General features: G+C 43.4%; 3 protein-coding genes across 6 annotated transcripts; 1 reads left to right on the forward strand and 2 right to left on the reverse strand.

Moving 5' to 3' along the window:
• Positions 1-2883: 2883 nt before the first annotated feature.
• On the reverse strand, positions 2884-7016 carry LOC148512024 (uncharacterized). Of its 2 annotated transcripts, none has more exons than XM_088482363.1 (2): positions 6817-7016; positions 2884-5006 (listed from the first exon to the last, which is right to left on the reverse strand). In XM_088482363.1, exons 1-2 carry the CDS (start codon positions 6872-6874, stop codon positions 3757-3759), a joined length of 1308 nt encoding a protein of 435 aa, XP_088338489.1. In that variant the 5' UTR covers positions 6875-7016; the 3' UTR covers positions 2884-3756. The 2 variants fall into 2 exon arrangements, with proteins under 2 accessions (XP_088338489.1, XP_088338488.1); XM_088482362.1 differs by having other exon boundaries at positions 2884-5003; positions 6811-7016.
• A 5108-nt stretch (positions 7017-12124) lies between these two features.
• On the reverse strand, positions 12125-28503 carry LOC148512025 (uncharacterized). Of its 2 annotated transcripts, none has more exons than XM_088482354.1 (6): positions 28418-28503; positions 21282-21473; positions 20356-20434; positions 20139-20236; positions 19597-19990; positions 12125-14298 (listed from the first exon to the last, which is right to left on the reverse strand). In XM_088482354.1, the coding sequence occupies exons 1-6, from the start codon at positions 28484-28486 to the stop codon at positions 13307-13309; spliced, it is 1824 nt and encodes a 607-aa protein (XP_088338480.1). In that variant the 5' UTR covers positions 28487-28503; the 3' UTR covers positions 12125-13306. The 2 variants fall into 2 exon arrangements, with proteins under 2 accessions (XP_088338480.1, XP_088338479.1); XM_088482353.1 differs by having other exon boundaries at positions 12125-14301.
• Positions 28504-28657: 154 nt separating this feature from the next.
• On the forward strand, positions 28658-118459 carry LOC148512026 (uncharacterized). 2 transcript variants are annotated; one of them, XM_088482357.1, is made up of 6 exons: positions 28658-28746; positions 29783-29909; positions 93110-93248; positions 108985-109176; positions 109905-110160; positions 117263-118459. In XM_088482357.1, the coding sequence occupies exons 3-6, from the start codon at positions 93171-93173 to the stop codon at positions 118315-118317; spliced, it is 1581 nt and encodes a 526-aa protein (XP_088338483.1). In that variant the 5' UTR covers positions 28658-28746; positions 29783-29909; positions 93110-93170; the 3' UTR covers positions 118318-118459. The 2 variants fall into 2 exon arrangements, with proteins under 2 accessions (XP_088338483.1, XP_088338484.1); XM_088482358.1 differs by having other exon boundaries at positions 117266-118459.
• Positions 118460-144179: the final 25720 nt, after the last annotated feature.

Here is a 144179-nt window from a genome sequence, read left to right on the forward strand (position 1 = left end):
AAGACCTGAGGTTTAAGATAGGCCTGACCGAGCCATCTGGTTTTGGTACTACAAACAGGTTCGAGTAAAACCCCAAACCTCTCTGATGTTCCGGGACCGGAACTAGTACAGATGATACTACTAGAGACTGGATAGCCTCCTGTAAAACCTTGGCCTTGCTTGAAGGCGTTGGCAGACTTGTGGTGAAGAACCGAGGTGGAGGGGGGACTTCGAAGTCTATTCGGTACCCCAGGGAAATTAGTCTGCGGATCCACGGTTCTGTAGAGGTCTGGTTCCAAAATGTGTTGAAAATCTTTCAGGTGGGCTCCTACTGCAGGAGGTCCCAGGTGGGACGGAAGACCGTCATGTCACCTGTTTTTCCGCTGGTTTAGGCTCTGGTCTACGTGCAACAGGGTGTGGACGACCTCTACCTCTGCCACCTCTATGTTGCGTGGGAGCACCTCTGGCTCTACCACAAAAGGAATGTGGCGCACGAAAGGAATGAAAGGAAGGTCCATTATAAGATCTCCTGGGAGCTGGAGCAACCGACGGAAGGAAGGAAGACTTACCCCCCGTGGCCTGGGATATCCATTTGTCCAGTTCCGGCCCAAACAGCATATCACCTGTGAAAGGTAAACCCTCCACCGCACACTTGGATTCTGCGTCTGCTTGCCAAGCGCGCAACCAGAGGGCTCTGCGGGCTGAAATAGCAGAAGCAGATATGCGAGAACTAATCTGACTAATATCTTTCGAAGCTTCTCCCAGGAAAGCTGCACTCACGGATGTGTTCTGCTAGTAGACGTAACTCTGCTCTTGATGTACCAGAGTCCAAACCGGTAATCAACTGGTCAGCCCAGCCTACCACTGCCTTGTTAACCCAAGCGGTAACAAGGGTGGGTCTAAGTTGAGCCCCCGCTGCAGTATAAATTGATTTTAGCAGTCTCCAACTTACGATCCGAAGGATCTTTTAGTACTGTAGCTCCCGGTACTGGGAGTGCTGTTTTCTTAGAGAGACGGGAGACTGACGCATCGACTGGAGGGGGTGTTTCCCACTTTTCCATCATGGCTGATGGAAAGGGATAACTAGACGGAAACCGGCGCGGAATTTGGAACCGTTTATCCAGTTGCTTCCAGGCCACTGAGAGCTGCTGTTGCAGCTGCTGTGAGAACGGAAAAACCGTAGAGCTCTTTGGTCGTTCATGAAATAATTCACACTCCTGGGATGCAGGTAGTACATCCTCAGGTAGGTTCAGAACTTTTCTGACCGCCAAAATTAGAGATTCCACCCCTGGAGAGGTGGACTCTAATTCTTGAGAAGCGTCCTGTAACGCTTCCTCCAATTCCCCTTCTTCTGTTTCCTCCGTAGCGAGGAATTCTTCGTCCGACTCTTCTGATTGGAGAACAGTCGCCAGAGTACGCTTTTGTGTCGGTCTTTGGTAGGAGGTGGAGGGTGCAGGCACCACTGTAACCATCACCTGTACTAGGGTGTCTAGAGACTTGGCTAGCCCTTCCACCCAGGGAGGTTGAGACCTACGTGCCTCAGCTAACTCAGGCGTTAAATCCGTCATAACTCCTACAATGTCAGCGGCCCATGGGGGAGCAGGTGCGGCCGTAATAGCCATAGGTGGATCTATTGCTATACAAGCCTCACATAAAGTGGACCCAGCAGCATGCGGCTTGGATAGTTTGTTGTTACACTTAGAACAGACAAACATCTTTTGAGCCACTTTTGTTCTGTTTGACATGGATACACACAGTCACCCAGACACAGAGGGACAGCAATGAAAAGAGAAATAGAACAGAAGGCTGGTATGGGACACAGAGGAAGAGGCACTCCCCACTCTTTCCCACAATTAGATTCCCTGCCAAACACCCCAGTTACTCACAACCTCTTTGCCAGGGATGTAGCCAGGAGAATCAGCCTTCTGTAATCACTGCATACAGCCTGTAGTGGAGATGCAGTTCTTTTTTGTGAAGTTAAACATGGCAGCCACGCTGTGCACACAGCCGCTGCCACGTTATCTAGACAGGGAGCCGCTCTATTGAGACAGGGAGCCCGCGCTGTTAGGCTCCGCCCCCTTTCTCTATGCCCTAAGGGCTAGAAAATGGCTGCCCCCGCCTGCAGGATCCTCTCCCCTCTGTGCAAGCCCCGCTGAGTAGGAGCCGCTAGCCGCGCTCATCAGCGTGGAGAGGGGAGATAGATGCAAGTAGTGAGCAGCGCTATCGCGTTATCAAGCCAGCGCTGTGCAGGACAGGAGACGGGGGATGTGCAGGTGATTAATACTCACTGCGCTCCCCTCCGGACGGCTCCTCTGAACAGCACTCACAGGATCCTTTGCTGTGGTGTGTGTGCGGCAGTAAGGAGCTGTCAGATGCTTTTAGTGAAGCACTGCACACTCCTTCCTGCAACCCAGAAGGTTAACAGGGTGCCAGTAACCCGGACCCCACCTTTAGAGAGGTGGCGAAGGGTACTCAGAAAAAAGTGTAAAAGATGTTAGAAAATAATAAAACGTTAAATAAAAGAAATAAAATAGTTGACTTGCTGGAGCACAGCAGGTTGTGACCAGCTCCAAGGGCACATTTTCTAAACTGAGGGCTGGTGGGGCATAGAGGGGGAGGAGCTTCACACTTCTAAATTATTTAAAGTGCCGGCTCCAGCTATCCACGCCTCTATACCCCAGCGTAAGCACCTCCAGTGTCCCCTAGTGGATGAAAGACAAAAATAAATTTATGAGTAAAACAGCTTACCGCCCGTGCAACCTCTCCCTCCCCTTCTCCCTCAATCACCGATGCAGAGTGGGTGCCAAATGCGTGCATCTCGCTGGGGCCTCCATAAGTGATAACGCGATAGTTCTTCTGGATTACTTACAAACCTTACTTATTATAAAGAGTACTGAAATAATTCCACACAAATACAGATTCTAAAATAAATGACAATGCTTTTACTTAAAGACAGCTTAATCATACATATATTTTGACAATGCAGAGTTACAACAAAAAACATAGGTTATACCAACAGCAGCAGGGAACTTTTAAAATAAATTTGTGAAACCCAGTACAGAGCTCCCCCCTCTTTCTCTGGTGATATTTATACTGTAATTTGGTTTATACATCCAATTAATCTAATTAATATTTGTACGTACTAGGCCCTCATTGGTCCTCTGTGCTTCAGCCATAATATTGACACTATTCTGTGTTATTTTTTTGTTCCCATGTAGAAATCTGACAGTCGCCCATTTAGCCTTCATTTCTGCTTATTGCTGACAAATATCTCAGTTACCTCATTTCTTTATATAATACCTGAGACTTGCTACTGTCAGCTGTTGTGAACATAATGAAACATACATTTTAAACCTATAATTCTTATTGCTAAGTTAATGTATATAGCAATTTAACCTATACATATCTCCACAGTTAATCACACCTTCAGACATAAAACACTAATCTCTACACACTTTATAATACATTATATAACATACTTTTAGCTAAGATATAAAACAAAATGGCTGCTACATCAGACACACACTTGCTTACTTTAGAGAGGAAAGGGAAGGCCTTATCCTTTCTAGGCCTGGGGCCATTCGACAAGTGCAGCCTTCCGCAACTCACACTACAAATATATATATATATATATATTCTCAATCATTTCTATATGCTCTAAATTGCAGTGCAGGAAAATAAAGTAACATAAGCATGCATATATTTATGAGATGCTAAATGAATATGTACGTCCACATATTCCTGTTTTATCACCTCGCTGTCATTCATTCTGCAGTCTCAATTTATCTCATGTTTCTCATCTGTGTGACTTCTCTGATGTCTAACAAGATTTGATTTCTGTGTAAAACATTTTCCACACTCAGAGCATGGAAATGGTTTCTCACCTGTGTGATTTCTCTCATGGATAACAAGAGCCGATTTCTGTGAAAAACATTTCCCACACTCGGAACATGAAAATGGTTTCTCATCTGTGTGACGTCTCTGATGTGTAACAAGATTTGCTTTCTGTGTAAAACATTTTCCACACTCAGAACATGGAAATGGTTTTGCATCTGTGTGACTTCTCTGATGTCTAACAAGAGCTGATTTATGTGTAAAACATTTCCCACACTCAGAGCATGGAAATGGCTTTTCTCCTGTGTGACTTCTCTGATGTTTATCAAGATGTGATTTCCGTGTAAAGCATTTCCCACACTCACAGCATGGAAATGGTCTCTCACCTGTGTGACTGCTCTGATGTGTAACAAGTTCTGATTTCCGTGTAAAACATTTCCCACACTCAAAGCATGGAAATGGTTTCTCACCTGTGTGAATTCTCTGATGTATAAAAAGTTCCGTTTTCTGTGTAAAACATTTCCCACACTCAGGACATGGAAAAAGATTCTCACCTGTGTGACTTCTCTCATGTGTTTTAAGATATGATTTGGTTGTAAAACATTTCCCACACTCACCACATGTAAATGGTTTCTCACCTGTGTGACATCTCTGATGTGTAACAAGCTGTGATTTCTGTGTAAAACATTTTCCACACTCAGAACATGGAAATGGCTTCTCACCTGTGTGACGTTTCTGATGTATAACAAGATGTGATTTATGTGTAAAACATTTCCCACACTCAGAACATAGAAATGGTTTCTCACCTGTGTGACTTCTCTGATGCACTATAAGAGTTGATTTCTGTGTAAAACATTTCCCACACTCAGAACATGGAAATGGCCTGTCACCTGCCTTAGCTGGCTGATGGGTAATAAGCTTTGTGTTCTGTTTAAAACATTTGGCATCTACAGAAGAGGGAAATATTTTAACTATTGTACGAGATGTAACAGATGAACCAATATCTGAGTTATCAGGAGAACACTCCCCATGATCAGAGGTAGGTGATATATCTGCACTGTGAGGTACTGGATGTATAATTGGGGTAATTGGGTTTTCTCCTGGAGAATCTTGGGTAATGTCATCATCAATTTCACAATTCTGAGTTATAATGAGATGATCCTCTGAGACATTCCGGCTGCTACATCCATCTGCTGGGAATAATATACATATATACGGAAATATAAATGTTTGCCCACAACAAGATTCATTGGTGAATGTCCCCAAATAGCCATGAAATGGGCAGATGTTGGGGGTAATATATAAATCATTAACTGGCACCAAAATATACTATCGACAAATATATACTCGTGCCAGAAACTGAGACAGCTACTTCCATTCCCAGTGCATGACACCCCACCCCGCAAGAAATTGAATCTCTCAATTGATTTACTATATATAGGCAGATATCTGTGTAATCTGTTATCATATAACTTGCAGTGAAGATGGCAGCACATCACTATATAAACCACAATAAACAATACCTTGGTGTAGCCAGTGATGTCATAATCTCATCTAATCCTGGACCAAAGAGCACTTTACCTGTGAATAGCAAGGATTCTGGTGCTTTTTTAGACCCTGGATCCACTCTCCAGAGTTTCAACCATATGGTCCTTCGGACTGCCACTGAGTTAGCAGACGCTCTCGATGCCATTATACCTGCATCGATGCCTGCTTCACCCAAGTATACAGAAGCCTCCTGTATCTGACCCAGCAAAAACTTCTATTCTCTTGTTGGGTTCTACCATCGTTTCAGCCAAAGCTTTGGTCCAATCTTCCATTGCCTTAGCCACCCAGGCTATCGCCGTGGCTGGTCTGATAAATGCCCCTTATAAGGCAAAAATTGTTTTCAGATAATTGTCTAGCCTCCTATCCACACCGTCCTTTAGGGAAGATGCCGTATGGATAGGCAATGTAGCGCTCCTAACCACTCTAGTAATATGAGCGTCTATTGTGGGGGAAACCTCCCATTTGCTACATGCTCCCGGCTCAAATGGGTACCTAGCTGCAATCTTTTTAGTATACTAAAAAGACCTGCAAGGGGTCTCCCATGCCTCCGAAAAAAGATTTAATTGCCCTGAGTGCGGAAAATATTCTTTCGCCACAGCCTAACGTCTAAAGACTACTTCCTTAGAGGCTGGTAGGACCTCCTCCTCCTGTATATTGAGGACAGACCTCACTGCCCTCACTAAGGCAGGAACATCCACCAGGGATTGGTAATTATCATTCACTAAGCCTGACTCAGACACCTGAGACGACTCTTCTGATGAATCAACGGGGTCTGACTCTGGAGGAGACATATGACGACTCTTATGCCCCATTTTCCTAGGCCCCTGAGAGTACCAAACCCCTTGACTGGGGCCGCCCACCCCAGGCCAACCAACATTCATAGGGGGTGCCCCATAGGGAGAGCCCGCTGTGGGAATCCCAAAGTGGAGTCCATCCCTCTGAGACTTACTTTATTAGGAAACACAGTACCCCTGGAGTGACAGCCACACAAGAAGGTTCCATAGCTGATACGGGATTCGCAGTAGTAACAGACCCACCCGGGTACCTGTTTACTACAATTTTTACAGAACCCTTCCGGATTCACCTCCTGTTCTGATAAGCCTGTGACACAGGACTTACAAAACACCAGTACAGAAGAATTTAGTTCTTTATCAACTGACATGATTGAAAGAACAATGCAATACAAAGTAATGTGACTTCTTACTATCAGTGATGCACCCAACCTTCCAAAGGACAAGGGGAAACACAGGAACAGTAATAACTGACAGTATATGAGACACAGGCAGTGTACATACAGCAGCTGGCACACAGTCACATTCAATACATAAAGACGTGCAACTGCGTCCGCAATGTGTACTCAATCAACTAAACCAACCCCCAGCGGGGGAAGGTAGGATATAGAGTATGTTATATACCAAACCCAAGGGAGAGGTATACAGAGAGACTGACCCAAACCTCTGAGAACTCTGCTGCAAACGCTAAACTGTGCGCTTCTCCTGCACGAGGAGGTCATTTATACCAGACGCTGGAATCCTAGCCGGAAGTTAGCGTCTGGGGGGGAGGAGCGGCCGGTGGAGCGCCAATCTCCCCTAAGCTGCGTCTGTTGATTTAAATAAACAAAAAACATTGAATGAGAAGGTGTGTCCAAACTTTTATATATATATATTACCAGTCAAAAGTTTGGACACACCTTCTCCATTCAATGTTTTTTATTTATTTCAATTATTTTCAACATAGATTAATACTGAAGACATCAAAACTATGAAAGATCACATATGGAATTAAGTTGTTAACAAAAAAGTGTTAAACAAATCAAAATATGTTTTATAAGTAGCCCCCTTTTGCTTGGATGACAGCTTTGCACACTCTTGGCATTCTCTCAATCAGCTTCATGAGGTATCTCCTGGATGGTTTTCCAACAGTCTTGAAGGAGTTCCCAGAGGTGCTGAGCACTTGATGGCTGCATTTCCTTCACTCTGCGGTCCAACTCATCCCAAACCAGCTCAATTGGGTATAGGTCGGGTGATTGTGGAGGCCAGGTCATCAGACGCAGCACTCCATCACTTTCCTTCTTGGTCAAGTAGCCCTTACATAGCCGGGAGGTGTATTTGGGGTCATTGTCTTGTTGAAAAACAAATGATAGTCCCAGTAAGCGCAAACCAGATGGGATGGCATGGTGCTGCAGAATGCTGTGGTAGCCATGCTGGTTAAGTGTGCCTTGAATTTTGTATAAATCACCAATGGTGTCACCAGCAAAGCACCCCCACACCATCACACATCCTCCTCCATGCTTCACAGTGGGAACCACACATGCAGAACCATCTGCTCACCTGCTTTGCATCTCACAAAGACACAGTGGTTGGAACCAAAAATCTCAAATTTTGACTCATCAGACCAAAGTACAGATTTCCACTGGTCTAATGTCCATTCCTTGTGTTTCTTGGCCCAAACAATTCTCTTCTTCTTGTTCATCCTCAGTAGTGGCTTCTTTGCAGCAATACGACCATGAAGGCCTGATTCAAGCAGTCTCCTCTGAACAGTTGATGTTGAGATTTGTCTGCTACTTGTACTCTGTGAAGACTTTATGTGGTCTCTAATCTGAGGTGCTATTAAGTAGTTGTTTCTGAGGCTGTTAACTAATGAATTTATCCTCTGCAGCAGAGGTAACTCTTGGTCTTCCTTTCCTGGGGCGGTCCTCATGAGAGCCAGTTTCATCATAGTGTTTGATGGTTTTTGCACTGCACTTGAGGATACATTCAAAGTTCTTGAAATTTTCCGTATCGACTGACCTTCAAGTCTTAAAGTAATGATGGACTGTCGTTTCTCTTTACTGAGTTGAGTGGTTGGTGCCATAACATGGATTAAAACAGTAGTCAAATAGTGGTGTCCACTGTGTACTAACCCTACCTCAGCACAACACAACTGATGGTCTCAAACACATTAAGAAGGCAAGTAATTCCACAGATTGACTCTTGACAAGGCACACCTGTAACTTCAAAATCATTCCAGGAGACTACCTCATGAAGCTGATTGAGAGAATGCCAAGAGTGTGCAAAGCTGTCATCCAAGCAAAAGGGGGCTTCTTTGAGGAATCTAAAACATAAAACCAATTTTAATTTGTTTAACACTTTTTTGATTACACCATAATTCCATATGTGTTCTTTCATAGTTTTGATGTCTTCAGTATTAATCTACTATGTTAAAAATAATTGAAATAAATAAAAACCAATGAATGAGAAGGTGTGTCCAAAAAAATATATGTTGTTTCCAATAAGGAGACACTCACAGGCTGGATAGACGTGAAAAAAATTCTAATGCTTTATTGCATTAGTGCATCTACGTTTCGGGGTACATTCCCCGTCATCAGGACACAAATAACTAAAGAAAAAGACAAGTGATTTATACTCACAGACAAGGTGCAATTTCCTGCCGCGTGCTGTCCTGGTCTCCGGTGTGCGGCGTCTGACTTCCGGTTACCATGTCACAATAAAACCGGAAGTGACACTCGCCGGGTCCATGGACTAGCGTTGCAGCTAGGAGTGATAACATTACATATTAAAACGGTGTCTAATGTCCGCAAAAAACGGACATCACTATAAGATCATAAATAAGTACCAAAAACATTTTGCATCAGAAACATTACTGTTTACACATAAATAAACACCTCTGTACTTGTAGATACAGACAGTTCATATAGATGTATGCGTCAATAGCTTTGTCCACTAGATGGTGCAATCGCATCATAAATCACATAACATCAACTGTCTACATAAGTGCCGATTCATTACGATTTTTGAAAATATTGGTGTTTATTTATGTGTAAACAGTAATGTTTCTGATGCAAAATGTTTTTGGTACTTATTTATGATCTTATAGTGATGTCCGTTTTTTGCGGACATTAGACACCGTTTTAATATATAATGTTATCACTCCTTGCTGCAACGCTAGTCCATGGACCCGGCGAGCGTCACTTCCGGTTTTATGGTGACATGGTAACCGGAAGTCAGACACCGGAGACCAGGACAGCACGCGGCAGGAAATTGCACCTTGTCTGTGAGTATAAATCACTTGTCTTTTTCTTTAGTTATTTGTGTCCTGATGACGGGGAATGTACCCCGAAACGTAGATGCACTAATGCAATAAAGCATTAGAATTTTTTTCACGTCTATCCAGCCTGTGAGTACCTCCGTATTGGAAACAGATACATGCAGGGGACCTCCATCCTCAGGGTGAGCACCGCAGCAAGGTATTCATTGCTCACGTTGCAGGAGTGCCGGTAATATGGATTTTATAGATATATATATATACACACACATACAGTCAGGCCCATAAATATTGGGATATTGACAGAATTTTCATATTTTGGCCTCTATTCACCACCACAATGGCTTTGAAATGAAACACACAAGATGTGCTTTACCTGCAGACTTTCAGATTTAATTTGAGGGTAATTACATCCAAATCAGGTGAACGGTGTAGAAATTACAACGGTGTCTATATGTGCCTCCCACTTTTTAAGGGGCCAAAAGTAATGGGACAAACTAAACAATCCTAAATCTAACTGTCACTTTTTAATACTTTGTTGCAAATCCTTTGCAGGCAATTACAGCCTGAAGTCTGGAACGCATAGACATCACCAGACACTGGGTTTCATCCCTGGTGATGCTCTGCCAGGCCTCTACTGCAAATGTCTTCAGTTCCTGCTTGTTCTTGGGGCATTTTCCCTTCAGTTTTGTCTTCATCAAGTGAAATGCATGCTCAATAGGATTCAGGTCAGGGGATTGACTTGGCCATTGCATAACATTCCACTTTTTAGCCTTAAAAAACTCTTTGGTTGCTTTTGCAGTATGCTTCGGGTCATTGTCCATCTGCACTGTGAAGTGCCATCCAATGAGTTCTGAAGCATTTGACTGAATATGAGCATATAATATTGCCCGAAACACTTCAGAATTCATTCTGCTGCTTTTGTCAGCAGTCACATCATCAATAAATACAAGGGAACCAGTTCCACTGGAAGCCATACATGCCCACGCCATGACACTACCACCACCATGCTTCACTGATGAGGTGGTATGTTTTGGATCATGAGCAGTTCCTTTCCTTCTCCGTACTCTTCTCTTCCCATCACTCTGGTACAAGTTGATCTTTGTCTCATCTGTCCATAGGATGTTGTTCCAGAACTGTAATGGCTTTTTTAGATTTTGTTTGGCAAACTCTAATCTGGTCTTCCTGTTTTTGTGGCTCACCATCTTGTGGTGAACCCTCTATATTCGCTCTTGTGAAGTATTCTCTTGATTTTTGACTTTGACACATATACATTTACCTCCTGGAGAGTGTTCTTGATTTGGCCAACTGTTGTGAAGGGGTTTTTCTTCACCAGGGAAATAATTCTTCTGTCATCCACCACAGTTGTTTTCCGTGGTCTTCCGGGTCTTTTGGTGTTGCTGAGCTCTCTGGTGCGTTCTTTCTTTTTAAAAATGTTCCAAATAGTTGATTTGGCCACACCTAATGTTTTTGCTATCTCTCTGATGGGTTTGTTTTGATTTTTCAGCCTAATGATGGCTTGCTTCACTGATAGTGACAGCTCTTTGGATCTCATATTGAGAGTCGACATCAGCTGATTCCAAATGCAAATGTCACACCTAGAATCAACTCCAGACCTTTTGCCTGCTTAATTGATAATGAAATAACGAGGGAATAGCCCACACCTGTCCATGAAATAGCTTTTGAGTTGATAGTCCCATTACTTTTGGCCCCTTAAAAAGTGGGAGGCACATATTGAAACCGTTGTAACGCCTACACCGTTCACCCGATTTGGATGTAATTACCCTCAAATTAAAACTGAAAGTCTGCAGTTAAAGCACATCTTGTTTGATTTCAAATCCATTGTGGTGGTGAATAGAGGCCAAAATATGAAAATTCTGTCAATGTCCCAATATTTATGCACCTGACTGTATATTGTGTAGACATGACAAACAGTACAGAAATGTGTTTTATAAACGTTGTGTCCTGTGTTGTATTATTTAGAAAATATAAATTAATATGCCTTTATAATATAGGCTTAGATCGGTGCATCAATGTGTAGGATCTCCTACCACTTTAATTATTAGAAATGTTCCCTTATAAATATATATGTATATGCCTTTATAATATAGGCTTTAATACAAAAATGCGTAGGATCTCCTACCACTATTATTATTAAGAATACTCCTTTAGTAGTTAACCGTCAAATAAAATACAAGTGGAAAAATATTATTGGGATAGAATATTATGTGAACAATCCCAGGAATTGACACATAAAACTGTATGGGGAATGATATAACACAGTATGGGGGTGAGCAGAGACATGCTATGGGGAATGATATAACAGTATGGGGGTGAGCAGAGACATGCTATGGGGAATGATATAACACAGTATGGGGGTGAGCAGAGACATGCTATGGGGAATGATATAACACAGTATGGGAGTGAGCAGAGACATGCTATGGGGAATGATATAACACAGTATGGGGGTGAGCAGAGACATGCTATGGGGAATGATATAACACAGTATGGGGGTGAGCAGAGACATGCTATGGGGAATGATATAACACAGTATGAGGGTGAGCAGAGACATGCTATGGGGAATGATATAACACAGTATGGGGGTGAGCAGAGACATGCTATGGGGAATGATATAACACAGTATGAGGGTGAGCAGAGACATGCTATGGGGAATGATATAACACAGTATGAGGGTGAGCAGAGACATGCTATGGGGAATGATATAACACACAGTATGGGGGTGAGCAGAGACATGCTATGGGGAATGATATAACAGTATGGGGGTGAGCAGAGACATGCTATGGGGAATGATATAACAGTATGGGGGTGAGCAGAGACATGCTATGGGGAATGATATAACACAGTATGGGGGTGAGCAGAGACATGCTATGGGGAATGATATAACAGTATGGGGGTGAGCAGAGACATGCTATGGGGAATAATATAACACAGTATGGGGGTGAGCAGAGACATGCTATGGGGAATAATATAACACACAGTATGGGAGTGAGCAGAGACATGCTATGGGGAATGATATAACACAGTATGGGGTGAGCAGAGACACGCTATGGGGAATGATATAACACAGTATGGGGGTGAGCAGAGACACGCTATGGGGAATGATATAACAGTATAAGGGTGAGCAGAGACACGCTATGGGGAATGATATAACACAGTATAAGGGTGAGCAGAGACATGCTATGGGGAATGATATAACACAGTATAAGGGTGAGCAGAGACATGCTATGGGGAATGATATAACACACAGTATGGGGGTGAGCAGGGACACGCTATGGGGAATGATATAACACAGTATGAGGGTGAGCAGAGACACGCTATGGGGAATGATATAACACAGTATGGGGTGAGCAGAGACACGCTATGGGGAATAATATAACACAGTATGGGGTGAGCAGAGACATGCTATGGGGAATGATATAAAAGTATGGGGGTGAGCAGAGACATGCTATGGGGAATGATATAACAGTATGGGGGTGAGCAGAGACATGCTATGGGGAATGATATAACACAGTATGGGGTGAGCAGAGACATGCTATGGGGAATAATAAAACACAGTATGGGGGTGAGCAGAGACATGCTATGGGGAATAATAAAACACAGTATAGGGGTGAGCAGAGACATGCTATGGGGAATGATATAACACAGTATAGGGGTGAGCAGAGACATGCAGAGTTGGGTTGTACTACCAATTATGCCTGCCTGCACCCGGATGGGCAAATGGAGACTGTCACATAATCCGGGTATGGTTTTTAAAAACATGTCCAAAACTTAAATTATCATCTTTCTCCCCATCAGGTCCCCAACCCCTCCATACTGGCTATTCCCGATTGCTGCCTGGATGTTATCTTTAGTTCCTCGCTGTCGTTCACTCTGCACTGTCTTAATATATCTCATGTTTCTCACCTGTGTGACCTCTCTGATGTGTAACAAGATGTGATTTCTGTGTAAAACATTTTCTACACTCGGAACATGCAAATGGTTTCTCACCTGTGTGATATCTCTGATGTGTAACAAGATGTGATTTCTGTGTAAAACATTTTCCACACTCAGAACATGGAAATGGTTTTGCATCTGTGTGACGTCTCTGATGTTTAACCAGATGTGATTTCTGTCTAAAAAATGCCCCACACTCAGAACATGGAAATGGTTTCTCACCTGTGTGATGTCTCTGATGTTTATCAAGATGTGATTTCTGTGTAAAACATTTTCCACACTCAGAACATGGAAATGGTCTCTCACCTGTGTGACTTCTCTGATGTGTAACAAGTTCTGTTTTCTGTGTAAAACATTTCCCACACTCAGGACATGGAAAAAGATTCTCACCTGTGTGACTTCTCTCATGTGTTTTAAGATATGATTTGGTTGTAAAACATCTTCCACACTCACCACATGAAAATGGTTTCTCACCTGTGTGACGTTTCTGATGTGTAACAAGCTGGTATTTCTGTGTAAAACATTTCCCACACTCAGGGCATGGAAATGGTTTCTCACCTGTGTGAGTTCTCTGATGCACTATAAGATTTGATTTCTGTGTAAAACATTTCCTACACTCAGAGCATGGAAATGGCCTGTCACCTGTTTTAGCTGGCTGAAGGGTAATAAGCTTTGTGTTCTGTGTAAAACGTTTGGCATCTACAGAAGAGGGAAATATTTTATCTAATGTACGAGATGTAACAGAGGAACCAATATCTGAGTTATCAGAACACTTCCCATGATCAGAGGTAGCAGGTGATATATCTGCACTGTGAGGTACTGGATGTATAATTGGGGTAACTGGGTTTTCTCCTGGAGAATCTCGGGTGATATCATCAATTTCACAATTCTGAGTTATAACGAGATGATCCTCTGAGACATTTCGGCTGCTACATCCATCTGCTGGGAATAATATACATATATACGGAAATATAAATGTTTGCCCACAATAAGATTTCTTATTATTCAATACAGACTGTGGTGAATGTCCCCAAATAACCATAAAATGGGAAGATGCTGGGGGTAATATATAAATCATTAACTGGCACCAAAATATACTATCTATAAATATAAACTCATGTGCCAGAAACTGAGACAGCCACTTCCATTCCCTGTACATGACACCCCACCCTGCAATAAATTGTATCTTTCTCAGTTGATTTACTATATATAGGCAGATATCTGTGTAATCTGTTATCATATAACTTGCAGTGAAGATGGCAGCATATTACTATATAAGAGACAATAAACAAGACTTCATAGTAGGTGTATTAATGCAGTCACTTAGGCGGGAGAGGCTCTATCAGCAGGACAATGCACCACCGCACAGGTCCACAGTCACCAGATTATGGCTGGAGGACCTGTCCTCTGAGTTAGGCATCATGAGTTGGTCCCTCATTTGCCAGATTGAACCCAATAGAACACATGTGGGATGATGGGTTCTACCACTGGCGAATATAAGGAAATTGTGGATTATTCAGGAGGCCTGGTGTACACTATATACACAGCGCTTCATACAGCTTGTGGAGTCCATCCCTACAATGTGTTACTGCTGTAATCTAATCGGAAGAAGGACCTACCTATTACTGGATGGGTGTCTCTAGCATATGAGCGTATACATAGAGGGAGAGAGGTTTACTTGCTTCTATTAATAATTTGCAGAATACTTTGTGACAAAAAGATGGTGTCTCTAATGTAGAGCTGAAAATGTGCTTTATATCACTAATCCATTGTCAATTAATGAAATTGAAGCTGAAACAGGTGAAACAAACTGTGCTGCCTCCAGGCTTGCAGGGAAGAGGTGTAATATACATGAGACGTAGTGTAAGATAAGATGTAAGTACCAGTGCTGATAGAGACAGGTGTAACATGCTGCTGCCTCCAGGCTTGCAGGGAAGAGGTGTAATATACATGAGATGTAGTGTAAGATAAGGTGTAAGTACCAGTGCTGATAGAGACAGGTGTAACATGCTGCCTCCAGGCTTGCAGGGAAGAGGTGTAATATACATGAGATATAGTGTAAGATAAGGTGAAAGCACCAGTGCTGATAGAGACAGGTGTAACATGCTGCTGCCTCCAGGCTTGCAGGGAAGAGATGTAATATACATGAGATGTAGTGTAAGATAAGGTGTAAGTACCAGTGCTGATAGAGACAGGTGTAACATGCTGCTGCCTCCAGGCTTGCAGGGAAGAGGTGTAATATACATGAGATGTAGTGTAAGATAAGGTGTAAGTACCAGTGCTGATAGAGACAGGTGTAACATGCTGCCTCCAGGCTTGCAGGGAAGAGGTGTAATATACATGAGATGTAGTGTAAGATAAGGTGTAAGTACCAGTGCTGATAGAGACAGGTGTAACATGCTGCCCCCAGGCTTGCAGGGAAGAGGTGTAATATACATGAGATGTAGTGTAAGATAAGATGTAAGCACCAGTGCTGATAGAGACAGGTGTAACACGCTGCTACCTCCAGGCTTGCAGGGAAGAGGTGTAATATACATGTATCCTCTCTTTCCCCTCCCACCGCACCAATCTGTCTTCCCCAATCCCTACTGTTGTGTGTTCTCCCATTGTGCTGGTCTGTATTCCTCATCCACACCAATCTGTCTTCCCGCATCCATGCCACTCTGTCTCCCCCCATGTTCACCACTGTTTTCCACCCATCTGTATCACTTTGGCTCGCCCCCACCTGTACTGCTTAATCTTCCCCTCTGCCCCAGCCACACCGCTCTGTCCACCCCCCCATCCACCATACTCTTATCCCACCTGCGCAGCTCTATGTTCTGCTCAGACCTCAGTTGCATAGACTGCATGTGTGTATTCCAATGAGCACACAATTCTGTGAATGAGCAGCTCCACCATTTTGTGAGTGACAGCAATCTCATTCTGTGAGAGAGCTGAATCTGCAGTTAACCACAGGGTGTGATGGCATACCATATCTGTACTACGCAAGGAACACGTCCATTGAGGTGTCAGCCTTAATGATCGTATTTTCATTGCTTTTTGAAATTTGAGTGTCAGAAAGTCAATAGGTTTTGTGAAATTTCAGATCATGTCTAAGAAGCCTTCTATGCATAGGTGTTAAAATTTGAATTGTGTAAAATAAAAAAGGGACATACTCCCCCCCCCCCCCCAAACACAACCAGCCCCGGGGGCTTTTCCCCGCCAGTCCTGCATGTAAAAATATGGAGGACAAACGATGTAGGGGTCCCCTGTATTAGGCACAACCAGCACCAGGCAAATCATAACCAGTCCTGGTTGCCAAAATACAGGGGGAAAAACAACGTAAGGTCCCCTGTATTTAGGGCAACCAGCACTGGGCTGAGCTGGTCCTGGTTATGGAAATACAGGGGAAAAATTAGTAGGGTCCCCCTGTATCTTCCAGAACCAGTACCGGACTGTTCCTAGCGGGGGAGCAATTCCACAGCCAGGGGACCCCTTTCACCGGGCCCCCTAGCCAAAGCATCACCCCTGACTGCTAGTCAGCCCAGGCCGGAAATCCCTGGGGAGCTGGGGATCCCCCCAATACAGGTGTCCCCCTCTCCAGGGCACAACAGGCATCCCCCAGCTCTAAAAAGGAGCCTAGCAAAATCACAAATGATGAGAGCTGCCCGTATTACAAGTACACCAGAAGACGTAGACAAAGCTTTGGACTCTGTCATCACCAAATTTTTACAACGGGGATATAACAAACAGGCATTGTTACAACAAAAACAAGAGCTATTACAAATACCAAGGAAACATCTTCTTGCCTCAAAATGAAAAGGGAACATGGATCTTAGGATTCCCTTCGTTACGGAATACACATTGGCCAGTCCAGTAGTATCTAAAGCTGCAAAAGCTTTGTGGCCCATTATTCGGACTGACAAGGACCTGCCAATACTTCAGGATAAATCCCCCCTTATTAGTTACAAAGTAGGAATCTTAAGAACATATTAATGAAAACGGATATCGCTCCGATGCTCCAACACCAAACAGGAACTATTTAAAAAAACGGGATGTTATAGATGTGCATCTTGTGTGACATGCGGATACCTAGATCCAGGTTCACACTTTTATCATCCTCACACAGGCAAGAAATTTAACATCAGACATGTATTGACTTGCACTTCTAGATACGTGATATACCTTTTGACATGTCCGTGTGGTTTAAGCTACGTTGGACAAACCACCAGGATGTTTAAGGAGCGCATGGCTGTCCGTCTCTCCTCTATAAAACTAGATCTCCAAGGGAAAGAATCTGATCAACCCGTGGCGAGGCACTTTAAAGAAGCAGATCATCAACTTGCTAGCCTTAGGTATAAGATCATAGACCACGTACCTCCCCTGACGTTGGGAGGGGATCGAGCCAACAGACTTCTCCGTATGAAATCCATCTGGATCCACTTATTCGAAAGGTCAAAATTACATGGTCTGCTTTCTTGTGACCTACATGGACTTGAATTATTAGTGACATAATCTTTTTATAGTTTGTATATTCCTTTAGTGTTGTAGATTGAAGTTACCCATATCTGAGGTGCTATGTCCCACAAAACTGTTATAATATAATTTGTATCTATGGGTCCTTTTAGAGCAACACAAGTGTGATATATATGTTTGATTCAATTGTGTATCGCTTCATCTTTTATTATTGTCACTGTTATTAATTAGTGTATACAGTATTCATGTTTTAGTCACATCCATATTTTTATATTAGTTTTTTATTTCTCTTATCCCACAGCCGTGGCGTTGGCCAGTGTTGCTATGCAGCAGTGGCAGTATCGGGACCCGACAGCGTCCCTGGCAACCATTCCAGAGTGCCTTGCGCTAGGTCCCGGGTTGATGACGTCGGAGTCCCGCGCCGCCCGGCTTGAGGGAACACGAGAATCACTGCACTTTTATTCCTGGTGATAACCTATATAAGGTAAGCACCTTTCACTGTACGCTGTTACATTTTACACCCTGATGATAAAGCCATTCCGGCTTTGAAACGTCGGCTTATTAAATATGCACCTTACTTTCTAATGTCCGGATGAGTGCCGCCTCCTTCTGTTCTTGGAAGATGTGATATATATATATATATATATATATATATATATATATATATATATATACACACACACACACACACACGCTCACCACTTCCCCAGATAGTCCTGTCTTTGCTGCTGCCCTGGGTTTGGTGTCATGGGGGTGATCAGGTGGCTGTTTTGGTCCTGTGGGGGTAACTTCCTGTGGTTGCTAATGACACAGCATGGTGGGTAGGTGGCCAGAAGGAGGTACAACTGTTTGGCAAACAATAGTGTGTGAGGGGGAGGATGGACCAGCTGCCATACTTAAACTATATACCCTTACCCCCTCCCTACCATCAGCACTGGCTGCCCCTAGCCCCCTCCTTGCCCCCCAGCACTGTCGCAAATGCTGTCTGCACTTACTCCCATCTATCCCCTGCTCTACCCCAACTTCTTCCTGCCTTTACCCACAGCTCTACACCAACTGCTGCTTGCCCTTAACCCCCTCTACCCCAACTGTTACCTGCCCCCAGCACTGGCATAACTGCTTCCCGCCCTCATCCTCCATAATATGTGATGGGGCCCAGAAAAAGTGTAGTACTACCCCAACTTCTAAAAGTGAGGGGTCCCTGGGACCCACAATATTTTTTGTTCAGCGCGATCACTGCCACTTGGATAGATGTAACTGAAGGTCCCTGGAATGGACATAAGTTATCCCAACAGAAGCATGCACAAATGGATCGAAACCGGCCTCTTCCGCAGGACCAAGCAAATCAAGGCCTGGATGTCGACAATGTTTTCCAAAGGCAGAAAGACCTTCTTCAGGGTGGTGTGGAACAGCATACCCAGGAAGATCATCCTCCTCTGCGACAGGACAAGAATGGTCTTTTTGAAGTTATTAATCCAACAGTGAAGTATTAACACCAGATGTGTCAGACGAACATGGGACTGAATTATGTCCGAGGAAGGGGCCTTAATGACCACCCTTGTATTAATGTTTGGGAATCAGAATGTGAAAAGAGGACTTGTCAGAACTCTTGGCTGGTACTGCAAAAAATTATTCTGAGATGTCTTCTGACTCCCCCACTGGGCAGATACATTTCCCTCATTAGTTTGTACTGACAGAGGAGGGTGTAGGATAAGAGATTGTTGTAGTGCCTGAGCAAGGAGAATATGTGACTCTTTTCTTTAATAAGTGTTTATTACTCACCTGTGCTGATATCTGTAGGGATTTCCTCCTCCTTACACTGCTGATCACCCCTCACATACGTCTCTTCTTCTCCCTCTGTATCTTCTGCCTTTATATCAGTCACATACATCTCTTCTTCTCCCTTTATATCTTCTGCCTTCATATCAGTCACATACGTCTCTTCTCCCTCTATATCTTCTGCCTTCATATCAGTCACATACGTCTCTTCTTCTCCCTCTATATCTTCTGCCTTCATATCAGTCATATATGTCTCTTCTTCTCCCTCTGTATCTTCTATCTTTATATCAGTCACATATGTCTCTTCTTTTCCTTCCATAACTTCTGCCTTCATATCAGTGACATACGTCTCTTCTCCCTCTATATCTTCTGCCTTAATATCAGCCAGATCTTCACCCTAAATAACCCATAAAAAATTACCATCGGACTTCAATGAGATAACACAGACTAAAATTAGTAAATAAGACACATACAGCTGTTCTACACATCATACTGTATATTGACAGTCACTTTGGTTTATTGGTGAGACCCTAAATCCCATCTACCTGATGCTCCTGTGGGATCCTGTGATTCTCCTCTGTACAATCCTGTGAATAAAGAGGACGGGGACCTCTACCTGGGGTAATTCTGTTACTGGGTCCATCTGTAGGAGACACACAGTGACTGAGTACATTGTATATATGTAATTATCAGGTGACGTGTGTATATAGGAGGCCCCCATACCTGCTCTCCCCTGTACAATAATTGACAGTCTCCTCTTACCCAGTGATGTGAGGGGCCGGTGATTCTCCATCATCATGTCCTTGTACAGACCCCTGTGTTCCTCTATATACTCCCCTTCCTGCATGGAGACAGACAATGACATCCTGACACCTTATAGGAACCTGACACACACAATGATACAGTCATCACCCAGACACATCCCCTGGTGTTACTGTATAATGTCCCATTCCCAGCAGTCACCTCTCCAGTCATCACCCAGACACATCCCCTGGTGTTACTGTATAATGTCCCATTCCCAGCAGTCACCTCTCCGGTCATCACCCAGACACATCCCCCGGTGTTACTGTATAATTTCCCATTCCCAGCAGTCACCTTTCAGTCATCACCCAGACACATCCCCTGGTGTTACTGTATAATGTCCCATTCCTAGCAGTCGCCTCTCCAGTCATCACCCAGACACATCCCCTGGTGTTACTGTATAATGTCCCATTCCTAGCAGTCACCTCTCCAGTCATCACCCAGACACATCCCCTGGTGTTACTGTATAATGTCCCATTCCTAGCAGTCGCCTCTCCAGTCATCACCCAGACACATCCCCTGGTGTTACTGTATAATGTCCCATTCCCAGCAGTCACCTCTCCAGTCATCACCCAGACACATCCCCTGGTGTTACTGTATAATGTCCCATTCCCAGCAGTCACCTCTCCAGTCATCACCCAGACACATCCCCTGGTGTTACTGTATAATGTCCCATTCCTAGCAGTCGCCTCTCCAGTCATCACCCAGACACATCCCCTGGTGTTACTGTATAATGTCCCATTCCCAGCAGTCACCTCTCCAGTCATCACCCAGACACATCCCCTGGTGTTACTGTATAATGTCCCATTCCCAGCAGTCACCTCTCCAGTCATCACCCAGACACATCCCCTGGTGTTACTGTATAATGTCCCATTCCCAGCAGTCACCTCTCCAGCCAGCAGCTGAATGATCTTGTTGGGGAGTTCCAAGATCTTCTGGTCTTTGATTCTCTTATGTATGAGTGAATGAGGTCGAGGCACCGTGATGGGACTCTGGGTGCTGCTCAGTCCTCCTGACACACGGGGACGGATGCTGGTTGTCTCACAATCACTGGATGTCTTCTTCCCTACTGTATTATCCTATGTATTGGGGGAGACACCAAATATCACTGCATACACTTCCAGTTCCCTCATCTTGCCCCTGTGTTATTATTATTAAAGATATACGTGAGGTCACAGTGAAACTCCCAGATCCTCTCACCTCCCCAGTCATGTCCCTGTATTATTACTATAGATATAAGTGATGTCACTGTGACACTTCCAGATCCCCTCACCTCCCCAGTCATGTCCCTGTATTATTACTATAGATATAAGTGATGTCACTGTGACACTCCCAGATCCTCTCACCTCCCCAGGCAGCAGATAGATAATCTGTAAGGTTTACTACTATATTGACTGAGATTGATTTTGTCCAATGACATTAATGTACAACACTGACCAGGACAATGTCAATGGACCAAATCAATCTTAGTCAGTATAGTAGTAATCTAATTGGCACCACCTCACATAAAGACATCAGACTATACCTCTTGTGCTGCGATCTCCTACTAATCTCTCTCACCCCAGCGCATGGTCCCCCAGCCTTTCATTCAGCATTAAATGCCCAGCACAATACTGAGGAGCAGGAGTGGGATGACCTATATAGCCTTGGATATAACCTCTATTCTTTATCTTATGCTCTTTTCTGTGCCTTATTACAGCCATCCCACTATATGTGATCACCTATACTGAATGCTGACTTTACACTCAGTCTGGGAGTAAATACATGTCTGATACTTCATTGCCATAGACAATATCAGACTGTATAGATCACATCAATAAGCTGCAAGCTATTACACTATTATAGTGACTGGACCGAGTGTAAGTGTTATAGACATCTATATAATGGTGATCTGAGAATATATTAAGGACACTTTACAAAGCTGTCTAGGAGGGGAGATTATATTCCTATGAATGCAATATTATTACTTAATGCACAATATATGTGTATTATACATTGCACAGCCTAACAATGTGCAATGTTCATATATTAACCTGCTCAATGAAAACCTGCTCCCTGCAGAGCGTAACAAGCTCAGATGTATATTAGATGCCTCTATAATGTCTGACTAGCAATTTCCTCACTGCAGAGCTGAATAATAATTAATGCCTGTATAATAACCCGCTCGCTGGACAGCTTACCTAAATCTGATGCCTGTATAGTAACCGGCTCGCTGGACATCTTACCTACATCTGATGCCTGTATAGTAACCGGCTCGCTGGGCAGCTTACCTAAATCTGATGTCTGTATAGTAACCGGCTCGCTGGACAGCTTACCTACATCTGATGTCTGTATAATAACCCGCTCACTGGACATCTTACCTAAATCTGATGCCTGTATAATAACCGGCTCGCTGGACAGCTTACCTACATCTGATGCCTGTATAGTAACCGGCTCGCTGGGCAGCTTACCTAAATCTGATGTCTGTATAGTAACCGGCTCGCTGGGCAGCTTACCTAAATCTGATGCCTGTATAATAACCGGCTCGCTGGGCAGCTTACCTAAATCTGATGCCTGTATAGTAACCGGCTCGCTGGACAGCTTACCTACATCTGATGCCTGTATAATAACCGGCTCGCTGGGCAGCTTACCTAAATCTGATGTCTGTATAGTAACCGGCTCGCTGGACAGCTTACCTACATCTGATGCATGTATAATAACTGGCTCGCTGGACAGATTACCTAAATCTTATGCCTCTATAGTAACCAGCTCGCTGGGCAGCTTACCTAAATCTGATGCCTGTATAGTAACCGGCTCGCTGGACAGCTTACCTAAATCTGATGCCTGTATAGTAACCGGCTCGCTGGACAGCTTACCTAAATCTGATGCCTGCATAGTAACCGGTTCACAGGACAGCTTACCTAAATCTGATGCCTGTATAGTAACAGACTCGCTGGACAGGTTACCTAAATCTGATGCCTGTATAATAACCAGCTCACAGGACAGCTTACCTAAATCTGATACCTATATAGTATCCGGCTCGCTGGACAGCTTACCTAAATCTGATGCCTGTATAATAACCGGCTCGCTGGACAGCTTACCTTAATCTGATGCCTGTATAATAACCAGCTCACTGGACAGCTTACCTAAATCTGATGCCTGCATAGTAACCGGCTCGCTGGACAGCTTACCTAAATCTGATGCCTGTATAATAACCAGCTCACTGGACAGCTTACCTAAATCTGATGCCTGTATAGTAACCGGCTCGCTGGACAGATTACCTAAATCTGATGCCTGTATAGTAACCGGCTCACTGGGCAGCTTACCTAAATCTGATGCCTGTATAGTAACCGGCTCGCTGGACAGATTACCTAAATCTGATGCCTGTATAGTAACCGGCTCACTGGGCAGCTTACCTAAATCTTATGCCTCTATAGTAACCAGCTCGCTGGGCAGCTTACCTAAATCTGATGCCTGTATAGTAACCGGCTCGCTGGACAGCTTACCTAAATCTGATGCCTGTATAGTAACCGGCTCGCTGGACAGCTTACCTAAATCTGATGCCTGCATAGTAACCGGTTCACAGGACAGCTTACCTAAATCTGATGCCTGTATAGTAACAGACTCGCTGGACAGGTTACCTAAATCTGATGCCTGTATAATAACCAGCTCACAGGACAGCTTACCTAAATCTGATACCTGTATAGTATCCGGCTCGCTGGACAGCTTACCTAAATCTGATGCCTGTATAATAACCGGCTCGCTGGACAGCTTACCTTAATCTGATGCCTGTATAATAACCAGCTCACTGGACAGCTTACCTAAATCTGATGCCTGCATAGTAACCGGCTCGCTGGACAGCTTACCTAAATCTGATGCCTGTATAATAACCAGCTCACTGGACAGCTTACCTACATCTGATGCCTGTATAGTAACCGGCTCGCTGGACAGCTTACCTAAATCTGATGCCTGTATAGTAACTGGCTCACTGGACAGCTTACCTAAATCTGATGCCTGTATAGTAACCGGCTCACTGGGCAGCTTACCTAAATCTTATGCCTGTATAATAACCAGCTCACTGGGCAGCTTACCTAAATCTGATGCCTGTATAGTAACCGGCTCACTGGGCAGCTTACCTAAATCTTATGCCTCTATAGTAACCAGCTCGCTGGGCAGCTTACCTAAATCTGATGCCTGTATAGTAACCGGCTCGCTGGACAGCTTACCTAAATCTGATGCCTGTATAGTAACCGGCTCGCTGGACAGCTTACCTAAATCTGATGCCTGTATAATAACCAGCTCACTGGACAGCTTACCTACATCTGATGCCTGTATAGTAACCGGCTCGCTGGACAGCTTACCTAAATCTGATGCCTGTATAGTAACTGGCTCACTGGACAGCTTACCTACATCTGATGCCTGTATAATAACCAGCTCACTGGGCAGCTTACCTAAATCTGATGCCTGTATAGTAACCGGCTCACAGGACAGCTTACCTAAATCTGATGCCTGTATAGTAACCGGCTCGCTGGACAGCTTACCTAAATCTGATGCCTGTATAGTAACTGGCTCACTGGACAGCTTACCTACATCTGATGCCTGTATAATAACCAGCTCGCTGGACAGCTTACCTAAATCTGATGCCTGCATAGTAACCGGTTCACAGGACAGCTTACCTAAATCTGATACCTGTATAGTAACCGGCTCGCTGGACAGCTTACCTAAATCTGATGCCTGTATAATAACCAGCTCACAGGACAGCTTACCTAAATCTGATGCCTGTATAGTAACCGGCTCGCTGGACAGCTTACCTAAATCTGATGCCTGTATAGTAACCGGCTCGCTGGACAGGTTACCTAAATCTGATGCCTGTATAATAACCAGCTCACTGGACAGCTTACCTAAATCTGATGCCTGCATAGTAACCGGCTCGCTGGACAGCTTACCTAAATCTGATGCCTGTATAATAACCAGCTCACTGGACAGCTTACCTACATCTGATGCCTGTATAGTAACCGGCTCGCTGGACAGCTTACCTAAATCTGATGCCTGTATAGTAACTGGCTCACTGGACAGCTTACCTAAATCTGATGCCTGTATAGTAACCGGCTCACTGGGCAGCTTACCTAAATCTTATGCCTGTATAATAACCAGCTCACTGGGCAGCTTACCTAAATCTGATGCCTGTATAGTAACCGGCTCACTGGGCAGCTTACCTAAATCTTATGCCTCTATAGTAACCAGCTCGCTGGGCAGCTTACCTAAATCTGATGCCTGTATAGTAACCGGCTCGCTGGACAGCTTACCTAAATCTGATGCCTGTATAGTAACCGGCTCGCTGGACAGCTTACCTAAATCTGATGCCTGTATAATAACCAGCTCACTGGACAGCTTACCTACATCTGATGCCTGTATAGTAACCGGCTCGCTGGACAGCTTACCTAAATCTGATGCCTGTATAGTAACTGGCTCACTGGACAGCTTACCTACATCTGATGCCTGTATAATAACCAGCTCACTGGGCAGCTTACCTAAATCTGATGCCTGTATAGTAACCGGCTCACTGGGCAGCTTACCTAAATCTGATGCCTGTATAGTAACCGGCTCGCTGGACAGCTTACCTACATCTGATGCATGTATAATAACTGGCTCGCTGGACAGCTTACATAAATCTGATGCCTGTATAATAACCGGCTCGCTGGACAGCTTACCTAAATCTGATGCCTGTATAGTAACCGGCTCGCTGGACAGCTTACCTAAATCTGATGCCTGTATAATAACCGGCTCGCTGGACAGCTTAATTAAATTCGCCACTTTCCACTCGCACCTCCCTGAGGATGAGAGATGGAGAGAAAAATCTTTATTTTAAAGCTAAAATGCCGGGGCACTGCGCTGAACCCCTTTGACACCCCCTTCCCCCCCTCCTCCCAATTAGGCAATTGGAAGTTTCCAATTAGCTTAATTAGTCCTAAAATTACATTGAATTTTTTGGAGCAGAACAAAAAAATTTCCTCAAATTACTCCAAAATCAACTTTTTCATTAGTTTAGGCACCTGAAATTTAATCACACTACTTTTTTATTCGAAAACTTATTGTTTTTAGAATTTTTTTACATTTTTCAAGGTTCCCTAAACGTATTCCAAAATCAACCTTTTTGCTACTTTTTTTTTGCATTTTTTGTTTTTTTTATCATTTTCTTGCATTTTTTTTTTTACAAAAAACACAAATCAGCCATTTGACAAAACCTACAGTAACTTCCTAATGGTCACAAACAGCCGTCTATACGGTCCTGCTAATGAAATTATCCATTTTGGGGGGTACAGGATTGTCTCCACACATATTCATGCCTTTCTCTCATTTGGCAGTAAATTCGCACCCCTCCGCTGCGAGTAGTGCGAATAGGCATTTATAAGTGTGCGAGTTTAAAGAAACAAACTCACTACTCGCAATTCGCACCTAATAGGAATGACCCCATAGAGCTGTATACATTACATACAGAATCCTAAGAAGATGGCGGCATTATATACTGACACAGAATCCGGCTGATTGGCTAAAATCTATGGATTAGACATTTCTACATATATATAGTTTTTAATATTTTTACCTTTTCTCATTAGGAGATTGAGTTATATAATTGTTATTGAATAATTAACCTCAGCAGGTGATACATCCCATTACACACAGGCCTCAATCTTTAGCTCATTATATCAATTTTATAAAAAATAAAGGTTGTTTTAAGTCTGATATATACTAAATATACTTCTATACAATGTAACGTCTGAGTGGTCTCCCCTTATAGGACCCAATCAGAGTCTCCGTTATCTGTATAACCACAGTCAGACATGTAACACTGAGTGACCAGTAAGTCTCCCCTTTCCCTCCAGCCATAGAGCCCTGGTCAGTGTCAGACGTTCCTGTGACCCAGCCCCATAAGGCTCCTCAGAGGCCGGCACACCACAGGCTGCTCCATCTGTATGATAACAGGACACCACAGGCTGCTCCCTCTGTATAATAACAGGTCATCACAGGCTGCTCCCTCTGTATAATAATAACAACAGGACACCACAGGCTGCTCCCTCTGTATAATAATAATAACAGGACACCACAGTCTGCTCCCTCTGTATAATAACAACAACAACCCACCACAGGCTACTCCCTCTGTATAATCATAATAATTACAGGACACCACAGGCTACTCCCTCTGTATAATAATAATAATAATAATAATAATAATAATAATAATAACAGGACACCACAGGCTGCTCCCCCTGTATAATAATATTAACAGGCCACCACAGGCTACTCCTTCTGTATAATAATAATAATAATAATAATAACAGGACACCACAGGCTGCTCCCCCTGTATAATAATAATAATAATAACAACAACAACAACAACAACAACAGGACACCACAGGCTGCTCCCTCTGTATAATAATAATAATAATAATATGCCACCACAGGCTACTCCCTCTGTATAATAATAACAGGACACCACAGGCTGCTCCCTCTGTATAATAATAACAACAGGACACCACAGTCTGCTCCCTCTGTATAATAATAATAACAGGACACCACAGTCTGCTCCCTCTGTATAATAACAACAACAACCCACCACAGGCTACTCCCTCTGTATAATAATAATAATTACAGGACACCACAGGCTACTCCCTCTGTATAATAATAATAATAATAATAATAATAATAATAATAATAACAGGACACCACAGGCTGCTCCCCCTGTATAATAATATTAACAGGACACCACAGGCTACTCCCTCTGTATAATAATAACAGGACACCACAGGCTGCTCCCCCTGTATATTAATAACAGGACACCACAGGCTGCTCCCCCTGTATAATAACACGACACCACAGGCTGCTCCCCCTGTATATTAATAACAGGACACCACAGGCTGCTCCCCCTGCACAATAACAACACGACACCACAGGCTGCTCCCCCTGTATAGTTGGCACCACAGGCTGCTCCCCCTGTATAGTTGGCACCACAGGCTGCTCCCCCTGTATAGTAAGACGCCATTACCTGCTGCTGCAGCCGGACACTATGGAAGGATATATTGGACGACAACAGCCCGAGGACACCATCTCTCATCCCTCAGAGCGGTGATTGGCAGCAGCGAGTAGCCAATCAGGCGGCACAAAGTAGGAAGGACGTCCTGTAACTAGCAGCAACCAGCTCCTCCCACTCACAGCTTCATCACTAGAGTAACAGCATTTGTGTATAATAGTGTCCTCATGTACGGTGACCGGCGGCCATATTCTTATAGTCTCCCTGTCACAGAGCAGAGGGGGCGGGGTCACAGGGGCTTTAGCTGCCATTTTGTCATAGACATTCCTGACAGCCGGATCCAGGTAACGTGTCCTGTATATATTATATTATTATTATATAGGGGGAGGGGACTGTACAGTGATATATGAGGGGGAATAACTCAGCTCCCAGCACACACTGATATGTAGTATTATTATTATATAGGGGGAGAGGGGACTGTACAGTGATATATGAGGGGGAATAACACAGCTCCCAGCACACACTGATATGTGGTATTATTATTATATAGGGGGGAGGGGACTGTACAGTGATATATGAGGGGGAATGACACAGCTCCCAGCACACACTGATATGTGGTATTATTATTATATAGGAGAGAGGGGACTGTACAGTGATATATGAGGGGGAATAACACAGCTCCCAGCACACACTGATATGTGGTATTATTATATAGGGGGAGGGGACTGTGCAGTGATATATGAGGGGGAATAACACAGCTCCCAGCACACACTGATATGTGGTATTATTATATAGGGGGAGGGGACTGTGCAGTGATATATGAGGGGGAATAACACAGCTCCCTGCACACACTAATATGTGGTATTATTATTATATAGGGGGGAGGGGACTGTACAGTGATATATGAGGGGGAATAACACAGCTCCCAGCACACACTGATATGTGGTATTATTATTATGTAGGGGGGAGGGGACTGTACAGTGATACATGAGGGGGAATAACACAGCTCCCAGCACACACTGATATGTGGTATTATTATTATATAGGGAGAGGGGACTGTACAGTGATACATGAGGGGGAATAACACAGCTCCCAGCACACACTAATATCTGGTATTATTATTATATAGGGGGAGAGGGGGCTGTACAGTGATATATGAGGGGGGAATAACACAGCTCCCAGCACACACTGATATGTGGTATTATTATTATATAGGGGAGAGGGGACTGTACAGTGATACATGAGGGTGATAACACAGCTCCCAGCACACACTGATATGTGGTATTATTATTATATAGGGAGAGCGGACTGTACAGTGATATATGAGGGTGATAACACAGCTCCCAGCACACACTGATATGTGGTATTATTATTATATAGGGGTGTCCTTGACAGATGAAGGAATAACCACGTTTAAACAAACAGACCTCACATCTTTCCTGCACTAGACGAAAAAGATTAACTTGCATTGACTTCAAGAATACCAAGATCTATAATTCTATTCCTGGTGAGCATAACTTTCCATCCAATGTGGGGTACCCGATTAATGATAACTTTTGTTGAATGTAACATATTATATATAGGTGAGTGCATTACCTATATAGAGTTGAGTGTATAACAAATCTAATGCTGGTGAAGGGTATAAAAGCCCCTTTTGATGTCCGCGTCTCACTGTTCTAATGTGTGGTCGGTCCGGCTGGTGAGTATGAGAAGTGCCGGTAATTACCATTGATGAGGTTTCATTGTTGTTCTAGAAGAAATTTCCTGAAGTTCCCTGAAGGATCTTAAAATGAAAAGGAGATAAAAAAAGGAACATTCTGTGTATATATAATTACCAGCACTTGTGGACTAATCACATTTTATATTACAAGGTGATTATAACAAGTATGTAATCTCTGTTTTCACTCCCAAACTCCCATTCAGATGCCGCCACTGTAAACTGTTTGTGAGCAGACCCAGGTGTATATGTAGCCCGCTGCTGACCGTGCGCATTATGCAAAACATATCGCCCGGTGCTGCTACATCCGGACCTTCGTGAGCCTCAGAGTCACGCCGATGGCTGTAGCGTCTATAATATCACCCTGCATAGTAACTCGGTGCCTTTTGTAGTGATGTATGAGATTCATTCCCACGTGTTGTGTATAATTAGTAACCTCAGTAACATCTAATTACTTGTCACCCTGTTACAGAGCTAAAGCCGTGATGTGTGGATGACAGCGCCCTGTATCTCTCTGGTAATAGGGCTGCTGGCTGGGGATAATAGGGACTATACAGATATTATTATACTGCCATCTGCATATGATGTGTGTATATAGGGCCTGATTCAGACCCACTCGCGAGCGGCTGTCCGCTCGCAAGTGGGTCGATGGTCTGCACTGAGCATGCGCACGACGGAGGGAGCTCCGTCGTGCGCATGCGCCAGACACGACGAGCGAAGGACTTTCCTTCGCTCGTTGTGTCCGATCAAAGGGGGCGTGCTGTCAATGTTGATTGACAGCACGCCCCCTTTGGTGGGCGTGCCGGGGGCGTGCCTCCCTGACGGGGGCGTTCCCACGGGAACGCCTCCCGTCAGAAGCCGGCCCACTGACATCACTAGTGATGTCAGTGGGAGTGATTTTAGCTCTGATAGAGCCAAAATCACTCCGGAGCTTGCGGTTGAAAACCTCAACCGCAGGCTCCGGTTCGCAATTTCGATGGTCGCGATGGTCACGACCATCGCGGCCATCAAAATGCACGCTCGTATAGCCTGTGGGTGGTGACCCACAGCTATACAAGCGTCCAGGAGGACGCTCCATGAAAATGGAGCCCGGCCCTCATGCAGAGCGTGCGCTCTGCTCAGAGCGTACGGCTCTGAATGAGGGCCATAGATCACTATTACACATCAGTGTACTGTACAGATGACAGCGCCCTGTATCTCTCTGGTAATAGGGCTGCTGGCTGGGGATAATAGGGACTATACAGATATTATTATACTGCCATCTGCATATGATATGTGTATATAGATCACTATTACACATCAGTGTACTGTACAGATGACAGCGCCCTGTATCTCTCTGGTAATAGGGCTGCTGGCTGGGGATAATAGGGACTATACAGATATTATTATACTGCCATCTGCATATGATATGTGTATATAGATCACTATTACACATCAGTGTACTGTACAGATGACAGCGCCCTGTATCTCTCTGGTAATAGATCTACTGGCTGGGGATAATAGGGACTATACAGATATTATTATACTGCCATCTGCATATGATGTGTGTATATAGATCACTATTACACATCAGTGTACTGTACAGATGACAGCGCCCTGTATCTCTCTGGTAATAGATCTGCTGGCTGGGGATAATAGGGACTATACAGGTATTATTATACTGCCATCTGCATATGATGTGTGTATATAGATCACTATTACACGTCAGTGTACTGTACAGATGACAGCGCCCTGTATCGCTCTGGTAATAGATCTGCTGGCTGGGGATAATAAGGACTATACAGATATTATTATACTGCCATCTGCATATGATATGTGTATATAGATCACTATTACACATCAGTGTACTGTACAGATGACAGCGCCCTGTATCTCTCTGGTAATACATCTGCTGGCTGGGGATAATAGGGACTATACAGGTATTATTATACTGCCATCTGCATATGATGTGTGTATATAGATCACTATTACACGTCAGTGTACTGTACAGATGACAGCGCCCTGTATCTCTCTGGTAATAGATCTGCTGGCTGGGGATAATAAGGACTATACAGATATTATTATTCTGCCATCTGCATATGATATGTGTATATAGATCACTATTACACATCACTGTACTGTACAGATGACAGCGCCCTGTATCTCTCTGGTAATAGATATGCTGGCTGGGGATAATAGAGACTATACAGATATTATTATACTGCCATCTGCATATGATATGTGTATATAGATCACTATTACACGTCAGTGTACTGTACAGATGACAGCGCCCTGTATCTCTCTGGTAATAGATCTGCTGGCTGGGGATAATAGGGACTATACAGATATTATTATACTGCCATCTGCATATGATATGTGTATATAGATCACTATTACACATCAGTGTACTGTACAGATGACAGCGCCCTGTATCTCTCTGGTAATAGAGCTGCTGGCTGGGGATAATAGGGACTATACAGATATTATTATAGTGCCATCTGCATATGATATGTGTATATAGATCACTATTACACATCAGTGTATTGTACAGATGACAGCGCCCTGTATGTCTCTGGTAATAGATCTGCTGGCTGGGGATAATAGGGACTATACAGATATTATTATACTGCCATCTGCATATGATGTGTATATATAGATCACTATTACACATCAGTGTACTGTACAGATGACAGCGCCCTGTATCTCTCTGGTAATAGGGCTGCTGGCTGGGGATAATAGGGACTATACAGATATTATTATACTGCCATCTGCATATGATATGTGTATATAGATCACTATTACACATCAGTGTACTGTACAGATGACAGTGCCCTGTATCTCTCTGGTAATAGATCTGCTGGCTGGGGGTAATAGGGACTATACAGATATTATTATACTGCCATCTGCATATGATTTGTGTATATAGATCACTATTACACATCAGTGTACTGTACAGATGACAGCGCCCTGTATCTCTCTGGTAATAGATCTGCTGGCTGGGGATAATAAGGACTATACAGATATTATTATACTGCCATCTGCATATGATATGTGTATATAGATCACTATTACACATCACTGTACTGTACAGATGACAGCGCCCTGTATCTCTCTGGTAATAGATCTGCTGGCTGGGGATAATAAGGACTATACAGATATTATTATACTGCCATCTGCATATGATGTGTGTATATAGATCACTATTACACATCAGTGTACTGTACAGATGACAGCGTCCTGTATCTCTCTGGTAATAGATCTGCTGGCTGGGGATAATAGGGACTATACAGATATTATTATACTGCCATCTGCATATGATATGTGTATATAGATCACTATTACACATCAGTGTACTGTACAGATGACAGCGCCCTGTATCTCTCTGGTAATAGACCTGCTGGCTGGGGATAATAGAGACTATACAGATATTATTATACTGCCATCTGCATATGATATGTGTATATAGATCACTATTACACATCAGTGTACTGTACAGATGACAGCGCCCTGTATCTCTCTGGTAATAGATCTGCTGGCTGGGGATAATAGGGACTATACAGATATTATTATACTGCCATCTGCATATGATGTGTGTATATAGATCACTATTACACATCAGTGTACTGTACAGATGACAGCGCCCTGTATCTCTCTGGTAATAGATCTGCTGGCTGGGGATAATAGGGACTATACAGGTATTATTATACTGCCATCTGCATATGATGTGTGTATATAGATCACTATTACACGTCAGTGTACTGTACAGATGACAGCGCCCTGTATCGCTCTGGTAATAGATCTGCTGGCTGGGGATAATAAGGACTATACAGATATTATTATACTGCCATCTGCATATGATGTGTATATATAGATCACTATTACACGTCAGTGTACTGTACAGATGACAGCGCCCTGTATCGCTCTGGTAATACATCTGCTGGCTGGGGATAATAGGGACTATACAGGTATTATTATACTGCCATCTGCATATGATGTGTGTATATAGATCACTATTACACGTCAGTGTACTGTACAGATGACAGCGCCCTGTATCTCTCTGGTAATAGATCTGCTGGCTGGGGATAATAGAGACTATACAGATATTATTATACTGCCATCTGCATATGATATGTGTATATAGATCACTATTACACGTCAGTGTACTGTACAGATGACAGCGCCCTGTATCTCTCTGGTAATAGATCTGCTGGCTGGGGATAATAGGGACTATACAGATATTATTATACTGCCATCTGCATATGATATGTGTATATAGATCACTATTACACATCAGTGTACTGTACAGATGACAGCGCCCTGTATCTCTCTGGTAATAGATCTGCTGGCTGGGGATAATAAGGACTATACAGATATTATTATACTGCCATCTGCATATGATATGTGTATATAGATCACTATTACACATCAGTGTACTGTACAGATGACAGCGCCCTGTATCTCTCTGGTAATAGAGCTGCTGGCTGGGGATAATAGGGACTATACAGATATTATTATACTGCCATCTGCATATGATGTGTGTATATAGATCACTATTACACATCAGTGTACTGTACAGATGACAGCGCCCTGTATCTCTCTGGTAATAGATGTGCTGGCTGGGGATAATAGGGACTATACAGATATTATTATAGTGCCATCTGCATATGATATGTGTATATAGATCACTATTACACATCAGTGTATTGTACAGATGACAGCGCCCTGTATGTCTCTGGTAATAGATCTGCTGGCTGGGGATAATAGGGACTATACAGATATTATTATACTGCCATCTGCATATGATATGTGTATATAGATCACTATTACACATCAGTGTACTGTACAGATGACAGCGCCCTGTATCTCTCTGGTAATAGAGCTGCTGGCTGGGGATAATAGGGACTATACAGATATTATTATACTGCCATCTGCATATGATATGTATATAGATCACTATTACACATCAGTGTACTGTACAGATGACAGCGCCCTGTATCTCTCTGGTAATAGATCTGCTGGCTGGGGATAATAAGGACTATACAGATATTATTATACTGCCATCTGCATATGATATGTATATATAGATCACTATTACACATCAGTGTACTGTACAGATGACAGCGCCCTGTATGTCTCTGGTAATAGATATGCTGGCTGGGGATAATAGGGACTATACAGGTATTATTATACTGCCATCTGCATATGATGTGTGTATATAGATCACTATTACACATCAGTGTACTGTACAGATAACAGCGCCCTGTATCGCTCTGGTAATAGATCTGCTGGCTGGGGATAATAAGGACTATACAGATATTATTATACTGCCATCTGCATATGATATGTGTATATAGATCACTATTACACATCAGTGTACTGTACAGATGACAGCGCCCTGTATCTCTCTGGTAATAGATCTGCTGGCTGGGGATAATAGGGACTATACAGATATTATTATAGTGCCATCTGCATATGATGTGTATATAGATCACTATTACACATCAGTGTACTGTACAGATGACAGCGCCCTGTATCTCTCTGGTAATAGATCTGCTGGCTGGGGATAATAGGGACTATACAGATATTATTATACTGCCATCTGCATATGATATGTGTATATAGATCACTATTACACATCAGTGTACTGTACAGATGACAGCGCCCTGTATCTCTCTGGTAATAGATCTGCTGGCTGGGGATAATAGGGACTATACAGATATTATTATACTGCCATCTGCATATGATATGTGTATATAGATCACTATTACACATCAGTGTACTGTACAGATGACAGCGCCCTGTATCTCTCTGGTAATAGATCTGCTGGCTGGGGATAATAGGGACTATACAGATATTATTATACTGCCATCTGCATATGATATGTGTATATAGATCACTATTACACATCAGTGTACTGTACAGATGACAGCGCCCTGTATCTCTCTGGTAATAGATCTGCTGGCTGGGGATAATAGGGACTATACAGATATTATTATACTGCCATCTGCATATGATGTGTGTATATAGATCACTATTACATATCAGTGTACTGTACAGATGACAGCGCCCTGTATTGCTCTGGTGATAGATCTGCTGGCTGGGGATAATAGGGACTATACAGTTATTATTATACTGCCATCTGCATATGATATGTGTATATAGATCACTATTACACATCAGTGTACTGTACAGATGACAGCGCCCTGTATCTCTCTGGTAATAGATCTGCTGGCTGGGGATAATAAGGACTATACAGATATTATTATACTGCCATCTGCATATGATATGTGTATATAGATCACTATTACACATCAGTGTACTGTACAGATGACAGTGCCCTGTATCTCTCTGGTAATAGATATGCTGGCTGGGGATAATAGGGACTATACAGATATTATTATACTGCCATCTGCATATGATATGTGTATATAGATCACTATTACACATCAGTGTACTGTACAGATGACAGCGTCCTGTATCTCTCTGGTAATAGATCTGTTGGCTGGGGGTAATAGGGACTATACAGATATTATTATTCTGCCATCTGCATATGATATGTGTATATAAATCACTATTACACATCAGTGTACTGTACAGATGACAGCGCCCTGTATCTCTCTGGTAATAGATCTGCTGGCTGGGGATAATAGGGACTATACAGATATTATTATACTGCCATCTGCATATGATATGTGTATATAGATCACTATTACACATCAGTGTACTGTACAGATGACAGCGCCCTGTATCTCTCTGGTAATAGATCTGCTGGCTGGGGATAATAGGGACTATACAGATATTATTATACTGCCATCTGCATATGATATGTGTATATAGATCACTATTACACGTCAGTGTACTGTACAGATGACAGCGCCCTGTATCTCTCTGGTAATAGATCTGCTGGCTGGGGATAATAGGGACTATACAGATATTATTATTCTGCCATCTGCATATGATGTGTGTATATAGATCACTATTACACATCAGTATATTGTACAGATGACAGCGCCCTGTATCTCTCTGGTAATAGATCTGCTGGCTGGGGATAATAAGGACTATACAGATATTATTATACTGCCATGTGCATATGATGTGTGTATATAGATCACTATTACACATCAGTGTACTGTACAGATGACAGCGCCCTGTATCTCTCTGGTAATAGATCTGCTGGCTGGGGATAATAGGGACTATACAGATATTATTATACTGCCATCTGCATATGATGATATGTGTATATAGATCACTATTACATATCAGTGTACTGTACAGATGACAGCGCCCTGTATCTCTCTGGTAATAGATCTGCTGGCTGGGGATAATAGGGACTATACAGATATTATTATACTGCCATCTGCATATGATGATATGTGTATATAGATCACTATTACATATCAGTGTACTGTACAGATGACAGCGCCCTGTATCGCTCTGGTGATAGATCTGCTGGCTGGGGATAATAGGGACTATACAGATATTATTATACTGCCATCTGCATATGATGTGTATATATAGATCACTATTACACATCAGTGTACTGTACAGATGACAGCGCCCTGTATCTCTCTGGTAATAGATCTGCTGGCTGGGGATAATAAGGACTATACAGATATTATTATTCTGCCATCTGCATATGATATGTGTATATAGATCACTATTACACATCAGTGTACTGTACAGATGACAGCGCCCTGTATCGCTCTGGTAATAGATCTGCTGGCTGGGGATAATAGGGACTATACAGATATTATTATACTGCCATCTGCATATGATATGTGTATATAGATCACTATTACACATCAGTGTACTGTACAGATGACAGCGCCCTGTATCTCTCTGGTAATAGATCTGCTGGCTGGGGATAATAGAGACTATACAGATATTATTATACTGCCATCTGCATATGATATATGTATATAGATCACTATTACACATCAGTGTACTGTACAGATGACAGCGCCGTGTATCACTCTGGTAATAGATCTGCTGGCTGGGGATAATAGGGACTATACAGATATTTGTATACTGCCATCTGCATATGATGTGTGTATATAGATCACTATTACACATCAGTGTACTGTACAGATGACAGCGCCCTGTATCTCTCTGGTAATATATCTGCTGGCTGGGGATAATAGGGACTATACAGATATTATTATACTGCCATCTGCATATGATATGTGTATATAGATCACTATTACACATCAGTGTACTGTACAGATGACAGCGCCCTGTATCTCTCTGGTAATAGACCTGCTGGCTGGGGATAATAGGGACTATACAGATATTATTATACTGCCATCTGCATATGATATGTGTATATAGATCACTATTACACATCAGTGTACTGTACAGATGACAGCGTCCTGTATCTCTCTGGTAATAGATCTGCTGGCTGGGGATAATAAGGACTATACAGATATTATTATACTGCCATCTGCATATGATATGTGTATATAGATCACTATTACACATCAGTGTACTGTACAGATGACAGCGCCCTGTATCTCTCTGGTAATAGATCTGCTGGCTGGGGATAATAAGGACTATACAGATATTATTATTCTGCCATCTGCATATGATATGTGTATATAGATCACTATTACACATCAGTGTACTGTACAGATGACAGCGCCCTGTATCGCTCTGGTAATAGATCTGCTGGCTGGGGATAATAGGGACTATACAGATATTATTATACTGCCATCTGCATATGATATGTGTATATAGATCACTATTACACATCAGTGTACTGTACAGATGACAGCGCCCTGTATCTCTCTGGTAATAGATCTGCTGGCTGGGGATAATAAGGACTATACAGATATTATTATACTGCCATCTGCATATGATATGTGTATATAGATCACTATTACACATCAGTGTACTGTACAGATGACAGCGCCCTGTATCTCTCTGGTAATAGAGCTGCTGGCTGGGGATAATAGGGACTATACAGATATTATTATACTGCCATCTGCATATGATATGTGTATATAGATCACTATTACACATCAGTGTACTGTACAGATGACAGCGCCCTGTATCTCTCTGGTAATAGATGTGCTGGCTGGGGATAATAGGGACTATACAGATATTATTATAGTGCCATCTGCATATGATATGTGTATATAGATCACTATTACACATCAGTGTATTGTACAGATGACAGCGCCCTGTATGTCTCTGGTAATAGATCTGCTGGCTGGGGATAATAGGGACTATACAGATATTATTATACTGCCATCTGCATATGATATGTGTATATAGATCACTATTACACATCAGTGTACTGTACAGATGACAGCGCCCTGTATCTCTCTGGTAATAGATCTGCTGGCTGGGGATAATAGGGACTATACAGATATTATTATACTGCCATCTGCATATGATATGTGTATATAGATCACTATTACACATCAGTGTACTGTACAGATGACAGCGCCCTGTATCTCTCTGGTAATAGACCTGCTGGCTGGGTATAATAGGGACTATACAGATATTATTATACTGCCATCTGCATATGATGTGTGTATATAGATCACTATTACACATCAGTGTACTGTACAGATGACAGCGCCCTGTATCTCTCTGGTAATAGATCTGCTGGCTGGGGATAATAAGGACTATACAGATATTATTATACTGCCATCTGCATATGATATGTGTATATAGATCACTATTACACATCAGTGTACTGTACAGATGACAGCGCCCTGTATCTCTCTGGTAATAGATCTGCTGGCTGGGGATAATAAGGACTATACAGATATTATTATACTGCCATCTGCATATGATGTGTGTATATAGATCACTATTACACATCAGTGTACTGTACAGATGACAGCGCCCTGTATCGCTCTGGTAATAGATCTGCTGGCTGGGGATAATAGGGACTATACAGATATTATTATACTGCCATCTGCATATGATGTGTGTATATAGATCACTATTACACGTCAGTGTACTGTACAGATGACAGCGCCCTGTATCGCTCTGGTAATAGATCTGCTGGCTGGGGATAATAAGGACTATACAGATATTATTATACTGCCATCTGCATATGATGTGTATATATAGATCACTATTACACGTCAGTGTACTGTACAGATGACAGCGCCCTGTATCGCTCTGGTAATACATCTGCTGGCTGGGGATAATAGGGACTATACAGGTATTATTATACTGCCATCTGCATATGATGTGTGTATATAGATCACTATTACACGTCAGTGTACTGTACAGATGACAGCGCCCTGTATCGCTCTGGTAATAGATCTGCTGGCTGGGGATAATAAGGACTATACAGATATTATTATTCTGCCATCTGCATATGATATGTGTATATAGATCACTATTACACATCAGTGTACTGTACAGATGACAGCGCCCTGTATCTCTCTGGTAATAGATCTGCTGGCTGGGGATAATAGAGACTATACAGATATTATTATACTGCCATCTGCATATGATATGTGTATATAGATCACTATTACACGTCAGTGTACTGTACAGATGACAGCGCCCTGTATCTCTCTGGTAATAGATCTGCTGGCTGGGGATAATAAGGACTATACAGATATTATTATACTGCCATCTGCATATGATATGTGTATATAGATCACTATTACACATCAGTGTACTGTACAGATGACAGCGCCCTGTATCTCTCTGGTAATAGGGCTGCTGCCTGGGGATAATAGGGACTATACAGATATTATTATAGTGCCATCTGCATATGATGTGTATATATAGATCACTATTACACATCAGTGTACTGTACAGATGACAGCGCCCTGTATCTCTCTGGTAATAGAGCTGCTGGCTGGGGATAATAGGGACTATACAGATATTATTATACTGCCATCTGCATATGATATGTATATATAGATCACTATTACACATCAGTGTACTGTACAGATGACAGCGCCCTGTATCTCTCTGGTAATAGATCTGCTGGCTGGGGATAATAGGGACTATACAGATATTATTATACTGCCATCTGCATATGATATGTGTATATAGATCACTATTACACATCAGTGTACTGTACAGATGACAGCGCCCTGTATGTCTCTGGTAATAGATCTGCTGGCTGGGGATAATAGGGACTATACAGATATTATTATACTGCCATCTGCATATGATATGTGTATATAGATCACTATTACACATCAGTGTACTGTACAGATGACAGCGCCCTGTATGTCTCTGGTAATAGAGCTGCTGGCTGGGGATAATAGGGACTATACAGATATTATTATACTGCCATCTGCATATGATATGTGTATATAGATCACTATTACACATCAGTGTACTGTACAGATGACAGAGTCCTGTATCGCTCTGGTAATAGATCTGCTGGCTGGGGATAATAAGGACTATACAGATATTATTATACTGCCATCTGCATATGATGTGTATATATAGATCACTATTACACATCAGTGTACTGTACAGATGACAGCGCCCTGTATGTCTCTGGTAATAGATCTGCTGGCTGGGGATAATAGGGACTATACAGATATTATTATACTGCCATCTGCATATGATATGTATATAGATCACTATTACATATCAGTGTACTGTACAGATAACAGCGCCCTGTATCGCTCTGGTAATAGATCTGCTGGCTGGGGATAATAGGGACTATACAGATATTATTATAGTGCCATCTGCATATGATGTGTATATAGATCACTATTACACATCAGTGTACTGTACAGATGACAGCGCCCTGTATCTCTCTGGTAATAGATCTGCTGGCTGGGGATAATAGGGACTATACAGATATTATTATACTGTCATCTGCATATGATATGTGTATATAGATCACTATTACACGTCAGTGTACTGTACAGATGACAGCGCCCTGTATCGCTCTGGTAATAGATCTGCTGGCTGGGGATAATAAGGACTATACAGATATTATTATACTGCCATCTGCATATGATATGTGTATATAGATCACTATTACACATCAGTGTACTGTACAGATGACAGCGCCCTGTATCTCTCTGGTAATAGATCTGCTGGCTGGGGATAATAGGGACTATACAGATATTATTATACTGCCATCTGCATATGATATGTGTATATAGATCACTATTACACATCAGTGTACTGTACAGATGACAGCGCCCTGTATCTCTCTGGTAATAGAGCTGCTGGCTGGGGATAATAGGGACTATACAGATATTATTATACTGCCATTTGCATATGATGTGTGTATATAGATCACTATTACACATCAGTGTACTGTACAGATGACAGCGCCCTGTATCTCTCTGGTAATAGATCTGCTGGCTGGGGATAATAGGGACTATACAGATATTATTATACTGCCATCTGCATATGATATGTGTATATAGATCACTATTACACATCAGTGTACTGTACAGATGACAGCGCCCTGTATGTCTCTGGTAATAGAGCTGCTGGCTGGGGATAATAGGGACTATACAGATATTATTATACTGCCATCTGCATATGATGTGTATATATAGATCACTATTACACATCAGTGTACTGTACAGATGACAGCGCCCTGTATCTCTCTGGTAATAGAGCTGCTGGCTGGGGATAATATGGACTATACAGATATTATTATACTGCCATCTGCATATGATGATATGTGTATATAGATCACTATTACACATCAGTGTACTGTACAGATGACAGCGCCCTGTATCTCTCTGGTAATAGATCTGCTGGCTGGGGATAATAAGGACTATACAGATATTATTATACTGCCATGTGCATATGATGTGTGTATATAGATCACTATTACACATCAGTGTACTGTACAGATGACAGCGCCCTGTATCTCTCTGGTAATAGATCTGCTGGCTGGGGATAATAGGGACTATACAGATATTATTATACTGCCATCTGCATATGATGATATGTGTATATAGATCACTATTACATATCAGTGTACTGTACAGATGACAGCGCCCTGTATCTCTCTGGTAATAGATCTGCTGGCTGGGGATAATAGGGACTATACAGATATTATTATACTGCCATCTGCATATGATGATATGTGTATATAGATCACTATTACATATCAGTGTACTGTACAGATGACAGCGCCCTGTATCGCTCTGGTGATAGATCTGCTGGCTGGGGATAATAGGGACTATACAGATATTATTATTCTGCCATCTGCATATGATATGTGTATATAGATCACTATTACACGTCAGTGTACTGTACAGATGACAGCGCCCTGTATCGCTCTGGTAATAGATCTGCTGGCTGGGGATAATAGGGACTATACAGATATTATTATACTGCCATCTGCATATGATATGTGTATATAGATCACTATTACACATCAGTGTACTGTACAGATGACAGCGCCCTGTATCGCTCTGGTAATAGATCTGCTGGCTGGGGATAATAGGGACTATACAGATATTATTATACTGCCATCTGCATATGATATATGTATATAGATCACTATTAAACATCAGTGTACTGTACAGATGACAGCGCCCTGTATCACTCTGGTAATAGATCTGCTGGCTGGGGATAATAGGGACTATACAGATATTATTATACTGCCATCTGCATATGATGTGTGTATATAGATCACTATTACACATCAGTGTACTGTACAGATGACAGTGCCCTGTATCTCTCTGGTAATATATCTGCTGGCTGGGGATAATAGGGACTATACAGATATTATTATACTGCCATCTGCATATGATATGTGTATATAGATCACTATTACACATCAGTGTACTGTACAGATGACAGCGCCCTGTATCTCTCTGGTAATAGACCTGCTGGCTGGGTATAATAGGGACTATACAGATATTATTATACTGCCATCTGCATATGATGTGTGTATATAGATCACTATTACACATCAGTGTACTGTACAGATGACAGCGCCCTGTATCTCTCTGGTAATAGATCTGCTGGCTGGGGATAATAAGGACTATACAGATATTATTATACTGCCATCTGCATATGATGTGTGTATATAGATCACTATTACACATCAGTGTACTGTACAGATGACAGCGCCCTGTATCTCTCTAGTAATAGATCTGCTGGCTTGGGATAATAGGGACTATACAGATATTATTATTCTGCCATCTGCATATGATATGTGTATATAGATCACTATTACACATCAGTGTACTGTACAGATGACAGCGCCCTGTATCGCTCTTGTAATAGATCTGCTGGCTGGGGATAATAGGGACTATACAGATATTATTATTCTGCCATCTGCATATGATATGTGTATATAGATCACTATTACACATCAGTGTACTGTACGGATGACAGCGCCCTGTATCTCTCTGGTAATAGATCTGCTGGCTGGGGATAATAGGGACTATACAGATATTATTATACTGCCATCTGCATATGATATGTATATAGATCACTATTACACATCAGTGTACTGTACAGATGACAGCGCCCTGTATCTCTCTGGTAATAGATGTGCTGGCTGGGGATAATAAGGACTATACAGATATTATTATACTGCCATCTGCATATGATATGTGTATATATATCACTATTACACATCAGTGTACTGTACAGATGACAGCGCCCTGTATCTCTCTGGTAATAGATCTGCTGGCTGGGGATAATAGGGACTATACAGATATTATTATAGTGCCATCTGCATATGATATGTGTATATAGATCACTATTACACATCAGTGTACTGTACAGATGACAGCGCCCTGTATCTCTCTGGTAATAGATATGCTGGCTGGGGATAATAGGGACTATACAGATATTATTATACTGCCATCTGCATATGATGTGTGTATATAGATCACTATTACACATCAGTGTACTGTACAGATGACAGCGCCCTGTATCTCTCTGGTAATAGATATGCTGGCTGGGGATAATAGGGACTATACAGATATTATTATACTGCCATCTGCATATGATGTGTGTATATAGATCACTATTACACATCAGTGTACTGTACAGATGACAGCGCCCTGTATCTCTCTGGTAATAGATCTGCTGGCTGGGGATAATAGGGACTATACAGATATTATTATACTGCCATCTGCATATGATATGTATATATAGATCACTATTACACATCAGTGTACTGTACAGATGACAGCGCCCTGTATCTCTCTGGTAATAGACCTGCTGGCTGGGGATAATAGGGACTATACAGATATTATTATACTGCCATCTGCATATGATGTGTGTATATAGATCACTATTACACATCAGTGTATTGTACAGATGACAGCGCCCTGTATCTCTCTGGTAATAGATCTGCTGGCTGGGGATAATAGGGACTATACAGATATTATTATACTGCCATCTGCATATGATATGTATATATAGATCACTATTACACATCAGTGTACTGTACAGATGACAGCGCCCTGTATCTCTCTGGTAATAGACCTGCTGGCTGGGGATAATAGGGACTATACAGATATTATTATACTGCCATCTGCATATGATGTGTGTATATAGATCACTATTACACATCAGTGTACTGTACAGATGACAGCGCCCTGTATCTCTCTGGTAATAGATCTGCTGGCTGGGGATAATAGGGACTATACAGGTATTATTATACTGCCATCTGCATATGATATGTGTATATAGATCACTATTACACATCAGTGTACTGTACAGATGACAGCGCCCTGTATCTCTCTGGTAATAGATCTGCTGGCTGGGGATAATAAGGACTATACAGATATTATTATACTGCCATCTGCATATGATATGTGTATATAGATCACTATTACATATCAGTGTACTGTACAGATGACAGCGCCCTGTATCTCTCTGGTAATAGATCTGCTGGCTGGGGATAATAGGGACTATACAGATATTATTATACTGCCATCTGCATATGATATGTGTATATAGATCACTATTACACATCAGTGTACTGTACAGATGACAGCGCCCTGTATCGCTCTGGTAATAGATCTGCTGGCTGGGGATAATAGGGACTATACAGATATTATTATACTGCCATCTGTATATGATATGTGTATTTAGATCACTATTACACATCAGTGTACTGTACAGATGACAGCGCCCTGTATCTCTCTGGTAATAGATCTACTGGCTGGGGATAATAGGGACTATACAGATATTATTATACTGCCATCTGCATATGATGTGTGTATATAGATCACTATTACACATCAGTGTACTGTACAGATGACAGCGCCCTGTATCTCTCTGGTAATAGATCTGCTGGCTGGAGATAATAGGGACTATACAGATATTATTATTCTGCCATCTGCATATGATATGTGTATATAGATCACTATTACACATCAGTGTACTGTACAGATGACAGCGCCCTGTATCTCTCTGGTAATAGATATGCTGGCTGGGGATAATAGGGACTATACAGATATTATTATTCTGCCATCTGCATATGATATGTGTATATAGATCACTATTACACATCAGTGTACTGTACAGATGACAGCGCCCTGTATCTCTCTGGTAATAGATCTGCTGGCTGGGGATAATAAGGACTATACAGATATTATTATACTGCCATCTGCATATGATGTGTGTATATAGATCACTATTACACATCAGTGTACTGTACAGATGACAGCGCCCTGTATCTCTCTGGTAATAGATCTGCTGGCTGGGGATAATAGGGACTATACAGATATTATTATACTGCCATCTGCATATGATATGTGTATATAGATCACTATTACACATCAGTGTACTGTACAGATGACAGCGCCCTGTATCTCTCTGGTAATAGATCTGCTGGCTGGGGATAATAGGGACTATACAGATATTATTATTCTGCCATCTGCATATGATATGTGTATATAGATCACTATTACACATCAGTGTACTGTACAGATGACAGCGCAATGTATCGCTCTGGTAATAGATCTGCTGGCTGGGGATAATAGGGACTATACAGATATTATTATAGTGCCATCTGCATATGATATGTGTATATAGATCACTATTACACATCAGTGTACTGTACAGATGACAGCGCCCTGTATCGCTCTGGTAATAGATATGCTGGCTGGGGATAATAGGGACTATACAGATATTATTATACTGCCATCTGCATATGATATGTGTATATAGATCACTATTACACTTCAGTGTACTGTACAGATGACAGCGCCCTGTATCTCTCTGGTAATAGATCTGCTGGCTGGGGATAATAGGGACTATACAGATATTATTATACTGCCATCTGCATATGATATGTGTATATAGATCACTATTACACATCAGTGTACTGTACAGATGACAGTGCCCTGTATCTCTCTGGTAATAGATCTGCTGGCTGGGGATAATAGGGACTATACAGATATTATTATACTGCCATCTGCATATGATATGTGTATATAGATCACTATTACACATCAGTGTACTGTACAGATGACAGCGCCCTGTATCTCTCTGGTAATAGACCTGCTGGCTGGGGATAATAGGGACTATACAGATATTATTATACTGCCATCTGCATATGATATGTGTATATAGATCACTATTACACATCAGTGTACTGTACAGATGACAGCGCCCTGTATCTCTCTGGTAATAGATCTGCTGGCTGGGGATAATAGGGACTATACAGATATTATTGTTCTGCCATCTGCATATGATATGTGTATATAGATCACTATTACACATCAGTGTTCTGTACAGATGACAGCGCCCTGTCTCTCTCTGGTAATAGATCTGCTGGCTGGGGATAATAGGGACTATACAGATATTATTATACTGCCATCTGCATATGATATGTGTATATAGATCACTATTACACATCAGTGTACTGTACAGATGACAGCGCCCTGTATCTCTCTGGTAATAGATCTGCTGGCTGGGGATAATAGGGACTATACAGATATAATTATACTGTCATCTGCATATGATATGTGTATATAGATCACTATTACACATCAGTGTACTGTACAGATGACAGCGCCCTGTATCTCTCTGGTAATAGATCTGCTGGCTGGGGATAATAGGGACTATACAGATATTATTATACTGCCATCTGCATATGATATGTGTATATAGATCACTATTACATATCAGTGTACTGTACAGATGACAGCGCCCTGTATCTCTCTGGTAATAGACCTGCTGGCTGGGGATAATAGGGACTATACAGGTATTATTATACTGCCATCTGCATATGATATGTGTATATAGATCACTATTACACATCAGTGTACTGTACAGATGACAGCGCCCTGTATCTCTCTGGTAATAGATCTGCTGGCTGGGTATAATAGGGACTATACAGATATTATTATACTGCCATCTGCATATGATATGTGTATATAGATCACTATTACACATCAGTGTACTGTACAGATGACAGCGCCCTGTATCGCTCTGGTAATAGATCTGCTGGCTGGGGATAATAGGGACTATACAAATATTATTATAGTGCCATCTGCATATGATATGTGTATATAGATCACTATTACACATCAGTGTACTGTACAGATGACAGCGCCCTGTATCTCTCTGGTAATAGATCTGCTGGCTGGGGATAATAAGGACTATACAGATATTATTATACAGCCATCAGCATATGATATGTGTATATAGATCACTATTACACATCAGTGTACTGTACAGATGACAGCGCCCTGTATCGCTCTGGTAATAGATCTGCTGGCTGGGGATAATAGAGATTATACAGATATTATTATACTGCCATCTGCATATGATATGTGTATATAGATCACTATTACACATCAGTGTACTGTACAGATGACAGCGCCCTGTATCTCTCTGGTAATAGATCTGCTGGCTGGGGATAATAGGGACTATACAGATATTATTATACTGCCATCTGCATATGATATGTGTATATAGATCACTATTACACATCAGTGTACTGTACAGATGACATCGCCCTGTATCTCTCTGGTAATAGATCTGCTGGCTGGGGATAATAGGGACTATACAGATATTATTATTCTGCCATCTGCATATGATATGTGTATATAGATCACTATTACACATCAGTGTACTGTACAGATGACAGCGCCCTGTATCTCTCTGGTAATAGATCTGCTGGCTGGGGATAATAGGGACTATACAGATATTATTATACTGCCATCTGCATATGATATGTGTATATAGATCACTATTACACATCAGTGTACTGTACAGATGACAGCGCCCTGTATCTCTCTGGTAATAGATCTGCTGGCTGGGGATAATAGGGACTATACAGATATTATTATTCTGCCATCTGCATATGATATGTGTATATAGATCACTATTACACATCAGTGTACTGTACAGATGACAGCGCCCTGTATCTCTCTGGTAATATATCTGCTGGCTGGGGATAATAGGGACTATACAGATATTATTATACTGCCATCTGCATATGATATGTGTATATAGATCACTATTACACATCAGTGTACTGTACAGATGACAGCGCCCTGTATCTCTCTGGTAATAGATCTGCTGGCTGGGGATAATAAGGACTATACAGATATTATTATACTGCCATCTGCATATGATGTGTGTATATAGATCACTATTACACATCAGTATATTGTACAGATGACAGCGCCCTGTATCTCTCTGGTAATAGATCTGCTGGCTGGGGATAATAAGGACTATACAGATATTATTCTGCCATCTGCATATGATATGTGTATATAGATCACTATTACACATCAGTGTACTGTACAGATGACAGCGCCCTGTATCTCTCTGGTAATAGAGCTGCTGGCTGGGGATAATAGGGACTATACAGATATTATTATACTGCCATCTGCATATGATGTGTGTATATAGATCACTATTACACATCAGTGTACTGTACAGATGACAGCGCCCTGTATTGCTCTGGTGATAGATCTGCTGGCTGGGGATAATAGGGACTATACAGTTATTATTATACTGCCATCTGCATATGATATGTGTATATAGATCACTATTACACATCAGTGTACTGTACAGATGACAGTGCCCTGTATCTCTCTGGTAATAGATATGCTGGCTGGGGATAATAGGGACTATACAGATATTATTATACTGCCATCTGCATATGATATGTGTATATAGATCACTATTACACATCAGTGTACTGTACAGATGACAGCGCCCTGTATCTCTCTGGTAATAGATCTGTTGGCTGGGGGTAATAGGGACTATACAGATATTATTATTCTGCCATCTGCATATGATATGTGTATATAAATCACTATTACACATCAGTGTACTGTACAGATGACAGCGCCCTGTATCTCTCTGGTAGTAGATCTGCTGGCTGGGGATAATAGGGACTATACAGATATTATTATACTGCCATCTGCATATGATATGTGTATATAGATCACTATTACACATCAGTGTACTGTACAGATGTCAGCGCCCTGTATCGCTCTGGTAATAGATCTGCTGGCTGGGGATAATAGGGACTATACAGATATTATTATACTGCCATCTGCATATGATATGTGTATATAGATCACTATTACACATCAGTGTACTGTACAGATGACAGCGCCCTGTATCACTCTGGTAATAGATCTGCTGGCTGGGGATAATAGAGACTATACAGATATTATTATTCTGCCATCTGCATATGATATGTGTATATAGATCACTATTACACATCAGTGTACTGTACAGATGACAGCGCCCTGTATCGCTCTGGTAATAGATCTGCTGGCTGGGGATAATAGGGACTATACAGATATTATTATACTGCCATCTGCATATGATATGTGTATATAGATCACTATTACACATCAGTGTACTGTACAGATGACAGCGCCCTGTATCTCTCTGGTAATAGATCTGCTGGCTGGGGATAATAGGGACTATACAGATATTATTATACTGCCATCTGCATATGATGTGTATATATAGATCACTATTACACATCACTGTACTGTACAGATGACAGCGCCCTGTATCACTCTGGTAATAGATCTGCTGGCTGGGGATAATAGAGATTATACAGATATTATTATACTGCCATCTGCATATGATATGTGTATATAGATCACTATTACACATCAGTGTACTGTACAGATGACAGCGCCCTGTATCTCTCTGGTAATAGATCTGCTGGCTGGGGATAATAGGGACTATACAGATATTATTATACTGCCATCTGCATATGATGTGTATATATAGATCACTATTACACATCAGTGTACTGTACAGATGACAGCGCCCTGTATCTCTCTGGTAATAGATCTGCTGGCTGGGGATAATAGGGACTATACAGATATTATTATACTGCCATCTGCATATGATATGTGTATATAGATCACTATTACACATCAGTGTACTGTACAGATAACAGCGCCCTGTATCACTCTGGTAATAGATCTGCTGGCTGGGGATAATAAGGACTATACAGATATTATTATACTGCCATCTGCATATGATATGTGTATATACATCACTATTACACATCAGTGTACTGTACAGATGACAGCGCCCTGTATCTCTCTGGTAATAGATCTGCTGGCTGGGGATAATAGGGACTATACAGATATTATTGTTCTGCCATCTGCATATGATATGTGTATATAGATCACTATTACACATCAGTGTTCTGTACAGATGACAGCGCCCTGTCTCTCTCTGGTAATAGATCTGCTGGCTGGGGATAATAGGGACTATACAGATATTATTATACTGCCATCTGCATATGATATGTGTATATAGATCACTATTACACATCAGTGTACTGTACAGATGACAGCGCCCTGTATCTCTCTGGTAATAGATCTGCTGGCTGGGGATAATAGGGACTATACAGATATAATTATACTGTCATCTGCATATGATATGTGTATATAGATCACTATTACACATCAGTGTACTGTACAGATGACAGCGCCCTGTATCTCTCTGGTAATAGATCTGCTGGCTGGGGATAATAGGGACTATACAGATATTATTATACTGCCATCTGCATATGATATGTGTATATAGATCACTATTACATATCAGTGTACTGTACAGATGACAGCGCCCTGTATCTCTCTGGTAATAGATCTGCTGGCTGGGTATAATAGGGACTATACAGATATTATTATACTGCCATCTGCATATGATATGTGTATATAGATCACTATTACACATCAGTGTACTGTACAGATGACAGCGCCCTGTATCGCTCTGGTAATAGATCTGCTGGCTGGGGATAATAGGGACTATACAAATATTATTATAGTGCCATCTGCATATGATATGTGTATATAGATCACTATTACACATCAGTGTACTGTACAGATGACAGCGCCCTGTATCTCTCTGGTAATAGATCTGCTGGCTGGGGATAATAAGGACTATACAGATATTATTATACAGCCATCAGCATATGATATTTGTATATAGATCACTATTACACATCAGTGTACTGTACAGATGACAGCGCCCTGTATCGCTCTGGTAATAGATCTGCTGGCTGGGGATAATAGAGATTATACAGATATTATTATACTGCCATCTGCATATGATATGTGTATATAGATCACTATTACACATCAGTGTACTGTACAGATGACAGCGCCCTGTATCTCTCTGGTAATAGATCTGCTGGCTGGGGATAATAGGGACTATACAGATATTATTATTCTGCCATCTGCATATGATATGTGTATATAGATCACTATTACACATCAGTGTACTGTACAGATGACAGCGCCCTGTATCTCTCTGGTAATAGATCTGCTGGCTGGGGATAATAGGGACTATACAGATATTATTATACTGCCATCTGCATATGATATGTGTATATAGATCACTATTACACATCAGTGTACTGTACAGATGACAGCGCCCTGTATCTCTCTGGTAATAGATCTGCTGGCTGGGGATAATAGGGACTATACAGATATTATTATTCTGCCATCTGCATATGATATGTGTATATAGATCACTATTACACATCAGTGTACTGTACAGATGACAGCGCCCTGTATCTCTCTGGTAATATATCTGCTGGCTGGGGATAATAGGGACTATACAGATATTATTATACTGCCATCTGCATATGATATGTGTATATAGATCACTATTACACATCAGTGTACTGTACAGATGACAGCGCCCTGTATCTCTCTGGTAATAGATCTGCTGGCTGGGGATAATAGGGACTATACAGATATTATTATACTGCCATCTGCATATGATATGTGTATATAGATCACTATTACACATCAGTATACTGTACAGATGACAGCGCCCTGTATCTCTCTGGTAATAGATCTGCTGGCTGGGGATAATAAGGACTATACAGATATTATTATACTGCCATCTGCATATGATGTGTGTATATAGATCACTATTACACATCAGTATATTGTACAGATGACAGCGCCCTGTATCTCTCTGGTAATAGATCTGCTGGCTGGGGATAATAAGGACTATACAGATATTATTCTGCCATCTGCATATGATATGTGTATATAGATCACTATTACACATCAGTGTACTGTACAGATGACAGCGCCCTGTATCTCTCTGGTAATAGAGCTGCTGGCTGGGGATAATAAGGACTATACAGATATTATTATACTGCCATCTGCATATGATGTGTGTATATAGATCACTATTACACATCAGTGTACTGTACAGATGACAGCGCCCTGTATTGCTCTGGTGATAGATCTGCTGGCTGGGGATAATAGGGACTATACAGTTATTATTATACTGCCATCTGCATATGATATGTGTATATAGATCACTATTACACATCAGTGTACTGTACAGATGACAGTGCCCTGTATCTCTCTGGTAATAGATCTGCTGGCTGGGGATAATAGGGACTATACAGATATTATTATACTGCCATCTGCATATGATATGTGTATATAGATCACTATTACACATCAGTGTACTGTACAGATGTCAGCGCCCTGTATCGCTCTGGTAATAGATCTGCTGGCTGGGGATAATAGGGACTATACAGATATTATTATACTGCCATCTGCATATGATATGTGTATATAGATCACTATTACACATCAGTGTACTGTACAGATGACAGCGCCCTGTATCACTCTGGTAATAGATCTGCTGGCTGGGGATAATAGAGACTATACAGATATTATTATTCTGCCATCTGCATATGATATGTGTATATAGATCACTATTACACATCAGTGTACTGTACAGATGACAGCGCCCTGTATCGCTCTGGTAATAGATCTGCTGGCTGGGGATAATAGGGACTATACAGATATTATTATACTGCCATCTGCATATGATATGTGTATATAGATCACTATTACACATCAGTGTACTGTACAGATGACAGCGCCCTGTATCTCTCTGGTAATAGATCTGCTGGCTGGGGATAATAGGGACTATACAGATATTATTATTCTGCCATCTGCATATGATATGTGTATATAGATCACTATTACACATCAGTGTACTGTACAGATAACAGCGCCCTGTATCACTCTGGTAATAGATCTGCTGGCTGGGGATAATAGAGATTATACAGATATTATTATACTGCCATCTGCATATGATATGTGTATATAGATCACTATTACACATCAGTGTACTGTACAGATGACAGCGCCCTGTATCTCTCTGGTAATAGATCTGCTGGCTGGGGATAATAGGGACTATACAGATATTATTATACTGCCATCTGCATATGATGTGTATATATAGATCACTATTACACATCAGTGTACTGTACAGATGACAGCGCCCTGTATCTCTCTGGTAATAGATCTGCTGGCTGGGGATAATAGGGACTATACAGATATTATTATACTGCCATCTGCATATGATATGTGTATATAGATCACTATTACACATCAGTGTACTGTACAGATAACAGCGCCCTGTATCACTCTGGTAATAGATCTGCTGGCTGGGGATAATAAGGACTATACAGATATTATTATACTGCCATCTGCATATGATATGTGTATATACATCACTATTACACATCAGTGTACTGTACAGATGACAGCGCCCTGTATCTCTCTGGTAATAGATCTGCTGGCTGGGGATAATAAGGACTATACAGATATTATTATACTGCCATCTGCATATGATATGTGTATATAGATCACTATTACACATCAGTGTACTGTACAGATGACAGCGCCCTGTATCTCTCTGGTAATAGATCTGCTGGCTGGGGATAATAAGGACTATACAGATATTATTATACTGCCATCTGTATATGATATGTGTATATAGATCACTATTACACATCAGTGTACTGTACAGATGACAGCGCCCTGTATCTCTCTGGTAATAGATCTGCTGGCTGGGGATAATAGGGACTATACAGATATTATTATTCTGCCATCTGCATATGATATGTGTATATAGATCACTATTACACATCAGTGTACTGTACAGATGACAGCGTCCTGTATCTCTCTGGTAATAGATCTGTTGGCTGGGGATAATAGGGACTATACAGATATTATTATACTGCCATCTGCATATGATATGTGTATATAAATCACTATTACACATCAGTGTACTGTACAGATGACAGCGCCCTGTATCTCTCTGGTAATAGATCTGCTGGCTGGGGATAATAGGGACTATACAGATATTATTATACTGCCATCTGCATATGATATGTGTATATAGATCACTATTACACATCAGTGTACTGTACAGATGACAGCGCCCTGTATCACTCTGGTAATAGATCTGCTGGCTGGGGATAATAGGGACTATACAGATATTATTATTCTGCCATCTGCATATGATATGTGTATATAGATCACTATTACACATCAGTGTACTGTACAGATGACAGCGCCCTGTATCGCTCTGGTAATAGATCTGCTGGCTGGGGATAATAGGGACTATACAGATATTATTATACTGCCATCTGCATATGATATGTGTATATAGATCACTATTACACATCAGTGTACTGTACAGATGACAGCGCCCTGTATCTCTCTGGTAATAGATCTGCTGGCTGGGGATAATAGGGACTATACAGATATTATTATTCTGCCATCTGCATATGATATGTGTATATAGATCACTATTACACATCAGTGTACTGTACAGATGACAGCGCCCTGTATCTCTCTGGTAATAGATCTGCTGGCTGGGGATAATAGGGACTATACAGATATTATTATACTGCCATCTGCATATGATATGTGTATATAGATCACTATTACACATCAGTGTACTGTACAGATGACAGCTCCCTGTATCTCTCTGGTAATAGATCTGCTGGCTGGGGATAATAGGGACTATACAGATATTATTATACTGCCATCTGCATATGATGTGTATATAGATCACTATTACACATCAGTGTACTGTACAGATGACAGCGCCCTGTATTGCTCTGGTGATAGATCTGCTGGCTGGGGATAATAGGGACTATACAGTTATTATTATACTGCCATCTGCATATGATATGTGTATATAGATCACTATTACACATCAGTGTACTGTACAGATGACAGCGCCCTGTATCACTCTGGTAATAGATCTGCTGGCTGGGGATAATAGGGACTATACAGATATTATTATACTGCCATCTGCATATGATGTGTGTATATAGATCACTATTACACATCAGTGTACTGTACAGATGACAGCGCCCTGTATCTCTCTGGTAATAGATCTGCTGGCTGGGGATAATAGAGACTATACAGATATTATTATACTACCATCTGCATATGATATGTGTATATAGATCACTATTACACATCAGTGTACTGTACAGATGACAGCGTCCTGTATCTCTCTGGTAATAGATCTGTTGGCTGGGGGTAATAGGGACTATACAGATATTATTATTCTGCCATCTGCATATGATATGTGTATATAAATCACTATTACACATCAGTGTACTGTACAGATGACAGCGCCCTGTATCTCTCTGGTAATAGATCTGCTGGCTGGGGATAATAGGGACTATACAGATATTATTATACTGCCATCTGCATATGATATGTGTATATAGATCACTATTACACATCAGTGTACTGTACAGATGACAGCGCCCTGTATCTCTCTGGTAATAGATCTGCTGGCTGGGGATAATAGGGACTATACAGATATTATTATACTGCCATCTGCATATGATATGTGTATATAGATCACTATTACACATCAGTGTACTGTACAGATGACAGCGCCCTGTATCTCTCTGGTAATAGATCTGCTGGCTGGGGATAATAGGGACTATACAGGTATTATTATACTGCCATCTGCATATGATATGTGTATATAGATCACTATTACACATCAGTGTACTGTACAGATGACAGCGTCCTGTATCTCTCTGGTAATAGATCTGCTGGCTGGGGATAATAGGGACTATACAGATATTATTATTCTGCCATCTGCATATGATGTGTGTATATAGATCACTATTACACATCAGTATATTGTACAGATGACAGCGCCCTGTATCTCTCTGGTAATAGATGTGCTGGCTGGGGATAATAAGGACTATACAGATATTATTATACTGCCATGTGCATATGATGTGTGTATATAGATCACTATTACACATCAGTGTACTGTACAGATGACAGCGCCCTGTATCTCTCTGGTAATAGATCTGCTGGCTGGGGATAATAGGGACTATACAGATATTATTATACTGCCATCTGCATATGATGATATGTGTATATAGATCACTATTACATATCAGTGTACTGTACAGATGACAGCGCCCTGTATCTCTCTGGTAATAGATCTGCTGGCTGGGGATAATAGGGACTATACAGATATTATTATACTGCCATCTGCATATGATGTGTGTATATAGATCACTATTACACATCAGTGTACTGTACAGATGACAGCGCCCTGTATCTCTCTGGTAATAGATCTGCTGGCTGGGGATAATAGGGACTATACAGATATTATTATACTGCCATCTGCATATGATATATGTATATAGATCACTATTACACATCAGTGTACTGTACAGATGACAGCGCCCTGTATCACTCTGGTAATAGATCTGCTGGCTGGGGATAATAGGGACTATACAGATATTTTTATACTGCCATCTGCATATGATGTGTGTATATAGATCACTATTACACATCAGTGTACTGTACAGATGACAGTGCCCTGTATCTCTCTGGTAATATATCTGCTGGCTGGGGATAATAGGGACTATACAGATATTATTATACTGCCATCTGCATATGATATGTGTATATAGATCACTATTACACATCAGTGTACTGTACAGATGACAGCGCCCTGTATCTCTCTGGTAATAGACCTGCTGGCTGGGTATAATAGGGACTATACAGATATTATTATACTGCCATCTGCATATGATGTGTGTATATAGATCACTATTACACATCAGTGTACTGTACAGATGACAGCGCCCTGTATCTCTCTGGTAATAGATCTGCTGGCTGGGGATAATAAGGACTATACAGATATTATTATACTGCCATCTGCATATGATATGTGTATATAGATCACTATTACACATCAGTGTACTGTACAGATGACAGCGCCCTGTATCTCTCTGGTAATAGATCTGCTGGCTGGGGATAATAAGTACTATACAGATATTATTATTCTGCCATCTGCATATGATATGTGTATATAGATCACTATTACACATCAGTGTACTGTACAGATGACAGCGCCCTGTATCGCTCTGGTAATAGATCTGCTGGCTGGGGATAATAGGGACTATACAGATATTATTATACTGCCATCTGCATATGATATGTGTATATAGATCACTATTACACATCAGTGTACTGTACAGATGACAGCGCCCTGTATCTCTCTGGTAATAGATCTGCTGGCTGGGGATAATAGAGACTATACAGATATTATTATACTGCCATCTGCATATGATATGTGTATATAGATCACTATTACACGTCAGTGTACTGTACAGATGACAGCGCCCTGTATTTCTCTGGTAATAGATCTGCTGGCTGGGGATAATAGGGACTATACAGATATTATTATACTGCCATCTGCATATGATATGTGTATATAGATCACTATTACACATCAGTGTACTGTACAGATGACAGCGCCCTGTATCTCTCTGGTAATAGATCTGCTGGCTGGGGATAATAAGGACTATACAGATATTATTATACTGCCATCTGCATATGATATGTGTATATAGATCACTATTACACATCAGTGTACTGTACAGATGACAGCGCCCTGTATCTCTCTGGTAATAGAGCTGCTGGCTGGGGATAATAGGGACTATACAGATATTATTATACTGCCATCTGCATATGATATGTGTATATAGATCACTATTACACATCAGTGTACTGTACAGATGACAGCGCCCTGTATCTCTCTGGTAATAGATGTGCTGGCTGGGGATAATAGGGACTATACAGATATTATTATAGTGCCATCTGCATATGATATGTGTATATAGATCACTATTACACATCAGTGTATTGTACAGATGACAGCGCCCTGTATGTCTCTGGTAATAGATCTGCTGGCTGGGGATAATAGGGACTATACAGATATTATTATACTGCCATCTGCATATGATATGTATATAGATCACTATTACACATCAGTGTACTGTACAGATGACAGCGCCCTGTATCTCTCTGGTAATAGATCTGCTGGCTGGGGATAATAAGGACTATACAGATATTATTATACTGCCATCTGCATATGATATGTATATATAGATCACTATTACACATCAGTGTACTGTACAGATGACAGCGCCCTGTATGTCTCTGGTAATAGATCTGCTGGCTGGGGATAATAGGGACTATACAGGTATTATTATACTGCCATCTGCATATGATGTGTGTATATAGATCACTATTACACATCAGTGTACTGTACAGATGACAGCGCCCTGTATCTCTCTGGTAATAGATCTGCTTTCTGGGGATAATAGGGACTATACAGATATTATTATACTGCCATCTGCATATGATATGTGTATATAGATCACTATTACACATCAGTGTACTGTACAGATGACAGCGCCCTGTATCTCTCTGGTAATAGATCTGCTGGCTGGGGATAATAGGGACTATACAGATATTATTATACTGCCATCTGCATATGATATGTGTATATAGATCACTATTACACATCAGTGTACTGTACAGATGACAGAGTCCTGTATCTCTCTGGTAATAGATCTGCTGGCTGGGGATAATAGGGACTATACAGATATTATTATACTGCCATCTGCATATGATATGTGTATATAGATCACTATTACACGTCAGTGTACTGTACAGATGACAGCGCCCTGTATCGCTCTGGTAATAGATCTGCTGGCTGGGGATAATAGGGACTATACAGATATTATTATACTGCCATCTGCATATGATATGTATATAGATCACTATTACACATCAGTGTACTGTACAGATGACAGCGCCCTGTATCACTCTGGTAATAGATCTGCTGGCTGGGGATAATAAGGACTATACAGATATTATTATTCTGCCATCTGCATATGATATGTGTATATAGATCACTATTACACATCAGTGTACTGTACAGATGACAGCGCCCTGTATCTCTCTGGTAATAGATCTGCTGGCTGGGGATAATAAGGACTATACAGATATTATTATACTGCCATCTGCATATGATATGTGTATATAGATCACTATTACACATCAGTGTACTGTACAGATGACAGCGCCCTGTATCTCTCTGGTAATAGATCTGCTGGCTGGGGATAATAAGGACTATACAGATATTATTATACTGCCATCTGCATATGATGTGTATATAGATCACTATTACACATCAGTGTACTGTACAGATGACAGCGCCCTGTATCGCTCTGGTAATAAATCTGCTGGCTGGGGATAATAGGGACTATACAGATATTATTATACTGCCATCTGCATATGATGTGTGTATATAGATCACTATTACACGTCAGTGTACTGTACAGATGACAGCGCCCTGTATCGCTCTGGTAATAGATCTGCTGGCTGGGGATAATAAGGACTATACAGATATTATTATACTGCCATCTGCATATGATGTGTATATATAGATCACTATTACACGTCAGTGTACTGTACAGATGACAGCGCCCTGTATCGCTCTGGTAATACATCTGCTGGCTGGGGATAATAAGGACTATACAGATATTATTATTCTGCCATCTGCATATGATATGTGTATATAGATCACTATTACACATCAGTGTACTGTACAGATGACAGCGCCCTGTATCGCTCTGGTAATAGATCTGCTGGCTGGGGATAATAAGGACTATACAGATATTATTATTCTGCCATCTGCATATGATATGTGTATATAGATCACTATTACACATCAGTGTACTGTACAGATGACAGCGCCCTGTATCTCTCTGGTAATAGATCTGCTGGCTGGGGATAATAGAGACTATACAGATATTATTATACTGCCATCTGCATATGATATGTGTATATAGATCACTATTACACGTCAGTGTACTGTACAGATGACAGCGCCCTGTATCTCTCTGGTAATAGATCTGCTGGCTGGGGATAATAGGGACTATACAGATATTATTATACTGCCATCTGTATATGATATGTGTATATAGATCACTATTACACATCAGTGTACTGTACAGATGACAGCGCCCTGTATCACTCTGGTAATAGATCTGCTGGCTGGGGATAATAGGGACTATACAGATATTATTATACTGCCATCTGCATATGATATGTGTATATAGATCACTATTACACATCAGTGTACTGTACAGATGACAGCGCCCTGTATCTCTCTGGTAATAGATCTGCTGGCTGGGGATAATAAGGACTATACAGATATTATTATACTGCCATCTGCATATGATATGTGTATATAGATCACTATTACACATCAGTGTACTGTACAGATGACAGCGCCCTGTATCTCTCTGGTAATAGGGCTGCTGCCTGGGGATAATAGGGACTATACAGATATTATTATAGTGCCATCTGCATATGATATGTGTATATAGATCACTATTACACATCAGTGTACTGTACAGATGACAGCGCCCTGTATCTCTCTGGTAATAGGGCTGCTGCCTGGGGATAATAGGGACTATACAGATATTATTATAGTGCCATCTGCATATGATGTGTATATATAGATCACTATTACACATCAGTGTACTGTACAGATGACAGCGCCCTGTATCTCTCTGGTAATAGAGCTGCTGGCTGGGGATAATAGGGACTATACAGATATTATTATACTGCCATCTGCATATGATATGTGTATATAGATCACTATTACACATCAGTGTACTGTACAGATGACAGCGCCCTGTATGTCTCTGGTAATAGATCTGCTGGCTGGGGATAATAGGGACTATACAGATATTATTATACTGCCATCTGCATATGATATGTGTATATAGATCACTATTACACATCAGTGTACTGTACAGATGACAGCGCCCTGTATCTCTCTGGTAATAGATCTGCTGGCTGGGGATAATAAGGACTATACAGATATTATTATACTGCCATCTGCATATGATATGTATATATAGATCACTATTACACATCAGTGTACTGTACAGATGACAGCGCCCTGTATCTCTCTGGTAATAGATCTGCTGGCTGGGGATAATAAGGACTATACAGATATTATTATACTGCCATCTGCATATGATGTGTATATATAGATCACTATTACACATCAGTGTACTGTACAGATGACAGCGCCCTGTATCTCTATGGTAATAGATCTGCTGGCTGGGGATAATAGGGACTATACAGATATTATTATACTGCCATCTGCATATGATATGTGTATATAGATCACTATTACACATCAGTGTACTGTACAGATGACAGCGCCCTGTATGTCTCTGGTAATAGATCTGCTGGCTGGGGATAATAGGGACTATACAGATATTATTATACTGCCATCTGCATATGATATGTATATATAGATCACTATTACACATCAGTGTACTGTACAGATGACAGCGCCCTGTATGTCTCTGGTAATAGAGCTGCTGGCTGGGGATAATAGGGACTATACAGATATTATTATACTGCCATCTGCATATGATATGTGTATATAGATCACTATTACACATCAGTGTACTGTACAGATGACAGAGTCCTGTATCGCTCTGGTAATAGATCTGCTGGCTGGGGATAATAAGGACTATACAGATATTATTATACTGCCATCTGCATATGATGTGTATATATAGATCACTATTACACATCAGTGTACTGTACAGATGACAGCGCCCTGTATCTCTCTGGTAATAGATCTGCTGGCTGGGGATAATAGGGACTATACAGGTATTATTATACTGCCATCTGCATATGATATGTGTATATAGATCACTATTACACATCAGTGTACTGTACAGATAACAGCGCCCTGTATCTCTCTGGTAATAGATCTGCTGGCTGGGGATAATAGGGACTATACAGATATTATTATACTGCCATCTGCATATGATATGTGTATATAGATCACTATTACACATCAGTGTACTGTACAGATGACAGCGCCCTGTATCTCTCTGGTAATAGAGCTGCTGGCTGGGGATAATAGGGACTATACAGATATTATTATACTGCCATCTGCATATGATATGTGTATATAGATCACTATTACACATCAGTGTACTGTACAGATGACAGCGCCCTGTATCTCTCTGGTAATAGATCTGCTGCCTGGGGATAATAGGGACTATACAGATATTATTATAGTGCCATCTGCATATGATGTGTATATATAGATCACTATTACACATCAGTGTACTGTACAGATGACAGCGCCCTGTATCTCTCTGGTAATAGAGCTGCTGGCTGGGGATAATAGGGACTATACAGATATTATTATACTGCCATCTGCATATGATATGTGTATATAGATCACTATTACACATCAGTGTACTGTACAGATGACAGCGCCCTGTATGTCTCTGGTAATAGATCTGCTGGCTGGGGATAATAGGGACTATACAGGTATTAGATCTGCTGGCTGGGGATAATAGGGACTATACAGATATTATTATACTGCCATCTGCATATGATATGTGTATATAGATCACTATTACACGTCAGTGTACTGTACAGATGACAGCGCCCTGTATCGCTCTGGTAATAGATCTGCTGGCTGGGGATAATAAGGACTATACAGATATTATTATACTGCCATCTGCATATGATGTGTATATATAGATCACTATTACACATCAGTGTACTGTACAGATAACAGCGCCCTGTATCTCTCTGGTAATAGATCTGCTGGCTGGGGATAATAGGGACTATACAGATATTATTATACTGCCATCTGCATATGATATGTGTATATAGATCACTATTACACATCAGTGTACTGTACAGATGACAGCGCCCTGTATCTCTCTGGTAATAGAGCTGCTGGCTGGGGATAATAGGGACTATACAGATATTATTATACTGCCATCTGCATATGATGTGTGTATATAGATCACTATTACACATCAGTGTACTGTACAGATGACAGCGCCCTGTATCTCTCTGGTAATAGATCTGCTGGCTGGGGATAATAGGGACTATACAGATATTATTATACTGCCATCTGCATATGATATGTGTATATAGATCACTATTACACATCAGTGTACTGTACAGATGACAGCGCCCTGTATCTCTCTGGTAATAGATCTGCTGGCTGGGGATAATAGGGACTATACAGATATTATTATACTGCCATCTGCATATGATATGTGTATATATAGATCACTATTACACATCAGTGTACTGTACAGATGACAGTGCCCTGTATGTCTCTGGTAATAGAGCTGCTGGCTGGGGATAATAGGGACTATACAGATATTATTATACTGCCATCTGCATATGATATGTGTATATAGATCACTATTACACATCAGTATATTGTACAGATGACATCGCCCTGTATCTCTCTGGTAATAGAGCTGCTGGCTGGGGATAATAGGGACTATACAGATATTATTATACTGCCATGTGCATATGATGTGTGTATATAGATCACTATTACACATCAGTGTACTGTACAGATGACAGCGCCCTGTATCTCTCTGGTAATAGATCTGCTGGCTGGGGATAATAGGGACTATACAGATATTATTATACTGCCATCTGCATATGATGATATGTGTATATAGATCACTATTACATATCAGTGTACTGTACAGATGACAGCGCCCTGTATCGCTCTGGTAATAGATCTGCTGGCTGGGGATAATAGGGACTATACAGATATTATTATTCTGCCATCTGCATATGATGATATGTGTATATAGATCACTATTACATATCAGTGTACTGTACAGATGACAGCGCCCTGTATCGCTCTGGTGATAGATCTGCTGGCTGGGGATAATAGGGACTATACAGATATTATTATTCTGCCATCTGCATATGATATGTGTATATAGATCACTATTACACGTCAGTGTACTGTACAGATGACAGCGCCCTGTATCTCTCTGGTAATAGATCTGCTGGCTGGGGATAATAGGGACTATACAGATATTATTATACTGCCATCTGCATATGATATGTGTATATAGATCACTATTACACATCAGTGTACTGTACAGATGACAGCGCCCTGTATCGCTCTGGTAATAGATCTGCTGGCTGGGGATAATAGGGACTATACAGATATTATTATACTGCCATCTGCATATGATATATGTATATAGATCACTATTACACATCAGTGTACTGTACAGATGACAGCGCCCTGTATCTCTCTGGTAATAGATCTGCTGGCTGGGGATAATAAGGACTATACAGATATTATTATACTGCCATCTGCATATGATGTGTGTATATAGATCACTATTACACATCAGTGTACTGTACAGATGACAGCGCCCTGTATCACTCTGGTAATAGATCTGCTGGCTGGGGATAATAGGGACTATACAGATATTATTATACTGCCATCTGCATATGATATGTGTATATAGATCACTATTACACATCAGTGTACTGTACAGATGACAGCGCCCTGTATCTCTCTGGTAATAGACCTGCTGGCTGGGTATAATAGGGACTATACAGATATTATTATACTGCCATCTGCATATGATGTGTGTATATAGATCACTATTACACATCAGTGTACTGTACAGATGACAGCGCCCTGTATCTCTCTGGTAATAGATCTGCTGGCTGGGGATAATAAGGACTATACAGATATTATTATACTGCCATCTGCATATGATATGTGTATATAGATCACTATTACACATCAGTGTACTGTACAGATGACAGCGCCCTGTATGTCTCTGGTAATAGATCTGCTGGCTGGGGATAATAGGGACTATACAGATATTATTATTCTGCCATCTGCATATGATATGTGTATATAGATCACTATTACACATCAGTGTACTGTACAGATGACAGCGCCCTGTATCGCTCTTGTAATAGATCTGCTGGCTGGGGATAATAGGGACTATACAGATATTATTATTCTGCCATCTGCATATGATATGTGTATATAGATCACTATTACACATCAGTGTACTGTACGGATGACAGCGCCCTGTATCTCTCTGGTAATAGATCTGCTGTCTGGGGATAATAGGGACTATACAGATATTATTATACTGCCATCTGCATATGATATGTATATAGATCACTATTACACATCAGTGTACTGTACAGATGACAGCGCCCTGTATCTCTCTGGTAATAGATGTGCTGGCTGGGGATAATAAGGACTATACAGATATTATTATACTGCCATCTGCATATGATATGTGTATATATATCACTATTACACATCAGTGTACTGTACAGATGACAGCGCCCTGTATCTCTCTGGTAATAGATCTGCTGGCTGGGGATAATAGGGACTATACAGATATTATTATAGTGCCATCTGCATATGATATGTGTATATAGATCACTATTACACATCAGTGTACTGTACAGATGACAGCGCCCTGTATCTCTCTGGTAATAGATATGCTGGCTGGGGATAATAGGGACTATACAGATATTATTATACTGCCATCTGCATATGATGTGTGTATATAGATCACTATTACACATCAGTGTACTGTACAGATGACAGCGCCCTGTATCTCTCTGGTAATAGATCTGCTGGCTGGGGATAATAGGGACTATACAGATATTATTATAGTGCCATCTGCATATGATGTGTGTATATAGATCACTATTACACATCAGTGTACTGTACAGATGACAGCGCCCTGTATCGCTCTGGTAATAGATCTGCTGGCTGGGGATAATAGGGACTATACAGATATTATTATACTGCCATCTGCATATGATGTGTGTATATAGATCACTATTACACATCAGTGTACTGTACAGATGACAGCGCCCTGTATCGCTCTGGTAATAGATCTGCTGGCTGGGGATAATAGGGACTATACAGATATTATTATACTGCCATCTGCATATGATGTGTATATATAGATCACTATTACACATCAGTGTACTGTACAGATGACAGCGCCCTGTATCTCTCTGGTAATAGATCTGCTGGCTGGGGATAATAGGGACTATACAGATATTATTATTCTGCCATCTGCATATGATATGTGTATATAGATCACTATTACACATCAGTGTACTGTACAGATGACAGCGCCCTGTATCTCTCTGGTAATAGATCTGCTGGCTGGGGATAATAGGGACTATACAGATATTATTATACTGCCATCTGAATATGATATGTGTATATAGATCACTATTACACATCAGTGTACTGTACAGATGACAGCGCAATGTATCGCTCTGGTAATAGATCTGCTGGCTGGGGATAATAGGGACTATACAGATATTATTATAGTGCCATCTGCATATGATATGTGTATATAGATCACTATTACACATCAGTGTACTGTACAGATGACAGCGCCCTGTATCGCTCTGGTAATAGATATGCTGGCTGGGGATAATAGGGACTATACAGATATTATTATACTGCCATCTGCATATGATATGTGTATATAGATCACTATTACACTTCAGTGTACTGTACAGATGACAGCGCCCTGTATCTCTCTGGTAATAGATCTGCTGGCTGGGGATAATAGGGACTATACAGATATTATTATACTGCCATCTGCATATGATATGTGTATATAGATCACTATTACACATCAGTGTACTGTACAGATGACAGCGCCCTGTATCTCTCTGGTAATAGATCTGCTGGCTGGGGATAATAGGGACTATACAGATATTATTATACTGCCATCTGCATATGATATGTGTATATAGATCACTATTACACATCAGTGTACTGTACAGATGACAGCGCCCTGTATCTCTCTGGTAATAGATCTGCTGGCTGGGGATAATAGGGACTATACAGATATTATTATACTGCCATCTGCATATGATATGTGTATATAGATCACTATTACATATCAGTGTACTGTACAGATGACAGCGCCCTGTATCTCTCTGGTAATAGACCTGCTGGCTGGGGATAATAGGGACTATACAGATATTATTATACTGCCATCTGCATATGATATGTGTATATAGATCACTATTACACATCAGTGTACTGTACAGATGACAGCGCCCTGTATCTCTCTGGTAATAGATCTGCTGGCTGGGGATAATAAGGACTATACAGATATTATTATACTGCCATCTGCATATGATGTGTGTATATAGATCACTATTACACATCAGTATATTGTACAGATGACAGCGCCCTGTATCTCTCTGGTAATAGATCTGCTGGCTGGGGATAATAAGGACTATACAGATATTATTCTGCCATCTGCATATGATATGTGTATATAGATCACTATTACACATCAGTGTACTGTACAGATGACAGCGCCCTGTATCTCTCTGGTAATAGAGCTGCTGGCTGGGGATAATAGGGACTATACAGATATTATTATACTGCCATCTGCATATGATATGTGTATATAGATCACTATTACACATCGGTGTACTGTACAGATGACAGCGCCCTGTATCGCTCTGGTAATAGATCTGCTGGCTGGGGATAATAGAGACTATACAGATATTATTATACTGCCATCTGCATATGATATGTGTATATAGATCACTATTACACATCAGTGTACTGTACAGATGACAGTGCCCTGTATCTCTCTGGTAATAGATATGCTGGCTGGGGGTAATAGGGACTATACAGATATTATTATTCTGCCATCTGCATATGATATGTGTATATAAATCACTATTACACATCAGTGTACTGTACAGATGACAGCGCCCTGTATCTCTCTGGTAATATATCTGCTGGCTGGGGATAATAGGGACTATACAGATATTATTATACTGCCATCTGCATATGATATGTGTATATAGATCACTATTACACATCAGTGTACTGTACAGATGTCAGCGCCCTGTATCGCTCTGGTAATAGATCTGCTGGCTGGGGATAATAGGGACTATACAGATATTATTATACTGCCATCTGCATATGATATGTGTATATAGATCACTATTACACATCAGTGTACTGTACAGATGACAGCGCCCTGTATCACTCTGGTAATAGATCTGCTGGCTGGGGATAATAGAGACTATACAGATATTATTATTCTGCCATCTGCATATGATATGTGTATATAGATCACTATTACACATCAGTGTACTGTACAGATGACAGCGCCCTGTATCGCTCTGGTAATAGATCTGCTGGCTGGGGATAATAGGGACTATACAGATATTATTATTCTGCCATCTGCATATGATATGTGTATATAGATCACTATTACACATCAGTGTACTGTACAGATAACAGCGCCCTGTATCACTCTGGTAATAGATCTGCTGGCTGGGGATAATAAGGACTATACAGATATTATTATACTGCCATCTGCATATGATATGTGTATATACATCACTATTACACATCAGTGTACTGTACAGATGACAGCGCCCTGTATCTCTCTGGTAATAGATCTGCTGGCTGGGGATAATAAGGACTATACAGATATTATTATACTGCCATCTGCATATGATATGTGTATATAGATCACTATTACACATCAGTGTACTGTACAGATGACAGCGCCCTGTATCTCTCTGGTAATAGATCTGCTGGCTGGGGATAATAAGGACTATACAGATATTATTATACTGCCATCTGTATATGATATGTGTATATAGATCACTATTACACATCAGTGTACTGTACAGATGACAGCGCCCTGTATCTCTCTGGTAATAGATCTGCTGGCTGGGGATAATAGAGACTATACAGATATTATTATACTGCCATCTGCATATGATATGTGTATATAGATCACTATTACACATCAGTGTACTGTACAGATGACAGCGCCCTGTATCTCTCTGGTAATAGACCTGCTGGCTGGGGATAATAAGGACTATACAGATATTATTATACTGCCATCTGCATATGATGTGTGTATATAGATCACTATTACACATCAGTGTACTGTACAGATGACAGCGCCCTGTATCTCTCTGGTAATAGATCTGCTGGCTGGGGATAATAGGGACTATACAGATATTATTATACTGCCATCTGCATATGATATGTGTATATAGATCACTATTACACATCAGTGTACTGTACAGATGACAGCGCCCTGTATCTCTCTGGTAATAGATCTGCTGGCTGGGGATAATAGGGACTATACAGATATTATTATTCTGCCATCTGCATATGATATGTGTATATAGATCACTATTACACATCAGTGTACTGTACAGATGACAGCGCCCTGTATCTCTCTGGTAATAGATCTGCTGGCTGGGGATAGTAGGGACTATACAGATATTATTATACTGCCATCTGAATATGATATGTGTATATAGATCACTATTACACATCAGTGTACTGTACAGATGACAGCGCAATGTATCGCTCTGGTAATAGATCTGCTGGCTGGGGATAATAGGGACTATACAGATATTATTATAGTGCCATCTGCATATGATATGTGTATATAGATCACTATTACACATCAGTGTACTGTACAGATGACAGCGCCCTGTATCGCTCTGGTAATAGATATGCTGGCTGGGGATAATAGGGACTATACAGATATTATTATACTGCCATCTGCATATGATATGTGTATATAGATCACTATTACACTTCAGTGTACTGTACAGATGACAGCGCCCTGTATCTCTCTGGTAATAGATCTGCTGGCTGGGGATAATAGGGACTATACAGATATTATTATACTGCCATCTGCATATGATATGTGTATATAGATCACTATTACACATCAGTGTACTGTACAGATGACAGTGCCCTGTATCTCTCTGGTAATAGATCTGCTGGCTGGGGATAATAGGGACTATACAGATATTATTATACTGCCATCTGCATATGATATGTGTATATAGATCACTATTACACATCAGTGTACTGTACAGATGACAGCGCCCTGTATCTCTCTGGTAATAGATCTGCTGGCTGGGGATAATAGGGACTATACAGATATTATTGTTCTGCCATCTGCATATGATATGTGTATATAGATCACTATTACACATCAGTGTTCTGTACAGATGACAGCGCCCTGTATCTCTCTGGTAATAGATCTGCTGGCTGGGGATAATAGGGACTATACAGATATTATTATACTGCCATCTGCATATGATATGTGTATATAGATCACTATTACACATCAGTGTACTGTACAGATGACAGCGCCCTGTATCTCTCTGGTAATAGATCTGCTGGCTGGGGATAATAGGGACTATACAGATATTATTATACTGCCATCTGCATATGATATGTGTATATAGATCACTATTACACATCAGTGTACTGTACAGATGACAGCGCCCTGTATCTCTCTGGTAATAGATCTGCTGGCTGGGGATAATAGGGACTATACAGATATTATTATACTGCCATCTGCATATGATATGTGTATATAGATCACTATTACATATCAGTGTACTGTACAGATGACAGCGCCCTGTATCTCTCTGGTAATAGACCTGCTGGCTGGGGATAATAGGGACTATACAGGTATTATTATACTGCCATCTGCATATGATATGTGTATATAGATCACTATTACACATCAGTGTACTGTACAGATGACAGCGCCCTGTATCTCTCTGGTAATAGATCTACTGGCTGGGGATAATAGGGACTATACAGATATTATTATACTGCCATCTGCATATGATGTGTGTATATAGATCACTATTACACATCAGTGTACTGTACAGATGACAGCGCCCTGTATCTCTCTTGTAATAGATCTGCTGGCTGGGGATAATAGGGACTATACAAATATTATTATAGTGCCATCTGCATATGATATGTGTATATAGATCACTATTACACATCAGTGTACTGTACAGATGACAGCGCCCTGTATCTCTCTGGTAATAGATCTGCTGGCTGGGGATAATAAGGACTATACAGATATTATTATACAGCCATCAGCATATGATATGTGTATATAGATCACTATTACACATCAGTGTACTGTACAGATGACAGCGCCCTGTATCGCTCTGGTAATAGATCTGCTGGCTGGGGATAATAGAGATTATACAGATATTATTATACTGCCATCTGCATATGATATGTGTATATAGATCACTATTACACATCAGTGTACTGTACAGATGACAGCGCCCTGTATCGCTCTGGTAATAGATCTGCTGGCTGGGGATAATAGGGACTATACAGATATTATTATTCTGCCATCTGCATATGATATGTGTATATAGATCACTATTACACATCAGTGTACTGTACAGATGACATCGCCCTGTATCTCTCTGGTAATAGATCTGCTGGCTGGGGATAATAGGGACTATACAGATATTATTATTCTGCCATCTGCATATGATATGTGTATATAGATCACTATTACACATCAGTGTACTGTACAGATGACAGCGCCCTGTATCTCTCTGGTAATAGATCTGCTGGCTGGGGATAATAGGGACTATACAGATATTATTATACTGCCATCTGCATATGATATGTGTATATAGATCACTATTACACATCAGTGTACTGTACAGATGACAGCGCCCTGTATCTCTCTGGTAATAGATATGCTGGCTGGGGATAATAAGGACTATACAGATATTATTATACTGCCATCTGCATATGATGTGTGTATATAGATCACTATTACACATCAGTATATTGTACAGATGACAGCGCCCTGTATCTCTCTGGTAATAGATCTGCTGGCTGGGGATAATAAGGACTATACAGATATTATTCTGCCATCTGCATATGATATGTGTATATAGATCACTATTACACATCAGTGTACTGTACAGATGACAGCGCCCTGTATCTCTCTGGTAATAGAGCTGCTGGCTGGGGATAATAGGGACTATACAGATATTATTATACTGCCATCTGCATATGATATGTGTATATAGATCACTATTACACATCAGTGTACTGTACAGATGACAGCGCCCTGTATCGCTCTGGTAATAGATCTGCTGGCTGGGGATAATAGAGACTATACAGATATTATTATACTGCCATCTGCATATGATATGTGTATATAGATCACTATTACACATCAGTGTACTGTACAGATGACAGTGCCCTGTATCTCTCTGGTAATAGATATGCTGGCTGGGGGTAATAGGGACTATACAGATATTATTATTCTGCCATCTGCATATGATATGTGTATATAAATCACTATTACACATCAGTGTACTGTACAGATGACAGCGCCCTGTATCTCTCTGGTAATAGATCTGCTGGCTGGGGATAATAGGGACTATACAGATATTATTATACTGCCATCTGCATATGATATGTGTATATAGATCACTATTACACATCAGTGTACTGTACAGATGTCAGCGCCCTGTATCACTCTGGTAATAGATCTGCTGGCTGGGGATAATAGAGACTATACAGATATTATTATTCTGCCATCTGCATATGATATGTGTATATAGATCACTATTACACATCAGTGTACTGTACAGATGACAGCGCCCTGTATCGCTCTGGTAATAGATCTGCTGGCTGGGGATAATAGGGACTATACAGATATTATTATACTGCCATCTGCATATGATATGTGTATATAGATCACTATTACACATCAGTGTACTGTACAGATGACAGCGCCCTGTATCTCTCTGGTAATAGATCTGCTGGCTGGGTATAATAGGGACTATACAGATATTATTATACTGCCATCTGCATATGATATGTGTATATAGATCACTATTACACATCAGTGTACTGTACAGATGACAGCGCCCTGTATCTCTCTGGTAATAGATCTGCTGGCTGGGGATAATAAGGACTATACAGATATTATTATACTGCCATCTGCATATGATGTGTATATATAGATCACTATTACACATCAGTGTACTGTACAGATGACAGCGCCCTGTATCTCTATGGTAATAGATCTGCTGGCTGGGGATAATAGGGACTATACAGATATTATTATACTGCCATCTGCATATGATATGTGTAAATAGATCACTATTACACATCAGTGTACTGTACAGATGACAGCGCCCTGTATCTCTCTGGTAATAGGGCTGCTGGCTGGGGATAATAGGGACTATACAGATATTATTATACTGCCATCTGCATATGATGTGTGTATATAGATCACTATTACACATCAGTGTACTGTACAGATGACAGCGCCCTGTATCTCTCTGGTAATAGATCTGCTGGCTGGGGATAATAGGGACTATACAGATATTATTATACTGCCATCTGCATATGATATGTGTATATAGATCACTATTACACATCAGTGTACTGTACAGATAACAGCGCCCTGTATCACTCTGGTAATAGATCTGCTGGCTGGGGATAATAAGGACTATACAGATATTATTATACTGCCATCTGCATATGATATGTGTATATACATCACTATTACACATCAGTGTACTGTACAGATGACAGCGCCCTGTATCTCTCTGGTAATAGATCTGCTGGCTGGGGATAATAAGGACTATACAGATATTATTATACTGCCATCTGCATATGATATGTGTATATAGATCACTATTACACATCAGTGTACTGTACAGATGACAGCGCCCTGTATCTCTCTGGTAATAGATCTGCTGGCTGGGGATAATAAGGACTATACAGATATTATTATACTGCCATCTGTATATGATATGTGTATATAGATCACTATTACACATCAGTGTACTGTACAGATGACAGCGCCCTGTATCTCTCTGGTAATAGATCTGCTGGCTGGGGATAATAGAGACTATACAGATATTATTATTCTGCCATCTGCATATGATATGTGTATATAGATCACTATTACACATCAGTGTACTGTACAGATGACAGCGCCCTGTATCTCTCTGGTAATAGACCTGCTGGCTGGGGATAATAGGGACTATACAGATATTATTATACTGCCATCTGCATATGATATGTGTATATAGATCACTATTACACATCAGTGTACTGTACAGATGACAGCGTCCTGTATCTCTCTGGTAATAGATCTGTTGGCTGGGGATAATAGGGACTATACAGATATTATTATTATGCCATCTGCATATGATATATGTATATAAATCACTATTACACATCAGTGTACTGTACAGATGACAGCGCCCTGTATCTCTCTGGTAATAGATCTGCTGGCTGGGGATAATAGGGACTATACAGATATTATTATACTGCCATCTGCATATGATATGTGTATATAGATCACTATTACACATCAGTGTACTGTACAGATGACAGCGCCCTGTATCACTCTGGTAATAGATCTGCTGGCTGGGGATAATAGAGACTATACAGATATTATTATTCTGCCATCTGCATATGATATGTGTATATAGATCACTATTACACATCAGTGTACTGTACAGATGACAGCGCCCTGTATCGCTCTGGTAATAGATCTGCTGGCTGGGGATAATAGGGACTATACAGATATTATTATACTGCCATCTGCATATGATATGTGTATATAGATCACTATTACACATCAGTGTACTGTACAGATGACAGTGCCCTGTATCTCTCTGGTAATAGATCTGCTGGCTGGGGATAATAGGGACTATACAGATATTATTATACTGCCATCTGCATATGATATGTGTATATAGATCACTATTACACATCAGTGTACTGTACAGATGACAGCACCCTGTATCTCTCTGGTAATAGATCTGCTGGCTGGGGATAATAGGGACTATACAGATATTATTATACTGCCATCTGTATATGATATGTGTATTTAGATCACTATTACACATCAGTGTACTGTATAGATGACAGCGCCCTGTATCGCTCTGGTGATAGATCTGCTGGCTGGGGATAATAGGGACTATACAGATATTATTATACTGCCATCTGCATATGAAATGTGTATATAGATCACTATTACACATCAGTGTACTGTACAGATGACAGCGCCCTGTATCGCTCTGGTAATATATCTGCTGGCTGGGGATAATAAGGACTATACAGATATTATTATACTGCCATCTGCATATGATGTGTGTATATAGATCACTATTACACATCAGTGTATTGTACAGATGACAGCGCCCTGTATCTCTCTGGTAATAGATCTGCTGGCTGGGGATAATAGGGACTATACAGATATTATTCTGCCATCTGCATATGATGTGTGTATATAGATCACTATTACACATCAGTGTACTGTACGGATGACAGCGCCCTGTTTCTACTTCAGGGTCCTTAGGGGGTCCACAGGGTTGACCTTGGGGTATAGGTTGGGGAACCAAATCCGGGCACCACGCAGTTAAAGCTTTCAGCTCCCAGGATACACTGGGTCCACTCTCCCTATAACCCCGCCCCCCAGCCAGAGGCACCTCAGTTTAAGTTGGTGCCCGGCCGGAGTCGGGTCACCGTTTAGTGCAGTGGGGGCTGATTAGCAGCCCCATAGCTTTATTTTTTCTAAGAACAAAGTTTTAATTTTTTACTTTGGACTTTTAGAGCGGCAGCGTCGGACTGTCCATAGGACGTCTAAGCTGCCGCTCAGTCACCCCGCCGGCGCTGAGACGCCAGTACAGATCTGGGGATCTCAGCGGGACCCCAGAGTCTGTACTAGCCGGACTCTGCGGGCGCCCAGGACTGCTGCCGGATCCACGGGGAACAGGTAAGGTCGCGGATCACCGCTTGCGGTGATCCGCTCATTTAATATGCAGTCCTGTTCCTCCGGTCTCTGGGGACAGACCGGAGGCACCGGCATTGGACCTTCTCAAATTTGTGCTGACGAAAAACTTTTTAGTTTTCAACGATCATTTTTTCCTGCAAATTCGCGGTACGGCGATGGGGGCGGCATGTGCCCCCACGTATGCGAACATTTATCTTGAGTGGTGGGAGGAGACCTTAGTTTTCAGTGAATATCATGAAAAGTATACTCAACATATACTTATTTGGATGCGCTATATAGATGATCTTCTGATTTTGTGGGACGGATCAAAGGAGCTTCTCATAGAATTCATTGGAGTCCTGAATATCAACGATTTAAACTTAAGACTCACCTGCGACACAAGTTACACGGAAGTTACCTTTTTGGACTTGAAGATACAGAAACTTCCAGATGGCAAAATTCAAACCGATTTGTATCGCAAAGATACAGCCACGAATAGCACTTTACATAAAAATAGCGCACATTTTCCACCAGTGTTGAGAGGGATCCCAAAAGGTGAATATCTCCTTCATCCACTAGGGGACACTGGAGCCTTAGTACAGTGGGGTATAGTAGTGGGTTAACCGGGAGCTGGCACCTTTAAAAAAAAAACTTGATTGGAAGCTAACTCCTCCCCCTCTATACCCCCCTACAGGCAGTCTAAAAATTGTGCCCTGGGAGCTGAACCTAGGCTCTTAGGGCTCTCACCTAAATATTAATAAAAGATCTTCTATCAGCAAATTGAGTACACAGACAGGCAGCTCACTGCCCTGCCTGTCTGTGCCGTTGGAGCTGCTGGGGAGATTTCACCGCCGCTGCTTGCGGCGTGCGCTGAGGTCTCCTGCTACAGAGACCTTAGTCTCTGGGGAGCCCAGGGCGCACTGCTTGTGGTGCACGTCCGGGCTCCCATAGCAGAACCCACCGCCGGCAGCACTGGCAGCCATCAGGTTAGTGTCTCCTGGCTCTCTGAATAGCAGGGAGCCAAGAGGTTAGGCGGGCATACACATAAAGCAGCTCCGCTAGCGCTGAATTGGGCGCCATAGCTGGGGGGCGGAGCCTAAGGCAGGTCTTCTGCTCCTGCCTCCCAGCATCCCCAGCGCGTCTAACAGAGAAGCGAGCGGCCATTTTCTGCTTATGCTGCACGAGGAGGCTGACGGCAGTCCAGGCTCTGTGCATAGCATATTTCTCTCTATGCCCCTTTTACATTTCTGTACAGTCTCTATATCTATATATCTACTCTCACTGTCTTTTCACCTGCGTGTGTCTGTGTGTAGTGCTACAGGGTTCTAAGGCTGCTCAGAAATCCTTTTCCTGCAAGAATTGTGGAGAGAAATTCACACAGGGACAGTCTAATTCGTCCCTGCTGTGTGACAAGTGTGTTTCTCAGTCCCTGACTGCTGACTCACCAGTTCAGCCTATACGGTCTGATCAATTAACTTCTGTCATGTCTAATCTGTCTGCAGAGCTGGAAGCAGCCCGCAGAGACAGGGAGGCAGCATCTGAACCAGATTGGGCTCGCTCATTAGCCAGGTCTGTTGAGGGACTTACAAAGGTGATGTCCCAGGCTCCCCCTGCGACCTCTTCTTATAATGTTCCTCATAAGAGACTGATTCACAATCCCTTGCACTGGGATGAATCAGAGGAGGAAGAGATCCAAGATCCTGAAGAAGGCGAGGTTCAGGAAGATGAGGTTCAGATTCTTGAGCAGTCAGAACCAACATCTCAGGGCGTAGAAGCATTAATTGCTTTAGTACGCCAAGTTTTACATGTTGAAGACTTAGAGGTGACTGCAAAACAGTCTATTTTTAGTAAAAGACAGAGACAGACGGACACTTTTCCAGCATCAGAGGAGTTGGACGAGATCCTAACCTCAGCATGGAAACACCCAGATAAGAAGTTTCACATTTCTAAGAAACTTTTGTCTTATTACCCCTTTCCACCAGAAAGCAGGAAATCATGTGAAACTTCTCCAGCAGTGGATCCCTCAGTGTCCCGTCTTTCTAAAAAGACGGTACTCCCGGTGCCGGGGGCCGTTTCCCTAAAAGAATCCTCTGATAGGAAGCTGGAAAATACGTTAAAGTCTATATATACAGTTGCAGGGGTATTCCTGCGTCCAGCACTAGTTAGCTGTTGGGTAAATAAGGCTGTAGAAGCCTGGGCTACACAGCTTGCAGATGGTCTTAAGACCGGAACGACGCAGACTTTAGATCTCATTCAACTAGCCGAACAGATCGCAGAATCGGCTGCTTTCCTTGGGGAAGCTTCTAAGGACATATGTGGTCTTTCTGCTAGATCTTCGGCTTTAGCTATCTCAGCTAGAAGAACTCTTTGGCTGCGTCAATGGCAAGCAGATGCGGAGTCTAAGAGAGCTGTAGAGGCCCTCCCCTTTACGGGGGATGTTCTCTTCGGTACGGAGTTGGATAGGTGGATATCACAGGCTACAGGTGGGAAATACACTTACCTACCATCTGCAGCTCCTCCTCCTAGACGACCTACAGCAGGACCATCTTTTCGGTCCTTGGAAGGTTCAGAGGTCGTTCCAGAGGAGCTCCGGCCTTCTCCAGAGGTACCAGAGGCCGTGGTAGAGCTTCCGCATCATCTGCAGCCGCGTCTCAGCAGGACAAGACTGCAGCAAAGCCTTCCGCATGACGCCCTCCCTTCTCACTTGGGGGATCCCAGGGTGGGAGCTCGTCTCCTGCACTTCAAGGAAGTGTGGATCAGATCCTGTCCGGACGCCTGGGTCCGGGACATCATTACTCAGGGCCTGAAGTTGAACTTCAAGAATCAACATCCTTCTCGTTTTTTCACAACCGGTTTACCTCAGGTATCAGAAAAGCGAGTGGCAATTCAGGAAGCAATACAGAAACTGTTATTGTCTCAGGTGGTTGTGAATGTCCCGACCCAGCAGACAGGTCAGGGTTTTTATTCCAGCTTGTTTGTGGTGCCCAAGCCGGACGGCTCAATGAGCCATTCTCAATCTCAAGGATTTAAACCCTTATCTTCGAGTCTTCAGGTTCAAAATGGAGTCTCTCCAGTCCGTTATAGCTGGACTCGAGAAGGACGAGTTTCTTGTGTCCCTAGACATAAAGGACGCCTACCTCCATATCCCCATCTGGCCGCCTCATCAGGCATTTCTTCGGTTTGCGGTGCTGGATTCTCATTTGCAGTTTCAGGCCTTACATTTCGGTCTTACGTCGGCACCAAGAGTGTTCACGAAAGTAATGGCTGTTATGATGGCCCTGCTTCGTCTTGAGGGGTCGTCATTGTTCCATACTTGGACGATATCCTTATCAAGGCACCGTCAGTAGCTCGTTTGTTAGGGGATATTCGTTTAACTCAAAGTCTGCTCTTGGAACATGGGTGGATTCTTAATTTCCAAAAATCATCTCTGATACCAACACAGCGCTTGATATTCCTGGGCATGGTATTGGACACGGTGGAACAAAAGGTATTTCTACCACAGGACAAGGCCGTTTCCATTCAGAGCATGGTGCGTCTGATACTGCGCCATCGCAGAGTGTCCGTACATCTCTGTATTTGCCTTCTGGGGAAGATGGTGGCGTCATTCGAGGCGATTCAATATGCGAGATTTCATGCCCGGCCGTTTCAACTGGACCTTCTCTCCCATTGGTCAAGTTCACACCTTTTTCTCTACCAGCGAGTCCTATTGTCCCCCAAGACTAGAACATCTCTCATTTGGTGGTTGAGTCCCTCTCACCTGTTGGCAGGAAGACGATTTGCAGTGTGGGATTTGATTCTCCTCACCACAATTTGCCTCTGTCAGTATTTAAGATATCACGCCTTCTTCTTTTCCTTCAGGCCGGGTTATCTTTGTCTGGATTCGTTAAAGGTACAGGTATCCGTGCTGTCAATTTTCTTTCAGCGGAAATTGGCCTTGTTGCCGGATATCCAGACCTTTTTCCAGGGCGTGGTCAGAATTCAGCCTCCTTTTGTGCCTCCAACGGCACCATGGGACTTGGACTTGGTACTGGCTTTTCTCCAATCTGACACCTTTGAGCCGCTGCAGAGGGTGGAGATGAAGTATTTAACTTGGAAGGTTGTTTTTCTGTTGGCGCTTGCCTCTGCGAGGCGTGTGTCTGAACTCACGGCTTTATCATGTCGTCCTCCTTATGTCATTTTCCATGAGGATAGGGCTGAGTTGCGCACTAACAAGTCTTTCCTTCCAAAAGTAGTCTCTGCTTTTCATATCAACCAACCAATTGTGGTCCCTGTGTTTACAGATGAGTCTCCAGCCTCTAAATCCTTGGATGTTGTCAGAGCGCTCAGAATTTATGTTGACAGAACTGCTTCTCTACGAAAGTCTGATGCTTTGTTCGTTAGGTTTGATCTGGCGTGTCCAGGTTGGCCGGCTTCGAAGCAGACCATCTCCAGATGGCTTCGTCTGACTATCAGACAGGCTTATTTGGCGGTTTCCAGACAACCACCTGCTTCCATTACAGCGCATTCAACGCGCTCGGTAGGTCCTTCATGGGCGGCTGCTTGTGGAGTCTCCTTAACCCAGCTTTGTCGTGCGGCCACTTGGACAGGCAGGCATACTTTTTTGAAATTCTACCGTTTTGATACTTTTGCGGCCTCTGCTTCAGAGTTTGGCCGTGCAGTTTTGCAGGGATCTCAGCACTCTCCCGTCCGGGATGTGAGCTCTGGGACGTCCCCACTGTACTAAGGCTCCAGTGCCCCTAGTGGATGAAGGAGAAATCAGGATTTTGGTACTTACCGATAAATCCCTTTCTCCGATTCCACAGGGGACACTGGACGCCCACCCTGCGCTGTTCTACCTGCAACAGTTATTGTTTTCCAGTTTTCAGACATTTGTGGTTTGTTTCCAGAGTCTGCTTGGAATGTTGTTTGTTTGCTTTTATAACACTGTTATTTTTTTGTACGTGAATGCTGCAGCTTTTCTGTCTCCTTCTCCCTACGTTCCAGCTCCCCTCGGGCACAGTTTATTTAGACTGCCTGTAGGGTGGTATAGAGGGGTAGGAGCTAGCTTCCTTTCAAGTTTTTTTTTAAAGGTGCCAGCTCCCGGTTAACCCACTACTATACCCCACTGTACAAAGGCTCCAGTGTCCCCTGTGGAATCGGAGAAAGGGATTTATCGGTAAGTACCAAAATCCTGATTTCTTCGTCTAAGAAGAAGCTGTTCCAATCTTGAACTATATCACTATATCAAAGATCAGCAGAACTTAAAGAAAGATTGGTTAACAGAGGGTATAGTAAGAGGGCCATCAAAACAGCTAGACGCCACGCTTTACAGAAGGATAGGAATATCTTATTATATAAAAAAAAAAAAAGGCCAACACTGAGGAAAAAGATAATGCGATACGTTTCGTAGGAGATTTTTGTGCAGAGTGGGGTGATATTCAGAATATTATACAGAAGCACTGGGCAATCCTAACTTTGGATCCAGACTTAAAAAGAAATATGGGGCCTAAAGTTAAGATTAGCTGGAGACGCTCCCCCAATCTGAGGGACAAACTGGTCCATAGCCACTTTACAAATTCCAGACGGAAGAAACCGATTGCAGAAGGATCATATAAATGTGGAACCTGCAAGGCCTGTACCTACATGCAAAAAACCCTGGAATTTAAAGATAAATACCAGAAGACACATAAAATACAACAGTTTATTAACTGTAATACCTATGGGGTCATAGATTGCATCTCATGTCCGTGCGACAAGAGATACATAGGGATGACCACCAGACCCCTGAAACAAAGAATTCTGGAGCATGTAGGTACTATAAGAAATGTAGAAGCAGACATAAAGAAACTTAAGAAAATAACCACAGTGGCCAAACATTTTCGTGATTCACATCAAGGAAACTCCACGAACTTGAGAGTCTTTGGTATTGAACAAATCAGTTTGGGCATTAGGAGTGGCAACATGACACAAGAATTACTGAAGAAAGAAAGCTTTTGGACCTTTTTGATGAGAGGTCTACAACCGAGAGGTCTTAATGAACATATTTATTTAGGGGGCTTTTTTATAAATCCTTTTTATTTTTATTCTCAATTATTATATTACTTTTATTGAATTTATTGTATTTCACTTTTCATTTTAGTTTTATGAGTGTCTTTTTGTTTTGTTTTATGTAGATTGATTAACACAGTATTGGTACTCCATTAGTCAATTAATAATTTGTTTTCTCTCCTTTTATCTATATCACTATATCAACTTAGATTATATTATAATAGTATTGATACACTGGGTCACGTTAATTAATTCCAATCGTCTGCATAACACATATTTAATAGATCATATATATTTAATTTAATTCATTTTTCACTGTAGTTTTTACTAGTATTAATTTTGTTCACAATAATTTTTGATTGTTTTCACAGTAGCAACATTATTACACTAGCTATCTTCAATATCCATTTGGGTACATAGTTTTCATAATTTTGAATATTTTTTTTATATCACCTCACTTAATAATATCACCTCACTTTGTATGTGGTGTATGGATATATCAAGATTAGGGAATAGTATAGGGGATGGATTATGGTTGATACTAATAGCTAATTATAATATATCACTGATGCCTATTTTTAGGTACTTATAATTATTAATGTGTTTTGAGATAGAGGAACCTTTATAAATAAACATTTATATATTTTTTCTATTTTGTCTTTATTTTATTTTAATTTTTGATTTACTAGGAGTGCATAACTGGATGCACACTATAGGATTATGATGATCTGTATTTGTAGATCTTAGTTAATTAGGAACATGTGCCCAATCTGTTTTTTGATAACATCTTCATCTCTATGGGTCATTTAGATGAATAATAAACTGCTCCATTTAGTTTCAATCCTGTATGGTGAGATTGGTCCAACTGTGACACGACACGCAGATTTGTGACCATTATAATAGGCTTCATTATTTGAGATAATATATGGAAGAATATATAAGGTATTTATCCTGTTTAGTATATACTGTACATACTTACCAGGTTTCATATATTAACTTACTATATAGATATAACCCTTGCTCAGAGGATCGCTTTTTGAAACACCTACGTGTACTATATCGTGTACTATATCCACAACAAAGTTGTGGACCAATTGGATTGCTGACAGGCTGCTCGGATTGGCTTCATTATGAATCAATCTAAGAGGTGGATAGGGATTGGCCTTTGCATCTTTCAGTTAAATAAGAGCGCCCTGATTGGCCAGCGAGCGCTTTATTAGATCAGTCAACCCAGGAGGCAGGTTGATCCTATGAATAAGCACTAGATGCGAAACGCGCGTCAGGAGGAGACACGCGGCATTCCTGTGCCAGCGTGCATTACATTTTACATTACATTTTTTATATATATATATATATATATATATATAAAATGTGTTGAAACCACAATGTTTATATTTATGATACATATGCATGGTGTCTGTTATACATAGGGACTTGCCAGCAGGCGTATGTGACCTGCCTTAGTCAGGAGTATAGGAGATACATTGTAACAAGTAGGAACGTGTCAATGACAATGATACAGTGTTACTTATGAATTCACTACCTACGTAAATCTGCTCACACTTCCAAGAGGGGATATATATTATACTTAAGCCTCCCATATTATAACCACGGGGGTATCAACTTGCATGTATATTAATAGTATCTCCTTTTATACAACAAGCATATACTAGCAGACGTCTGTGATCTGCTTCATGCTGATGATGAGGGGGAACAGCGCATTGGTATAAATATCTAAGAGGTCTTTCTTGAGATACCTCTTCTGACCAATGTGACCCCAAAAGAACATCTATAATAATACGCTCTTATCAGGAGCACAACAGGGGGATCTTTGTACATATGACCCACACGTGGTTATATTTGGGCAGATAGTATCTTTACTCTCCAGACACTGACTATATTACAACTGTGTTATACTATATTGTTTTGAACACACAGTATTAAGTGAGATACCTCCCGGAATCTTAGACAGGTGTCTTACGATTGACCAGTCCCATTGAATAAACATATTGTTAGGGGAGCCTATAATATATAATGTTTATTCTTGACATGAAAAATGGGAGATAATTATATTCCATTGTAGTCTTTGATTCACAAAGAATTAGAACGTTTATTATAGAGGGATCCAAGCTGCTTTTTACTTGGAATCTGGTATCTCACTAATAAGATATATCTTGATTATTTGTCAGAAACAAGGGCAGTATGTCCCCTAGTATACAGACACCCTATTAGTCGGAATTTACGACGAGCTACATAGCCATATGACGTGGAGTCTATAAGACTTTTCCATCAAACAACATTTACAGTGGTCACACAATTTTATTTATTAAATGTATCATATTTCGCAGTATTTTAATAATTACCAATAAAAGTTATTTTATTTCAATAACTATTCACGTGTCACTTTATTCTTATAATTTTCATCCCTATGTCAGTTTAGATACGATTTTCATTTACAAGAATCTTGATCCGTGAGTGCGAGATTGCCTGTCCCTGATGGGATGTGGGCTGGATGGTGGGCACATGCTGTGTGTTTATGTATCTACTGGATGGTCTCTCTTGCGGCTTCTTTATTATACATTGTCCCTGCTCTGATGGCCTCTGCTGCCACCTTGTGTCCATGTATAGTTATTGGTAGGGTTCCTCATAGCCGCTTACATCATAGAGGTTTCTCTCGCTGCTTCCCTATTATACATTGTCCCTGCTCTGATGGTCTCTGCTGCCACCTTGTGTCCATGTATAGTTATTGGTAGGGTTCCCCATATTCGCTTACATCATAGAGGTCTCTCTCGCTGCTTCCCTGTTATACATTGTCCCTGCTCTGATGGCCTCTGCTGCCACCTTGTGTCCATGTATAGTTATTGGTAGGGTTCCTCATAGACGCTTACATCATAGAGGTCTCTCTCGCTGCTTCCCTATTATACATTGTCCCTGCTCTGATGGCCTCTGCTGCCACCTTGTGTCCATGTATAGTTATTGGTAGGGTTCCTCATAGACGCTTACATCATAGAGGTCTCTCTCGCTGCTTCCCTATTATACATTGTCCCTGCTCTGATGGCCTCTGCTGCCACCTTGTGTCTGTGTATAGTTATTGGTAGGGTTCCTCATTTTCGCTTACATCATAGAGGTCTCTCTCGCTGCTTCCCTGTTATACATTGTCCCTGCTCTGATGGCCTCTGCTGCCACCTTGTGTCCATGTATAGTTATTGGTAGGGTTCCTCATAGACGCTTACATCATAGAGGTCTCTCTCGCTGCTTCCCTATTATACATTGTCCCTGCTCTGATGGCCTCTGCTGCCACCTTGTGTCTGTGTATAGTTATTGGTAGGGTTCCTCATTTTCGCTTACATCATAGAGGTCTCTCTCGCTGCTTCCCTGTTATACATTGTCCCTGCTCTGATGGCCTCTGCTGCCACCTTGTGTCCGTGTATAGTTATTGGTAGGGGTTCCTCAGAGCCGCTTACATCATAGAGGTCTCTCTCGCTGCTTCCCTATTATACATTGTCCCTCCTCTGATGGTCTCTGCTGCCACCTTGTGTCCATGTATAGTTATTGGTAGGGTTCCCCATATTCGATTACATCATAGAGGTCTCTCTCGCTGCTTCCCTATTATACATTATCCCTGCTCTGATGGCCTCTGCTGCCACCTTGTGTCCATGTATAGTTATTGGTAGGGTTCCCCATAACCGCTTACATCATAGAGGTCTCTCTCGCTGCTTCCCTATTATACATTGTCCCTGCTCTGATGGCCTCTGCTGCCACCTTGTGTCCGTGTATAGTTATTGGTAGGGTTCCTCATAGCCGCTTACATCATAGAGGTTTCTCTCGCTGCTTCCCTATTATACATTGTCCCTCCTCTGATGGCCTCTGCTGCCACCTTGTGTCCGTGTATAGTTATTGGTAGGGTTCCCCATAACCGCTTACATCATAGAGGTCTCTCTCACTGCTTCCCTATTATACATTGTCCCTGCTCTGATGGTCTCTGCTGCCACCTTGTGTCCGTGTATAGTTATTGGTAGGGGTTCCTCAGAGCCGCTTACATCATAGAGGTCTCTCTCGCTGCTTCCCTATTATACATTGTCCCTGCTCTGATGGTCTCTGCTGCCACCTTGTGTCCGTGTATAGTTATTGGTAGGGGTTCCTCAGAGCCGCTTACATCATAGAGGTCTCTCTCGCTGCTTCCCTGTTATACATTGTCCCTGCTCTGATGGTCTCTGCTGCCACCTTGTGTCCGTGTATAGTTATTGGTAGGGTTCCCCATATTCGCTTACATCATAGAGGTCTCTCTCGCTGCTTCCCTGTTATACATTGTCCCTGCTCTGATGGCCTCTGCTGCCACCTTGTGTCTGTGTATAGTTATTGGTAGGGTTCCTCATAGCCACTTACATCATAGAGGTCTCTCTCGCTGCTTCCCTATTATACATTGTCCCTGCTCTGATGGCCTCTGCTGCCACCTTGTGTCCGTGTATAGTTATTGGTAGGGGTTCCTCATAGCCACTTACACATAGAGGTTTCTTTCGCTGCTTCCCTATTATACATTGTCCCTCCTCTGATGGCCTCTGCTGCCACCTTGTGTCCATGTATAGTTATTGGTAGGGTTCCCCATAACCGCTTACATCATAGAGGTCTCTCTCGCTGCTTCCCTATTATACATTGTCCCTGCTCTGATGGTCTCTGCTGCCACCTTGTGTCCATGTATAGTTATTGGTAGGGTTCCCCATATTCGCTTACATCATAGAGGTCTCTCTCGCTGCTTCCCTATTATACATTGTCCCTGCTCTGATGGCCTCTGCTGCCACCTTGTGTCCATGTATAGTTATTGGTAGGGTTCCCCATAGCCACTTACATCATAGAGGTCTCTCTCGCTGCTTCCCTATTATACATTGTCCCTGCTCTGATGGCCTCTGCTGCCACCTTGTGTCTGTGTATAGTTATTGGTAGGGTTCCTCATAGCCGCTTACACATAGAGGTCTCTCTTGCTGCTTCCCTATTATACATTGTCCCTGCTCTGATGGCCTCTGCTGCCACCTTGTGTCCATGTATAGTTATTGGTAGGGTTCCCCATATTCGCTTACATCATAGAGGTCTCTCTCGCTGCTTCCCTATTATACATTGTCCCTGCTCTGATGACCTCTGCTGCCACCTTGTGTCCGTGTATAGTTATTGGTAGGGTTCCCCATAGCCGCTTACATCATAGAGGTCTCTCTCACTGCTTCCCTATTGCTCATTGTCCCTGCTCTGATGGTCTCTGCTGCCACCTTGTGTCCGTGTATAGTTATTGGTAGGGTTCCTCATAGCCGCTTACACATAGAGGTCTCTCTCGCTGCTTCCCTATTATACATTGTCCCTGCCCTGATGGCCTCTGCTGCCACCTTGTGTCCATGTATAGTTATTGGTAGGGTTCCCCATAGCCGCTTACATCATAGAGGTCTCTCTCACTGCTTCCCTATTATACATTGTCCCTGCTCTGATGGTCTCTGCTGCCACCTTGTGTCCATGTATAGTTATTGGTAGGGTTCCCCATAGCCGCTTACATCATAGAGGTCTCTCTCACTGCTTCCCTATTATACATTGTCCCTGCTCTGATGGCCTCTGCTGCCACCTTGTGTCCGTGTATAGTTATTGGTAGGGTTCCTCATAGCCGCTTACATCATAGAGGTCTCTCTCACTGCTTCCCTATTATACATTGTCCCTGCTCTGATGGCCTCTGCTGCCACCTTGTGTCCATGTATAGTTATTGGTAGGTTTCCTCATAGCCGCTTACATCATAGAGGTCTCTCTCACTGCTTCCCTATTATACATTGTTCCTGCTCTGATGGCCTCTGCTGCCACCTTGTGTCCGTGTATAGTTATTGGTAGAGTTCCTCATAGCCGCTTACATCATAGAGGTCTCTCTCACTGCTTCCCTATTATACATTGTCCCTGCTCTGATGGCCTCTGCTGCCACCTTGTGTCTGTGTATAGTTATTGGTAGGGTTCCTCATAGCCGCTTACATCATAGAGGTCTCTCTCGCTGCTTCCCTATTATACATTGTCCCTCCTCTGATAGCCTCTGCTGCCACCTTGTGTCCATGTATAGTTATTGGTAGGGTTCCTCATAGCTGCTTACATCATAGAGGTTTCTCTCGCTGCTTCCCTATTATACATTGTCCCTCCTCTGATGGCCTCTGCTGCCACCTTGTGTCCATGTATAGTTATTGGTAGGGTTCCCCATAGCCGCTTACACATAGAGGTCTCTCTCACTGCTTCCCTATTATACATTGTTCCTGCTCTGATGGCCTCTGCTGCCACCTTGTGTCCATGTATAGTTATTGGTAGGGTTCCTCATAGCCGCTTACATCATAGAGGTCTCTCTCGCTGCTTCCCTATTATACATTGTCCCTGCTCTGATGACCTCTGCTGCCACCTTGTGTCCATGTATAGTTATTGGTAGGGTTCCCCATAGCCGCTTACAACATAGAGGTCTCTCTCGCTGCTTCCCTATTGCTCATTGTCCCTGCCCTGATGGCCTCTGCTGCCACCTTGTGTCCATGTATAGTTATTGGTAGGGTTCCCCATAGCCGCTTACACATAGAGGTCTCTCTCACTGCTTCCCTATTATACATTGTCCCTGCTCTGATGGCCTCTGCTGCCACCTTGTGTCTGTGTATAGTTATTGGTAGGGTTCCCCATAGCCGCTTACACATAGAGGTTTCTCTCGCTGCTTCCCTATTATACATTGTCCCTGCTCTGATGGCCTCTGCTGCCACCTTGTGTCCATGTATAGTTATTGGTAGGGTTCCCCATAGCTGCTTACATCATAGAGGTCTCTCTCGCTGCTTCCCTATTATACATTGTCCCTGCTCTGATGGCCTCTGCTGCCACCTTGTGTCCATGTATAGTTATTGGTAGGGTTCCTCATAGCCGCTTACATCATAGAGGTCTCTCTCGCTGCTTCCCTATTATACATTGTCCCTGCTCTGATGACCTCTGCTGCCACCTTGTGTCCATGTATAGTTATTGGTAGGGTTCCCCATAGCCGCTTACAACATAGAGGTCTCTCTCGCTGCTTCCCTATTACTCATTGTCCCTGCCCTGATGGCCTCTGCTGCCACCTTGTGTCCATGTATAGTTATTGGTAGGGTTCCCCATAGCCGCTTACACATAGAGGTCTCTCTCGCTGCTTCCGTATTGCACATTGTTGTTGGCCATAGTACCACTTTCCAGGCCTTCCTGGACGGCTTCATGATATTTCTCCATCCTCTTATTTCTCTCACAGCTGAGGCTTCTTCCCTTTGTTAGATCTTAGATGTTCAGCTCCTCCTACATGTTGTGGCTGTAATGAGTGCAGTTCCTTGGAAATAACATCCATGATAACAGCAACCTGTGGACAGATGGTAAAATTTGGATACAATTTGGATTTTTTTGTTTTTCAATTTTTTTATTCTATCTCTGTAGCTTAAATTGGTTTCCACACTAGGTCCCTGTTTCCAGCACTAATTCTCCGGTGGAGCTGCCTGGTCCTTGCTCTTAGATTTGTGCTGTGTTCTCTATTAGAGTAAAATTGGTGTAATCATGGTTTTCTTGCAAACAGCTGTAAATGGCCTTCCCATTGGATACGTCCCATTGGCTATGCCCCATTGGATACGTCCCATTGGCTATGTCCCATTGGTTACGTCCCATTGGCTATGTCCCATTGTATATGAAAGAGCAAAGGATGAATTTGGGCCTTATTGAGGACTTGATCAGAAAGATTGCTTATTATTTCTGTCTGTTCATCTTTTCGGTGGTGGCAGATGTTCTTTCCAGTACTTATCTTCTCCAGTATCTTATCTCTCTCTATTTTCGGGGTTCCTTCTCTCTTCTTTATATTCCCATTGGTCTCGTCTGTGTTCCTCACAGCTGCTCTGAGTGACCCAGGTCCCGTCTGTATTCCTCTCAGCTGCTTTGAGCGATCCAGGTCCCGTCTGTGGGTCTGATTCAGAGCCGGACGCTATTAGCGCTCGCTCGTTCAGAAAAAGGGGGGTGGCTATTCAAATGAACCGTTCGCTCTTTGCGGTCTGTTCACGCCTCTATGTCTGAACGAGCGAACAAAACATGCGGTCGTAATTTTGAAAAAGACGCCCCCTGGCCGCTCGCACCATACGTCATGTCCGCTATTTATTAGATTAATCGAGTACATCGGACGGCGTATGAACTGCTCGCTATTCTTGTGGTTGGTTTTTCCTACCGCTATCTTGCGAGCAGTTGTGACTATAAAATAACCAAGTGACGTGGTCAATGACGCTGCTGTATTAATTATGCACACCCTTAAAACGCCCGTTTTGACCTTTAAGCACGCCTGCGTTCTGATCTCCACTCCCCGTTTTCAAGCATCTTCCCCTGTTACCACCCACAAACGCCTCCTCCTGTCACTCAAAATAGCAGGCATTCGCTATTTAGCGAACAAACGATTTTCGGCCGCACTGACTGGTTCGCGCATGCGTATTACAAACCGTACGCATGCGCAGATGTGCGAGCATCGCTCAGAACGAGCGAACGACCGCTTACGAGCGGCTCTGAATGAGACCCTGTGTTCCTCACAGCGGCTCTGAGCGATCTAGGTCCCGTCTATGTTCCTCACAGCTGCTTTGAGCGATCCAGGTACCGTCTGTGTTCCTCACAGCTGCTCTCAGCGATATAGGTCCCGTCTGTGTTCCTCACAGCTGCTTTGAGCGTTCCAGGTACCGTCTGTGTTCCTCACAGCTGCTCTCAGCGATATAGGTCCCGTCTGTGTTCCTCACAGCTGCTTTGAGCGTTCCAGGTACCGTCTGTGTTCCTCACAGCTGCTCTCAGCGATATAGGTCCCGTCTGTGTTCCTCACAGCTGCAATGCCCCATTGTGATTATGTATGTATTTATACATGGTGGTTATTTCTATGTATGTATGTAATATGTATGTCTCTAGGAAATAGAGTGAATAGTGTCATTATATTTTTTGTAATTATGGGGGCTGACATTGTCCGTTTCTAGTGTGAAATTAAAACAGAAACCAAATTACCTGTAAAGTCCCCGTTTCTGTCCCATTGTTATGTAACTGGATACCTGTAATGACAGCTATGGAGTCAGGAGCATAGTGATATATAAATTGTTTATTGAAACAAAACCATAGTGCAGAGAATCCAGGAGTGATACATGAACCGGACTGGAACTGGTGGTAAAGAGAAACTTGAAGGTCTGCAAAGCTGGATACTAACAGGAACCGTATGCTGCAGAGTGGATGAGTCAGAGTCACATGCAGTAATAGGAGGGACAGCTTGCAGAGGCCCAGCTGGCTTTAGCTGCACATATTATGGGCTGGAGATATACAGACTGGATACAAGCAAAGGCAAAAAGCTGCAGAGTAGATGAGACAGACTCACAGACAGCAGTAGAGCTGCAGTTTGCAGAAGTCCAGTAGACAAGAGATCGGGTTCAGGCAGTGGAATACAATCCAGGGAAAACAATCAATGACCAGCAGGGTGCACGGTGAGGGCCAGGAATAAATAGTCTGTGAGGCAGGTGCAGGTGGTTAATCAGGGGAGTGATATTAACTCCTGCATGTGAGGAGACAATGTCATAATACTATAGCAGCACCTCTGTTGGCACAGATGTACTACAGGCCAGATACAATATAAAGGACACTGTCCTAACACCGATATAGCTTTTTTCCAGTGGTGCAAAGTGCAATTGATATGTGTCTGGGAGGAATAAGACCCCCGGCCAGGAGAGGAGCATTGGTGTAACCTTATGCAGTACAGCGTTGTGTGACGGCCTCTGAGGAGTTTTATGAAGCTGGGACCCTGGAATCTCTTATAGACACTGACCAGGGCTCTATGGCTGGGGGGAAAAGGGGGACTTACTGGTCACTCAGTGTTACATGTCTGACTGTGTTACATGTGTTCTCTGTAGTGTGTATTATATTTCTTCTATTTATTCCTATACAGTCCTGCTGTGAGGAACCAGAGTCTTTATTACACATTCTGTCTTCTTTCTGAGTCGCTGAGGATGGACAAGGACGGGAGTCAGAGGACTAAGAGGATCTTACATCTCACCCTGGAGATCATCTACGTGCTGACTGGGGAGGTGAGATGGTCTGGGGGAGTCACAGTGACATCACTTATATCTATAGTAATAATACAGGGACATGACTGGGGAGGTGAGGGGATCTGGGAGTCACAGTGACATCACATCTATAGTAATAATACAGGGACATGACTGGGGAGGTGAGGGGATCTGGGGGTGTCACAGTGACATCACTTATATCTATAGTAATAACACAGGGACATGACTGGGGAGGTGAGGGGATCTGGGAGTGTCACAGTGACATCATTTATATCTATAGTAATAATACAGGGACATGACTGGGGAGGTGAGAGGATCTGGGAGTGTCACAGTGACATCACTTATATCTATAGTAATAATACAGGGACATGACTGGGGAGGTGAGGGGATCTGGGAGTCACAGTGACATCACTTATATCTATAGTAATAATACAGGGACATGACTGGGGAGGTGAGGGGATCTGGGAGTCACAGTGACATCACATCTATAGTAATAATACAGGGACATGACTGGGGAGGTGAGGGGATCTGGGGGTGTCACAGTGACATCACTTATATCTATAGTAATAACACAGGGACATGACTGGGGAGGTGAGGGGATCTGGGAGTGTCACAGTGACATCACTTATATCAATGTAATAATACAGGGACATGACTGGGGAGGTGAGGGGATCTGGGAGTGTCACAGTGACATCACTTATATCTCTAGTAATAATACAGGGACATGACTGGGGAGGTGAGGGGATCTGGGAGTGTCACAGTGACATCACTTATATCTATAGTAATAATACAGGGACATGACTGGGGAGGTGAGGGGATCTGGGAGTGTCACAGTGACATCACTTATATCTATAGTAATGATACAGGGACATGACTGGGGAGGTGAGGGGATCTGGGAGTGTCACAGTGACATCACTTATATCTATAGTAATAATACAGGGACATGACTGGGGAGGTGAGGGGATCTGGGAGTGTCACAGTGACATCACTTATATCTATAGTAATAATACAGGGACATGACTGGGGAGGTGTGGGGATCTGGGAGTGTCACAGTGACATCACTTATATCTATAGTAATAATACAGGGACATGACTGGGGAGGTGAGGGGATCTGGGAGTGTCACAGTGACATCACTTATATCTATAGTAATAATACAGGGACATGACTGGGGAGGGGAGGGGATCTGGGAGTGTCACAGTGACATCACTTATATCTATAGTAATAATACAGGGACATGACTGGGGAGGTGAGGGGATCTGGGGGTGTCACAGTGACATCACTTATATCTATAGTAATAATACAGGGACATGACTGGGGAGGTGAGGGGATCTGGGAGTGTCACAGTGACATCACTTATATCTATAGTAATAATACAGGGACATGACTGGGGAGGTGAGGGGATCTGGGGGTGTCACAGTGACATCACTTATATCTATAGTAATAACACAGGGACATGACTGGGGAGGTGAGGGGATCTGGGAGTGTCACAGTGACATCATTTATATCTCTAGTAATAATACAGGGACATGACTGGGGAGGTGAGTGGATCTGGGAGTGTCACAGTGACATCACTTATATCTATAGTAATAATACAGGGACATGACTGGGGAGATGAGGGGATCTGGGGGTGTCACAGTGACATCACTTATATCTATAGTAATAATACAGGGACATGACTGGGGAGGTGAGGGGATCTGGGGGTGTCACAGTGACATCACTTATATCTATAGTAATAATACAGGGACATGACTGGGGAGGTGAGGGGATCTGGGAGTGTCACAGTGACATCACTTATATCTATAGTAATAATACAGGGACATGACTGGGGAGGTGAGAGGATCTGGGAGTCACAGTGACATCACTTATATCTATAGTAATAATACAGGGACATGACTGGGGAGGTGAGAGGATCTGGGAGTCACAGTGACATCACTTATATCTATAGTAATAATACAGGGACATGACTGGGGAGATGAGGGGATCTGGGGGTGTCACAGTGACATCACTTATATCTATAGTAATAATACAGGAACATGACTGGGGTGGTGAGAGGATCTGGGAGTCACAGTGACATCACTTATATCTATAGTAATAATACAGGGACATGACTGGGGAGGTGAGGGGATCTGGGGGTGTCACAGTGACATCACTTATATCTATAGTAATAATACAGGGACATGACTGGGGAGATGAGGGGATCTGGGAGTCACAGTGACATCACTTATATCTATAGTAATAATACAGGGACATGACTGGGGAGGTGAGGGGATCTGGGAGTGTCACAGTGACATCACTTATATCTATAGTAATGATACAGGGACATGACTGGGGAGGTGAGGGGATCTGGGAGTGTCACAGTGACATCACTTATATCTATAGTAATAATACAGGGACATGACTGGGGAGGTGAGGGGATCTGGGAGTGTCACAGTGACATCACTTATATCTATAGTAATGATACAGGGACATGACTGGGGAGGTGAGGGGATCTGGGAGTGTCACAGTGACATCACTTATATCTATAGTAATAATACAGGGACATGACTGGGGAGGTGAGGGGATCTGGGAGTGTCACAGTGACATCACTTATATCTATAGTAATAATACAGGGACATGACTGGGGAGGTGAGGGGATCTGGGGGTGTCACAGTGACATCACTTATATCTATAGTAATAATACAGGGACATGACTGGGGAGGTGAGGGGATCTAGGAGCGTCACAGTGACATCACTTATACCTATAGTAATAATACAGGGACATGACTGGGGAGGTGAGGGGATCTGGGAGTGTCACAGTGAGATCACTTATATCTATAGTAATAATACAGGGACATGACTGGGGAGGTGAGAGGATCTGGAAGTGTCACAGTGACATCACTTATATCTATAGTAATAATACAGGGACATGACTGGGGAGGGGAGGGGATCTGGGAGTGTCACAGTGACATCACTTATATCTATAGTAATAATACAGGGACATGACTGGGGAGGTGAGGGGATCTGGGAGTGTCACAGTGACATCACTTATATCTATAGTAATAATACAGGGACATGACTGGGGAGGTGAGGGGATCTGGGAGTGTCACAGTGACATCACTTATATCTATAGTAATAATACAGGGACATGACTGGGGAGGTGAGGGGATCTGGGGGTGTCACAGTGACATTACTTATATCTATAGTAATAATACAGGGACATGACTGGGGAGGTGAGGGGATCTGGGGGTGTCACAGTGACATCACTTATATCTATAGTAATAATACAGGGACATGAAGGGAGGTGAGGAGGATCTGGGAGTGTCACAGTGACATCACTTATATCTATAGTAATAATACAGGGACATGACCGGGGAGGTGAGGGGATCTGGGGGTGTCACAGTGACATCACTTATATCTATAGTAATAATACAGGGACATGACTGGGGAGGGGAGGGGATCTGGGAGTGTCACAGTGACATCACTTATATCTATAGTAATAATACAGGGACATGACTGGGGAGGTGAGAGGATCTGGAAGTGTCACAGTGACATCACTTATATCTATAGTAATAATACAGGGACATGACTGGGGAGGGGAGGGGATCTGGGAGTGTCACAGTGACATCACTTATATCTATAGTAATAATACAGGGACATGACTGGGGAGGTGAGAGGATCTGGGAATGTCACAGTGACATCACTTATATCTATAGTAATAATACAGGGACATGACTGGGGAGATGAGGGGATCTGGGGGTGTCACAGTGACATCACTTATATCTATAGTAATAATACAGGGACATGACTGGGGAGGTGAGGGGATCTGGGGGTGTCACAGTGACTTCACTTATATCTATAGTAATAACACAGGGACATGACTGGGGAGGTGAGGGGATCTGGGGGTGTCACAGTGACTTCACTTATATCTATAGTAATAATACAGGGACATGACTGGGGAGGTGAGGGGATCTGGGAGTGTCACAGTGACATCATTTATATCTATAGTAATAATACAGGGACATGACTGGGGAGGTGAGGGGATCTGGGAGTGTCACAGTGACATCACTTATATCTATATTAATAATACAGGGACATGACTGGGGAGGTGAGAGGATCTAGGAGTCACAGTGACATCACTTATATCTATAGTAATAATACAGGGACATGACTGGGGAGATGAGGGGATCTGGGAGCATGACAGGGACATCACTTATATCTATAGTAATAATACAGGGACATGACTGGGGAGATGAGGGGATCTGGGGGTGTCACAGTGACATCACTTATATCTATAGTAATAATACAGGGACATGACTGGGGAGGTGAGGGGATCTGGGGGTGTCACAGTGACATCACTTATATCTATAGTAATAATACAGGGACATGACTGGGGAGGTGAGAGGATCTGGGAGTGTCACAGTGACATCACTTATATCTACAGTAATAATACAGGGACATGACTGGGGAGGTGAGGGGATCTGGGAGTGTCACAGTGACATCGCTTATATCTATAGTAATAATACAGGGACATGACTGGGGAGGTGAGGGGATCTGGGTGTCACAGTGACATCACTTATATCTATAGTAATAATACAGGGACATGACTGGGGAGGTGAGGGGATCTGGGGGTGTCACAGTGACATCACTTATATCTATAGTAATAATACAGGGACATGACCGGGGAGGTGAGAGGATCTGGGGGTGTCACAGTGACATCACTTATATCTATAGTAATAATACAGGGACATGACTGGGGAGGTGAGGGGATCTGGGGGTGTAACAGTGACATCACTTATATCTATAGTAATAATACAGGGACATGACTGGGGAGGTGAGGGGGATCTGGGGGTGTCACAGTGACATCGCTTATATCTATAGTAATAATACAGGGACATGACTGGGGAGGTGAGGGGATCTGGGAGTGTCACAGTGACATCGCTTATATCTATAGTAATAATACAGGGACATGACTGGGGAGGTGAGGGGATCTGGGAGTGTCACAGTGACATCACTTATATCTATAGTAATAATACAGGGACATGACTGGGGAGGTGAGGGGATCTGGGAGTGTCACAGTGACATCACTTATATCTATAGTAATAATACAGGGACATGACTGGGGAGGTGAGGGGATCTGGGAGTGTCACAGTGACATCACTTATATCTATAGTAATAATACAGGGACATGACTGGGGAGGTGAGGGGATCTGGGAGTGTCACAGTGACATCACTTATATCTATAGTAATAATACAGGGACATGACTGGGGAGGTGAGGGGATCTGGGAGTGTCACAGTGACATCACTTATATCTATAGTAATGATACAGGGACATGACTGGGGAGGTGAGGGGATCTGGGAGTCACAGTGACATCACTTATATCTATAGTAATGATACAGGGACATGACTGGGGAGGTGAGAGGATCTGGGGGTGTCACAGTGACATCACTTATATCTATAGTAATGATACAGGGACATGACTGGGGAGGTGAGAGGATCTGGGAGTGTCACAGTGACATCACTTATATCTATAGTAATGATACAGGGACATGACTGGGGAGGTGAGGGGATCTGGGAGCGTCACAGTGACATCACTTATATCTATAGTAATAATACAGGGACATGACTGGGGAGGTGAGGGGATCTGGGGGCGTCACAGTGACATCACTTATATCTATAGTAATAATACAGGGACATGACTGGGGAGGTGAGAGGATCTGGGAGTGTCACAGTGACATCACTTATATCTACAGTAATAATACAGGGACATGACTGGGGAGGTGAGGGGATCTGGGAGTGTCACAGTGACATCGCTTATATCTATAGTAATAATACAGGGACATGACTGGGGAGGTGAGGGGATCTGGGAGTGTCACAGTGACATCACTTATATCTATAGTAATGATACAGGGACATGACTGGGGAGGTGAGGGGATCTGGGAGTGTCACAGTGACATCACTTATATCTATAGTAATAATACAGGGACATGACTGGGGAGGTGAGGGGATCTGTGAGTGTCATAGTGACATCACTTATATCTATAGTAATAATACAGGGACATGACTGGGGAGGTGAGGGGATCTGGGGGTGTCACAGTGACATCACTTATATCTATAGTAATAATACAGGGACATGACTGGGGAGGTGAGGGGATCTGGGGGTGTCACAGTGACATCACTTATATCTATAGTAATAATACAGGGACATGACTGGGGAGGTGAGGGGATCTGGGGGTGTCACAGTGACATCACTTATATCTATAGTAATAATACAGGGACATGACTGGGGAGGTGAGAGGATCTGGGAGTGTCACAGTGACATCACTTATATCTACAGTAATAATACAGGGACATGACTGGGGAGGTGAGAGGATCTGGGAGTGTCACAGTGACATCACTTATATCTACAGTAATAATACAGGGACATGACTGGGGAGGTGAGAGGATCTGGGAGTGTCACAGTGACATCACTTATATCTACAGTAATAATACAGGGACATGACTGGGGAGGTGAGGGGATCTGGGGGTGTCACAGTGACATCACTTATATCTATAGTAATACAGGGACATGACTGGGGAGGTGAGGGGATCTGGGAGCGTCACAGTGACATCACTTATATCTATAGTAATAATACAGGGACATGACTGGGGAGGTGAGGGGATCTGGGGGTGTCACAGTGACATCACTTATATCTATAGTAATAATACAGGGACATGACTGGGGAGGTGAGGGGATCTGGGAGTGTCACAGTGACATCACTTATATCTATAGTAATAATACAGGGACATGACTGGGGAGGTGAGGGGATCTGGGAGTGTCACAGTGACATCACTTATATCTATAGTAATGATACAGGGACATGACTGGGGAGGTGAGGGGATCTGGGAGTCACAGTGACATCACTTATATCTATAGTAATGATACAGGGACATGACTGGGGAGGTGAGAGGATCTGGGGGTGTCACAGTGACATCACTTATATCTATAGTAATGATACAGGGACATGACTGGGGAGGTGAGAGGATCTGGGAGTGTCACAGTGACATCACTTATATCTATAGTAATGATACAGGGACATGACTGGGGAGGTGAGGGGATCTGGGAGCGTCACAGTGACATCACTTATATCTATAGTAATAATACAGGGACATGACTGGGGAGGTGAGGGGATCTGGGGGCGTCACAGTGACATCACTTATATCTATAGTAATAATACAGGGACATGACTGGGGAGGTGAGAGGATCTGGGAGTGTCACAGTGACATCACTTATATCTATAGTAATAATACAGGGACATGACTGGGGAGGTGAGGGGATCTGGGGGTGTCACAGTGACATCACTTATATCTATAGTAATAATACAGGGACATGACTGGGGAGGTGAGGGGATCTGGGGGTGTCACAGTGACATCACTTATATCTATAGTAATAATACAGGGACATGACTGGGGAGGTGAGGGGATCTGGGGGTGTCACAGTGACATCACTTATATCTATAGTAATAATACAGGGACATGACTGGGGAGGTGAGAGGATCTGGGAGTGTCACAGTGACATCACTTATATCTACAGTAATAATACAGGGACATGACTGGGGAGGTGAGAGGATCTGGGAGTGTCACAGTGACATCACTTATATCTACAGTAATAATACAGGGACATGACTGGGGAGGTGAGAGGATCTGGGAGTGTCACAGTGACATCACTTATATCTACAGTAATAATACAGGGACATGACTGGGGAGGTGAGGGGATCTGGGGGTGTCACAGTGACATCACTTATATCTATAGTAATACAGGGACATGACTGGGGAGGTGAGGGGATCTGGGAGCGTCACAGTGACATCACTTATATCTATAGTAATAATACAGGGACATGACTGGGGAGGTGAGGGGATCTGGGGGTGTCACAGTGACATCACTTATATCTATAGTAATAATACAGGGACATGACTGGGGAGGTGAGGGGATCTGGGAGTGTCACAGTGACATCGCTTATATCTATAGTAATAATACAGGGACATGACTGGGGAGGTGAGGGGATCTGGGAGTGTCACAGTGACATCGCTTATATCTATAGTAATAATACAGGGACATGACTGGGGAGGTGAGGGGATCTGGGAGTGTCACAGTGACATCGCTTATATCTATAGTAATAATACAGGGACATGACTGGGGAGGTGAGAGGATCTGGGAGTGTCACAGTGACATCACCTATATCTATAGTAATAATACAGGGACATGACTGGGGAGGTGAGGGGATCTGGGAGTGTCACAGTGACATCACTTATATCTATAGTAATAATACAGGGACATGACTGGGGAGGTGAGGGGATCTGGGGGTGTCACAGTGACATTACTTATATCTATAGTAATAATACAGGGACATGACTGGGGAGGTGAGGGGATCTGGGGGTGTCACAGTGACATCACTTATATCTATAGTAATAATACAGGGACATGACGGGAGGTGAGGGGGATCTGGGAGTGTCACAGTGACATCACTTATATCTATAGTAATAATACAGGGACATGACTGGGGAGGTGAGGGGATCTGGGAGTGTCACAGTGACATCACTTATATCTATAGTAATAATACAGGGACATGACTGGGGAGGTGAGGGGATCTGGGAGTCACAGTGACATCACTTATATCTATAGTAATAATACAGGGACATGACTGGGGAGGTGAGGGGATCTGGGAGTGTCACAGTGACATCACTTATATCTATAGTAATAATACAGGGACATGACTGGGGAGGTGAGAGGATCTGGGAGTGTCACAGTGACATCACTTATATCTACAGTAATAATACAGGGACATGACTGGGGAGGTGAGGGGATCTGGGGGTGTCACAGTGACATCACTTATATCTATAGTAATACAGGGACATGACTGGGGAGGTGAGGGGATCTGGGAGCGTCACAGTGACATCACTTATATCTATAGTAATAATACAGGGACATGACTGGGGAGGTGAGGGGATCTGGGGGTGTCACAGTGACATCACTTATATCTATAGTAATAATACAGGGACATGACTGGGGAGGTGAGAGGATCTGGGAGTGTCACAGTGACATCGCTTATATCTATAGTAATAATACAGGGACATGACTGGGGAGGTGAGAGGATCTGGGAGTGTCACAGTGACATCACTTATATCTACAGTAATAATACAGGGACATGACTGGGGAGGTGAGGGGATCTGGGAGTGTCACAGTGACATCGCTTATATCTATAGTAATAATACAGGGACATGACTGGGGAGGTGAGGGGATCTGGGAGTGTCACAGTGACATCACTTATATCTATAGTAATAATACAGGGACATGACGGGGGAGGTGAGAGGATTTGGGAGTGTCACAGTGACATCACTTATATCTATAGTAATAATACAGGGACATGACTGGGGAGGTGAGAGGATTTGGGAGTGTCACAGTGACATCACTTATATCTATAGTAATAATACAGGGACATGACTGGGGAGGTGAGGGGATCTGGGAGTGTCACAGTGACATCACTTATATCTATAGTAATAATACAGGGACATGACTGGGGAGGTGAGGGGATCTGGGAGTGTCACAGTGACATCACTTATATCTATAGTAATGATACAGGGACATGACTGGGGAGGTGAGGGGATCTGGGGGTGTCACAGTGACATCACTTATATCTATAGTAATAATACAGGGACATGACTGGGGAGGTGAGGGGATCTGGGGGTGTCACAGTGACTTCACTTATATCTATAGTAATAACACAGGGACATGACTGGGGAGGTGAGGGGATCTGGGGGTGTCACAGTGACTTCACTTATATCTATAGTAATAATACAGGGACATGACTGGGGAGGTGAGGGGATCTGGGAGTGTCACAGTGACATCATTTATATCTATAGTAATAATACAGGGACATGACTGGGGAGGTGAGGGGATCTGGGAGTGTCACAGTGACATCACTTATATCTATATTAATAATACAGGGACATGACTGGGGAGGTGAGAGGATCTAGGAGTCACAGTGACATCACTTATATCTATAGTAATAATACAGGGACATGACTGGGGAGATGAGGGGATCTGGGAGCATGACAGGGACATCACTTATATCTATAGTAATAATACAGGGACATGACTGGGGAGATGAGGGGATCTGGGGGTGTCACAGTGACATCACTTATATCTATAGTAATAATACAGGGACATGACTGGGGAGGTGAGGGGATCTGGGGGTGTCACAGTGACATCACTTATATCTATAGTAATAATACAGGGACATGACTGGGGAGGTGAGAGGATCTGGGAGTGTCACAGTGACATCACTTATATCTACAGTAATAATACAGGGACATGACTGGGGAGGTGAGAGGATCTGGGAGTGTCACAGTGACATCGCTTATATCTACAGTAATAATACAGGGACATGACTGGGGAGGTGAGGGGATCTGGGAGTGTCACAGTGACATCGCTTATATCTATAGTAATAATACAGGGACATGACCGGGGAGGTGAGAGGATCTGGGGGTGTCACAGTGACATCACTTATATCTATAGTAATAATACAGGGACATGACTGGGGAGGTGAGAGGATCTGGGAGTGTCACAGTGACATCACTTATATCTATAGTAATAATACAGGGACATGACTGGGGAGGTGAGGGGATCTGGGGGTGTAACAGTGACATCGCTTATATCTATAGTAATAATACAGGGACATGACTGGGGAGGTGAGGGGGATCTGGGGGTGTCACAGTGACATCGCTTATATCTATAGTAATAATACAGGGACATGACTGGGGAGGTGAGGGGATCTGGGAGTGTCACAGTGACATCGCTTATATCTATAGTAATAATACAGGGACATGACTGGGGAGGTGAGGGGATCTGGGAGTGTCACAGTGACATCACTTATATCTATAGTAATAATACAGGGACATGACTGGGGAGGTGAGGGGATCTGGGAGTGTCACAGTGACATCACTTATATCTATAGTAATAATACAGGGACATGACTGGGGAGGTGAGGGGATCTGGGAGTGTCACAGTGACATCACTTATATCTATAGTAATGATACAGGGACATGACTGGGGAGGTGAGGGGATCTGGGAGTCACAGTGACATCACTTATATCTATAGTAATGATACAGGGACATGACTGGGGAGGTGAGGGGATCTGGGAGTCACAGTGACATCACTTATATCTATAGTAATGATACAGGGACATGACCGGGGAGGTGAGAGGATCTGGGGGTGTCACAGTGACATCACTTATATCTATAGTAATAATACAGGGACATGACTGGGGAGGTGAGAGGATCTGGGAGTGTCACAGTGACATCACTTATATCTACAGTAATAATACAGGGACATGACTGGGGAGGTGAGGGGATCTGGGAGTGTCACAGTGACATCGCTTATATCTATAGTAATAATACAGGGACATGACTGGGGAGGTGAGGGGATCTGGGAGTGTCACAGTGACATCACTTATATCTATAGTAATGATACAGGGACATGACTGGGGAGGTGAGGGGATCTGGGAGTGTCACAGTGACATCACTTATATCTATAGTAATAATACAGGGACATGACTGGGGAGGTGAGGGGATCTGTGAGTGTCACAGTGACATCACTTATATCTATAGTAATAATACAGGGACATGACTGGGGAGGTGAGGGGATCTGGAGGTGTCACAGTGACATCACTTATATCTATAGTAATAATACAGGGACATGACTGGGGAGGTGAGGGGATCTGGGGGTGTCACAGTGACATCACTTATATCTATAGTAATAATACAGGGACATGACTGGGGAGGTGAGGGGATCTGGGGGTGTCACAGTGACATCACTTATATCTATAGTAATAATACAGGGACATGACTGGGGAGGTGAGAGGATCTGGGAGTGTCACAGTGACATCACTTATATCTACAGTAATAATACAGGGACATGACTGGGGAGGTGAGAGGATCTGGGAGTGTCACAGTGACATCACTTATATCTACAGTAATAATACAGGGACATGACTGGGGAGGTGAGGGGATCTGGGGGTGTCACAGTGACATCACTTATATCTATAGTAATACAGGGACATGACTGGGGAGGTGAGGGGATCTGGGAGCGTCACAGTGACATCACTTATATCTATAGTAATAATACAGGGACATGACTGGGGAGGTGAGGGGATCTGGGGGTGTCACAGTGACATCACTTATATCTATAGTAATAATACAGGGACATGACTGGGGAGGTGAGGGGATCTGGGAGTGTCACAGTGACATCGCTTATATCTATAGTAATAATACAGGGACATGACTGGGGAGGTGAGGGGATCTGGGAGTGTCACAGTGACATCGCTTATATCTATAGTAATAATACAGGGACATGACTGGGGAGGTGAGGGGATCTGGGAGTGTCACAGTGACATCACCTATATCTATAGTAATAATACAGGGACATGACTGGGGAGGTGAGGGGATCTGGGAGTGTCACAGTGACATCACTTATATCTATAGTAATAATACAGGGACATGACTGGGGAGGTGAGGGGATCTGGGGGTGTCACAGTGACATTACTTATATCTATAGTAATAATACAGGGACATGACTGGGGAGGTGAGGGGATCTGGGGGTGTCACAGTGACATCACTTATATCTATAGTAATAATACAGGGACATGACGGGAGGTGAGGGGGATCTGGGAGTGTCACAGTGACATCACTTATATCTATAGTAATAATACAGGGACATGACTGGGGAGGTGAGGGGATCTGGGAGTGTCACAGTGACATCACTTATATCTATAGTAATAATACAGGGACATGACTGGGGAGGTGAGGGGATCTGGGAGTCACAGTGACATCACTTATATCTATAGTAATAATACAGGGACATGACTGGGGAGGTGAGGGGATCTGGGAGTGTCACAGTGACATCACTTATATCTATAGTAATAATACAGGGACATGACTGGGGAGGTGAGAGGATCTGGGAGTGTCACAGTGACATCACTTATATCTACAGTAATAATACAGGGACATGACTGGGGAGGTGAGGGGATCTGGGGGTGTCACAGTGACATCACTTATATCTATAGTAATACAGGGACATGACTGGGGAGGTGAGGGGATCTGGGAGCGTCACAGTGACATCACTTATATCTATAGTAATAATACAGGGACATGACTGGGGAGGTGAGGGGATCTGGGGGTGTCACAGTGACATCACTTATATCTATAGTAATAATACAGGGACATGACTGGGGAGGTGAGAGGATCTGGGAGTGTCACAGTGACATCGCTTATATCTATAGTAATAATACAGGGACATGACTGGGGAGGTGAGAGGATCTGGGAGTGTCACAGTGACATCACTTATATCTACAGTAATAATACAGGGACATGACTGGGGAGGTGAGGGGATCTGGGAGTGTCACAGTGACATCACTTATATCTATAGTAATAATACAGGGACATGACTGGGGAGGTGAGAGGATTTGGGAGTGTCACAGTGACATCACTTATATCTATAGTAATAATACAGGGACATGACTGGGGAGGTGAGGGGATCTGGGAGTGTCACAGTGACATCACTTATATCTATAGTAATAATACAGGGACATGACTGGGGAGGTGAGGGGATCTGGGAGTGTCACAGTGACATCACTTATATCTATAGTAATGATACAGGGACATGACTGGGGAGGTGAGGGGATCTGGGGGTGTCACAGTGACATCACTTATATCTATAGTAATAATACAGGGACATGACTGGGGAGGTGAGGGAATCTGGGAGTCACAGTGACATCACTTATATCTATAGTAATAATACAGGGACATGACTGGGGAGGTGAGAGGATCTGGGACTGTCACAGTGACATCACTTATATCTACAGTAATAATACAGGGACATGACTGGGGAGGTGAGGGGATCTGGGAGTGTCACAGTGACATCACTTATATCTACAGTAATAATACAGGGACATGACTGGGGAGGTGAGGGGATCTGGGAGTGTCACAGTGACATCACTTATATCTATAGTAATAATACAGGGACATGACTGGGGAGGTGAGGGTATCTGGGGGTGTCACAGTGACATCACTTATATCTATAGTAATAATACAGGGACATGACTGGGGAGATGAGGGGATCTGGGAGCGTGACAGGGACATCACTTATATCTATAGTAATAATACAGGGACATGACTGGGGAGGTGAGGGGATCTGGGAGTGTCACAGTGACATCACTTATATCTATAGTAATAATACAGGGACATGACTGGGGAGATGAGGGGATCTGGGAGCGTGACAGGGACATCACTTATATCTATAGTAATAATACAGGGACATGACTGGGGAGGTGAGGGGATCTGGGAGTGTCACAGTGACATCACTTATATCTATAGTAATAATACAGGGACATGACTGGGGAGGTGAGGGTATCTGGGGGTGTCACAGTGACATCACTTATATCTATAGTAATAATACAGGGACATGACTGGGGAGGTGAGGGGATCTGGGAGTGTCACAGTGACATCACTTATATCTATAGTAATAATACAGGGACATGACTGGGGAGGTGAGAGGATCTGGGAGTGTCACAGTGACATCACTTATATCTATAGTAATAATACAGGGACATGACTGGGGAGGTGAGGGGATCTGGGAGTGTCACAGTGACTATCTATAGTAATAATACAGGGACATGACTGGGGAGGTGAGGGGATCTGGGAGTGTCACAGTGACATCACTTATATCTATAGTAATAATACAGGGACATGACTGGGGAGGTGAGAGGATCTGGGAGTGTCACAGTGACATCACTTATATCTATAGTAATAATACAGGGACATGACTGGGGAGGTGAGGGGATCTGGGAGTGTCACAGTGACATCACTTATATCTATAGTAATAATACAGGGACATGACTGGGGAGGTGAGGGGATCTGGGAGTGTCACAGTGACATCACTTATATCTATAGTAATAATACAGGGACATGACTGGGGAGGTGAGGGTATCTGGGGGTGTCACAGTGACATCACTTATATCTATAGTAATAATACAGGGACATGACTGGGGAGGTGAGAGGATCTGGGAGTGTCACAGTGACATCACTTATATCTATAGTAATAATACAGGGACATGACTGGGGAGGTGAGGGGATCTGGGAGTGTCACAGTGACATCACTTATATCTATAGTAATAATACAGGGACATGACTGGGGAGGTGAGGGGATCTGGGAATGTCACAGTGACATCACTTATATCTATAGTAATAATACAGGGACATGACTGGGGAGGTGAGGGGATCTGGGAATGTCACAGTGACATCACTTATATCTATAGTAATAATACAGGGACATGACTGGGGAGGTGAGGGGATCTGGGAATGTCACAGTGACATCACTTATATCTATAGTAATAATACAGGGACATGACTGGGGAGGTGAGGGGATCTGGGGGTGTCACAGTGACATCACTTATATCTATAATAATACAGGGACATGACTGGGGAGGTGAGGGGATCTGGGAGTGTCACAGTGACATCACATATCTATAGTAATAATACAGGGACATGACTGGGGAGGTGAGGGGATCTGGGAGCATGACAGGGACATCACTTATATCTATAGTAATAACCAAGCAGAAGGGAGCCGGTCTCAAGTAGTCTTCTTGCATATTATGCAAAGTTATCCAAGTTATCATCTGAATAAACAGCCCCATTTAGGTGAAGTTTAATTGATTTTTTCATTGATGTCTTCCCAATACACAGGATTACACAGTAGTGAAGAAGACAACTGGTGAGTGTGAGGCACCCAACAGCCATCTCCGTGTGTCAGGAGGACTGAGCGGTACCCAGAGCCCCATCACGGTGCCTCCACCTCACTCACTGATACAGGAGAGAGATAATGACCAGAAGATCCTGGACCTCACCAACAAGATCATTCAGCTGCTGACTGGAGAGGTGACTGCTGGGAATGGGACATTATACAGTAACACCAGGGGATGTGTCTGGGTGATGACTGGAGAGGTGACTGCTGGGAATAGGACATTATACAGTAACACCAGGGGATGTGTCTGGGTGATGACTGGAGAGGTAACTGCTGGGAATGGGACATTATACAGTAACACCAGGGGATGTGTCTGGGTGATGACTGGAGAGGTGACTGCTGGGAATGGGACATTATACAGTAACGCCAGGGAATGTGTCTGGGTGATGTCTGGAGAGGTGACTGCTGGGAATGGGACATTATACAGTAACACCAGGGAATGTGTCTGGGTGATGACTGGAGAGGTGACTGCTGGGAATGGGACATTATACAGTAACACCAGGGGAGGTGTCTGGGTGATGACTGGAGAGGTGACTGCTGGGAATGGGACATTATACAGTAACACCAGGGGATGTGTCTGGGTGATGACTGGAGAGGTGACGTTAAATGCATTTTTGCCAAAGTACGCAACTTTACCCAAAAATAGGATTTTGCACATTTTTCCCCCGTTTCTCAAAATGGAGAAAAGTTTTCTCCAGTTCTTCATCAAAAATCGGCGATAAATTAGTGCGAATGTGATAATATGACCGAAAAATCTGCGATATTATTGCCGGTGTGATAATATCGCAGCTAATTGAATAGCGCCCTTAATGTGATTTCATTAAATATGACATTATATTTTATTGTTTTGTGGGTTACTTAGGGTGAACGTCTGACTTATATAAAGGCAGAAGATACAGAGGGAGAAGAAGAGATGTATGTGACTGATATAAAGGCAGAAGATATAGAGGGAGAAGAAGAGACGTATGTGACTGATATGAAGACAGAAGATACAGAGGGAGAAGAAGAGACGTATGTGACTGACAATAAAGCAGAATATATAGAGGGAGAAGAAGAGATGTATGTAAAGGGGCTTCAGCAGTGTAAGGAGGAGGAAATTCCTACAGATATTAGCACAGGTGAGTAATAAACACTTATATTACAGAAAAGAGTCACATATTCTCCTTGCTTAATCACTACAAAAATCTCTTTTCTTCCACCCTCTTCTGTCACAACAAACTAATGAGGAAAGTGTATCTGCCCAGTGGCGGATTCAGGAGCCATCAGCCCCTATTATACTCCTGCTCTCCCCCTCACATCATGTCACTGTGTGTTACCAGCCCAGAGATCTGACCAGTCTCCTCCCCACACTATCTGGTGTATCTCATACATCAGGATCCATCAGCCCCTATTATACTCCTCCTCACATCATGTCACTGTGTGTGTTACCAGCCCAGAGATCTGACCAGTCTCCTCCCCACACTCTCTGGTTTATCTCATACATCAGGAGCCATCAGCCCCTGTTATACTCCTGCTCTCCCTCACATCATGTCACTGTGTGTTACCAGCCCAGAGATCTGACCAGTCTCCTCCCCACACTCTCTGGTGTATCTCATACATCATGAGCCATCAGCCCCTATTATACTCCTGCTCTCTCCCTCACATCATGTCACTGTGTGTTACCAGCCCAGAGATCTGACCAGTCTCATCCCCACACTCTCTGGTGTATCTCATACATCAGGAGCCATCAGCCACTATTATACTCCTGCTCTCCCCCTCACATCATGTCACTGTGTGTTACCAGCCCAGAGATCTGACCAGTCTCCTCCCCACACACTCTGGTGTATCTTATACATCAGGAGCCATTAGCCCCTATTATACTCCTGCTCTCCCCCTCACATCATGTCACTGTGTGTTACCAGCCCAGAGATCTGACCAGTCTCCTCCCCACACTATCTGGTGTATCTCATACATCAGGATCCATCAGCCCCTATTATACTCCTCCTCACATCATGTCACTGTGTGTGTTACCAGCCCAGAGATCTGACCAGTCTCCTCCCCACACTCTCTGGTTTATCTCATACATCAGGAGCCATCAGCCCCTGTTATACTCCTGCTCTCCCTCACATCATGTCACTGTGTGTTACCAGCCCAGAGATCTGACCAGTCTCCTCCCCACACTCTCTGGTGTATCTCATACATCAGGAGCCATCAGCCCCTATTATACTCCTGCTCTCTCCCTCACATCATGTCACTGTGTGTTACCAGCCCAGAGATCTGACCAGTCTCATCCCCACACTCTCTGGTGTATCTCATACATCAGGAGCCATAAGCCACTATTATACTCCTGCTCTCCCCCTCACATCATGTCACTGTGTGTTACCAGCCCAGAGATCTGACCAGTCTCCTCCCCACACACTCTGGTGTATCTTATACATCAGGAGCCATCAGCCCCTATTATACTCCTGCTCTCCCCCTCACATCATGTCACTGTGTGTTACCAGCCCAGAGATCTGACCAGTCTCCTCCCCACACTCTCTGGTGAAATCTCATACATCAGGAGCTATCAGCCCCTATTATACTCCTCCTCTCCCCCTCACATCATGTCACTGTATGTTACCAGCCCAGAGATCTGACCAGTCTCCTCCCCACACTATCTGGTGTATCTCATACATCAGGATCCATCAGCCCCTATTATACTCCTCCTCACATCATGTCACTGTGTGTTACCAGCCCAGAGATCTGACCAGTCTCCTCCCCACACTATCTGGTGTATCTCATACATCAGGATCCATCAGCCCCTATTATACTCCTCCTCACATCATGTCACTGTGTGTGTTACCAGCCCAGAGATCTGACCAGTCTCCTCCCCACACTCTCTGGTTTATCTCATACATCAGGAGCCATCAGCCCCTATTATACTCCTGCTCTCTCCCTCACATCATGTCACTGTGTGTTACCAGCCCAGAGATCTGACCAGTCTCCTCCCCACACTCTCTGGTGTATCTCATACATCAGGAGCCATCAGCCCCTATTATACTCCTGCTCTCTCCCTCACATCATGTCACTGTGTGTTACCAGCCCAGAGATCTGACCAGTCTCATCCCCACACTCTCTGGTGTATCTCATACATCAGGAGCCATAAGCCACTATTATACTCCTGCTCTCCCCCTCACATCATGTCACTGTGTGTTACCAGCCCAGAGATCTGACCAGTCTCCTCCCCACACACTCTGGTGTATCTTATACATCAGGAGCCATCAGCCCCTATTATACTCCTGCTCTCCCCCTCACATCATGTCACTGTGTGTTACCAGCCCAGAGATCTGACCAGTCTCCTCCCCACACTCTCTGGTGAAATCTCATACATCAGGAGCTATCAGCCCCTATTATACTCCTCCTCTCCCCCTCACATCATGTCACTGTATGTTACCAGCCCAGAGATCTGACCAGTCTCCTCCCCACACTCTCTGGTGTATCTCATACATCAGGAGCCATCAGCCCCTATTATACTCCTGCTCTCCCCCCTCACATCATGTCACTGTGTGTTACCAGCCCAGAGATCTGACCAGTCTCATCCCCACACTCTCTGGTGTATCTCATACTTCAGGAGCCATCAGTCCCTATTATACTCCTGCTCTCCCCCCTCACATCATGTCACTGTGTGTTACCAACCAAGAGATCTGACCAGTCTCCTCCCCACACTCTCTGGTGTATCTCATACATCAGGAGCCATCATTCCCTGTTATACTCCTGCTCTCTCCCTCACATCATGTCACTGTGTGTTACCAGCCCAGAGATCTGACCAGTCTCCTCCCCACACTCTCTGGTGTATCTCATACATCAGGAGCCATCAGCCCCTATTATACTCCTGCTCTCCCCCCTCACATCATGTCACTGTGTGTTACCAACCCAGAGATCTGACCAGTCTCCTCCCCACACTCTCTGGTGTATCTCATACATCAGGAGCCATCAGCCCCTATTATACTCCTGCTCTCCAGCATTTAAACATTTTAGAAGTAAATACTGGTAGTACAGTATTAGGGTGTGAGGGATTCCCAAATATATGTGTCTGGAAGGATTGGACCCTTTCTTTCTCCACTAGGGGGCACAGGGAGGATGATGGGTATAGCCTGTAGAAGAGAGTCTGGGCCCTAAACTGTTAATTTTAATTTACCCAGCAGCCCAGGGCTTCCTCTTTCCTATATCCTGTCCCCAGCTGACAGCCAGACAGTTTTCAGTTTGTTGCCGGGAAAGTGACAAAATGTGTGGCTCCCAGGGACCCTCCACTTTAAATAAATGGGGTCCTTCCTGACAGTTTCTGGGTCCCATCATAATTTATGCTTTAGAGCTCCCTATATATCTCTCAGATCTCCCCTAACCTCTTACAAATGATGCCACACAGCCATGCCCGTCGGCCTTTACAGATTATGCCGCACATTAATGCCCTTTACACATTATGCCACACAGTAATGCCCAGTCTTTACACATTTTTCCACACAGCCATCCCCGGCCTTTACATATTATGCTGCACATTAATGCCCTTTTAGCAGTAGTCCGCCTATGCATTACCCCTAGTAGTCATCCCCCCCTATGAATTGCCCCCAGTAGTCATCCCCCCTCTGCAGTGCTCCCATAGTACAGTAATCCCCCCCTCTGCAGTGCCCCCAGTAGTAATCCCCCCCCTCTGCAGTGCCCCCAGTAGTCATCCCCCCCTCTGCAGTGCCCCCAGTAGTCATCCCCCCCTCTGCAGTGCCCCCAGTAGTCATCCCTCCCTCTGCAGTGCCCCCAGTAGTCATCCCCCCCTCTGCAGTTTCCCAAATATTTGACTGCTGCCCCACCCTTTTGACCTTTAGTGACCTGGACCTAATGCCCAGGTCACTCACCTATTTGTGGGGCAAATACATTCATTTGGGCCTAATGCCCCCTATGTAGCCTGGGCCTTGTGCCCACCTATATACCAACAGGCCTATTGCCTGAATTTATGCCACGGGCCTAGTGCCCGACAACCCTGGTGGTCTAGGGAGGGGTAAATAATCGTGGCCCAAGGCCGCCTACCCGCATGGTGGAAGAGGCTGCGGGGGAGATCTTCGATATCTCTTTTTCTTCCCATCCCCGCAGTCCTCTTCGGTCCTCAGCCTCATACTTCTGCTGCTGGCCAGCGGCGCCGCCTCTTCCTTTCTTCCCTCTTGATCACGCCGTCTTCTAGCCTCTTGCACGGCCGCCGGAACTGTTGCTGCACCACTTTTCCGGAGGTCTTCTCTCCCCTCCGCCGTCGGTACTGAAGTTTCCCGCTCAGCCGCATCTAATTCAAGACGCCACGAGTGGGCGGGGCTATGACGCGGCGAGCCGCAATTGGCTTGTCGCGTCTGCCTCGTATTGGACCGCGAGCCGTGTTTTGTTCACGGCCAGTGCCAAACAACCGCTGACGACCGCCGCTACTTGGCTTCCGGGCAGTGAGCTCCGCTTAGCTTGCGCCCGGAGCCAAGCTACTCCCGCCGACGCTGGTGGAAGGGACCAGGCGGTCCCTTCACCAGGTACCCGCCGCGGTGGCTTACCCAGCGCTGGGAACAAACACTGTCCCAGCGCCGGGCACGGACGCTGTTCCGATGCTGGGATCAGACACTTGATCCCAGCACGGCTTTACACAGCAGCAGCCAATGAGAGTCTATCTATCAGCGTCGTGTCTGTTACTGCAGGGGGACGCGCTGTGCTGCAGCCAGCTGTGAGGGATTGGCCACAGCGCAGTGCGTCCCCGGGGACCCGGCTATTTAAAGTGGGTCCCCAGTGCCCGACGTTGGGTAAAATACACGCTATAGCGCGTATTTGCAAACACTGCTAGGGCGACTGCTTAAGGTGTCCCCTATTCTTTATTTTGTTTTATTTAATTTTTATGGTTTACAGAGCGGGCAGATAAAGGTGTCCTAAAGACGCTCTCATTGCTGCTCCAGCAACCTCAGTCACACGGTGGCAGTATCGATAATTGGGTGGGAGACTATGCTGGGGACCCCATATAGTTTTGCACTCCCCTTCCGAAGTTCGCAGCCACAGCCGGACACAAAGGGGAACAGGTAGGCGCGGCTCCCTGCTTACACAGAGAAACATACTTGCGGCTTTATACCACTGATGTGGAGACCACCTGTGGTGCTCGTTGTGTCGGTCCGGGGGTCCCTGCCTCTCCTCTTCTGATATGGTCCCCATTGCCCTGGGGAACATATCAGAAGGGGGAGTCAGACTCCTCCTGTTAGCCCCTCCCTCCTTCAGTGCAGTCTGTCTCAGGTGATTACAATCTCCCCTCTCCACCTCACATTGCCTGTCTCAGCACATGCAGGGATAGAAGCTTGGGCCCCTGTCTCCACTGTACCTTGCTCCCAACCACACTGCGGAGCATCTTCACCTTCCTCAGATGCCAGAGTCTGTTCAGCTTTGATGGGTCCCCCTGTATATCACCAGCGATCCGCAGCTCGTCCGTGGTGGTAGTGTCTCTATAGGAGGCCAAACACAGTCTTCAGCTATTACAAGCTCTCTGTGCCACATTGCCGTTTCCTGGTGGCCAACTGAATGAACAACAGCTTATATTATAAGGATTTCCCCACCAACATTTGTGGCTACTATTCAGACTGTGCTCTATCCACCTCACTCACTGGTTCGTTGCCTTAGTGTCAGCTGAAAAGACTTCCCTGTAATGCTGCTCCCACCCATTCATCTGCTTCTTTGCCTTTCTGTTGTCCTCTGCTAGTTTTAGTGAACGTGTCGTTGTATACTTACCTTCAGGGGGCTAATGCCCCTTTTCGCTATGGGCTTACCATAATAGACTACCCAAAGTGCTGGAAGCAGAAGATGAGCCTTGGCGCTTTGGGCTTATCATCACAGACTACCCAGAGTGCTGGAAGAAGATGAGCCTTGGCGCTTTGAGCTTACCATCACAGACTACCCATGATGCTGGAGGCAGAAGACAAGCCTTGGTGCTATGAGCTTACCATAACAGACTACCCATGGTGCTGGAGGCAGGTGACTGCACCAATTGTTTTCGCACAGTGAGCTTTCACAGCTGGCACTGATTGTTGCATTGCAGTGATCCTGTCCATGTCAGTGACGGGTAACAAGTGGTACAGAAAGTGAGTGCATGTGTGCGCCATCCTTTGGAGGGAGAGTGTCTGCTTGCTCAGTAGTCTCATCAGCAAGTCTGTTTCCCTGGGCTGTAGCAAATGTCTAGGCAGCCAGTGAGTGCTCACACTATTGTCCGTCTATTGGCTGTCACATGTTGTGTATATGAGCAGGCCATAGTCTGACGGCTTATGGGACATGTACATGGTCAGAATGTCCTAGTACAACGCCACTGGTTTTATCTTCCAAGGAGACAGCAATGGCTTCCCCTGTCACATGGGTTAATGCCTTGGGCAATGGGTGTCCAACATGTTGCTGAAATAGTTCAGAGGATGGAGCTTATCTCCATATAACTGGGTAAGGATGCCAGCTGCATTACCTTGGGTCTTGTGTAGGTGGAAATCTTGTTACCATAATTTGGAAGGCCCCATGGCCCGGCCTCAGTGAGGGCTTTTTAGATACCTTCAAATGCTTCAGTGGAGTCCTCTGTGTGTCACCTTCTCTGGTTGTGGTAAGGAAGAAAGGTCATTAGCCAGAGCTGGAGAAAAGTAACTCTGCGTAACCGTTGGAGGAGACCTCTCCTGTGTAGGGTGTAGATGTTCCTAATCTGTGTAATAAGTTCTCTCATTCGTTCTGTACGCTTTGTACGGTCTTTGCACATTTCTCTCCGAGTGGACCAGGGACCTTTATGTCAGATGTTCCTTGATTGATGCTATGGATGAGAGGAGCGCACATAAGAAGTGTAACTATTACATATACATGGTGACACCTCTGCATTGCCGCAGTTACAGTGTTCCTGGATATTGTGCATCTTACCTACAAGCCTGGAGGCAGCCGTATTCTCATGCGTTTCAGCTGTAATTTTATATAAACACTCATCTAATATATTACAGCACATGTTATAGCTGTATTATCACCACACGTTGCTCTCATGTTACAGAGTAACCAGCACAAATGATTATAATAAAGCTGTAATCCCTGCTCTATATATAACTGTGCGTAAAATGTCAGGTGATGAGTTTTACCTTGGAGCATCGTGAATTTATCCATTTGATGGTGATATTAACACATTTGATAAGTCTTTACTGAAAAATAAATTTTTGTGGCATCATTTATATATTTATTTTATCCCAGCAGATGGAGGTAACAGCAGGAATATCTTGAAGGAAAATCTAATTGTATCTCCAGATTGTGAAATAGAAGATAATGACATCAAAGAAGATTCTCCAAGAGAAAACCCCATTACCCCAATTATACATCCAGTACCTCACAGTGCAGATGTATCACCTAATCCTGCTTATAATGAGGAATGTTCTCCTGGTACCTCTATTACAGCTCTTAGAGTAGATAAAATATTTCCCTCTTCTATAGAAGCCAAATGTCTTACACAGAACACAAATCTTATTACCCATCAGCCAGCTAAGGCAGGTGAGAGACCATTTCCATGTTCTGAGTGTGGGAAATGTTTTAAGCGGAAATCAGATCTTGTTACACATCAGAAAAGTCACACAGGTGAGAGGCCATTTCTATGTGCTGAGTGTGGGAAATGTTTTACACTGAAATCACATCTTGTTACACATCAGAAACATCACACAGGTGAGAAGCCATTTCCATGTTCTGAGTGTGGGAAATGTTTTACACACAAATCACATCTTGTTACACATCAGAGAAGTCACACAGGTGAGAAACTATTTCAATGCTCTGACTGTGGGAAAAGTTTCTCACATAAATCAGTTCTTGTTTTACATCAGAGACGTCACACAGGTGAGAAACCATTTCCATGTTCTGAGTGTGGGAAATGTTTTACACAGAAAGTACTTCTTGTTTCACATCAGAGAAATCACACAGGTGAGAAACCATTTCCATGTTCTGAGTGTGGGAAATGTTTTAAATGTAAATCAAATCTTGTTACACATCAGAGAAATCACACAGGTGAGAAACCATTTCTATGTTCTGAGTGTGGAAAATGTTTTACGTGGAAATCAGATCTGGTTAAACATCAGAGACGTCACACAGGTGAGAAACCATTTCCATGTTCTGAGTGTGGGAACTGTTTTCCACGGAAATCAAGTCTTGTTTCACATCAGAGAAGTCACACAGGGGAGAAACCATTTACATGTGCTGAGTGTGGGAAATGTTTTGCATGGAAAACAGCTCTTGTTAGACATCAGAGAGGTCACACAGATTAGCTATTCTCATATTGTGATTGTCAGAAAAAAACAGAAATTAGATCTCGAAAAACCATTCTTTATTTACCCTGTAGAAACTTTGTATGGAAATTATTTCTGAAAAACAAAAATTAAATATTATTAAAGATAGTATTTCTCCTGACCTGGCTGCCTCATTGGCCTCTTCTGTTGTGTAATCCAGAATAATGAATAGTAATGTATTGTATTACTGCCCTCATTGTATTCTTGTTATATTTAATCTATTTTGTATGGAGAGTTACTCTGCAGTGTGTAGCAGTATTTGGAATTGGATCACCTGAATGGTATGAAAGTGTGTAAGGAAGACACAAGGAATAGTGGCCCTGATTCAGAGCTGGACGCTCTTTCAGAGCGCTCGCTCTGTATCGGCGGTATTTTATTTATTTTTTTAACCGGCCTCCTGGCCGCTCGCTAAGCAGTGGGTGACCACCCACAGCTTTTGCGAGCGGCCAGGTGATGGTCTAATAGAGCAGGAAGTCCACCTACTGACATCACTAGTGCGGTCGTCCTGCAGGATTATGTTAATTATGATCTTGAGATTCGCAGGCAGTTGAGTGATGTAGAGACTTACCAGAAACTTCAATTTGGTCCTGGACCTAGGATTAAGAAGGAGGTGGATGGTTTAATCAATCTGGCACTTCTCGAAGGCTGGATTGATGAGACCACTGCAGATTTTCTCACAGTGGATTTCCCCGTGACTCCGATCCTCTACACACTTCCTAAGGTGCACAAGACACTAGAGAGTCCGCCCGGTAGGCCTATTGTGTCCGCCAGGGGTTCGGTTTTGCAGCCATTGGCTGAATTAATAGATCATTATCTTCAGCAATGTGTGATTACATCCGAGACTTACTCTGAGATACGGGTCACTTCCTGGAAGGCATTAGTGCGGTACTGGACATTCCTGATCAGTGCTATCTGGCTACCATGGACGTCGGCTTCCTCTACACCATCATCCCACATGATGGTGTGGAGGCGGTTCGTCAACGTCTGATGAAAGGTCCATACCCTGGACCTCCAATTGATTTTATTCTGACTTTATTGAAAACAGTATTAGAATGTAATCACTTTATGTATGATAATGAATTCTACATACAAAAGTCTGGGATGGCCATGGGGTCAAACATGGCACCAGCGTATGCAAATATTTATATGGACCAATATGAACATTGCCATATTTTGTCGAACTACAAAGAAAGTATTGTCTATTATCGATGGTATATAGACAAAAAATGTTTTACTTTGGCGTGGCAGCTTACAGTCTTTTGAAGAAATGGTGCAAGCGCTGAATGCCCTTAACACCCCTGTGCGTTTTACGTCAACAATTGATGAGATCTGTATGTGTGTCCTGGATGTACTCATCTTTAAGAAATGTGGAAAATTAGCATACACTTTGTATAGAAAACCCACAGACAAGAATACGTTATTAATGGCCTCAAGTCATCACCCTGAAGGTTTAAAGAACAACCTCCCGATATCGCAGTTCATACGTGTATTCAGGAATTACTCTGAAAATGACCTCAGGGAACTCCAACTGATAGAGATCAAGCAGAGGTTTCTAGAACGTGGGTACACCATGTCAACAATTGAAAGAGGCCTCACCAGGGCACGTAAATTGACACAGGGAACAAGAGGGTCGAAAGCGTATGGCTGCCCAGGATGACATTAATTCTCAGTACCAAATGTGACACTGGTCTGAGAGCAGTACAAAGGTCAATAAGAAATCACTGGCCTCTCCTGAAGACTGATCAGAGTCTAAAGGGCCTTGGACGTAAGCCACCATTGCTTGTTGGAACCTCTTTTGCCCATCCACAAAGTGGTAAACGCATCATTAGTAAACATCGACTCTCCTACCAACTGGATCATCTCATTTATATTTTGTGCTGTCCCTGTACCTTAGTGTACGTTGGGAAGACCATACGTACCTTTCGTGAGCGGATGGCTCAGCACAGATCTGATATAAGATTGGCATATGAGAAAAATGCCACAGATAAGCCAGTGGCAGCTCATTTTCTATCCAAAGGCCATCAAGTGGCATCGCTTAAATATGTGATGATCGACTGGATTCCTCCACTTAGGAGAGGCGGTGACCGTGGTCTTTTGTTATTTAAAAGAGCATCCCACTGGATACATACACTGGAAACAGTGGCCCGTAAGGGGCTTAATGAATATAACCATTTGAATCATTTTTTAGAATAAGATTTTTTTCTTATGAGAATTTTTGTTATTTTTTCGTTCTCTGATGCTCCTCATATGTTTATATGTAGATATATGTTTATTTGTATGTGTGCATACCTCCATATGTGTATGCACATGCATATATTTCTTTGTGTCTTATCTATATGTATGCTTTTGATGGATGTGGGTGTAGGGTTCACTTTTATGTTGATGCATATGCTGTTATGTATATGCTACTTTCTCCTTGACCACTTATATATTCATATATGGTAATTATGTATCTATATAGGCTGTTGTATGTTCGCTATATTAGGTACTTTGTACTTTGTATTTGATTTGGTTTAAACCTTTGGTTACAGCTATTAACTAGAAGTTTTCCAAATGGAGGAATTACACACTGATGGGCATGAGTATATTGTCTGGTGTCTAGTTACAACTAGGAACTAATTTGACCAGTAGATGATACCCGGTGCTTACTCGTGCGGACCAGAAGTGACGCAATAGGTTGAGTGGAACGCATGGCTTCCGGTAGCGCTGGAACGCATACCGGAAGCACGCTCCTGGCCGTGCAAGTTTCGCTGATTTGGATATGTTTATTTTGTGCAATAGTATATGTATGGCTGCTGTTTATTGCCATATGTTTAGCGAATATCCTGGGGGGGGGTCGTGCCATGGTTTATTGTGCTAACCATAACAAGTTTGTGAGTGTTCCGTCCCGCGAGCGTGATTTCCGGTCCCGGAGGGATGTTGGGGCTGGAGCATCAATTGGGTTTTATTGTTTAGGGGTATTTAAGGTGGCCAAGGTGGAGGTGTATTTTATGTCCTGTGTCACGCTGGTGGTGTCCTGAGGAAGGCCGCGCTTATGCGGTCGAAGCGTCGACTGGTACTGCTTAATTATGTCATGACCTCCTAAAAAGGTTTTTGTCTACTTCATTATATAAAATATCTGAAAAGAGAAGCCCTGGTGAGTGCATTCTTTATAGATTGTATTATATATAATTAAGGATATTGAATTAGAACCTCTATACACTCCTGCCTATTATACCTTCTAATATCCTGCCTATACCTTCTAATATCCTGCCTATAAACCTCTAAGGATGATGCTATTTTGCATACGCAGTCATATAGTAAATAAAGACTCCAGAACTTGAACCTGTGGTTCCAAAGCACAAAGTGATATTTCAAGTAAAAGTACAGTCAGTTACACGCTATGATCTAAGTACAATTTAGCGCAAAGAATTATACAGACCCAAGTACAGTTATACATACGCAGCGCTTCTGGACCAGATGTAGGCATCAGCAAGAAACCTCCGTCAATCAGCATTCAGCAAGAAGACTCAGACTGGGGTCACAACACACACGTTTATACTCTCACAGAAACAGACAACACAATAGAGAGGCTTGTCGCTGATGCCATTGGTTCCCAAGGGGGATGCATCTGTTACAGAGCATCTAACAGGTTGATTCAAATAGACACAGTCCAGCCTCTAACAACTGGTTGTCTCTGGTTTCCTGCCTCATGCAACATCTTAACAGTTGGTCATATAATGTACATTTTGGTGCTTTAAGTCTCTGCGGTCCATAAGTTGAGAATGCATGATGCGATCTCCACACCGATGATACCGGAATACTGTTGAAAGAGTGCAGATCAGTATAATACCAAACATGGCTTACTTATCATGTATTAAACCTTAGCTGCCAAATAACCTTTATTTCTCAGCAATTATAATAAATTAACAAACTTGAATCTTATACTTGAATCTTAGACATTTACTGGGTCACATGGGTGCTGTGTGTCAGTTCCTTGTTTGTTTTATGATAGTGCAGATTCTTTTGCAACACGTGACTGAGATCAGACACTGTTGTAGTTGCTTATCATGACGTTAAGGTCCCTGGTAACGATAGTGTCTCTGTCACTGACTCGGAGGGCTGGTGCAGGGGAAGTTGTGTTCTGGTTACCTTGACAACCAGGTGCAGTGTGTTTCAAATCACAGGTGAGATGCACCCAGCAGGGCTACACATTATTGTTGAAATGTATGAGGTTAGTAGATTTTTTACTCTATTGACCTCACATGATGCTTACTTATATTGGCATTTCATTTAGCTGCTATGATTATTTGGTTAGTTATCTGCTGTTTTTAGTGATTGGGGGAGGAGTTCTTTGATTAGCTACATGGGTATATATGTCCTGTACTTCACTTGAGTTTTAACCTTGACAAAGGTCCATGCACAGGACCGAAACGTCGGATTTTGAAATGTTGTAACATTTTTACTGAGATGCAATAAAGAGATGTTTTTAAGAAGACTGGTGAGTGCTACCCCCCCCCCCTTTTTTCTACTTTTGCATGAAGAGGATTATCGTGATCCCATATGGGTGTGTCACCCCAGCAATTTATTATTGAAGACGAGAGTGTGGACCTATTTGGACTATATATATATATATATATATATATACACACTACATTTTAATATTGTGTAAATTGACCTCTCTGGTTTTCCATGTACTAGGTGCCAGACGAGCATCTACTTCCCAGTGCTGGGCTTCCAGGGGCTGAATGTTTGTCATGTGCTAAGTAACTAAGCGAAGTGTCATTAAACACTATTTTTTATCTCAATATCTCTGCTTCAGTTTTAATGAATAAACCGATATACCGAACACATACATTGTGCACCCAACTGGTTTCACATGACCATTCTCTTTACTGGTTATATTGTTTTATATGTCATGTACTTACAACACCCTACAAAAGAATAGATCCATTAATATACAATGTATCACCCCTTTACACGTTAGCACAGGTGCTAGGAAACCATTACGTGTAGTGTCTGGTGTCCGGTCATTCCCATGTCGCACATCCACCGGTGCCGGCAGCTGTGGGTTTGTTTCAGCAGCTGATGAGAGTCTGTCAGGCTCTCATCGGCTGCTGCTCCCACTGCGGGAGCCATCTTCCGGCTCCCGCAGTGGGTAATGGGAGAGACGTCATGATGTCATGACGTCTCTCCCATAATGCAAAGCGGCCCTGGAGAACAGACGGAGCAGCTGATAGCGGCGGCGGGAGCAGGAGCGGGGGTTCAGGTAAGTGTTTTTTTTTATTTATTTTTATTATGTGTGGTTCTCCTGGGGGGGGCTACAAGGGGGAAATACTACTGCAGGCACTAGAAGGGGGCTACTACTGGGGGTACTAGAAGGGGAAAGGGGGATTATTCCTGAGTGCACTTGAAGGGGGGATTACTACTGGGGACACAACAAGGGGGGATTACTACTGGGGGCACTAGAAGGGATTACTACTGGGGGCACTACAAGGGGGGATTACTATTGGAGGCACTACAAGGGGGGAACCTCCACTGGGGGCACAACAATGCGGGGACTACTACAAGGGGGGACTACTAGGGGTGCTACAAGAGGGGGGGTACTACAAGGGGAGGGACCACTACTGGGGGCACTATATAAAGGGCAAAACTGGGGGTCCTGCATAGGGGGGGGATACAACTGGGGCCTTGTATCATGTAGTAATACACATGAGACCTCATTACAGAGAGCCTGTGTGTATATAGGTGTCCTGCTCTGCTCCATCCCACAGGGTGATGTAATAATAGGGAGCCCAGGCCTGGCCTTGTATCATGTAGTAATACACATGAGACCTCATTACATAGAGCCTGTGTGTATATAGGTGTCCTGCTCTGCTCCATCCCACAGGGTGATGTAGTAATAGAGAGCCCAGGCCTGGCCTTGTATCATGTAGTAATACACATGAGACCTCATTACAGAGAGCCTGTGTGTATATAGGTGTCCTGCTCTGCTCCATCCCACAGGGTGATGTAGTAATAGGGAGACCAGGCCTGGCCTTGTATCATGTAGTAATACACATGAGACCTCATTACAGAGTGCCTGTGTGTATATAGGTGTCCTGCTCTGCTCCATCCCACAGGGTGATGTAGTAATAGGGAGCCCAGGCCTGGCCTTGTATCATGTAGTAATACACATGAGACCTCATTAGGGAGAGCCTGTGTGTATATAGGTGTCCTGCTCTGCTCCATCCCACAGGGTGATGTAGTAATAGGGAATCCAGGCCTGGCCTTGTATCATGTAGTAATACACATGAGATCTCATTACAGAGAGCCTGTGTGTATATAGGTGTCCTGCTCTGCTCCATCCCACAGGGTGATGTAGTAATAGGGAGACCAGGCCTGGCCTTGTATCATGTAGTAATACACATGAGACCTCATTACAGAGAGCCTGTGTGTATATAGGTGTCCTGCTCTGCTCCGTCCCACAGGATGATATAGTAATAGGGAGCCCAGGCCTGGCCTTGTATCATGTAGTAATACACATGAGATCTCATTACAGAGAGCCTGTGTGTATATAGGTGTCCTGCTCTGCTCCATCCCACAGGGTGATGTAGTAATAGGGAGCCCAGGCCTGGCCTTGTATCATGTAGTAATACACATGAGACCTCATTACAGAGTGCCTGTGTGTATATAGGTGTCCTGCTCTGCTCCATCCCACAGGGTGATGTAGTAATAGGGAGACCAGTCCTGGCCTTGTATCATGTAGTAATACACATGAGACCTCATTACAGAGTGCCTGTGTGTATATAGGTGTCCTGCTCTGCTCCATCCCACAGGGTGATGTAGTAACAGGGAGCCCAGGCCTGGCCTTGTATCATGTAGTAATACACATAAGACCCCATTACAGAGAGCCTGTGTGTATATAGGTGTCCTGCTCTGCTCCATCCCACAGGGTGATGTAGTAATAGGGAGACCAGGCCTGGCCTTGTATCATGTAGTAATACACATGAGACCTCATTACAGAGAGCCTGTGTGTATATAGGTGTCCTGCTCTGCTCCATCCCACAGGGTGATGTAGTAATAGGGAGACCAGGCATGGCCTTGTATCATGTAGTAATACACATGAGACCTCATTACAGAGAGCCTGTGTGTATATAGTTGTCCTGCTCTGCTCCATCCCACAGGGTGATGTAGTAATAGGGAGACCAGTCCTGGCCTTGTATCATGTAGTAATACACATGAGACCTCATTACAGAGTGCCTGTGTGTATATAGGTGTCCTGCTCTGCTCCATCCCACAGGGTGATGTAGTAATAGGGAGCCCAGGCCTGGCCTTGTATCATGTAGTAATATACATGAGACCTCATTACAGAGAGCCTGTGTGTATATAGGTGTCCAGCTCTGCTCCATCCCACAGGGTGATGTAGTAATAGGGAGACCAGTCCTGGCCTTGTATCATGTAGTAATACACATGAGACCTCATTACAGAGTGCCTGTGTGTATATAGGTGTCCTGCTCTGCTCCATCCCACAGGGTGATGTAGTAATAGGGAGACCAGGCATGGCCTTGTATCATGTAGTAATACACATGAGACCTCATTACAGAGAGCCTGTGTGTATATAGTTGTCCTGCTCTGCTCCATCCCACAGGGTGATGTAGTAATAGGGAGACCAGTCCTGGCCTTGTATCATGTAGTAATACACATGAGACCTCATTACAGAGTGCCTGTGTGTATATAGGTGTCCTGCTCTGCTCCATCCCACAGGGTGATGTAGTAACAGGGAGCCCAGGCCTGGCCTTGTATCATGTAGTAATACACATGAGACCTCATTACAGAGTGCCTGTGTGTGTATATAGGTGTCCTGCTCTGCTCCATCCCACAGGGTGATGTAGTAATAGGGAGCCCAGGCCTGGCCTTGTATCCTGTAGTAATACACATGAGACCTCATTACAGAGAGCCTGTGTGTATATAGGTGTCCTGCTCTGCTCCATCCCACAGGGTGATGTAGTAATAGGGAGACCAGTCCTGGCCTTGTATCATGTAGTAATACACATGAGACCTCATTACAGAGAGCCTGTGTGTATATAGGTGTCCTGCTCTGCTCCATCCCACAGGGTGATGTAGTAATAGGGAGCCCAGGCCTGGCCTTGTATCATGTAGTAATACACATGAGACCTCATTACAGAGTGCCTGTGTGTATATAGGTGTCCTGCTCTGCTCCATCCCACAGGGTGATGTAGTAATAGGGAGCCCAGGCCCGGCCTTGTATCATGTAGTAATACACATGAGACCTCATTACAGAGACCCTGTGTGTATATAGGTGTCCTGCTCTGCTCCATCCCACAGGGTGATGTAGTAATAGGGAGCCCAGGCCCGGCCTTGTATCCTGTAGTAATACACATGAGACCTCATTACAGAGAGCCTGTCTGTATATAGGTGTCCTGCTCTGCCCCATCCCACAGGGTGATGTAGTAATAGGGAGCCCAGGCCTGGCCTTGTATCATGTAGTAATACACATGAGACCTCATTACAGAGAGCCTGTGTGTATATAGGTGTCCTGCTCCTTGTATCATGTAGTAATACACATGAGACCTCATTACATAGAGCCTGTGTGTATATAGGTGTCCTGCTCTGCTCCATCCCACAGGGTGATGTAGTAATAGGGAGACCAGGCATGGCCTTGTATCATGTAGTAATACACATGAGACCTCATTACAGAGTGCCTGTGTGTATACAGGTGTCCTGCTCTGCTCCATCCCACAGGGTGATGTAGTAATAGGGAGACCAGGCATGGCCTTGTATCATGTAGTAATACACATGAGACCTCATTACAGAGAGCCTGTGTGTATATAGGTGTCCTGCTCTGCTCCATTCCACAGGGTGATGTAGTAATAGGGAGCCCAGGCCTGGACTTGTATCATGTAGTAATACACATGAGACCTCATTACTGAGAGCCTGTGTGTATATAGGTGTCCTGCTCTGCTCCATCCCACAGGGTGATGTAGTAATAGGGAGACCAGGCATGGCCTTGTATCATGTAGTAATACACGAGACCTCATTACAGAGAGCCTGTGTGTATATAGGTGTCCTGCTCTGCTCCATCCTACAGGGTGATGTAGTAATAGGGAGCCCAGGCCTGGCCTTGTATCATGTAGTAATACACATGAGACCTCATTACAGAGAGCCTGTGTGTATATACGTGTCCTGCTCTGCTCCATCCCACAGGGTGATGTAGTAATAGGGAGACCAGGCATGGCCTTGTATCATGTAGTTATACACATGAGACCTCATTACAGAGAGCCTGTGTGTATATAGGTGTCCTGCTCTGCTCCATCCCATAGGGTGATGTAGTAATAGGGAGCCAGGCCTGGCCTTGTATCATGTAGTAATACACATGAGACCTCATTACAGAGAGCCTGTGTGTATATAGGTGTCCTGCTCTGCTCCATCCCATAGGGTGATGTAGTAATAGGGAGACCAGTCCTGGCCTTGTATCATGTAGTAATACACATGAGACCTCATTAGAGAGAGCCTGTGTGTATATAGGTGTCCTGCTCTGCTCCATCCCACAGGGTGATGTAGTAATAGGGAGCCCAGGCCCGGCCTTGTATCATGTAGTAATACACATGAGACCTCATTACAGAGAGCCTGTGTGTATATAGATGTCCTGCTCTGCTCCATCCCACAGGGTGATGTAGTAATAGGGAGACCAGGCCCGGCCTTGTATCATGTAGTAATACACATGAGACCTCATTACAGAGAGCCTGTGTGTATATAGGTGTCCTGCTCTGCTCCATCCCACAGGGTGATGTAGTAATAGGGAGCCCAGGCCTGGCCTTGTATCATGTAGTAATACACATGAGACCTCATTACAGAGAGCCTGTGTGTATATAGGTGTCCTGCTCTGCTCCATCCCACATGGTGATGTAGTAATAGGGAGCCCAGGCCTGGCCTTGTATCATGCAGTAATACACATGAGATCTCATTACAGAGAGCCTGTGTGTATATAGGTGTCCTGCTCTGCTCCATCCCACAGGGTGATGTAGTAATAGGGAGACCAGTCCTGGCCTTGTATCATGTAGTAATACACATGAGACCTCATTACAGAGAGCCTGTGTGTATATAGGTGTCCTGCTCTGCTCCATCCTACAGGGTGATGTAGTAATAGGGAGCCCAGGCCTGGCCTTGTATCATGTAGTAATACACATGAGACCTCATTACAGAGTGCCTGTGTGTATATAGGTGTCCTGCTCTGCTCCATCCCACAGGGTGATGTAGTAATAGGGAGCCCAGGCCCGGCCTTGTATCATGTAGTAATACACATGAGACCTCATTACAGAGAGCCTGTGTGTATATAGGTGTCCTGCTCTGCTCCATCCCACAGGGTGATGTAGTAATAGGGAGCCCAGGCCCGGCCTTGTATCCTGTAGTAATACACATGAGACCTCATTACAGAGAGCCTGTCTGTATATAGGTGTCCTGCTCTGCCCCATCCCACAGGGTGATGTAGTAATAGGGAGCCCAGGCCTGGCCTTGTATCATGTAGTAATACACATGAGACCTCATTACAGAGAGCCTGTGTGTATATAGGTGTCCTGCTCCTTGTATCATGTAGTAATACACATGAGACCTCATTACAGAGTGCCTGTGTGTATACAGGTGTCCTGCTCTGCTCCATCCCACAGGGTGATGTAGTAATAGGGAGACCAGGCATGGCCTTGTATCATGTAGTAATACACATGAGACCTCATTACAGAGAGCCTGTGTGTATATAGGTGTCCTGCTCTGCTCCATTCCACAGGGTGATGTAGTAATAGGGAGCCCAGGCCTGGACTTGTATCATGTAGTAATACACATGAGACCTCATTACTGAGAGCCTGTGTGTATATAGGTGTCCTGCTCTGCTCCATCCCACAGGGTGATGTAGTAATAGGGAGACCAGGCATGGCCTTGTATCATGTAGTTATACACATGAGACCTCATTACAGAGAGCCTGTGTGTATATAGGTGTCCTGCTCTGCTCCATCCCACAGGGTGATGTAGTAATAGGGAGACCAGGCCTGGCCTTGTATCATGTAGTAATACACGAGACCTCATTACAGAGAGCCTGTGTGTATATAGGTGTCCTGCTCTGCTCCATCCTACAGGGTGATGTAGTAATAGGGAGCCCAGGCCTGGCCTTGTATCATGTAGTAATACACATGAGACCTCATTACAGAGAAACTGTGTGTATATAGGTGTCCTGCTCTGCTCCATCCCACAGGGTGATGTAGTAATAGGGAGACCAGGCATGGCCTTGTATCATGTAGTTATACACATGAGACCTCATTACAGAGAGCCTGTGTGTATATAGGTGTCCTGCTCTGCTCCATCCCATAGGGTGATGTAGTAATAGGGAGCCAGGCCTGGCCTTGTATCATGTAGTAATACACATGAGACCTCATTACAGAGAGCCTGTGTGTATATAGGTGTCCTGCTCTGCTCCATCCCATAGGGTGATGTAGTAATAGGGAGACCAGTCCTGGCCTTGTATCATGTAGTAATACACATGAGACCTCATTCGAGAGAGCCTGTGTGTATATAGGTGTCCTGCTCTGCTCCATCCCACAGGGTGATGTAGTAATAGGGAGCCCAGGCCTGGCCTTGTATCATGTAGTAATACACATGAGACCTCATTACAGAGTGCCTGTGTGTGTATATAGGTGTCCTGCTCTGCTCCATCCCACAGGGTGATGTAGTAATAGGGAGCCCAGGCCCGGCCTTGTATCATGTAGTAATACACATGAGACCTCATTACAGAGAGCCTGTGTGTATATAGGTGTCCTGCTCTGCTCCATCCCACAGGGTGATGTAGTAATAGGGAGCCCAGGCCTGGCCTTGTATCATGTAGTAATACACATGAGACCTCATTACAGAGAGCCTGTGTGTATATAGATGTCCTGCTCTGCTCCATCCCACAGGGTGATGTAGTAATAGGGAGACCAGGCCCGGCCTTGTATCATGTAGTAATACACATGAGACCTCATTACAGAGAGCCTGTGTGTATATAGGTGTCCTGCTCTGCTCCATCCCACAGGGTGATGTAGTAATAGGGAGCCCAGGCCTGGCCTTGTATCATATAGTAATACACATGAGACCTCATTACAGAGAGCCTGCGTGTATATAGGTGTCCTGCTCTGCTCCATCCCACAGGGTGATGTAGTAATAGGGAGCCCAGGCCCGGCCATGTATCATGTAGTAATACACATGAGACCTCATTACAGAGAGCCTGTGTGTATATAGGTGTCCTGCTCTGCTCCATCCCACAGGGTGATGTAGTAATAGGGAGACCAGGCCTGGCCTTGTATCATGTAGTAATACACATGAGACCTCATTACAGAGAGCCTGTGTGTATATAGGTGTCCTGCTCTGCTCCATCCTACAGGGTGATGTAGTAATAGGGAGCCCAGGCCTGGCCTTGTATCATGTAGTAATACACATGAGACCTCATTACAGAGAGCCTCTGTGTATATAGGTGTCCTGCTCTGCTCCATCCCACAGGGTGATGTAGAAATAGGGAGACCAGGCATGGCCTTGTATCATGTAGTAATACACATGAGACCTCATTACAGAGAGGCTGTGTGTATATAGGTGTCCTGCTCTGCTCCATTCCACAGGGTGATGTAGTAATAGGGAGCCCAGGCCTGGACTTGTATCATGTAGTAATACACATGAGACCTCATTACTGAGAGCCTGTGTGTATATAGGTGTCCTGCTCTGCTCCATCCCACAGGGTGATGTAGTAATAGGGAGACCAGGCATGGCCTTGTATCATGTAGTAATACACGAGACCTCATTACAGAGAGCCTCTGTGTATATAGGTGTCCTGCTCTGCTCCATCCTACAGGGTGATGTAGTAATAGGGAGCCCAGGCCTGGCCTTGTATCATGTAGTAATACACATGAGACCTCATTACAGAGTGCCTGTGTGTATATAGGTGTCCTGCTCTGCTCTATCCCACAGGGTGATGTAGTAATAGGGAGCCCAGGCCTGGCCTTGTATCATGTAGTAATACACATGAGACCTCATTACAGAGAGCCTGTGTGTATACAGGTGTCCTGCTCTGCTCCATCCCACAGGGTGATGTAATAATAGGGAGACCAGTCCTGGCCTTGTATCATGTAGTAATACACATGAGACCTCATTACAGAGAGCCTGTGTGTATATAGGTGTCCTGCTCTGCTCCATCCCACAGGGTGATGTAGTAATAGGTAGACCAGTCCTGGCCTTGTATCATGTAGTAATACACATGAGACCTCATTACAGAGAGCCTGTGTGTATATAGGTGTCCTGCTCTGCTCCATCCCATAGGGTGATGTAGTAATAGGGAGCACAGGCCCAGCCATGTATCATGTAGTAATACACATGAGACCTCATTACAGAGAGCCTGTGTGTATACAGGTGTCCTGCTCTGCTCCATCCCACAGGGTGATGTAATAATAGGGAGACCAGTCCTGGCCTTGTATCATGTAGTAATACACATGAGACCTCATTACAGAGAGCCTGTGTGTATATAGGTGTCCTGCTCTGCTCCATCCCACAGGGTGATGTAGTAATAGGGAGCCCAGGCCTGGCCTTGTATCATGTAGTAATACACATGAGACCTCATTACAGAGAGCCTGTGTGTATATAGGTGTCCTGCTCTGCTCCATCCCACAGGGTGATGTAGTAATAGGGAGACCAGACCTGGCCTTGTATCATGTAGTAATACACATGAGATCTCATTACAGAGAGCCTGTGTGTATATAGGTGTCCTGCTCTGCTCCATACCACACGGTAATGTAGTAATAGGGAGCCCAGGCCCAGCCTTGTATCATGTAGTAATACACATGAGACCTCATTACAGAGAGCCTGTGTGTATATAGGTGTCCTGCTCTGCTCCATCCCACAGGGTGATGTAGTAATAGGGAGCCCAGGCCTGGCCTTGTATCATGTAGTAATACACATGAGACCTCATTACAGAGAGCCTGTGTGTATATAGGTGTCCTGCTCTGCTCCATACCACAGGGTGATGTAGTAATAGGGAGCCCAGGCATGGCCTTGTATCATGTAGTAATACACATGAGACCTCATTACAGAGTGCCTGTGTGTATACAGGTGTCCTGCTCTGCTCCATCCCACAGGGTGATGTAGTAATAGGGAGCCCAGGCCCGGCCTTGTATCATGTAGTAATACACATGAGACCTCATTACAGAGAAACTGTGTGTATACAGGTGTCCTGCTCTGCTCCATCCCACAGGGTGATGTAGTAATAGGGAGACCAGGCATGGCCTTGTATCATGTAGTAATATACATGAGACCTCATTACAGAGAGCCTGTGTGTATATAGGTGTCCTGCTCTGCTCCATCCCACAGGGTGATGTAGTAATAGGGAGCCCAGGCCTGGCCTTGTATCATGTAGTAATACACATGAGACCTCATTACAGAGAGCCTGTGTGTATATAGGTGTCCTGCTCTGCTCCATACCACAGGGTGATGTAGTAATAGGGAGCCCAGGCATGGCCTTGTATCATGTAGTAATACACATGAGACCTCATTACAGAGTGCCTGTGTGTATACAGGTGTCCTGCTCTGCTCCATCCCACAGGGTGATGTAGTAATAGGGAGCCCAGGCCCGGCCTTGTATCATGTAGTAATACACATGAGACCTCATTACAGAGAAACTGTGTGTATACAGGTGTCCTGCTCTGCTCCATCCCACAGGGTGATGTAGTAATAGGGAGACCAGGCATGGCCTTGTATCATGTAGTAATATACATGAGACCTCATTACAGAGAGCCTGTGTGTATATAGGTGTCCTGCTCTGCTCCATACCACAGGGTGATGTAGTAATAGGGAGCCCAGGCATGGCCTTGTATCATGTAGTAATACACATGAGACCTCATTACAGAGTGCCTGTGTGTATACAGGTGTCCTGCTCTGCTCCATCCCACAGGGTGATGTAGTAATAGGGAGCCCAGGCCCGGCCTTGTATCATGTAGTAATACACATGAGACCTCATTACAGAGTGCCTGTGTGTATACAGGTGTCCTGCTCTGCTCCATCCCACAGGGTGATGTAGTAATAGGGAGACCAGGCATGGCCTTGTATCATGTAGTAATATACATGAGACCTCATTACAGAGAGCCTGTGTGTATACAGGTGTCCTGCTCTGCTCCATCCCACAGGGTGATGTAGTAATAGGGAGACCAGTCCTGGCCTTGTATCATGTAGTAATACACATGAGACCTCATTACAGAGAGCCTGTGTGTATATAGGTGTCCTGCTCTGCTCCATCCCACAGGGTGATGTAGTAATAGGGAGCCCAGGCCTGGCCTTGTATCATGTAGTAATACACATGAGACCTCATTACAGAGTGCCTGTGTGTATACAGGTGTCCTGCTCTGCTCCATCCCACAGGGTGATGTAGTAATAGGGAGCCCAGGCCTGGCCTTGTATCATGTAGTAATACACGAGACCTCATTACATAGAGCCTGTGTGTATATAGGTGTCCTGCTCTGCTCCATCCCATAGGGTGATGTAGTAATAGGGAGCCCAGGCCTGGCCTTCTATCATGTAGTAATACACATGAGACCTCATTACAGAGAGCCTGTGTGTATATAGGTGTCCTGCTCTGCTCCATCCCATAGGGTGATGTAGTAATAGGGAACCCAGGCCTGGCCTTGTATCATGTAGTAATACACATGAGACCTCATTACAGAGTGCCTGTGTGTATATAGGTGTCCTGCTCTGCTCCGTCCCACAGGGTGATGTAGTAATAGGGAGACCAGGCCTGGCCTTGTATCATGTAGTAATACACATGAGACCTCATTACAGAGTGCCTGTGTGTATATAGGTGTCCTGCTCTGCTCCATCCCACAGGGTGATGTAGTAATAGGGAGACCAGGCATGGCCTTGTATCATGTAGTAATACACATGAGACCTCATTACAGAGAGCCTGTGTGTATATAGGTGTCCTGCTCTGCTCCATCCCATAGGGTGATGTAGTAATAGGGAGCCCAGGCCTGGCCTTGTATCATGTAGTAATACACATGAGACCTCATTATAGAGTGCCTGTGTGTGTATATAGGTGTCCTGCTCTGCTCCATCCCACAGGATGATGTAGTAATAGGGAGCCCAGGCCTGGCCGTGTATCATGTAGTAATACACATGAGACCTCATTACAGAGTGCCTGTGTGTGTATATAGGTGTCCTGCTCTGCTCCATCCCACAGGGTGATGTAGTAATAGGGAGCCCAGGCCTGGCCTTGTATCCTGTAGTAATACACATGAGACCTCATTACAGAGTGCCTGTGTGTATATAGGTGTCCTGCTCTGCTCCATCCCACAGGATGATGTAGTAATAGGGAGCCCAGGCCTGGCCTTGTATCCTGTAGTAATACACATGAGACCTCATTACAGAGTGCCTGTGTGTATATAGGTGTCCTGCTCTGCTCCATCCCACAGGGTGATGTAGTAATAGGGAGACCAGTCCTGGCCTTGTATCATGTAGTAATATACATGAGACATCATTACAGAGTGCCTGTGTGTATATAGGTGTCCTGCTCTGCTCCATCCCACAGGGTGATGTAGTAATAGGGAGCCCAGGCCTGGCCTTGTATCATGTAGTAATACACATGAGACCTCATTACATAGAGCCTGTGTGTATATAGGTGTCCTGCTCTGCTCCATCCCACAGGGTGATGTAGTAATAGGGAGCCCAGGCCTGGCCTTGTATCATGTAGTAATACACATGAGATCTCATTACAGAGAGCCTGTGTGTATATAGGTGTCCTGCTCTGCTCCATCCCACAGGGTGATGTAGTAATAGGGAGCCCAGGCCTGGCCTTGTATCATGTAGTAATACACATGAGACCTCATTACAGAGTGCCTGTGTGTATACAGGTGTCCTGCTCTGCTCCATCCCACAGGGTGATGTAGTAATAGGGAGACCAGTCCTGGCCTTGTATCATGCAGTAATACACATGAGATCTCATTACAGAGAGCCTGTGTGTATATAGGTGGCCTGCTCTGCTCCATCCCACAGGGTGATGTAGTAATAGGGAGCCCAGGCCCGGCCTTGTATCATGTAGTAATACACATGAGACCTCATTACAGAGTGCCTGTGTGTATATAGGTGTCCTGCTCCTTGTATCATGTAGTAATACACATGAGACCTCATTACAGAGTGCCTGTGTGTATACAGGTGTCCTGCTCTGCTCCATCCCACAGGGTGATGTAGTAATAGGGAGACCAGGCATGGCCTTGTATCATGTAGTAATACACATGAGACCTCATTAAAGAGAGCCTGTGTGTATATAGGTGTCCTGCTCTGCTCCATCCCATAGGGTGATGTAGTAATAGGGAGACCAGTCCTGGCCTTGTATCATGTAGTAATACACATGAGACCTCATTACAGAGTGCCTGTGTGTATACAGGTGTCCTGCTCTGCTCCATCCCACAGGGTGATGTAGTAATAGGGAGACCAGGCATGGCCTTGTTTCATGTAGTAATACACATGAGACCTCATTACAGAGAGCCTGTGTGTATATAGGTGTCCTGCTCTGCTCCATTCCACAGGGTGATGTAGTAATAGGGAGCCCAGGCCTGGACTTGTATCATGTAGTAATACACATGAGACCTCATTACTGAGAGCCTGTGTGTATATAGGTGTCCTGCTCTGCTCCATCCCACAGGGTGATGTAGTAATAGGGAGACCAGGCATGGCCTTGTATCATGTAGTTATACACATGAGACCTCATTACAGAGAGCCTGTGTGTATATAGGTGTCCTGCTCTGCTCCATCCCATAGGGTGATGTAGTAATAGGGAGACCAGTCCTGGCCTTGTATCATGTAGTAATACACATGAGACCTCATTAGAGAGAGCCTGTGTGTATATAGGTGTCCTGCTCTGCTCCATCCCACAGGGTGATGTAGTAATAGGGAGCCCAGGCCTGGCCTTGTATCATGTAGTAATACACATGAGACCTCATTACAGAGTGCCTGTGTGTGTATATAGGTGTCCTGCTCTGCTCCATCCCACAGGGTGATGTAGTAATAGGGAGCCCAGGCCCGGCCTTGTATCATGTAGTAATACACATGAGACCTCATTACAGAGAGCCTGTGTGTATATAGGTGTCCTGCTCTGCTCCATCCCACAGGATGATGTAGTAATAGGGAGCCCAGGCCTGGCCTTGTATCATGTAGTAATACACATGAGACCTCATTACAGAGAGCCTGTGTGTATATAGGTGTCCTGCTCTGCTCCATCCCACAGGGTGATGTAGTAATAGGGAGCCCAGGCCCGGCCTTGTATCATGTAGTAATACACATGAGACCTCATTACAGAGAGCCTATGTGTATATAGGTGTCCTGCTCTGCTCCATCCCACAGGGTGATGTAGTAATAGGGAGCCCAGGCCTGGCCTTGTATCATATAGTAATACACATGAGACCTCATTACAGAGAGCCTGCGTGTATATAGGTGTCCTGCTCTGCTCCATCCCACAGGGTGATGTAGTAATAGGGAGCCCAGGCCCGGCCATGTATCATGTAGTAATACACATGAGACCTCATTACAGAGTGCCTGTGTGTATATTTGTGTCCTGCTCTGCTCCATCCTACAGGGTGATGTAGTAATAGAGAGCCCAGGCCTGGCCTTGTATCATGTAGTATGTCGAAGTCGGATAATTGGATATCATTGCTTGCAATTAGTATTTGACCATTCAGTCGTCTGTGGTCTGATGACGAATTGCTTGGACGCTGTTTTGTATCAGCGCAATTCCGATACGCACAAATATATATTTATATCACTACAGAGTTTGGTCAGGGTGTAGAAGACAGGTTTAGTGTGTATGTCTGTGGGTGTTTGCATATTTTTTGAGAGATTCCGCATACTGATACAGTATGCCTGTGACAAATAATAAAAAATGTAGCACAGTCTGAATGCAAGGGTGGGAACCATTGTCAGAGGCCTGCCGGTCATTAGCAATTAAATACCTATTTGTTGGGTGCTGTTTTAGTTCATAGGAACTGACACCTATACTCTAATTAAGTGGCGAGGGGCCTGTCAAAGGCTACCAGACAGAGTGAATTTGATTCAGGCAATGTCTAAATATTAAAATATGCCAGTAAATACATAAAGCTAGGGATATATATATATATATATATATATGAATCCATCACAAATACACTGAATTACATAGCACACACACTAAGACTTACATGGTTACCCATCTCGTATGTGTAACTATATGCACGCACCCACATATAAACACAATGCACACTAGCAAATTTACAGAATCATCTTACACTCACATATGCACGTACTTATAAAAAGGTTCCTTCACAGTAAATGTGATATTAGAGGTTTTATTAGCATATAATTAAGTTGTGAAATGTATGTATATGATATTTAAGGTACAGAACTATTAGACATGTCATGTTTGGTACCATTGTAAATCCCTGTGTATTTGCAGATCATTGGTTCTATCCGCAAGGAAATCGCGTCATGCATCTGCAAGATATGAATTATAGGTTAGAATGCATCTCTGCATGTAGTGTTTCTTTATTAGTTCTTCGGAGGGAAACCTACACAAAGAAGCAGTTGGAAATCTGATCCATACCTCTGATGAAACCATATGAACTAACCAATGAAGGGAGTGACCTGAAGCCAGAACCAATGAGCATCTGTTATTCTGTGCCTTTGTGGTCTCTGAAACCTGTACCAAATATACGCTTGTGAGCTGGGGCAGTAGTCAGTAATTTCTCCATATCCTTGGGTGACGGTGACCGCAGAGTCAGGATTGAAATACTGCATACTGGGCCAGTGCGCATGCGTAAGTATCGGTTTGTACCTTATTTCTGTATAATCCTTTGCGCTAATTGTATTTAGATCACAGTGTGTAACTAAATGCTTATTATGTGAATAATAACTTTTTTGTGCTTTGGAACCACACTCAAAGTTTGGAAAGCAATTATTTCTTGTGCGTACGCTACACTAAACAGCGACATATAGGGTGTATAGATTATTAGGTATTCAAAAATTACATGTCCTGTTTTGGGGTAAAACAGAAAAATTTCCTCAAGTTGCTCCAAAATCAACTTTTTCATTAGTTTAGGCACCCCCAAATTTAATCACAATAATTTTTTAGTTCATAACTTGTTTTTATAATTTTTTTCAAGGTCCCCTAAACGTACCCCCAAATCACCCTTTTTGCTACCTTTTTTTGCATTTTTTGTTTAATTCATTTGAGATTAAACAAAAGTTGTTTTTTTTTTTATCATTTTCTTGCATTTTTTATAAAAAGCACAAATCAGCCATTTGACACCATTTCAAAACCTACAGTAACTTCCTAATGGTCACAAACAGCCGTCTATACAGTCCTGCTAATGAAATTATCCATTTTGGGGGCTCCAGGATGGTCTCCCCACATTTTCATGCATTTCTCGCAATCTCATTTGGCAGTCAATTCGCACCCCTCCGCTGCGAGTAGCGCGAATAGGCATTTATAATTGGATTGGAGAATTCTCTGGAGCGCGCTTCGCTGCGAAGTGTGCGAGTTTAAAGAAAGAAACTCGCAATTCGCACCTAATAGGATTGACCCCGTAGAGCTGTATATATTACATACAGAATTGTAAGAAGACGGCGGCTTTATATACTGACCCCGAATCCGGCTGATTGGCTATACTCTATCTTTATGGATTAGACATTTCTACATATATATATAGTTTTTTATATTTTTGCATTTTCTCATTAGGAGATTGAATTATTTAATTGTTATAGAATAATTAACCTCAGCAGGTGATACATCCCATTACACACAGGCCCCAATCTTTGGCTCATTATTTTTATTTTATAAAAAATAGTTTGTTTTAAGTCTGATAAATACTAAATATACTTCTATACAGTGTAACGTCTGAGTGGTCTCCAGTTATAGGAGGCCCCCCACAATCAGAGTCTCTATTTCTCCATTATCTGTATAACCACAGTCAGACATGTAACACTGAGTGACCAGTATGTCTCCACTTTCCCCCCAACCATAGAGACCTGGTCAGTGTCAGAGGTTCCTGTGACCCAGCTCTATAAGGCTCCTCAGAGGCCGGCACACAAAAGGACACCACAGGCTACTCCCTCTGTATAATAATAACAGGACACCACAGGCCGCTATCTCTGTATAATTAAAGGACACCACATGCTGCTCCCTCTGTATAATAATAACAACAGGACACCACAGTCTGCTCCCCCTGTATAATAATAACAACACCACAGGCTGTTCCCTCTGTATAATATAATAATAACACGACACCACAGGCTGCTCCCCCTGTATAGTAGGCACCAGAGGCTGTTCCCCCTGTATAGTAAGCTCCACAGGCTGCTCCCCCTGTATAGTAGGCACCACAGGCTGCTCCCCCTGTATAGTAGGCACCACAGGCTGCTCCTCCTGTATAGTAGGCACCACAGGCTGCTCCTCCTGTATAGTAAGACGCCATTACCTGCTGCTGCCAGACACTCTGGATGGATATTCTGAACGATAACAGCCTGAGGACACCATCTCTCATTGGTTGCTGCTATTTCCAAGTTGGAGAAAGGACCTCTGTGACGTAGACACCACGTGACCGCTGCAGGAAGCTGGACAGCTCCTGCGTTACCATCCACTAGGGCATAGAGGGGGAATAAATATCTGTGGCAAGCGCAGCGAGCCACTGGGCCCGAAGCGTGGTGAGCGTAGCGAGACCGCGAGGGGACACTTTTGGTCCCCCGTCCCTCCCCCTTTCAGGTCGAGTCACGTGGATGTGACGTCACAGGGCCATCAGCCCTGTATAGTCTAGATCTAACCATCTCTCATTCCCTCAATGCGGTGATTGGCAGCAGCGAGTAGCCAATCAGGCGGCACAAAGTAGGAAGGACGTCCTGTAACTAGCAGCAACCAGCACCTGGCGCTCACAGCTTCATCACTAGAGTAACAGCAATAGAGTGTAATGGTGTCCTCATGTACGGTGACCGGCGGCCATATTCTTATAGTCTCCCAATCACAGAGCAGAGGGGGCGGGGTCACAGGGGCTTTAGCTGCCATTTTGTCATAGACATTCCGGACAGCCGAAGCCACTTAACGTGTCCTGTATATATTATATTATTATATAGGGGAAAGCGGACTGTACAGTGATATATGAGGAGGAATAACACAGCTCCCAGCACACACTGATATGTGCTATTATTATATAGGGGGGAGGGGACTGTACAGTGATATATGAGGAGGAATAACACAGCTCCCAGCACACACTGATATGTGGTATTATTATTATATAGGGGGAGAGGGGACTGTACAGTGATATATGAGGGGGAATAACACAGCTCCCAGCACACACTGATATGCAGCCCCTCCAACTATACCGATTTGGCCGGTACAGTACCGTTTTTTAATGGTCTGTACCGGCAAAACAGGGGCTGTACCGATGTTCCGGATGAGTACAATCTCCTGAATACTATAGCAGCACTGAGTGACAGGTGGCTCTGTCCTCTGTAGTTCTTGGCAGTAGGCACTGACGCTGACATAATTACCAACCAGGGCCAGCTGCCTCCAGTCTTCAGTACCCGTGGCCACGCTCCCTTTATATATGACCACGCCCCCTTTAAAAGTGGCCATGCCCCTGTACCGGTTTTCATCTGAGAGATGTTGGAGGGTATGGATATGTGGTATTATATAGGGGGGAGGGGACTGTACAGTAATATATGAGGGGGAATAACACAGCTCCCAGCACACACTGATATGTGGTATTATTATTATATAGGGGGAAAGGGGACCGTACAGTGATATATGAGGAGGAATAACACAGCTCCCAGCACACACTGATATGTGGTATTATTGTTATATAGGGGGAGAGGGGACCGTACAGTGATATATGAGGAGGAATAACACAGCTCCTAGCACACACTGATATGTGGTATTATTATGTAGGGGAGAGGGGACCGTACAGTGATATATGAGGGGGAATAACACAGCTCCCAGCACACACTGATATGTGGTATTATTGTTATATAGGGGAGAGGGGACTGTACAGTGATATATGAGGGGGAATAACACAGCTCCCAGCACACACTGATATGTGGTATTATTATTATATAGGGGGAGAGGGGACTGTACAGTGATATATGAGGGGGAATAACACAGCTCCCAGCACACACTGATATGTGATATTATTATTATATAGGGGGAGGGGACTGTACAGTGATATATGAGGGGGAATAACACAGCTCCCAGCACACACTATGTGGTATTATTATTATATAGGGGGAGAGGGGACTGTAGTGATATATGAGGAGGAATAACATAGCTCCTAGCACACACTGATATGTGGTATTATTGTTATATAGGGGAGGGGACTGTACAGTGATATATGAGGGGGAATAACACAACTCCCAGCACACACTGATATGTGGTATTATTATTATATAGGGGGAGGGGACTGTACAGTGATATGAGGGGGAATAACAGCTCCCAGCACACACTGATATGTGGTATTATTATTATATAGGGGGAGGGGACTGTACAGTGATATATGAGGGGGAATAACAGCTCCCAGCACACACTATGTGCTATTATTATTATATAGGGGAGAGGACTGTACAGTGATATATGAGGGGGTAATAACACAGCTCCCTGCACACACTGATATGTGGTATTATTATTATATAGGGGGAGAGGGGACCGTACAGTGATATATGAGGGGGAATAACACAGCTCCCAGCATACACTGATATGTGGTATTATTATATAGGGGGAGGGGACTGTACACTGATATATGAGGGGGAATAACACAGCTCCCAGCACACTCTATGTGGTATTATTATTATATAGGGGGGAGGGGACCGTACACTGTTATGTGGTATTTATATATATATATACAGTGGAAACCGTATGTAACGTAAATTTGGGTATAAATATATTTCTCTCTACCTGGGTTGTCCCCCTTTTAACTTATAAAATATTTTCCTGTGATCCTGGACATATTTTTGTACATTCACAATAATTACCAATGCATATTCAAGTCCTTTCTCAAGGACTGAGACTTACGCTTTTTTCAATGTGTACCAGCTAAGATTAAAGATCTTTGCTTTATTGCCCTCATTTCCGGAGATGTGTGAAGGATAATGTCTTTGGAAGTATTTGGGTTTTTCTTACTTAAAGCTTTCCCCTTTTGCCTCAATGTTTCTTTTTATTCCTATTTACTACCATTGATTTCTGCTCCATTTCCATCCTAAAAGGTCTTCCCTTCCTAACAATTCAAACCTATTGGGGGTAGTTTTAAATCTTTGCTTAAATGGGGTCCAAAAATGAATTGGTGTATTAACCAGAGTTTTTGAATATTTTTGATACCTGTTATTATCTTTGTAATAACTGTAGTGATCCCTGTTTCTCCAGTGTGTAACATCTCTCCGTTCTACTGGGTTCCATTCTTTTTTGTAGGTGAAGCGTTGATCTTGTGCTGATGTGATGGAAGAGATGAATCCTATTGGGAGGCATTCTGACATCTTCATTTTCACTGTCATTGATGCTCGCTCTGTCCTCATCCAAATAGTGAGGCCCCTCTGTTTCTCTAAACCTTTTTATCCCATATATCGTTTGTTTCTGTAAAATTTGTTTTGTTTATGGGTTATATTAAAGTCTGGTTCTTTTTGAAATTCCTCACATTCTTCTAACTCCCTAAAAGATTATATTGTGTAGTGAGTTCTATCATCCTCTTCTGTGTCCAGGCTTCTTCTTCTCTCTCTAAAGGTGCATACACACAGTCAGATTTTTCTTCAGATCTGAACGATAATGATTTAAAAAATCATTCAATCGTTCATATCTGAAGGAAAATCTGACATATCTGACGTGCCTGAATGATGAACGATGTGCGTTCCCGATGGTCAGATAAAGAAATCTGACATCTGATGTGTTTGCAGACAGACTTGGACGATTCCATTCATTTTAATGCAGTCAAAAATCGTTCATTCGTTCAAATCTTTGGTCAAATTTTTAATAAGATCGTTCAAATCATTCATCTGACAAATCTGACCGTGTGTTTGCACCATTACAATGATGAGGGAGAATAAAGAAGTGGCCAAGATCTCTCACCACTCTCTTATACTCCTCACTCTCTGTGATCTCCTGTGCCGACTTCTCTCTAACAATGAGGATGAGGGAGAATATAGAAGTGCCCAAGATCTCTCACCACCCTTATACTCCTCACTCTGTGATCTCCTCTGTGTCCAGGATTCTTCTTCTCTCTCTAACAATGGGGATAATGAGGGAGAATATAGAAGTGCCCAAGATCTCTCACCACTCTCTTATACTCCTCACTCTCTGTGATCTCTGTGTCCATGCTTCTTCTCTCTCTAACAATGATAATGAGGGAGAATACAGAAGTGTCCAAGATCTCTCACCACTCATACTCCCCACTCTCTGTGATATCCGCTGTGTCCAGGCTTCTTCTCTCTCTAACAATGAGGATGAGGGAGAATGAAGAAGTGTCCAATATCTCTCATCACTCTCTTATACTCCTCACTCTCTGTGATCTCCTGTGTCCAGGCTTCTTCTGTCTCTATCAATGAGGATGCGGGAGAATGAAGAAGTGGCCAAGATCTCTCACTACTCTTATACTCCTCACTCTCTATGATCTCATATGTCCAGGCTTCTTCTCTCTAACAATGAGGGTAATGAGGGAGAATATAGAAGTGGCCAAGATCTCTCACAACTCTCTTATACTCCTCATTGTCTGTGATCTCATCTATGTCCAGGCTTCTTCTTCTCTCTCTAACAATAAGGATGAGGGAGAATAAAGAAGTGCCCAAGATCTCTAACCACTCTCTTATACTCCTCA

The sequence above is a fragment of the Taudactylus pleione genome, unplaced genomic scaffold (genome assembly GCF_031769625.1).
Source record: "Taudactylus pleione unplaced genomic scaffold, aTauple2 ptg000285l, whole genome shotgun sequence".
NCBI classification, from domain to species: domain Eukaryota; kingdom Metazoa; phylum Chordata; class Amphibia; order Anura; family Myobatrachidae; genus Taudactylus; species Taudactylus pleione.

What these genes read in the sequence shown, in the direction of transcription:
- LOC148512024 (XM_088482362.1), bottom strand. Translation starts at nt 6,874, where the DNA reads ATGACCTCCTCGTGCAGGAGAAGCGCACAGTTTAGCGTTTGCAGCAGA. An exon ending in CAGAGTTCTCAGAGGTTTGG is followed by an intron (nt 5,004 to 6,810) that starts GTCAGTCTCTCT and finishes TATTCCCAGCAG; the next exon opens with ATGGATGTAGCAGCCGGAAT.
- LOC148512025 (XM_088482353.1), bottom strand. Translation starts at nt 28,486, where the DNA reads ATGAGAGATGGTGTCCTCGGGCTGTTGTCGTCCAATATATCCTTCCAT. An exon ending in TTCAGCTGCTGGCTGGAGAG is followed by an intron (nt 20,435 to 21,281) that starts GTGACTGCTGGG and finishes GTCTCCATGCAG; the next exon opens with GAAGGGGAGTATATAGAGGA. An exon ending in CCCTACAGATATCAGCACAG is followed by an intron (nt 14,302 to 19,596) that starts GTGAGTAATAAA and finishes TATTATTCCCAG; the next exon opens with CAGATGGATGTAGCAGCCGA.
- LOC148512026 (XM_088482357.1), top strand. Translation starts at nt 93,171, where the DNA reads ATGGACAAGGACGGGAGTCAGAGGACTAAGAGGATCTTACATCTCACC. An exon ending in TCTACGTGCTGACTGGGGAG is followed by an intron (nt 93,249 to 108,984) that starts GTGAGATGGTCT and finishes CCCAATACACAG; the next exon opens with GATTACACAGTAGTGAAGAA. An exon ending in TTCAGCTGCTGACTGGAGAG is followed by an intron (nt 109,177 to 109,904) that starts GTGACTGCTGGG and finishes TGGGTTACTTAG; the next exon opens with GGTGAACGTCTGACTTATAT.